Source organism: Chroicocephalus ridibundus, chromosome Z (assembly GCF_963924245.1).
Source record: "Chroicocephalus ridibundus chromosome Z, bChrRid1.1, whole genome shotgun sequence".
NCBI classification, from domain to species: Eukaryota; Metazoa; Chordata; class Aves; order Charadriiformes; family Laridae; genus Chroicocephalus; species Chroicocephalus ridibundus.
The window spans coordinates 70237010-70364400 of NC_086316.1; the positions used below are offsets into that span (position 1 = coordinate 70237010).

Consider the following 127391-nt stretch of genomic DNA (forward strand, 5'->3'; position numbering starts at 1 on the left):
ACACGGGAGAAGTCTGGAGACTAGGTATTCCAGGTTCTGGCTGGTAAAAGATCCAGCTTTCTTCTTTTTAAGAGCTGGCAATTTTAAAGACAATTATTTTGAGAAGAATGCATGCACAGAAACAATGTGTTGCTAAGACTACTACTTATTTTATTTAAAAAATGGTTGCTCTTTGTAAGTCATTGTACATTTTCTGAGATGGAAGGATATCACACCCATCCAAACACTGAGATTTAACTATTCAGCCCAAAGCCACAGAGCTGGTCCCTGAATAGAATGAAAGAGAATTGATTGTTAACAAAAGTGAAACTCACTCCCTCTTGAAAATTTTCTCATTTGTCATGTCATCAACAAAGGACATAAAACTTCAGATGCCTCCTTCTTATCCAGAGGGGTCCACTGCAATTCATCAGGGAGACCAACCCAGCACATCTGCAGGACAACCAATGCAAGTCTTTTTACCTCCTATGTTACACCATTTGTTACGCTGAGTTCTTCAAGCTGTATTTTGATCTTCACTGTCACCTCAGCTGCATCCCAACATTGTTTTTCTGAACCTTAATAAAAAACTTTTTAATAAATCTGAGGAATCGCAATATGTCCCTAACATGACGACTATGCTAATCCCAAGGTAATACACTAGGGTATGTTTCCAAACTAAACTGGAAGTTTGTCATTCATATCATCTCCCATTCAGACCGCATCCGTGCTAGTCAGATCTCTAATGAACTCAAGGGATTTACAGCTATGTTAAAGAGCAAATGAATGATAGAATGTTTTGGGCTGGAAGGGATCTTAAAGATCATCTAGTTCCAACCGCCCTGCCCTGGGCAGGGACACCTCCCACTAGACCAGGCTGCTCAAAGCCCCATCCAGCCTGGCCTTGAACACCTCCAGGGATGGGGCATCCACAGCTTCCCTGGGCAACCCGTTCCAGTGTCTCACCACCCTCACAGTAAAGAAAAATGAGCAGGTTTGTATTTGAAAATAAATGTTAAGAGTGGCAGAATAACATTTTAGAACCAACCGCAACGGTCAGTCTACAGCAGAGATGGGAAGCTGCCTCTTATCTAGCTTGCAACAGAGTTATAGACACAGGACAGTAACGCGGGACTACTGCATGGTTTCCTGTAAAATTAACTTCACAAAATATGCAAAAGTGACCTCCTTCAGAAGACAACAGAAATTAGATCCCTCAGCAAGAGTTTCCATTTAAATACCAATGCCATAATGATTTCACATAAACCAAAAAAGGAAGGAACAAGTAGGTAAAAAGGCAAGATACCTCTTGCTTCATAGCCCTGTGGAAAAAAACCCACAGGGTTCTGAGGTTTACAGACAAAATTCAGCAGCTCCATGGGTAATATTAACACTGTTCACAGATCAAATTGACCAGGTAGAAAGTGTGGTTTATGGTACCTCTGGTAGTTTAAAAAAAGAAGTTAATGTCACATCAGGAATGTAACATGAAAATTATAGCAATACTTAGGACATTGCACTATATTGATTACACTTCTCTGGTTTTAAAATTCAAATATAATTAGACCACCTCATATTATATGGTTCACTACAGTAACATTCAATGGATGCATCTGGGGACTGAATGCTGAAAAATAAGGATTGTGGATGTGCCTATAAATTAGAGAAGAGGCAAGTTCCTGTGTTGTGTCTGCACATTAACAAATCCACCATAAAACACTTAAAAACTTAAGTTCATTGTACCATGGCCTATGACAACAATGAGCTTCTGAGAATGTAAAATCAGAAAACCAAATGGTTTTTCCCTATCCACATCTGTAATATTTTAATAGGGAGAATGGGCAACTGCTAGTTATTACTGCTTGAGACAGCTCTAACATCTGCTTGAGCTTTTTATGTTCACTAGCTGTTAGTTTCCATTCTGCTAGCGATTTTTTAAATTGTGGGTTAGACTGACCATGTAATAGAATAACTTAATTTCATGCTGTGCTAGAGTTCAACCACAATCTTCTTTCAGAAGACGCTTCTTACTGAGTGCGAAGACCCCTCAGCCCTTTTGTCCTCCAGTTCCTTTGTTGCTTCCTTCCTTTAATAGGGGAGGTTTGGATAATAACCAGTTTTATGGGTTTTCTCAAGAAGGGACAGGAAAAGAAGGTCAAGAGCCACACAGGGCCTTTTCCTGGTCTCACACCTAATTGCAAAACATCACACTGTTAGTAAATAACATATTCAGCACATCTAGGCAGAACTGCGTCATGTATAACCTTATTTTCAAAGGTATACTTACACTTGAGGTAAAGGTCTGATCTTCGTAGTGTGACCACTTCGCTGACATAAAATTTCTTCCCTGTCTTCTCTGACCCACTTTGACCCTATTTTCAAAACATGTAGCAGACATATTTTATACCTCTTCTTCACATAATATTTCAAAGACAGCTGTAGTTGGTAAATAATATTTAATAGTTATTTTCGACATCCTTGTCTAACTGAAACTGCTTTGCAGAAGTACAACCTACAGAGTTCAAAAAAGTGTCAAGAAGTGTGAACTTAGAGAGCCATTTTTCTAACAGGTTAGTAACACTGAGTATTAATTTATAATTATCTCTGCTGTGCAGAAGACTGGACTGTGGAGTGCCAGGTTTTAGAGTGACGTACAGGGCCACATGCTGTCTTGGAGCCTATGGGGAAAAATAAAACTGATCAACTGTCATTAAAGGAACAACACAAACTAGCTACGCGTACATTCAATTGAAGAATATGATCTCCTTCATTCTCAGGGAAAATCTGCCTCCAGGCAAAAGTGAAATAGAGAAAACAGAATAGTTACGTTTCCTCTAACATTTTTTTTCCCATTCATTCTCTTCTCATTGGCTAACATTTCTCATTATCTTTGCAACTGGAGAAAAATTTCTTTCCTTATGTCATTATGATGACAACAATGATAGAATAAGGGCTATAAATTAGTCCCTTAATTTCTCAAGCAATACTGTAAATTGGAAGTACATGGAAGAACCATGTATCACTTTAGTCTAACACAGTTAATATATTCTCTGGGCAGCTAGGGAGTAGTTGCTCTAACTAATTGAAGTCATTACCATTTGTAATTTTTTAATTTTTTTATTTTTTTTTTTAAACAACAATCCCTCATTCATGATATCATTGGAACAATACTCATTGCAAGTCTGATGAAGTGAGTATTTGAACTGCACTGCTTAGGTACAGAACAGAGTACCCGAATGCCCTAGTATTTGAATTCCTTCCTGTAAAGTTTTCCTGAAGAATTTGAAAGCTTACACAAAAGCATTCATGTGCTAGTGGAGCAAAAAGCTTTTTTTGTTTTGGGGTGTTGTTTTTTCGGTTTTTTTTAGTTTAACTTATTACAAATAATTAAACCTTAGAATGGAAGAAAGTAAATTATACCATCTCATTCTCTCTTATGCTCTGGAAATCTAGAGGTCTACTTTAGCAATTATTTTGGCACAACAGAATCAAACATGGCAAACAAGGCACTCAGTGCTGAGGATATGAAATCCACTCCTATGCGTTTGAGGATGTTTACTGTGCTGGTCCTACAAACTGAATGCTCATCCACAGCTCTAACACACCTTCTAGCTTAGTTTCAAAAGGATCCAGGTCTGTGTGCTCCAAGGCTGCTCTGCAACGGAAACCAAAATTTAGCAAGTGGAAAAAAACCCAAAACTGTGATTCACTGCAAAAGCCAGCTTTTTATTCAAACTAAAATTAAAAAGTAGGTTCAGTCCCCAGTTTCCCTATTTGAATGGACCAGGATTAGATGCTTGCTACAAGGAACCAACATAGCAGGATACGTATGACTCATTAGATTATGATATGGTTTGTAAAATTCCAGACTAAAGCAAGAGTTTGAGAAACAGACTGACAGATTAATAGATCACGTAACTGCAAATTCATCATTTCCTAATCAGTGAAATTCCCCTACTTAAAAAGTTACAAAGCCAATTTACAAGCACAAAGCAGAACTTCGTAATTCTCAGGACAGAACGTAAACACTGTATTTCCTAGAAACAGCAGCTGTTACAGAGTTACAATTTAATTTTTGATCTGAATAATTAATAGCTGGCTCAAGAAGGGCAAAGGGAAGGACAGGGAAACAAGAGGCCAGGCAGCCTAATCATGACACTGGGCAGATTACACAGCCAGCTCCCCTGGGAACTTCATGAAAGAGGTGGTGATGAGGAACAGGCAGCACGATTTTACCACAGGCAAATCATGCCTGACCAACCTGCCCGCCTTGTACGGTGAGACGGCTGACCCTGTGGACACAGGAAGATGAATGGACGTTGCATACCTTGATTTTTAACGTGGCCTTTGACAAGGTTTCCCACAGCATCCAGGCACATTAGTGTCATAGTCTGCACTGCTACATGGAAAACCTATCTGGTGCACCAGACTCAAATGGTTGTGATCACAGTATGAAGTCCAGCTAGCGGTAAAGTACCAGTAGCATTCATGAGGGGCTCAGTGTCTTTATTACTGACCTGGGCAATGGGAAGGAAAGCACTCACAAAACGCTTACAGATTTTAGCAAACTGCAGGAACAAACTTTATAGCAGAGGGTACGGCTGCCAGAGGGACCTCAGCAGACTAAGAAACAGGTTGACAGGAATCTCATCAAGTTCCAAGGCAAATGCAAAGTCCATTACTCAGGATGGAAAAACCCCATAAAACAGTAAAGAGTTGGGGCTGACTAGCCAGAAACCAGCTCTGCAGAAAACAAGATGGTCCCATGAGACCAGCATGGAACACAGAACAGCAGCACAACCTTGCAGCAAAGGCCAACTGTACATTGGGCTGCATCAGTAAGCATAAAGCCAGCAGGTAAGAGAAGTGCTGACTTCCCGGCACTTTGTACTTGTGAGACTGCGCCTGGATTAGTGTGTCCAGTACAAGAAACTATTGACAACCTGAAGTGAGCCAAACTGGGAGCCATCATTCACGCATGACATACACAGAGAAAGAACTGGGTTTGTCAGCCTTAGAAGGACAAGGGCAGAATCCTCCTGTTGTTTTCCACCAGACAATGGTGAAAATAGACTCTAGTCTGTCTGTACAGTAACAAGATTAGGCTAGGTGATGCACATAAATTGCAAAGAAAATTCCAATTAGGTGTTTTAAAAAAATTGTTCACAATGGAAAGACTCGAACACTGGAATAGGGGAATAGAGAAGCTGTGCAATCTCCAGCCAGGAGATGTTCCAAGTGACAGCCTGGAAGAATCTGATCAAACTAGATCTCTTTGCACCAAGGGTCTGCACCAAATTATCTCTAGAAGATCCTTCCAAACTAAATTCCTCTGTAACTTTAGTAGTGCAACAACTTGTATTAAAAACAAAGATCCAAGGTGTCTCATGGCCATGGACACATACTGCAAAGTGAAAAAGGCCCACCAGCTGAACAGAGATTGTGTCCTCCATCCTCTCCTTTTGTTCTTGCTGCACTACTTTGCCATGATCTTATCAGAACAGATTTTCATAGCCTGCTTGAGGGAGGCTAGAGTAAATACCTCTTGGGTGATAATGAGGCAGGCTAGAGTAAATACCTCTTGGGTGATAATAAGTAGCTGGAGCTGGGTAGACAGAGTAAAACCTTCAAACTAGCAGTCAGATCCACAAAAGGACGAAGGCTATGGCTTTACCATTTGTCAGACTATAAATCTATACACTGTAGGTATATGCTTCCCAGGTAGGCTGCTCAATCAAGAGGGAAGAGAGGTTACCCCATAAATCAGTGCCAGGCTGCAGCCTCTGAAAGAGAACTCAAGTCTCAGCTTGACCAAAGCTTGAGAAAAACATGAAAGCTACATGTCAGACTTGCGCAATGATATAATTGAACAGATTATCAGATGGCTAACATGATTCATCATTCACTTTGAAGGCAGAAACTGAAATCATCACAACAATCAACTTGACAATCTTGTAGAACTAAGTTACTAAGAACTGAAGCAAATTTATACAGTATCAGGCTCAAAGGGATAGGATTCATGTCACACCTCAGACAATGGAAAATGAAGTACTCAGCCAAGTTAGTTCTTACATTTTTGTTTTGTTTTGTTTAAGTCAAAAAGGCAACACATATTGGGATCAACTGTTCTCAGAAGTTGTCCAGCCCTCCTAATTTACTAGAAAAGCTCATAGTGAAGTTGCTACAGACAGGTGACATCAGTCATACCTAGAATGAGTATTTTAAAGAACCATTCAAATTAAAAAAAGAAAAGAAATATGCATCTTTCACTGATTCCTTTTCATTATATTCTTCAATCTCAATACCCTTAGTGGTATTTTGATCTTCTAACTCCCAGACAGAATCTCAGACTACTTACCTACTCAGGAAACACAACAGAAGAGAAAAGAGACAGTGATCGATAAAGAAAAATAAGTGACTTTTTATTAGCACTTCAACAATTACCGGGTGTTCCATGGTAAAGCATAGTTTTAAAGATAACACTGGTACCTCTGATTCAACGTAACAGTATGGGGTTTTTTCCAAATACAAAGAGGGGGGAAAAAAAAAAGAAGCGTTCCCCCTTGTTCTGGGGTTTGTTTTGTTATTTTTTTGGTTTTTTTTTTTAAGAAAAGCTAAGTCTGACATTAGCTACTTATAAGCAGAGACATGTTGCATACCGCAGTTAGATACTTCAACTTTGACAAAGCAAAAGTTAATATTTTAGGATGTTAAATCCCTTCAAATCCCCTTTCTTGCTTAGTTATGAGGGAGGGAGAGAGAGGATTATTTCCTTGTCTTTTGCCTTCTCCCATTTCCCTCCTATTTTTGCAGGCCTAAAAGAAAAGCTGAATGCAATGAAATCAAGAGGCCATACATGATACATTCAAATATAGCTGCCGCAATGTTTTAAATTAAAATTTAATTACAAGTCTTTTCCTGCAGTGTACAACATATTAATGCTTACATGATAATTTTTATTTCAATTATATAAAAGAGATTTGTAAAAAGGGTAGCTTCTTTCATACATCATTACATTTCTTAATGCATTACCTGTTCAAAGTCTGCGTTTTAACTGATGTTCACATAAAAACAGAGGTAGCTAAGTAGAAATACTATATTTTATGAGGTCTCTATACATGGTGTAATAAAGAATGTTTGTTCTATTAATCAAGATGGATTAAGTTCAAGGCTTACTTCATAATAGTTTCTTATCCCCAATATGAATGCTTTAACACAAGTACAGCTATTTCTAATTAGCTTTTGTCACCACGGACAATTGCTACATCAGCATGGAAACATGGTAAAACTCACTTTATTAAGCAAATATTTGAGTTCCACTCAAGAACACTTAACATAATAAAAACAAAACAGCAATCTATGTCATAATTTAATTTAATTCTTTGCTGAACTTATTATGGGAATTTAACAGTGCTTTCAATTAGATTAGGAAGAAATCAAATAATCAAAACACTGGATTTTTTAAGTTTGGTATGTTTCTGTGCTGTCCAAACAATAGCTTATTTATTTAGAAAAATTCTAATAAACTCCAGCAATCTTAAAAATGTTCAGAAGTGCCTTTTCCAGCATCATAAAAATGTTAATTAAGAAAACATCACTAAATTTTAAAGTAGCAAATACAGTTAAAAGTTTAAGTGAACAAAAACTGAAACACTATGGTCCAAATTCTGCTAACAGATCAGGTATCCAGATGTTTTGCCAGTGCAGAACTCGACCACATTTTTCCTCAGACACTCAAAAAGGCAACAACTGGAAAAGATGGAGAATTTAGCAGCTGCTTAAAACGATTAAGCAGTACAAGTAGGTGTACATTTCCTTGTCAGGCTTGAAGATCATTTGGTAGGTCCCTGAAATCCTGTGTTTTGTTTTACGTAATATAAGTGGGCACTACAAAAAAGTGGAACTGTATTTTATAGGACTTTCCTAAAATGTTCTTGATTCACAGCATCCACAGAATCCACAAAAGAAACAGTTCAATTTTTCTATAGAGATTTAACAGAATATTACGTTTAGACTCTCAAATCATGTAAGCATCTATTTGCATCTGTTTGTAATTTTGATTTAAGATTTGATGAAATAAATAGTTATTTTCTCCGTACTGGCCAAAGAACAGTTTTGATAACACAGAATGCAACTTTGGCACAGTATTTTTTTAGTGAATTTCCATGACAGAAGTACAGACAGTTAGGAGGAAGAAGCCAATAACTACTTAAAGGTGACCACGAGTCATTAGTCCCTGCTTCTAACAGCTCAATCTTAACCTTAAAAAGCATGTTTTCATTTTTTAATGCATTGCCTCATGGGAGATTTAGTTTGAAGGGCTAATGTGCCCACCCTCTCATAAAAGCCTACATTCCCCGAGTGAACTACATCTCCTAGGAGTCAATGCAGTCTTCCCGAAATGTTGGCTGCATTAAGTAAGAGATTCTTCTAACTCTTGTTTTACATGACTGTAGTCACAATCATCAATGGAATATAAATCAGTATTTAGCTTTGATACGACTCCCTGACTTTGGCCTGTAGGGCATCACAAGTCTTCTTAGCATCTCCCAACAACATGGCAGTATTGGGTTTGTAGAAGATTGGATTGTCCACTGCTGCATAACCAACTCCCAAAGATCTCTTCATTACAATGACCTGCACATAAAGAATTCATGTTTGAAAGAGCAAAGACCAACCATCATTCCCCCTCAAACAAAGACAACAAAAAAAACAACCTCCACAAACTAAGGGAGAGGAAGAGAGATCCCTGGCCGAAATAGGGTCGAAATAGGGCCGAAACAGCTTACTGCTTCAAAACTGTATTTCAAATTTTAATATAGCTGACAAATTGATAGCCAGACCAGTTTCAGAAACATTTAATTGTTAACCACAATATTAGATGTCAGATGAAGAGACTGCAGCCGCCACACATGCATAAGCTTTTACTTTATTCCATGTAATAAGCCAAAGCAAGATGGGCACTGATGATTACAACATAGAAGGTTGGCCTGGTTTCAGCTCGGATAGAGTTAATTTTCTTTTTAGTGGCTGCTATATTTCAGATTTGGTATGAAAGGAATGTCAATAATGCATGCTGTTTTAGCTGTTGCTAGGTGATGTTTATAGTATTCAAGGACTTTTTCCAGCTTCCCACAGAAGCTGAGAAGGAGCACAGACAGAATGGGCAATAGCAGTATTCCGTGCCATAGACATCATGCTCAGCATATAAATGGGCGTTGGTGGGGTGGTGGGAATCTGTGATCACTGCTCAGGTCAGGCTGGGCAACCAATTCACTGGGCAGTGAGGATGACTTTTGTCTTGTATATTTCTTTGCCTTTATTATTATTATTGTGGTTAGTTTCCTTTTCTGTTATTGTTCTATTAATCTGTCTTCATCTCAACCCCCAAGTGTTTTTTTCCCCCCTTTGCCCTTCTTTTCTCCCTCTTCTCCTTAACCTTCTTGGGGGGAAAGGGGAGCGAGTGAGTTACTATGTGGTCCTAGTTGCTGGCTGGAGTTAAACCACGACAGTCCTTTTCGGCTCCACACATTTGACACCAAAAAGGACTGTCACGGTTTAACCCCAGACAGCAACTACGACCACGCAGCTGCTCACTCACTCTCCCCCAGTGGGATGGGGGAGAGAATCAGAAGAGTGAGAAAACTCATGCGTTGAGATAAAGACGGTTTAATAAGTAAAGCAAAAACCCTGCACGCAAGCAAAGCAAAACAAGGAATTCACTCGCTGCTTCCCATCAGCAGGCAGGTGTTCAGCCATCTCCAGGAAAGCAGGGCTCCATCACACCTAATGGTTACTTGGGAATACAAATGCTGTTAACTTGGAATGTCCCCCCTTCCTTCTTCTTCACCCAGCTTTATATACTGAGCATGATGTCATATGGCATGGAATAGCCCTTTGGTCAGCTGGGGTCAGCTGTCCCAGCCGTGCCTCCTCCCAACTTTTTTGCGCACTCGCAGCCTGCTGGCCGGCAAGGCAATGTGAGGAGCAGAAAAGGCCTTGACTGCTTAGCAACCAAAACCACCGGTTTGCCATCAACACCATTCTCAACCCAAACCCAGAACACAGCACTACACCAGCTGCTACTAAGAAAATCAACTCTGTCCCAGATGAAACCGTGACAAGGTTTCTGAGGCTATTTTATTTTTGAGCTATTTTAAGAACCCAGTTGCCTAACAGCACTGCAATTCAGATGAGTGTTCACATTACTACTTTTACGTACTATTAGTCTGTGTAATTTTATACATGGGATTTAAAAATAAAATAATCCTAAAATAAATTTCAGACAGTTTTAGCTATTAAATGTCAAATTACTTAAGCATGGCACCTTCACAGAGAAACTGTGAAGCTTTACCAACTTTAACCATGTACACATTTATTTCTCAAATTGCAACACATAGCTACACACAAAACACTGATAAATGTATATGCCTACAATTCCAAGTACTTGAATGGTTAACCCACAGAAGAATGGGCTATGACTGGATTCAGAACCAGAGATCAAAGATTTCACATCAAGGCAACTCACGCATATGTAGTTTACATCAGACAATGCTGCTTTCAAAGAGCAACACTAGTGAGGTAACTAAACCGTCAGTTCAATCTGGACAGACTAAGCTCTCTACTCTACCCAGCCAGTCATTGCTTGGTTGGTTTTTTTTATTTAAGCATATTATTCATTCTTGTATTTTCACCTCAATATTAAAGTTGTCAGTCAAACTACCTATAAACTTAAACAAGCAGATATGTGTATAGAAATGCTTCAGGTCTGCAGATGTGAGCAGAAAATCATTTATTCTAATCACATTTTTTAGTAGAAGCATTTTCATTGGTCTTTCCTACTGCAATGATCATTAGTCTCACTACAGCACTTGCTGATTATTATAAAATTATAAACAGTGCATCACACTTCCAAAATACTAACTGTTTTGTTTGACACCTTGCAGAAAAGCTTCTCATGGAAATCAGAATGGTAGGAGAACCTCGTTAGCTTATCCTATAAACCATGTTTTTAAAAGCATGTTACCTAAGGTAGGTGCTAATGCAACTCTGTTAATCTCACCTGTTTGGACTTCCAGACCTCAAGAACAGGCATTCCAGCAATGATAGAGTTCGGATCTTCCTGAGCTGCTGAATTAACTGTATCATTTGCACCAATTACAAGGACCAAGTCAGTATCTGCAGCAAGACAAAGAAAATAAAACTGGTGAAAAAATATCTAAAATTTTAATGTTTATGTTAAATCCGATCTTTAGAGGCAGAACCACCCCTTATCGTAAGCACTCTACAAACATTTATGGGGATTTCATTCACAAATATTTTACAAACTTACCAGGCAATGCTACCAACTACCTAAAGTAAACTGCAAGCATCCACAATCCCATTCCAAGGGACTCATTAGATGAGTCCACCACTCAAAAGTTAAATCTACGATATTTAAATGCAGTTTCATACACACATAGCATCATCACCTTCAAATCTCTTTGTGCCTGGCTTTTCCTTTGAATATTCTTTCAAAAAACCTTTTACCGTCAACTTTCTGATTTTTAAATAAAGATATAAGAAAGGAAGAAGTTGTTTGTACAATGCTATACCAGTTTGCAAGACATAACAGGGTCAAGTCATCCACAACACTTGACCTAAAAAAGTAACAGTAGTTTTCCTGTATGGAACAGTAACAGTGATAAAAAAGACAAAGCATTTGTCATTTATTTCACAGCTTCAAGCAATTAAAAAAACCCCAAACTGCTCACTTGGTTCTGGAGGAAACAAGTTTCACAAGCCTATTTAACCTCCCTTCAATATCTACTTTTTTCTGTACTCCTGCATTCAATATTTCCCCTTGATTTACCTATCTGTACTCTTCGCCTCTCAGTTTTCTGCTTCTGAGTCAGGCTATTTCTTGTATTCCTCTGTGCTCACCTGCCATCAGCTGGGAGAGCACTCAAATTGCAAGAGAAAGACCTCTTTTCCTCTACAATGGTACGACAATGAGGCACAAAGGTAAACCGAACGGCCTGAATCAGATTTTCTATTTTTAAAATCCTTGGGCAATGTAAAAACAGAAACAAATGAAAATTGACAAGATCAAATCCAATCTACTGGAAACTTATAGCTCACATACTAACCTGGGAAGTCTTCATTGATCTCATCCATTTCCAGTACAATATCATAGGGAACACCAGCTTCAGCTAGGAGTACGTTCAGCTGACCGGGCATACGGCCAGCCACGGGGTGAATACCAAACCTAACAGGAAAGAAAGTCCAACCCCATTAATAAGTACTGACCACTCTGTTTTATACAGTAAAATTGCCACCTGTGACCTACAAGGCAGAGAAGTTAAGTATAAGCACACATATGAATTAATAAAAAGAAATGGCTAAACCTTAACGATATTGTAATTACTTTTCCAGTGCTGCAGGGAACTGAGTGGGTGGGAAAGGGAACAGGGACTGTAGGTTTGACTCTTCACCTGGAGAGCAGCTGTTCCTTTTCTGCAAAGTTAAAAGTATGACTGACACTACAGGTATGCAAAAGAACATGCTCATTTCCCAGTAAAACTAAAATAGCTAGGAGTGGAGTACGTTTTTAAGACGACTCGTTCAGAAAGTTGTTGCATCTGCACAGTGGCTTTGGAGAGCCTGCTGGACACTTCTAGTGACAACACAGAAGGAACTTGTGCCCAGAAATGCCTGGGAACACATCACTGCAAGATGGACCAATTTTCCACCCAGCAAGAGTTTATATCAACAAGTTTTCTTAAATTACTTTTGAAAGTAATGGGACTATTTTAACATTTTGTCTGGGTACAATCATCAGCCTGAGCGATATTACACACAGCAAGCATTCACATCCACCTTCCAAGCAGTATCATATTTAAAAACTCGTGACAAATACCTTTGGTTTTTTATGAATAAGCCTTTTTGCTGCAAAACCACCACCCACATTAATATGCTTTGCAGGTCCCTTATATCATTGAAAAGTGAATGCACAGAGTAAGTGAACTGGCCACAACATAATACTTTTCATGAAAAGGCCAAAGACTGTGCAGCCTTCTGGAAGCAAAACCACTCTGAGACCTAGAAACGCCCTTGGCAAATGACCTTATTGACTCGGGTATCTCTAGAGTGTGCATCATTAATCATAGTCTAGCACTCCAATAGAAAAATTAGTAGGGACTCTACTTGAAGCAGAAGACACTGCTTTTTTGAATTAGGTTAACATACCACTTTCTTCTCATGACTGATTTCCAGAGGGGAAAAAAAAAAATAGAAAAGGTGGGGAGTGAGAAGGCAGAGAGCTAAGAACCTATGCCAGTTCAAGCAAAACAATTTAAGAAATGTTTTCAGAATAGCTCAAAACCAACTCAGAGAAAACACACTGCTTATAAGTTACTAAAAATTCAGACAGTCACACAGGGTGGTGATGGGGGGGTGTTAAGGCATGCATACAGTTCTCTAAGAGTAAAAACCTGACAAAATTCAGAATGGAGATGTTAAAACTGGTTTAGCTGCGATCCCCAAAGACATATTTTGGTTAGAAGCAGATTGTACTCTTCTGCTCATCTGCTGGCCCTGAATAAACTAGTCGGATCAGCATCTACTGTCCAGTGCATTTTATGTCTCTCCACCTCTGGAGCTATCGCCAAATGTAATGCTGACTCAAGCACACCAGAAATGCCTCAGATGAATGGTTATATAGCTGAAGTTAAGTGTTTAATAAGGAAACCTACATGCACTTTGGAAGGGACAGAAAATACCAAGAGAAAACTAAATTATTGGATTTCTGAACATAAATTTCTGAGCAGAAATCCAAGTGAGTCAGGACTGCAATAAAAGGACTTCAGAATTCTTCAGAAAGGATGGAACGACTGATAAATCAACTTGCCATGACAGAGGGATTGTCACAGATTTCTATTTTCAACTCCACTGCAACGCAAGTGGATAACACATCAGTGATGGTCCACAAGTCACAGTCCAATCAACACAGGCCACTTATGAATTTAACATTTGTACAAATACATCCTTAAAAGGGCAACTGAGCACTCCATCAGCAAGACAACATTAAGACAACACAAAGATGAGACAATTGGAACTCCAGAAACAAAATTAAGGACGTATGATTAATCCATGTAATACTAGATACAAGACATTTTTAAGCTCTTGGTCAAACAGCAGGATAAAAGCTAGCTTTAAATGGAATTCGTTTAAAGAAACAAGGAGAATAGATTTATTCAGCTAGTAAACATTTGGGATTCTGTTGCAAAGTATAATACCCAGAATTAAAAAAAAGGAGAGCAAATACACAGGACAAAATATTAACAGCTTACGTTTCACATCACTCAGTAATATAAGCCATGTGTAGTACTGCAGCTAGTCCTAAAGTATACCAAATTCAATCACTTGCAGTACAGTAGGAGAACTCTTATTCTGAAGTACACTTGAGAAAACCCATCACTCCTCTGGCAGTGAAAATAGATTTTCCAACAAAATTCTCTTTTGTTTCTAATAAAATTATTTGAGCGCCTTTCTGACCAAAGCTGTTTTGGCAATACACAAAACAAAATAGTCGTGAGGTTTCTATTAAATACTATATACATACACAATCTTATTCAAGCGCTGGAAAGCCAGAACTTAAGCTGCCAAGGGAATGAATTTCACCTTTGACTTCACTATTCCTGGCAAGAAGCAAAGAAAGAAGAAAAGAAAGGGACAAATTATCTTCGTTCAGGAAGAGTTATGGCATCAACCATCAGTAGTTAGAGACTTCTGACAGACTGCTTGAAACCACATACTGCGTATTCACAAAGTTTGAGAAAGTTGCTCATACAAAAGCTTTTTGGACAAATATTGAAGTGACTCCCAGAAGTCTGCTTCTAAGAGCCTGTTAACCAAATATGACAGTAGCCTGCCAGTACCTCTTGAAACTGGATGTGCAAGTGTGTCAAAAAAAAAAATCATTAAAAATACTTGCCTCTAAGGTTTTCACTATTTCACAAGATACGATCTACATATATCTGGAGTAAAATTAGCCTGTCCAATTGAAAGCAGAATTCAGGTAAGCATATAAAAGATAGCTAAAATCCTTGACGGCTCCCAGCACACCTAGTAAGAGCTATGTATCTTCTCCTGACTCAAAACAGCACCAGTTCTTCAAAGCTATGTGCATTACAGCAGAAACATTTTTGTCACATATGCTCTCCCAGCTGTTCAAAATATGAACCTCATTCATATTCAAAAATTCAAAACACGAATGATTTTAAGAGAGAGACAAGTTTTATGGTAGAAATGTTTTAAAGTGAAAAATTGATAAGTTTCTTTGATATGCTTTTAATATCAGTTATGAAGGAACTCCCTCGTGTTGGTTGGTTTGTTTTTAAATCAAGCAGAAATCTCACGCTCTTTTTGACTTTCTGTTTACATGACATTAAGTTTTCAGTCTGCATATACTTTACCCTTAAGAGAGGTTCACAATCATGCTGTGTCTGACTTGAAACATTATCCTGGTAGCTCACTGAAATGCAGAATCCACCAGGAATTTTTTTCTCTTTACTCTGACCACGTAACATGGGGCTTGCTTATCACCTCCAACTGTCAGATACACTGAAGAGAGCATACACCTCCTTGTTACTAAGACTTCACACCTTAACAGCATGAGTATCAGGCAAGGACATTCGGCCTTTTAATCAGCCTCTTTTGGATACTTTTTAGCTTTAAAAAGACAATACAGCATAATCAAAAATTAGTTAATATTTTAACCTTTTCTTGTAATACAAGGAGTGCAACATTTTGTTTTAAAATTAAGATAGCATTTTCAGCATAAAAAGCACTTAAATTCAGGGAGGGAAGGGGGGGAAGTTACTTAAAGTAATATGATGTTTATTATAGTAGCATGAAAAGACAACTACTGCATGAAAAATTACTGAAAAATCTCAGAATTGAAGTTACTTTTAATACAGTTCATAAAGTCAGCATCTGTCTTTATTACAACTGGATAGATAATATTCTTTTAATCAATACTGAAAGAGCTAGCACCTACCTAACCCAACACAGAAGTGTTTCAAGATCACTTCATCCACATAAAGATAGGATTCCTGTCATTATGCCAAAGCTGGACAGAGTGATGTAAGTAAGTAACATCTGGCTGGTGCTTAATTTAGCTTACTCAACACTTCAGATGCTGTATATACAGAGAACAATTTGCCCCAGGGTTTTGCCTCACCTCTTCTTCCCCCCAATCCATTCACTTTATTTGTGTTTTGACACTTCTCCACCTCTGTTTCCAGCACAGACAATCTGTTATTCAAGGTAAGAGGAAGAAAAAAACCACAACACCAAAACATCCCTAGATGAACTGAGAAGTGCACCACTCAGATATTCCACAGCTTTAATCCTGCCATATAACAACAGTTGCAGTGTAGCAGGACCTGCAAGTATCACAGTATAATGCTCCCATCACACGTTACAGATGACTAGGTAGATTACTAGCATCAAAGCACATAGCTAGCTTAGGCCTGGTGTCATGCTTGAGGCAACACCACCTCCCCAGAAACAGTACTTCAGCATGGACTAAGCTCAGCAGCTCTGCTGGGGTCAGGTCAGTTTAAATTTAACTGAATTAAATTAGTTAAATTAAGCATACTTATGTGAGGGTTGGTACTATTTCCAGGCACTATGGTTTATCACAGCAGGGGCAAGATCTAAATGCATGGCATGGGCCTTAGCTCAACCCAATAACCCTCACAACTGCAGGGAAGACAGAAGAGCCTGCCTCCACAAAGCATCATGAACTGACCTAGTAAGGTCACCCAGAGCTGAGATGACCTACAGGGAACTAACGGCATCCCTACAATACACACCCAGGAGCATACAGCTACAGCTGCATCCTTCCAGAAGTGGATCAGGTACAGCAAGGTTTGCTAGCTCACTGTAGCTACATTGATACGGCACTTGAGCTACCACATCTGCAGCATTAATGATTCAGAAGGCAGACAGTTAATTTGACTATAAGAAACAAATTGAGAACTGACACACATGTACACACTTAGTGTGTTCCTAGTAAGCATACTTCAGCTTCCTAGAAACTTGCATCAATGTACGTTGCTCTTATGCTGCCATTCAGCAGTGACAGTAATTTCCACCTCCATCTTATCCGCACCTGAGCTATGCGGCATGCTAAAACTGTTGGGACAGCACCTTAACAGCTCATCCTTTAAAATTTTTCTATATTTTCTCATAGAGCAACCGAGAATGATGATTGTAAATTGAAGTAATTAAATAATTCAAGTTAATCAGTTTTATTTATTAAGTCATAGATAAATGCGTAGGTGGTACCCATCCACATGTTGTGTTACTCACAAGCAATGAGAACAAGAGAGAGAAAAAAAAAAAAAGATAAACACAAAACCCTAAACACATTTGACTAGAGCCCAGACATAGAGGTAACAATAAATATCCAAAAGTGTAGACCCAACATTAAACTCATGCTATCACATTTTCAAAAATGTAAGAAACCCATAGTTTCCATGTGCCCAAAAATAATTAGATTCTCCAGCATCAAAAGACAGAAATCCAAGTCCTTAGAGATACCCACCTATAAAAATTATGTTAAAAAAAAACCACCAAACCAAAACACTAATGTATTATCAACTGATTTGAAACACTGTTAAAGAAGTAATCAGCATTTCTCTCAACTACGAGAGTTACCAGAAAACCACCATGTTTAATTATAAGTTAGGTTTAGAAAGTCTACACAAAGCACAATTTTAAGGGTCCTTTTACTTTGCAATACTTTTTCCTTATCAAAAATTTCTTACTATGCAGGAAAGCAAAACACGTGGACAGAAAAAGTCTTAGGGAAGTCATACTATGGCGAAAGCTAAGACAGTTAACTTGATATGGACATAGACAGCATCAATTACCTATGCATGTATGAGAATGTATACAGTTTAACTGTACTATAATTCTATAGAATAATTATATATCTATACACAGAATTACTGTAGAATATAACTAAATTGTATAGAAGAAATCAGAATTTCACAACTAGGGGCCTTCAAACAACACAGCCTGTGGTCGAAGAACTTCAGTAAGACGAGAACTTTCAACAATTTACTCGGTTGTAACTTTGCACAAATATGACACCAATTGTAGACCAAGCATTTCCTCTCCAAGGCCAATGGCTTCTGGGGACTACAGGATTTAGCCTATGAAAAGTTTTGTTGTTTTACCCCTTCATAGCAAGGGAAAGCTATAATGAAGGCTCAGCAATATCCAGCCCTCTATGTGATCCTAATAATGCATTAAAGATGTGATCTGCTGCAAGACCATCTCAACTAAGCGATGATGTTAGCTATGCAATTTAATAACTAAAACAGTCTGAAGTTTCCAAACTCTTCCGTATTTCCAAATTTAAACCCTAGTCAAAGGTTATGCATCTTGTTATATAATCTGCGCTCTTCACTAAGAATGTTATGGCTATAGGCAAAGTAAATGAAAACAGCAGCTCCTCTGGATCAATCGTGAACCACGGAGCAAAGAAAGGCCATATGACAGACGCAATTTTTCTTGGCACAGTATGGGCATTACAAATTTATGACAATCGTATGTCCATGCTGGCACCCCTCCACAGCGGATGTGTGAGAGTGTCACTACATCTGGATGGTGAGCATACTAGGGTCCCGAGGCACTCCAGGCCTACTGAAACCAGAGGGACAGCAGCTGCACTCAATGAACACCGTGGGAGCTCCGCAAAGTGATGAAAGGCCTGAATTACCACAAACTGTAAATACAGATTTATTTCATTAAAATACTAGGTAACCACTGCAGCGATCCCTTCCTGAAATTGACTCATTTCAAATATAAGCCAGTTATTTCAAGGATTCATTCACATTTCTCCCCTGCAAAGCCAACATAAAAGGCAAAACCAATAATTTTTTATTTCACCAAGGCTGATAAAAAATAAAGCTGGCTCCCCAGAAGCGCTGAAAGGAAAGCCAAAAGCACGCGACACTGTCATCGCATTAGCCAAGAAAGGCTCTTTTGTTGCACAACTAAGGGGTCTTCAAAATTTTTAATGCAATTTGGACACACACAGAGTTTCTGCTAAGTATAAGGTGTGAAGAGAACTACTCCAGGAAGCAGACAGACCAGCACATACCCTCATTTCTCATTTACGCATGAATAAATACATTTAATGAAGCAATTTTATATGCAAAATTGCAACATTCTGAGTAAATACTAGTAAGTAATTGCTGCTAAACCCTACACCAACCCTGGTGTTATCCATCACAATACATGCTGTAAAACACTGCAAAAACTTACATGCAACTTTTCAATAAGCTTGGAAAAATAGTGGAAGAAAAACAAACCCAAAAAACACTAATTGCTAGAATACTGATTCCAAAGTAAAGTTCCCATCTACTTGAAATAAACACAAGGAAATCAGGGAATGAGTCTGGCTAGCCAGCATCTGCCCAAATATCTTGTTTCAAATGAAAACCGAGCCTTGACTAAATTTAAAATATCAAGTTACCACAATTAGTTTCCGAAACAATCAGCAAGGCAGGCATGATGTTAGCTTGCCAGTACTTTCAATATTTTTAGGTCTATGAAAAACTGAAGAAGGAAGGACTTGAGGCCAATACTGGCACCTAAGAATTATCTCTGCTCTTTGGAGCAGCACTCCAGCAGAATAAATCCACGAGACTGGCTGCACGCACTCCAATAATCCTTCCACGCAAGTCTCAAAGAACTCTAATGTCTTGCTTGTAATTGCAGAAACTTACGGGAACCCAGGAAGAATAGGTCTAAGTTCCTTAACAGATTGGAGTATCTGTCACAAGAGGAGAAGCTGAGAGCTGGGATTCTTCAGCCTGCAGAAGAAAAGGCTCTATACCACTATGAATAAATACTGATGGATGGGAGTGAAGAAGACAAAGCCAGATTCTTCTCAGTGGCATCCAGTGAGCACACAAGAGGCAACGGTCCCAAACTGAAATACAGGAAAAACCTGCTCTACTCTAAGGGTGACTGAACATTGGAACAGACTGCTCAGAGAGGCTGTCAAGTCTCCATCTCTGGAGACCAGATATTCAAAACCCAACTGGACAAGATCCTAAGCAACCTGCTCCAGTTGACTCTGGTTTGAGCAAGGGGGATGGCTGAACTAGACAATCTCCAGAGATCTCTTTAACTTTAGCTAACCTGCAATTCTGCGAAGATTCAGGTTACATTAAAACAGTAACAGCAGTTTACTTCCTCAGACTTCTGCTACTGCCTACTTTCCAAACAAATAAGACTGTAGAAACCTTTGAAGTATGGTGTGAGAGAAGATACTACACCCCTACTACTTGGAAGAGGCAAAGATAAAAGAGGCAGTATATCCTGTGGAAGCTAAAGTCCTCCTGTTAACATAAGATCACATGGATTGACTTAGGAGGACTTCAAGGAATGTAACAGACAGAAGATCTACTTTTAACAGAGGCACAGTATGCAGCACATCAGTCCAAAAATAGGAGCTCCTGAGTCCCACGTTCTTGGTGCAGAGGCTGCTACCTGATCTACTCTTCCACTTTGTATCAGGCTAACCCCACAAACACTTCTTAACGCTGCAGATCATTTCCGGTCTAGGAGCCTCAGCTATCCCCATCACACCCCTTTAACTATTCCCCAATCAGAGCGGTCCATTTCCACTGGAAATTAGGACTTAAAAAAAATAAAATATTAAAGCTATTTTAGCCTAGTAAACAATCCCCCTTAACGGAGGTTTCTCTAGAAGGCAATTCAAAGCACTGAAGTTAGGCCCTTGTTCTCTCCCACTGACTATAAGCATAAAGAAAAACTATTCTCCCTGCACTGAAGTCAGCTGTTGTGGCTGCTCTTCACAGTAAGGTATTTCCACAAAGTGGTTGCTGTTCAACAGAGCTGTTCAACCTCCACCCTTAGAAAAGGCTGCTAACTGTTCTCTTGAACACAATATGAAAAGCCCCATTAAAATTTTATTTTACAAAAAACTTCACTGCTTGTTTTGTAGAAAGATGCTATGATATCCAAAAGCAGAGCATATGTATCTAAAGGAGCTAACTTACCTTTCAAAGAAGTAAGATTTGGTGGCTACAATAAGAACTACTAAGTTTTAAAGCCATTCTTTTTAATTGAACTTCAGTGTGACACCAAACAAAATAAAACCAAATCAACAAAAAATTATTCTGCAATGGCTGGGACAACTTCCAAAACCCAAATTTAAGAAGCATGTAAGGGAGTAAGGGATCTTTTACACTAAAGAATGAAATATCTAGACATTCAGCTATACGTTAGTAAGAGTAGAGCATTTCTCCAGGTAGTATTTCTGACAGAGACTGCTGAAAGAAAAATTAAACCAAAACAAAGACTTATAAGGGACTGTAATAGAAGGGCGGGGGGGGACACAAAAAAACCACACACACTACAAACCCAAACTGTAATAGTTTTCATCAAGGAAAATACCTACCTGACATTTTTCCCTTGTTCTCTCAACATCTTCACCAGATCAGCTATGGGGTACTGAGCTTTTGCTGCACACAAACCATAACCTGAAAGAATTTCCAAATTTTAAGCTATTTTTCTGTTTCAGTGCAGACAGAACAGTTACAGACAGTAAGTGTACCTTTCACACAAACAGAAGCTCTCAAAAATAAACAAACAAACAAAATGCACATGCATACATCAGATACTCATATATTCCCAGCCTGGCCGCTGTAATTCATCTCTTCTTTTTGGTCTCTTGACCAAAAGAGAGCATGGGACTAACTTCTCCTGACCACTAACAGCACAGTCATTTAACCAGTCAAACTACACATATAACTTATGTCAGCTTCACAAAAATACATGTTTCTTTCTCTGTCAGAAAAGGATGTTTCAGACAGGTGCATTAAAAAATTGATAGAGAGGCTACTATCAGGTTACTTCACCACTGTTACCCTCAACAAAATTTTGGATTTGCCTAATGCAAATCTAGTAGCTGAACGTAGCTTTTAGCAGCAAATAATCTTTTCAGTCTTTCTCTCTGAATTAATTAATCAGAGCAATAATTCCATGGAAGAAAACTGAGAGTATAAATTATTAATGGTGTCCTCAAGGTTTGATCACAGGGGCAAGAGGCAAACTCCCTGAAGATGTTTGCAAGCTTTATTGGAAACAAAGGTAACTTCCCCAATTAGACCCCTACCTAACTGATGTTTTCATTTAAGTTGAAACAAAATGAAAGATGACTATTTTTCAGTATTCTTCTCATTCTAACACTAAAATAAACTTAAAACAATAGCTATGCCATTCAGTTGAAGGAAAACGAGTCTTGAGCTGCTATGTACCTGATCTCACCTAACGGGGAACGCACTATTGAACCATATGAGCCTACAGCCAACATAATAGCTTCAGACAACTCAGGGGTTTTGTTTTCAGGGTTTTTTTCTACTTTAATTCCAGTATTTATTGTATACTAAGTTTCAGATGTTTTTCTGCTTTTTAAAACAATGCATAATTGAGCAAGTAGATGAGAAGTGTAAACAAAATCCTCTCTTTCAGTAAATTAAGACAGATATTTTGTAATTGGTACCGCTGGTACTGTGGTAGTGCTTGGAAACTCACACCACAATAGGCGCACACAAAATTATCTGTAAACATAGTTCACAAAAGATAGTCTTTGCCCTGAAGAATGTAAAATCTAAATAAATAGAACAAGGTTTGAAGAGATACACACAAGGAAAAATAAAGTGGCATACATGCCTACATAGAGGAATGATGACCAACCTGGGAACAAAAACAGATCCCACAGACTCAGCCGATATTTGACACACTCCAGTTTTTTTGTTTTGTTTGGGGGTTTTGTTTTTATTTGTTTGTGGTGGTTTTTTTTAATAATACATCCTGTGAACATCTTGCTGTATAAGCCAAGAGTGTCTTACCTGGAGTAATAATAATATTATTGGCTTCCTTTATCATTTCAATGGCGTTGTCCACATTGATTTCTGTGTGGGTTCCAGTAATTTCCATGGGCTTCCCACCAGCTGTTGATGTGGTGCCATAGCCCCCTAAAATCACATTTGCGAGGGAGCGGTTCATAGCCTGAAAGACAAGAGGTTTTTGATTAGTTAAAGATGAAATCCAAAAATAGAGGAGAGCAGATGTCCACAAAGAAAACTTCTGAAAATATTAAAGCCTTCCTGACAATAGTCTTTATCTGCTGGTTTTGCCTGCTTACAACTCAAAACTTCTTAAAATAGGATCCTTAAAAGAGACTTAGATCAACACAACAATATCCAAACATCAGCTTCTAACACATTACATTACACATGCAATGAGACAGCATCAACATTACCCCAAGAAAAGAACAAAACAACACGAACAGCAAATACTGGTCTCTTTCTGTTCTTCAAGGGGAGGGATATAAATGAATGCATATTTGATGAAAGAGTTTTTAAATATTTTAACATACATACACACACAAAATTTTTGCAAGATACTTTCTTAAATTCTTGAGCAATTAAACATGTAAGCACAGAACTGCTATATGACCACATGGAAAGCACGTAGCTCTTAGTGGTAGTACAGAAGCACAGACAGGAAAGAACACAACAAAGCTAGGCAGCCACACAAAACTAACCAAATGCTAACTCAAAACAAATTGTAATGAACTGAAGGGGGCTATTAACTTACTGGATGAGCACCAAAGGGGAACAAGAGATCTTAAACTAGGAGCTTTAAGAGAACACATCCTGAAAATTCAGCTCTGTAGATACATAGCCAGGAAAAGCCACTGGCTAAATGCTCACTGGCATGTCTCCTTGTGAGTGTGGTCCCAAAGCAATATCTGGCAATATCTGGAAGTAGGCAAAACTTGTAACTGCAGTAAACAAAACTTTAGAAGCAGGAAAGGAACAGGATAAATTGCTTCTTTAATTAAACATGTGTGTCATACATCTGCTATGCTAGCTCAGAAACCAAAAATAATGGAAAGGCACAGATACAAGGGAGAGGAAACACCCACACAAAAGTATCCTTCCAAGTGTCCGTTTTCCACTTATATTTCAAATCATGTAACTCCACAGGTTTTTTGCTGCAGCCTGAGAAGGTAGGCCATTCTGTGAAACTCATAATCTAACAAACAAGCACAGAGAAGGTGTTAGAAGAACTTTTGTTTATCCTGATAAAACATCCCTGTTTCAGATACTGTAAGGAAGGCGTACACAAATGCAGCGAAATCAGCATCTTTCTACAGTCTGCAGTAGACACTAGTTCATGCCACCAAAGAACACACTGCCTTTGCCATGTATCACAATATTAAACTTTCGAACAGGAAAACAGACTACTTAGTCTATTACAGCAGTTAAGTGTCAGGTAAGACAGCTGACACAGAATACCCTCTTCAAATGTTGTGCACGCTAAGCTTACAAGCAGTAAAGCACTGTCTATGCATAGCTAAACCAAAAGACAAAACTAAGACCAGGCCAAAGGAAAAAATAAAGTTCAGATATTACTACAAGTCTGAGAATCCACACAAAGCAAGCATGAGACTGAAGCACATTGCCTAGTTCTGCACCGAAGAGCCAAGAAAAGAGGAGGGAAGTCTGGCAAAGAAGGGCGTGGTACAGAAGGCTTCAAGATGAGCCAAGACCTCATCAACAAACAACTAAACCATGCAGCTAAGACCCACTCAGCACAGGGACCATGTGAAAATTCTTCTAAAGCCTCTTTCACCTTCTTTACCACCACAGACCACATAATGAATAATGAATAAAGTGAGGCTTCACCATTCATAGATAACCCAATTACTAGCAAAAAGCCCCCTCTGCTGTGCGTACACAGCTGATACTGGCCAGAAGCTTACAGCCCAGGGATAACCCAACCTTTGATCCCTGACAACTCCAAGTCCTTCCACTCTGCTGACAGAAACCGCACAGCTAGTACAGGTGATGGGCCGGCATACAGTTTATAAAATTAACACAATTTGTCCTTTCTCTTGCTCTGTTTCATCACCCCAAGTAATGGTTCCTCTTCTACCTGAAGGGTTTTCCCCATCCGTAAGCATACCGATTCTAATACTACAGTTGCAATCATCAAGTACTCACTCTGCAAAAAAAACGGCAGAAAGACACAGTAATACAATCTGAAGAACACACTTGGTGTTAGTATTTTAAAAGAAGCCACAATTCACAGGATGAGTAAACAGTACAGGCCTTTGCTTTTTTGTTTTCAGGTTAAATTCTTTGTCCTTAACTCACCCTACTAATAGGCACAAAACAGGGATGGGTTGAAATCCAAGCAGACAGGAGCGTAAAAACTAAGTAGTTATCTGAATACATGTTGGACAATTTTATGAACTCAAGCTTTAAGAGATTATCTGGATAGGCTTTGGGTGATTAAGCTACAGTTTTATCACAAAAAGTAATTGGAAATGTTGTAAAAAGGAGGTTTCAACCATTAAGATGTTTCTACAAACACCTCATCTGTACTAGATAAGCTTCAATAAATATACTGCTCTGGATGGAAGTCATATTTTGTGGGGGCGGGAGGGGGAGCTGTTGCTTCATTAGCACAGGTTGCAACAGCCTAAAGCAGAGTTTATTCAAACTCTTGAGCATGTTTGCTCCTGAAATGCAGCTTCAAGACAATGATACTGAATCCCCTGATTATAACAATGCTTCCAAAAGTAATGATTTCCATTAAAGGAAGCAAAGCACAAAAGAAAAAATGCTGCACTAGAAACAAGTTATTCTGCTTATTGTGCAGAAACTATACAAAATAATTTTAATTTTGCTGGCTAATCAACTTTAATTGTCTAAGCTTATGTAAAGCAGCACAAGATTTCTAGAATGCTACCTCAAAAAACTAAATTCCTGAAATTTGAGAAATACATAGAGGAAAGGCACTCTGTCACTGCCTAATTATTTTGCTGATTATTTCTCCAGGCTTCCTATTTACCTAGATACCTCCAACCAACAGATGCAAATATCACAGAATCATAGAACAGAGTTGTAAGGGACCTTAAAGATCATCTAGTTCCAACCCCCTTTCCATGGGCAGGGATACCTTCCACTAGACCACACTGCTCAAAGTCCCACCCAACTCAGAACTCTGTGAGTGCCTAGAGGATCTAGCAATGAAAAAGGAAATAAAAAAGGAAAGGAACAGTAAAAGAAAAACGAACGTATAGAGTGACTATGCCTACTGGTAAATACGTACCCAACAGATCATATTTTCATCAAGACTTACAAGAATCTGATCTTTAGAGAACATACTTTTCATCCCTGTGTTGTCCATACACATCTTCTTTCTACTGGTATGGACTAAATTGTTGCCTATATACAAATATATATACATATATATTTATATATAAAAAAAGATGCCCCATGAGCCACATTATCTGATTTCATTTTGATAAGGAGCTACAAAATGTTCAAGAAAGAACATGATTCTTTAAAATTCATACCTGGGATTGTTCATTTGAACTCACCTCCATGAAGCTGCACAAAAATACTTTTTTAAGCTTTTCTGAAATTATTCCTCAAGAGAGATGAAAATTAATGATACTGAACCTTCCTAACTTGGTACCAATACTATATATCAGCAGAGATGAAGGAACAGACAACAGCCAGGGCTGACTATAGGAAAACATCAGGACAGGAGAACAGCAACATTTATCAGACAAGAACACAAGAGCAGAAGTGAAACAGAATTACACAATAGAGAATCAGGCAGTTGGCAGGTGTTGTACTGTGAACAGTTTTAAGTCATTACCTCTCCGTCTTTGAGAAAAAAAAAAAAAGAAAAAAAAAAAGAGAGAGACAAAGGAAAACAACAGACTTCTGTACAAACGTTCCAGAGAAAAGGAGACCATTACTAATAATGCAATGACTTCCACGCAGCGTTGAAGCTCAAGTTTGTTTTGACACAGACGTTAGCATCAGCAATACACTAATGCAAGTCTGCTGCCACCCTTTGGTACTTCAAAGTAGCTGCTCTGAAGAAAGCACGCTTTCCGATACTCCAAAAATCAAACTTCCTATTACTAGAGAATCAAACCAAACCTTTTTTTTTTTGGAGGAACTCACTACTTAAAAGTATCTCCTGCTAACAATTTTAAATTTAGCTTAAACTTAACAATACTGCAGAGAGACACGACAAAACAAAACAAAACCAAAAAACAAAAAACTCCACAGTTGAGGTCAAGTAATCATACTGATTTGAGCCCACGTTCAAACCCTCAATGCCCAACTCAATGCAAAGGCTGTCCTCAGTTTTGAAGGACATACCTCTCCAAACCAAAGTGAATTTTCTAGTCACTAAACATCTAGCGGTTTGGTCTTCCGATTCTTATCTTCCTAGCAAACGTGATGAATAAGGTTTGTCATTACTTGGAAAACAAGCACAATTTCTGCTGACTTCTTACCACACACATGATGTAAGAGAGGATGGCCCCGGAGGAGCCAATGAGCGCACCAACAATGGTCAGCAAGTTGTTGTTCAGTAGGAAGCCCTCAGCACACAAAGCCCATCCAGAGTAACTGTTCAGGACAGTAATAACTACAGGCATGTCAGCACCTCCAATAGCCGCTGTTAAAGTGACACCCTGGAATAGGAAAGAAAATACTTCAGTACAAGCTACAACTAAGAACATCATACAGAAAAATGTCTGCCTGCTGCACTGAAAAATAATTATCTTTACTTAATAACCTATTCAACTATTTTCAATGTAGGAAACGTCAAGTTATGGCCTGAGAATTGGACTTATTAAATCTGCCTTCTGAGAGAGGACAGAAAGGTACGCCACTGTCCTAATCCTGTGCTTAGCCACATATTTTTACTTGCAAAAATATCCTACCAGCTCCATGGAACTGTTCATACCATTAAAGAATTCACACTGAGCAGTCTTTGCAAGACTCAGTTTACAGAATGGTAACATTCAGGGTAAATTTTGCAACAGCTGGTGTGAGTGAATAGGGGGGGAGTTACACATGGGGATAATGTTATTAAATTATGATCACAACCTGTAGATCCAGTGCTCTTTTAAGTATTTTAAGAATAAACTTTCAAAGAAGTCTTTTAAAATATCAGTTTGTCATATAAAAGGCTCCATGAAGTCATAGCTGCAAAAACTAGTTATGTATAACATGCCTGTTCTCTGAACAGTTCTGGTTTACAGCTAGGTTTAGGAAAGTCAGCTGTTACTTGCTACTGCAAGGGAGCATTCAAGTATTGTGACAATCATGGCTCAGGGTGCTAAAATACAATCATTTAGAGGAAACGTGCAAAGCTGAAGAACAAACTGCTTGTTTCATTTTTTTCACCTCCTACAATTCCCCAACTCACCATTATGGCTGAGAGAGCTGACACAGAACCTAAGCAAGTAATTCCCGTAGTGTAACTAGGATCAATCATGTACGGAACCATCCCACCAATGCTGGCAGCCAGCAAACCTGCATTCAACGCATGTCGACCAGGCAAGAGCAGGGGTGCGGAATTCAGGATACCTGCAATCAAATGCGTATTCAGAGATTGATACATACATACAGGAAAGCCTGCCTCTTGCCTCAGAGAAGACTGAATACCTCAGCAAAAGAAGAATTAAAAAAGAAAAAGGGAGGGGCAGAAAATAAAATAAGTTAGTGGAAGCTGAGACCTTGTGCTGACTCAGTAGTGCAAGACATTCACAGTTAGTCTAGATTCTCAAATACTCCTGTTTAAACTCGTTTTACTGCCTAATCTCACTGAAGTGCTTCAGAACAATAACAAAAATCTCTTCTCCTCCTGAAAAGTCTTTTTTTTTTTTAAAACGTACTTTTATTCTGTCCCCAATTCTTTGCATGTTGTGTATGAAGCTCTGTTACAGGAAGCTTTTAGCTGAACTTCTTAGTACAGGTATTATTCTGTCTCTCAAAAGCTGTGTGCTTAGAAAAATATGACTACGCAGATAACCCCAAAGATAAAACACACCTGCTTTCAAATGCTTTAATTTCACCAGTATCCTGAGTCACACAGACTCCCCACAGCTTCCCACATTGGCGGAGACTTGACGTGAAAAAGGGTTCAGTATTTGTGTGATTCAGTTTAAAAAGACAACTACATATTTATTTTCACCATGGGCTTTTTTTTTCCCCCGCAAACAACACAGCAAAGAGTAAAAATAACAAAAGTGTATCTGTTACTTTCAGTGTAAGTAGCTACTTGCTGAGTGTCTCATTTAAATTTAGGTAAATTCGAGGGAAAGAATGAACTGCCAGTCTCAGGACTAGGAGTCCTACCTCTACTTCAATAGTACATACAAGCTTATTATTATTGTGCTGATAAGAAAATGCAAGGCTGGGGGCAGGGGGGGAGATAAGCAAAAACAGTACAGTGGGCTGAAACAGACAGTGAAGTTCACTGGGGACATGCGTACAAATCACTAAAAGGGGTGGAGGGGGGAAGATGGAGAACAGCAAAAAAAATAACCAAGAAGAAATAAATCAGTAACCACTTAGCAGAAATACATACTACTGACAAATCCTTCAAAAGATTATTAGAGAAGACAGCTTTCCATCCATGTCATGCTTCCTCCTTCAATTGCTGGTCTCATAAACACTGAAGAAAGCAAACAGATGTTTCCCAAACAACTACTGCAAACCTAATAACAGGATTAGTAATAGGAAGCTCTTAAACGGAACTTCTTAGTACAGGTATAATCTCAATCTCTCAAAAACTGTGTGCTTACAAAACCAAAAATAAATGCAATAAAGAAACCTTCAGGTGCATGAGAATCAGGAATTAGTGAGTATTTAATTTAGAATGCATATCTACCGAAGCAGTAAGAGGTATGGAGCATGGAGTTTGCACAGTAGGTAAAGAGAGCGAACCGAATGGTTAAAAGTGAGGCAGTCTCAACCAATACTGCAACCTACCTACCTAAATGAAGCCTGCAATGCTAATAACAAAATCCCACAAATATTAGCAGTGCTCCCTGATTCCAGCAACACCTGGGTTCCAATTAAAATGTCTACTCAGGAATACAAAGTTGTGATCAAAAAAGTTCAATAAAAATCAACTAGAGAAGCAGTGTCAGGTAGTGTCTTAACAACAATAAAGCAACACTTACTTCCAGACAAGATGAACTGAGGGAAGCTTACATGACTTGGTAATTAATAGCAGTGGTATGTCCAAGCACTGAAGACAAACCTTTCATAACTAAAGTTGTACACAAATTAAATAGAATTAAAAAGTACATTCATAACAATTAAATACATAAACTTTTACCTGATGCAAAATACAAGGTTTCTTTCTAATTACACCAGTCTAAAGGCCAAGCTAAACCCTGGGGGTAAAAAGCCTTTAACAAATACTTAATTCTGAATGGAAGGTCTCACCTTGCAGTTTTCCATAAGCAACGAGAGAGCCACTGAAAGTCACTCCACCAATGTATGTGCCAAGGTACGCCACAATCTTGGTGAGGTTTGCAGCTGGATCAGTAGCGAAGTGAGGATATTCAATCATGTATTCTGCTACACAGGTGAGCACAGCAGCCAAACCAACCAGACTATGAAAAGCAGCCACTAGCTGAGGCAGATCTGTAATCTGGATGCGTTTAGCAATTGTCAAACCTATTGAGAGTTGAAGACAGAAGGGAAGTCTTACAAAACACAACCAACCTGCGCAGCTAGAAATTAATGTATCACAATTCACTGTGCAATGAACACATGCACACGCATGCCTGCTCCAAAGGAAAAATTTGTTCTACGCTAGAAATTGCTATAGCATTTAACTGAAAGCTGCATATGTGTATTTTGTGCAATGAGGCTATCACAGAAACTAGGGAGAAGATTAAAGCGTATCATGTTCTTAGAAACTTCACTATATATATGAGAAATTCAACATTTTCTGTGAAGAAAGCCCAGTGTGAAAAAAAGAATTTGGCAGCATTCAGTCAGGAACTGAACAGAAGTATGGAGTTGGGCAAGTTCATTCACTTCTCCATACCCAGTCTCCCTAACAGAGATGATGTACTCCTGCTTTTCCACCAGTCTCCCCATTCTTTACCACGTCTTGATGCATTAATAGAAGCTCTGGGACTTACGATTCTTTGTTTGCATATTTGCAAAATAGCATCCACAAGCCTTAACTGTAATTCAGTCAATTCACCTGTGAGCCATACAGTACCTTATATATATGCAGCTTGCATAAATGCATGTACACAGCATATATTGTTAGTTTATAGTATCATACACATACCTATGGTACCACCAAGTGCCATTGCACCTGACATCTGCGCCAACAATTCAGGTGAGGGTTTAAGGCCTCCAAGAGTTGCTGCTAAACCTCCTGCAACACCAATCATACCCAAAGCATTTCCAAGACGAGCTGTTCCTTGTGTGGACAGACCAGCCAGGGCACCAACACAGCATAAGCCTGAGCCCAGATACATCATCTTTAAAAAAAGAAAAATGTCAATACGCATACGTGAAGTAGAGACAAATTGCATACTCATTGTAAGAATTTTTCTGATTATTACACTAAAGGGCTAATTTCTCCAGAATGTGTGTAAGACACATTCTTTAAGACACATTAATTTCAGTTTTTAACCGAAGCTAGAACTCTTGACTGTGAGAAACTCCTGTAGAGGATGTCATTTTGGACAATTAAAATGCAGTTATCTATTAAAACTTTATCCCCGCACTATGACCTTGGTTTATCTGCACCGTGAATACTGAACTTGAGTCAAGTCAACTTTCCTGATCAGTTCAGAAGCAAATTTTTCTTTAGCACAAACGCAAAGCTAAACTGTCCTGTTTGTTATAGGAATAGTTTTGGAATTTTCTTATGGCACACCTAAATTCAAAAAGTATAAAAAAAAAACTTATATGAATAAATGAACTGAGCTGTACGTGTCTAGATAACTGAAAAAACTCAAATATATTACAAGTTCCTGGCATAAAGGTATGTTCGGATTCACTTTTTCCAAACATAGAAGGCAATACAGATTGATTTTTCTTACTATTAATCAAATGCAAACAAAAAAGTTTACCACGAAAGGTACTATAGGTACAATCCCTGTACATCCCTCTGTGCTAAAATCTCATCCTATCCAGATGTCATACTTACTTCAATTGTCACGCAAAGTTGACTTTTCAGAAACATTTAAACCAAAGACTGATTTCTGCAGTTACTCTAATATTTAAACTGTAATTTAGGAAAACTGTGCAATTAATAACAAACTACCCGCTGCTCTACAGGGAAAAAAAAAAACAAAAAAAAAAAAAATCAAAAAAACCAAACACAAAGCTTTTAAAAGCTTACAGATTCAGCACTTGGGGTATGATTGCAAGCTTAAAGTTAATCAACTTCAGACTGACCTTGTGGGAATAGGTATCTGATTACAAGACCATGGCTAATTTGCTATTTATTCCTCAACAGTGTAAGCAGTGAAGAAGCGTATCATGCTGTGAACAGTGGGGTAAGAGCCACAAAGTTATCTTCTTACCTGTTCAATATTATAGCCACCGTTGAGAGCAGCTGCATAGCCTCCTACAAAGACACCACCAGGAAGTAGGTACAAGTAGTTGTACTCAGGGGGATCTGTGGGACGCTTGAACATATCCAGCATTCTCTGTGTAACTAGAAACCCACCTGGCCAAAGAAAAGGAACAATTTTACAAAAATAAAAACTGAAGCTAAGCATATGCCAAGCTATAAGAGAAGTACTTCATTAAATCATATTACCACAAAAAGTTAGCAACTGACACCAATAAAGCCTTTGAAAAGCTAGTAATCTGGAAAACCACCAGGCAACAAAGGTGTAATCAGGGTGAGATCCTGTTGTCGTTTTTAACCTTTACAGGAAATTCATAAAACGAGCAGCTGGAAAGCCTGGAGGACTTGTTCTAACTCCATACTCTACAACAACTGCAAGATACAGCTTAGTGTATGACTGTGTCCCTTTCTCTGTCTAGTCTAGCAAAAAACAGTATTTATAAGTCATATTGCTCAATTTCTTATCTTTTTTATTTTCAAAGCTGGGACTTCTGAAGCTCAAGCAAGCAAAGACAAACGCAGTACCATTTTGGGATATACAGAAAAAAATATTTTATATAATCATCACCCAAAGGACACTGGAAAAGAAAAACGCATATTTAAATGCTTCCCTAAAAAAAGGTCACACCACAAGGTGTGCAAACCAGGTATAATAAATAATATGAAAATTGTGCGTTTGAGAGGGTGTTCTTTGTTGATGTATGCTCTCAGATCAAATTCCCAAAACAGCATTTCTGGAATCTGTACAATTAAAGAGCTGTCAGAAAAAAAAGAATTACACAATTGCTTTAAAGTTACCCTCAGAAGAAAGCGTAACATTCATACCTGCAATATTGACTGAAGAGATAAAGGCTGAAAGCACTGCTAGAGTTTGAGAAGTGTTTTCAGGGAGATAGTTTCCTCCCATCAATACCAGCCCACCAACTGCAGTTAGCCCTATGTGAAAGGGAAAAAAGTGTTACTGAACCTTAAAAGGCTCTATACCTATAGAACGTTTCCTTTCAGAAGTCAAACAGCTACCGGTCAACACAAATTTTGACCCACACTCTACACATTACTATTTAAACAAAGGCTACCATGGTGTTTTTCAGCAACATAAACATGTTTCAAAAGAAAAAAAAATAGTATATGAATATAGTTTTGAAGTACAGTGCCTCAAGCACTGAGTGAGCCTCCAAGTACTCGTTCAATAAAAGAACCTCTGCTTTTAATAGCCAAAGTAGATAGGTCTCATGACCTGGCACATATATACACACAGAGGTATATAAAATCTTACATATTTCTAGACTTAGGAACCTTATGGGTCACTTAGGAATGTTTTTCCTCTCTCTCAAAACACATAGTTTGAGGAGAGGAAAAACAAGACTGCGGAAAATATGAAAGACAAGTTATTTTCAGGGCAACATTTTGGAGAGATGGAAGGAAAGATGTGTTCTGTGAAAGGAGAGACTGCAGCACTCCAAGTAAAACAAACTTTAAAACAAACAGGTTTAGAGTGAAAAATTAAAAATACACAGCATTACATTTGCCCTTCTTTCTAGAAAACATACTGTCAGAAAGAGTATGTTTCAGATGTCCCTGCTATTTATGGAAGTACACTCAGACATGCAAAGTAGTACTGGGTTCTTTGGCATTTTAAAAGGTGCATCAGCAGACTTCTCTCTAAAGTTTGATCATCAGACTTCTCTCTAAAGTTTGAGCAAAAGGATACTTCAAATAGGAAATAAGCAGTTGTGTGACAGTTACTTACCTGAGATAGCATTAGTCACTGACATGAGTGGAGAGTGAAGAGCAGGAGTGACACCCCACACTGTATGGTAGCCCACTATTCCAGCTAGGCCAAATGTTGTCACCATTTGCGTGAAAGCCGTATTAGGAGCTACAATGCCCAGTCCTAACATGCTGGATAAGCCTAGAAGAAAAGCACAGCAAAACTTTTCTATAACTTTTCAATGGTTTCTTACATTTAAACTGTGTACTTGGAGTCCAGTATTGAGCTAAAAGCAAAATGGAGTTTTGTGCATGGACTTCTTTCAAGATGAGATGGATCATCTTTGTCAACTACAAGACTCTTTCAGTACTAGTGTTTCTTTTACAATAGAAAATAAAAACATAATATACACATCTTTGTTATGCATGCACACGAAGCAGCATAGGTAGGTTTCTATACCAACACTGAATTCTGTCACTCTTCTTTTCTGTAACAAAAATGTAAAAGAGTCACAATCAAGTTGAGATACTACTTGGAAGACAAAGCATGCATATCAAGAAGAAAGGTTAAAAATAAGAATACTCAATACACTAATTGCCTCATGCACAAGTTCTAATGCACACAGAATACCAAGTGGCAAGAAGAGCCAATATTTATTTGCCAAGGCAAACGTCCCATTCTCAGTACTTCAGCAGATTGTGGGCATTTAAGTCTCATACGATACATTAAAGTTTGAAGAAGACAATGGCATTGAATTGATTCTGCTGCACAGTACGGGCACAATACCTAGCAGGAGTGCTTCAGAATTTTAAGTATTTTACTGATACTTAAATAAAGCCAAAAACACATGCATCCACACAACATGAATCAGCACTGTTTGAAATGGTAATACTTTTGGTTAAATTTCTAAAATTTTATTTTCCATCTCAAAAGCAACTATTACACTACACTGATTTTGCACTAGGATACACCAGTCAATCAGCTGCTCTCCCGACTAGTTATTAAACTGAATGAGTGAGATGAGGAGTCACTTAAAAGTATTAGCCAAATAAGGAGCACTCTACACTGATTCTCCAACTCCAGAAGTTGCCTACCTGCTGTGTATATAGATGCACTAGTCATAGTTTTTCTAAAAGGTGTAATAGTAGCTGCTTTTTCCGCTTCCAGCTCTGCTACAGTCTTCTGCTTCGCAGGGGGTCCTTGAGGAATGTTATTTGGTGGAGGTGCTGGGAAAATCACCTTGCCATCCTGACAAGAAATATTTACAGTTATCACTAACATGGCAGATAATTTACAGTTAGAGGAGCCTACTCTTCTCAATCCTGCAACTCAGATAAGTCTTAACATCCTACAGCCATGCCACAGGAACATCCTCCTTTTCCGCATCAGCAGAAGTTCGCAAGGATGGATGATCAGTACAGCCTCAACAAATTAATCATACTGGTTTACGCATTTTTCAGACTGGATTTACTATCAGTGTCCAAGAGCATCCGGTGGAAACATAGCACAAGGCTTGAAAGCAGGAACCAAAATAAAGGGTAAAGTTTCTTAAATGGAAATCATTTATGCAAACTAAAATGGGGTCTTGGAAAGAGCAAAATCTGCTACAGATCTGAACTGTAATCAGAGCCTGCACAGACCTCAGCTAGGTACCAAGAGAGATGTTTCACATTTGTTGCTGTTCTTCAGGCCTCTGGTGGCATTAGTGACAGAGCTGTCAGACCTGAGCTGTACACACCATTTTAGTGGTCTGGGAGAGATGAAGTCAATACAAGCCTCCTCCAGAGAAGATATCATAAGCATTACAAAATGTCAGCAATATTGCGCAGCAAAAATCAACAGAAATTAACACTTGTTACCTGAACTGCAAATTATTATTTCTTAATAGTTGCAGGAGGAGAGCCCATACTGGCCAGGCCCTAAGTTAATTCTATTATTTCCTAATAGAGCTTAAAGTATCCTGCATATTTTAGTTACACCAGTTTTTTCTGAAGTTACTCTTATATAAAGGAAAAACATGTATTTATTAAAGAAAAAAAAAAAGGAAGAATGTTTTTCTGGTCCTGTAGTAATTTAAAACATGTTTGAAACATAACTATGCTTTTATCACATGAATACAACATGCAAATTTAATCTTTTTCCTATTTTTCAATAGTAGACATTAGGTATTTGTTTAACTATGACAAGACGACAAAAGCGAAGAGGTCTCCCTTCACAAAAAGGGACAGGACTATTCAGCTGAATATAAACACGGTTGCCCACACTGTCCATCGAGCTACATCTGAAGTCTATTGGCATGCAGTATATTTGAATGCATTTTAAAAAGACAACACTGATAAATGCAGAACTAGGTACTCACAAATTAAGAGAATATTTCTGACTTACCTTCATTACTACAGTTCCTCTAACAACATGATCCAGAGTCCCATAATCAAATTCATCTTTTGGATCAAAGTAGAAGTTCTCTTTGTCAGGACTAATAGCCTTTAGGAGTTTGATAATATTATTGGAATACAGAGTACTGGCCTGAGTAGCCATTCTACTAGGCAGATCTGTGTAGCCAATGTGTGTAACACCCTGAAAAAAATTAAAGTAAAATACCAAGGATTAATTCAGCCTCTGAAGAAGCAGCATTTCTTCCAATACATCCTTCTGGAAACATATATCCAAACTGTTTCACTTATTTCAGTTTTTAATCCCCAGCTAAAACTGCTACCTGCAGCTCCAATATTACTAATTTGGGGTGGATTACTCACAACAGTTACAGAATTCAACATGACTAAACCCAACACCTTAAATGCTACTTAGGAACAAGCCTACACAAAGAGGAAGATGTATTGGTGCAAGAGCTTGTCCTTTCCAAATCCTACCATTCTCTCAGAACTTAGCATCTTAAAGTAACCAGGTAACAGATTATCCTGCCCAATGCTTGGCATCTTCTCAGTCCTTCTGGAGGGCATGCACTGGAGGCAACTTTCTCTACGACAGAGGAGTGAAAGGAGCTTCCTCAGAGCTAGCTAGCTGTGCAAGTAATATACCCAGGCTCACATTTACATAAAGATGTAACATAATACATCCACACTGTTTAAAGAACAAATGTGAGTATACCTGGCAATCAGACTCTTGATCTCTTGGAAGGTATGGGTAGCTGAGGCTGGCACACACTCTTCACGTTCAAGGAGATTCGTGTTAAAAAACTGCTCCCGCAACTTACAGCCAAGACTTATGCATGCTTCTAGGAACTCTGGTTTCTTAATGCAACGCTTCAGCACAGTGCTAATAGTTCTGCACTGCTGCTCTTTTCTGCAGCTCAGTGCCAGTACACTATATCCAGGGGTAATACTCCCCTGACTAAAAGCGCTCCATATGAACTCTTCATGCAAGTATCTGCTTACTTCTGTTCTACACACTCTTAATTTCAGGTTTTAAGGGATGACATCAAAAGAAAACCACAAAACCAAATAGAATGCGTGACTCATGATACATACACACACAGCCCTGCTGATATGAATGACAGCCATGGCAGCAGTACGTCCTACCGGCTTTGCTAGAGCAGCATATTAACAGCGTTATGTCCTTACATTACCAAATAACAATCTTGGAAATCTGCTACTTCAAATCTCATCACGCAGATTTCTGTAACTGCTAGCGTATTTCTCAAAAGTACCAAAAATAAACCCCAAAAAGCAGAAAACGAGCTCTCAACCAAGACGACGAACACTGGAGCAAAACCAAAATAGTTAGGTCAGTCCAAAGCAAAATTGCCTAGTTTAATGAAGCAATTCATGCTACTCCTAGTTTGGGTTACAAGTGGTTTGGATACGTTAGGGCAAACAGAGTCATGTTGGCAAAGCTAAAGACATACAAAGACAACACCCTCCTGATGCTGAAATTACACTGAGCTAAGGCAGAGGCTTTGCATTGTGAACACTGACAGAATCTGACCCTTACCTTAAGAACCAAATTAGCACTATATAAAGGTATTTGTTTCTTTAAAATTCTTCAAATTGTTATACATAGAGATAACTAGTGACCAAATATAAATGTAAAGGATTGCTCAAGCCCAAATAGCAAAATTAGCTATTCATTTTCAGCATACAGTTTACAAAACATGATGTGAAATCATGCAAACTGAGAAAGATCTGCAGACTAAAATGCTCACCTTATGAACATACATTTCTCCAGGCTTTGTAGTCTCAATGTTTCCTCCTGCTTCTGCAGCTAAATCCACAACAACTGAACCTTCCTTCATTGATTCAATCATATCTTTCTTAATCAAGATGGGAGCTTTTTTGCCTAACAAGACAAGGCATATTATGTTAAACATGAAATAAACCTTTAATCTGTACAGCTCAGCAGATGAGTTCTCCCTTTCTCTCTCTCAACCTTATTTTTCTAAGTAAAATTTTCAAGCAATTGGTACCTAGGATGAAATGACACAGAAGGTTTGTTTATACAGGCAGAGAGAAGAGATGGTAGAACATCTTGCTCCCAAGCATATAAAAAAGGTGTACATGGGCAGTCTACCAAAGACGCTGGCAAATCCAATTTTGTCCTCAGTAAACAGATCACATCCAATCTTACAATTCAAGTCACAACCAAAAAAAAAAAAAAAAAGAAATGTCACATCATAAGTTATTAAAAAACAGATGTTGTGCAATAGAGCACTAAAACCTAACCTCTACCTCACTACGTTTGAATTACAAAATACCGTACTGTTTCCACTGGATTTCAGTGCAGTGATGCAATAAATATGCATACTTTATTACTCTCTACTCCTTATTTAATAAGAAAACATGATGATATTGAGTCAAAGACTGCTATTTGTGAGAACAAAAGTTGTAAAAAAAAGGCACCTACTTTAAAACCAGGCATTTATCAGGGACGGGAAAAGATACATGCTCACACAGACATAATTCATGAACACCTGTTTTCACTGCAGTCACAGCTCCAAAACATGCCAACTTCTACAAGAAGAATGAAAATTAGCATCTTGTACATAAAACATACCTGGAATAAGTGCTGTAGTGATGATAATATCAACATCTTGGCACTGTTTGGCAAAGAGTTTCATTTCAGCCTCAATAAATTCTTTGGACATTTCCTTAGCATAACCACCTTGCCCCTCTCCAGATTCCTTTATGTCTACTTCCAAAGGCTCAGCACCAAGAGACTTGAACTGTTCCAGAGCTGCAGCTCTAGGAAAACAAAATCAGGGAACAACCACTGTTTTAAAAACCCACCATGACTCTTATGTTTTTTTAGTAGTAGTCTTCTTCAGGTAAGAGATCTATAATTTATTCTAGGATTAAGGAGACCATAACTAAAGTCATCAACTTTCTGTATTCAGTGAAAAAAGTTAATTGCATCACTAATTTTACATCTCTAATGAAGATATTTGGATAAGGAACAAAGGCAGCCTACTGCTTCCTGTATAGTTAGCAGAGCTGCTCCAAGAAAACTCTCAAAGCTGGGAGCTTAACTGTTGACTAACTCTACTCACCCATTTCTCTTGTCATGACTAGGTAAATCTACAGCTCAAATTTACATGCCTAAAATAGGTGATAAATACACAACTCATGACCCTGACTTTAATCTGCGAGATGGAAAATACCAGCAAGTCTTATTTTCACAGGGAAAACTGGGGGGAAGAAGGGGAGCAGGGGGAACTAGAGGTGGTGGTTGGTTGGTTGGTTTTGGTTTTTTTACAGTTACCCTGTAAATCTGTGATTTATTTTACATCACATGGTATCACAGTAAATAAATGAGACTAAACTGCAGTGTTAGGTGCAACACATTCACAACATGCAGAGGATTTAACACAAACATCCTTGCACACCAAGATAAAAGTATACATGATGCTGAAAGAAGAGAATTAAACAAATCTGAAAAGTTTTAGACAGATTTTAATCATGCTTTTAAAGAAAATAAACACTTTCCAGTTTGTTTTAAGGGATATGCAGATTTTCTAACAAACCAGAGCAAAGGTTTTTTCATATTGCACATCATAAATCTGGAGATATATTCATTTTTATTCTCTCATATTACATATACCTAAGTAGCACTAGATGCCATCTCTGCATACAAACAAACAAGTATAAGTAATTTTAATGCAAATACAGTATTAAGCTCATATAAATTCAATGTAAGGCCATTTCGTAGAAAAAAAATTAATCAAGTTTGCAGTCCCTGTAGCTGTAAGAAGAAAAACATGCTCTGTAATTTTCCCAGTCTACTGTTCTAACAAATAGCTGTGGAGCACAATAATCCTTCCTGACATAAAGAAGAAACCCAAGGAAAGAAGAATTTAAAGCAGCTTCAGCTGCAGTTTCTGTTCTTTCATCTTGAGATTTGTAAGTAAAATAACTTGATCTCTTTCTCTTTTTCAGCACATTGAGAGAAGAGTCTCTCCAAAGATGTCCTAGGTGGCCCCTCTGGGATGAAGAAAGTAGAGGTGAATGAGAGCATGCAGCTATGAACCTGGGTCAAAGCAAGCTATAAATGAGGGCATAAGGATTATTTTCCCTGTGTCTCCAAGAAGAACAGAGACATGAAACTCTGGATAAAAGCCCTAACTTTCTCATTTTCATAAAGAAATGGTTTTTTGTTCATATAGTTCTGAGTGATTTAATAGAGAAGGACTCCTTGGATGGTTTGGTTGTTTTGAGGTATAAAAAAAATGGAGGAATAATGACAGAAGAAAAACAGTAGGAAAGGAATTGTGATTCAGTGCAGTACAAGTGCTTTCATTGTAATACAGCCGCAAAGTAATTAATCTTAAAATAATTTCAGATTGCTACTGTCATTTTCACATACCTACCTAGTATCAAATCCACGAACGACTGCACCCATTGATTTAGCTGCTCCTGCAGAAGCCAGACCAGCAACTCCTCCTCCGATGATCAAGACCTAGAATGACACCATCATCAATGCTTGGAGCATAAACTAAAACTAGAACTGCTTAGAGAAGCAGCAGCATTGCATTGCTTTCTACACCTCATTAACCAGCCATTTAAACAAGTTACCTTAGGACACAAAACCCAAACTGACTTTGGTAAAGCTGCCCCATAAATCTAACAGTTTAAAAGCTGTAACTCCTAACTTTACTTATCTGAGAGCCAACTCATCTGTAGCTAACAGTTTATGTAAATACAGGTTTTCTCCATAATTTAATTTATCCTCTTTTTTTTCCCCCCTTTCCTTAATTGTACTTTCATTTTTCTTCAACCCAATCCACTTGCAATTCAAATCAAGCAATCCTTTCCATCACAGCCCTCAATGCACCAGAATGACTTTTCTTAACTGTTTCCTTGTCTTTCCCCATTTGAAAAAAAAAAAAATAATAATCCATCCATATCTAGCTTGTCTCATGTTTAAAACTAAGCAAACTTAAATAAATCTCAAATTATCCTATTATTAAAAAAAAAAAAAAAAAACAAAACCAGCACTACAGGTAGTGAACAAAAATTGGTATGGGAGTAACTACAGGGATTCCTACTCTCTAGTATTAGCCCTAAGGCAGGAAAAAAGTCTTTTAACACAGTTTCAGCAGTGGTTAGCTGCGATGAGGAAGTCGCATATTCTTTTGCCACAATATCTGTTTAACTGCACATACCTTTGCTGGAGGAACTTTACCAGCAGCTGTGATCTGACCCGTGAAAAATCGACCAAAGTGATTTGCTGCCAGTACCACAGCCTTGTAACTGTCAATTAAGGACGAACACATATCAGTATTTTCCCAGGCTCAGTACAATTCCATTCATGATAGCAATCAAAAGGATGAATATGTGACAGTAGCACGTGTAGGATAAAGCAAGTTTAATATTTTACTATTGAGCACAAGTTTAATAGTCTTTGTTCATTTCTTGCTTTTTGTTTTAAAAAAATCATGGAATGCATTTTCAAACAGAATTTTTAAGACTCTAATATACTGAATGTCCACAACTATTCACTCTCAAGTACAATTTTAGCTGAACAATAAATGCGTAACCTGCCAAAAGTTAACTCTGTGGCCTTTGAAGCTACCTTCAAAGGCTGTAACCTGAAGCTTGTTAGGGAAGGAAACATGAACAAGCAATTGTAAAACCCAGAGTGATTTTGCAGTAAACTCACGTACACAGCAAGCTCACATTCAAAAAAGATACTCTGACCTTAACTCTGCTGAGCTATATGGCTTAGGGCAAATAGTTTAACCTTGCTACTTTTTTTGCCCCATCTGCTTTGTAGCCATCCAAGAATGGGTGGCTGGATCCCAAGTTAACATTAGTAGACCTACCTGAAAATGCAGATTAATGTGTAATTATGTCTTTTCTTAACAACAGTGCACATTTTCTTGCATTTTTACTAACAGTGCTGTGGTTCAACAGTCCCGTTCCACTCTCTTTCCCATCTCTAGCAGAGACATATGGAGGTCTGTATGCCATAAAATTAGTTCTAATTTGGAATACAGCTTGTAGATTTTATACCTTTAAATACATTATAAATATCTGTATTTTAATAAAATCAGAGAATGGAAATACAGAGAAGTAACCAAACGTGTATGCAGATGTATACTGCTGGTGTCCACAAAATCTGACAGCCTTCTCCAAGGCTTATTACACCTCACAGATATCATCTAAGTCAAAAAAAATATGGAAAGTGATAAAGAACCTAATAACAGAAGTCAGCTTGATGACAATGTTTTAATTCACTCCAATACCTACAATAACAGTCACAAAGCACAAAGATGTCTGTGCTTTGTTTACAACTGCCACGGCAATTACACTCAACTGAGTGCTCGTTGCATTAGTTCCCAACAACATCAGACCTCAATCACGGACAATCTGTGTTGAAGATGCCTTAAGGATATCTTTGAGACTGTTCTGATCTAATTCAAATCAAAAAGGCACTCAACAAAGCAGTCCAGAAATTCGAAGAACTGCCTTCAACTTTATTTATTTTTTTTAGAGCCTCATTCTGATCTGCTGCAAAGCCCACCATAAGAAACTTAAGTTGTTTGAAACTTCTAACAGTGTCATCCTGCTGGAAAAAGCTGTATGAAAACAGAGATGCAGAACTGCTTTGGATATACCTAGTATCAAAGCACATAGCTTTTAATCCAGCTATACTTACTCAAGCTGGGGAGGAAAAAAAAAAAAAAAAAGAGAAAAGAAAAAAAGAAGACCGATTCATACCCAGCAATGTTGGCCATGGAGCTAAGTGCATCATATCCCTGAGCAATGGTGACCCGTGGAACCTGATCCATTGCCAAGACTGTTGTTTTTTTCTCTGCAAGTTTTTTCAGGAGGTCTGGATTTTGTGCTGGGTAGATAAAACTAATCAGGGTAGCCGCCGTCTTAAAAAGATCTGCCTCATGCACACCTAGAGCTGAATTATATATAGGAGCCCTCACCTGAAAAAAGAATTTTCCAAATTAATCAGAGGACATAAATCAGAACATTCAAGTTCCTTTCTCCCAGCATGCAGTCTGTCCATTCCCACCCACAAAGTACACAGGAAGGAAAAAAAACAAAGCCTGTTTACACAACTGAACTGAGTAACTGCACTTCTTAACTGCAGTTCACATATTAGAATTAGCTCTAGGCGGACTGGTGACAGGGCAGTAATAGTCAGCACACACATTCAGGAATATCTCATAGCTTCTAACCAGCAGTTACTGGCTTTTATAACAGAGAGCTGCCCCAAAACCTGTCATTTTTAAGCAAAATTATTACTGAACAGGTGTGCCAATTAAGCTCTACAGGGTAAGAATCACTGGTTGCAATGCACTGTTACATACACAGAGTTTCAAGCATGAAGTCAAGCAGATATTCATCTTGATCTGTATTAACTTTTTTTGAGTTTCTTGCTTTTCTTCAAAAAGAAACCTACTTAAAAGGGTTGTTTACAAACTAGCTCACAGAAATTCCATGTTCAGTCCTGACAGGGTAACTTCAAATAGAACAGTTAAAGGAAGACTCAATGTCAAGTTTAAGGTCTTTTTCTTTTTTCCTTTGGGACTCTGCACAACTAATAACTCTCAAGCAACTCCACTTTTAGCAGTCTTCCCAGATCAGCTACAACTCATTTAGTTGCAAATACTTTTGAAAACACTGCTGCTGTGGAATTGTTGGATGTCTAATTGAGAAAAGTTAGAAACTTGCACCTTCAAAATTCCAAACAACTCTCTCTAAAGAGCAACCTGAGTTGCATGTTAGTAATTTGGGAGAGAAAGTTGTATTAGAGCAGGGATCTCATCTGATTAGAGTCCAGAAGTAGTCTCCTCACTCTAGAAAAGACAACTCATCCAAGGCAGTTAAAAATTTGGTAAAAAATCATCCTCAGTCTTTTAATGCTGACATTTACCAGTTTATTACTGTAGGTGCACACCTGAGCTATATAAAAACAAAACAAAACAGACTAAAATTGAATCAGAACTTAGAATGGAAAATATTAATTTAAAAGAGTTTACTTATTGAACTTCCAGCAGACTATAAGAAAACATTGACCTATATGTTTCTCCAAAAATAATGTAATAGGAAATATATTAATAAAGTAATTACTTTGACAATCAAATCAGAAGCCAGAACTTCCTTGGTCCCCTGGATCTTTGCTCCAACTTCTCTGTAATGGTCATCAGAAAATTTGGAAGCTTCTCCAGCACCAGATTCCACCACAACATTGAAGCCTTGTTTAACCAAGGCTTGAACTCCAGCCGGTGATAGAGCCACTCTCTTCTCATTCTCAAATATCTCCTTGGGGACACCTACAGTCAGCTGTTTATAAGGAATTCCTGTAAGAGTGGCAGATAAGACAGAATTAGTTGCACTAAAGATTAATGAATTGATACTAATGGCACTCTTCAGTGTTGTATAGACACATGCAGACATGTCATACTTAGCAATTCTCCCTCCTAAGGGAAGAGGAAGCATAATAATATTTTCTAGCAGTGCAGTTTGCATATACTTAAATTACACCATCTTGCTAGAGATCCCTGTTCTCTCAGGAATCAGCAGGTCAGCACAATGAGCCACACAAGCAGTAACAAGTGTTTAGTGCAGTTCATACCCATCTCAATTTATACAGTTCTGATTATGTAACTAGCATTCTTATTTATACAATACATGGTATTCTGGTGAAAAAAAATTCTACCTGGGGTAAAAAGAATTGAAATCCCTCTTTTTTTGAGGAAAAAAACAAATGAGCTTGAACAGCTGAACTGCATTTTAACTGAGCATGGTTTTAATGTCTATCAAACTCCAGTTGTCTCAGATCACTATTAATGAATGCAACTTACATACCACAAAGTACACTGAATGGCACAACTACATCAATAAGGTACTCTAAGAGTTGCTACAGAAATGAAAAATGTGAATTCAGGAGTAGTTGAATAATGGAATATTCATCTACTAGTTTGTTCAATTATACTTCTCTTCAATGTTATCTCCTTGTCTAAACTTGTTCAAAGCTTTACTAAATAACACCAGGAAACTGCTGAAGCTGCAATTTATCAGTTTTAGCTTAAGGTTTCAAATTACAAGTATCTAACTTTGTTCACGTACAATTTGTGGGCTTCTAGTCTAATATCTGAGAGTTAAACTTCTCCCATCCAATCAAGAGTTTAAATACACTGTTTGTAAATACACAGACTCAAGCAGAATAATCATACATGAAACTACCACATCATTTCAATTACACTACAGCATGCAGTCGAGCATGCAGGCCCAGTTCTGCATCAGCTTTCACTGATGTCTATCCAAAATTTAAGCCTGGATTGTGATGTTTGTACATGAGATACTTACACCACATATATATTAATGAAATGTAACTTGAGCAGCCTAAGCAGTCACTCATATTAAAGATCAAGCCACAAAAAAATCCAAACCAACTCCCCTCCCAAAAAAACCCCAACAAAACGTCCACAAAAAAAACCAAACAACAAAAAAACAAAACCAAACCAAACAACAACAACAAAAAAAAAACACGGGGGGGAGCAGGGGGGTGAAAGGCTTGTTTTAAATTACAAATCTGCTTTCATTTTGGCCACCAATAGTGTGTATTGAGCAACAAAAATTGTACAATGTGTTGCACATTTTAGGAAGGCCTCTTTTTCACTTTTTTCTTTTTTTTTTTTTTAAGACAGAAACAAGCAAAACAAAGCCAAAAACATAATACACTATAAGAGCTTTACGGAACTGAATTATTATTATTTTGATATTTTTAAATCTAAAACTATCTATGAAATAAAATTGGGAATATAAGATGCTTAAAGTTGAATATCTGAAAAAGTTTTAGAGCAACAAGTTTCAAGATACTATCAACTTACAACATTCTGAAAATACAATACAGAGTTGCTAAGAACTGATACTTATATATCTACCTGTACTTGTCAGTCTTCTACTCCATTGTAAAAAAAAAAAAAAAACCACATCCAACAAGAAGACAGAATGAAAGATCACCAGAGAAAGAAATGCATTACTTGTAATTCTTTTTAACATTTTTTGTTACTTTTAGCTTTCTCTTTTAAAATAAGCTAATAAAATGGTAACAAATAATTTGAAGACACAAGTGTTTTTATATTTTATATGTTGGAGAACATATAAAATTCTTTAGATTACAAGACAAAAATTAAAATTCAGAAAAAATGCTTTAAAGGAACATAAAGTCACAAAAGGAGCGAGAATGCCCATCTAAAACAACTGACCCACAAAGGTAACAATGCTTTGCAAAAATTTGCTTCATCAGCATACACCACATCCAGACATTACCGTGCAACTCAGGGCAGCCCTATCACAGCAGCATAGCAGCATTAACCCCTCGAAAGCTGTTGCTGTCACTCATACAAATTACCCTTGTCATTTGACGAGAACTTTCTCCTCAGCTCTTGTAGTTACTACACAATAAAGTCCTGCTTCTGAATTTCACTAAATTGACTCAGTAGAAATGAGCTCTCTTCTAAGGAGCAGAAATAAAACCTAGAAGACTGAAATTTGCTAAAATAACAGAGACCAATCACAATTTCAGAAAGGAAGTGGCTGTAGGATACAAGGCAAAAAAATTCTTAAGTACTGAGAAAATAAGAACTGAGTGCTGCCTTCCCTTTCTCCTTTTGGAAGTTTTTGCAGCACACAAATGCAGAGGAAGAAGGGAATAACTACAGCACGCAGGGAACAGAAGAGTGAGCGCAAATCTAAAGGCACACAAACACTTGACTAAAGCTTATATATTATATAGTCCTCGAGCAAGAAATTAACTTTTTTTTTTTTTTTTGCTCCTAAGGCTGAAATGACAATTGATGCTTCCAATTTCTTTTTGTTGATTGGCTTTTGTGTGGGGTACCACAGTAGAAGAGTAAACGGCTAGGAGGGATGGGACAGGAATATATAGTCACTACACACCAAACATATTTCCTCATTTCTTTCTTCCACATTGCTACATTTTGCATGCAATAAAAACACATAAAACTTTTTCAGATACAAAGTATTGGCACCCCATTTAGTAAGCAGAATGATCAGAGACCAATAGTGAGGACTATGCCCTTCTCCAATGCTTGAGGACATTCAACAAGTCTCGCTTCCCACCTCCTTTTCTCCTCTGTCCCACTACGATATTTCTAGCAACCAGTGAATACAGAGGCAAATGAAGACAGAACTGAAGATGTCGGTTTGCCAGCCTTTAGCTAGAGCAGGTACAGCACATTTTTCAAGCAGACTACCCTGATGTGAGCTATCCCATCATTCAGCACCAAAACAGAGCAGACGTTTACAGCTGCAAAGCAAAGATCTATGTTAAAACTTCAGGATAGGGTATGATAACTACTATATTTGAAGGAAGCTGTATTATGAACACAGACTTGGTTTGTTGAACTCAGCAACTTCATTGAAGTTAATAGCTTTGAAAGGTTGAAATCTAGAATTATAAACTTAGGATCGTGATTTAGGTTTTATTTTTGAGAAAGCACATCCGCTATCCTTGCCATGGGTTTAAAATGGCATGACAGTGTGAAGCTTCCAAGTTGCCTTTATAAGCCTCCAAGCTTCAGAAATCAAACAATTAAAAATAACAACAAGTGATTTTCTCCATTTAACTTCCATCTACAAACTGAATGTTTAAAGAAGATCCTAAATTAAAACTATCAAGAAAACTCAGAACATTGTATGTAGAGAAAGAGAGAAAAATACAGGTTTTTATCTCCTTAACCTGATATCAGGAAGTAGGCTGTAGCAAAATAGTATCAACAAACATTAGAGACTGACTTAGAGAAAAGAGAAGTTTTAACTATATGAGACATGTTCTGGGATGGGAAAACAGGGTATGTAACCTGCCTAATTTCTATGTAGCTCTAATATCAGCTTTAAACAAACCATCTCACCTGTTCTGAAGATGAGGACATATTCCGAAGAACAGCAATATGATGTTGGCAAAAAGAAACGAAAAAAAAAAAAAAAAAAAAGAATGGTACAGAAGATTAAACACCTGATCCTCCTTCTTACACATGCAAGGAGATACAAAAAACCCAAGGAAATTAAATGAGAATATGTATGGTTTATAAACAATGTACCGTTTATCTAGGGAATTAATTGACCATAAACTGCTATAGGTTTAAAAGGTCTAAAAGATTTAGAAAACAAACATAAAATCTTATGAAAGAAGCATCAAAGTAAAAAGGGCATTAAAAATCCCCAGATAGAGACAGGTAAAAGTCAGAGCTGTAGGACAAATCAATCTGGAAGTGTATTGGAAACGTTGGTCGGATACCCTATAAGTGCCTTTCCCAGCATTTGGGAACGTTTTTCACCTGTTTCTGAAGCACCTGCTGCTGGTGACTATCTGAGAGCGGTTACAGGAACCCTTGTTTGCTCCTATATGAAAATTTCTATGTTTCCAAGAAACAAATAAAGTAGCACCAAAATAAACAGCAATAAGAAAAGTATCCATCCTCCAAGTTTACTTTTCAATTGACAATGTCTTCACTCCTCAGGCAGCTGTTATTCTCATATATAAAATATCCTGGACTAAATGAAAGCTAATCAGAAAGAAGTAAAAACTACAGGCTTAAGAAGAACTACTGTGAGACTAGCCTTTTCAGAAAACTTAGTAAGTATTACAGTGACTTTACCAAGTGTCACTATAACCAAAGAAAATTTCTAAAAGTAAGAATAAAATGTAGTCACTTTATATGCTGTTAAATTTCAATTTAAGAGCACTTAAAAAGTATACTAAGCAACAGTACCACTACTAATTTGTCATTCAATGGCTGTTTTATCCTTGATTTGTCCTCTCCTGAATGAAAAATCTCTTGTTACCAAAATGAACTATAAGGACAGCTTAATTATCAACCAAAAGGCTTATCAAACTTATAATTCTCAGTGTTAAATAACTGCATTGCATGAATACTACTCACTCTTAAATACAAGCTTACACATGACAGGTCTGAAGGGACAGCACTGAATGCTTAAACACATGACACTAATCAGAATTCTCTGTCCTTGTGGAAAAATTTCTGAAAAGCAATTCATAAACAATAAAACGCACACACACAAACAGACGAGCATACTGATTTCAGTAAAACTTAAGAGATCTTTCAGTTTCATGATCAAATTTGTGGTCAAAGTCAAATAAAAAGATTGTTTCCATACTCAAACAACAACAAGGGCACTTACCTGGGACATTTGAGAAAGAACTTTGAACCTGGTTTTCTACGTCCCAGGTTAACACTCCCAACCAAGGCACAACTTGCCATACCAAGACAGACAGATGTCTCTTTCATTCAGGTACTTAATATGAAAAAAAAAATAAAATTGGAGCACCACAAATTCATAAGATGGCGAAACTATTACCTGATCGGTTCTGACAAACCTCAGATCCCTAGGCTGTCAGTCAGAGCAAAGAAATTCAGATTTCACTGTGCAACTGTGGTAAAAAGCCATGCGGTACAGACTCCCAGGAGCCCTCAGAGTGAAGAAACTCTTCCTCTCATCACATTTCTTCAGAAGCTCCAAAACATTGGATCACCAGTTTGAATGGACCCCAAAATGCTCCAGCCACTCTTAGCATTGCCAGAAATTCCATGCAACAAAGGCTTCCCAAAATTATACAGTGTAATCTTATGTCCTCTCTTTTCACAACCAGATGCTTCTGTTCACAAACACCACTACTTTTCTAATACTCAAAAATATCTAACGCAGTTACCTACTGCGTATGTTTGGAAGAACAGAACATCACGTGTACAAACAGTCTAACTCTCAACATTAATCTGTCGCAGACTGAGAAGACCCTAGATCTGCACTGAAGCAGGGTCTCCAAATTCCTTCAGGGAGACATGACCCACTGCAGGATAACGGATAAAAATATCATTAAACCAGTTTTATATATTCTCCAGTCTTCTAGCTGTCAGGCTATGCACAAGATAGGAGAGAGCAAAAAAATGTCAGTTCTGATTTTCATACACCAAGTTCACATCATAAACTGGAACCAAGGATGCCCCCATCCCCCCTCATTTTTTTTCCTGAAAATACCTGAACCTGCCCACTATCTGCACTAGAATTTAATTACTGCAAATATACCAACAAAACCTACACATGAAGATGCAGATCAAAAGTTTTTCAAGGTGGTACAATGTAAGAGTTTCCTGAACAAAGTTAAAAGATTTTTAAGATGGGATAATTACATCCACATACAGTCATGCTTGCAGATACTCTCTTTGTGAGGGCTGTATTTTCCCCTGCAAGCACAAAAAAAGTTGCACTACCAAAACTCATGGGAAACTCAGACATTTAACTACAAAAAGCATTTGTTTAAATACTTCCTTCAAGCAAGGTAAGTATCAGCAGGAGCTCTAATCCTCTACCCATAAAAATTATTTGGATCCAAAGTATTCATAATAAACACAAATATCTTCTGCATAAACCCTTTAAAACCAGTGTAAAATTGTACTGCAACTGACTCAAGTGTGCTGCTGACATGATTTAAGAGTGTTCTTTTAATTCATTTCTGTACTAATGCATATCTGAAAGGAAAATTCCAGCTATCTTCATGTTTTAAAATAAACCATTATTTACAATAGTTTAATCTGTTTACCTGGCTTTGCAGCTGCTTGAGAGTTGAGCATTTGGTGGGTTCTAAACATTCGCAAACACGGCATCTTTGCGGAATGCACCTTAGGTGGTAACACATTGCCAAAAACAGGAGTTGAGCACCCACTAACAGCAATGCGCAGAAGGCTCGCCATTTTGCCCAGACCTCACAGCAGACTCCTTGCCACGTATGGAATCCCTGCTGCACATGTAAAAACAAAGGAAGAAGTATTAATGATACTAGACAAAAGGTATGTAAACTCGGCAGCTTAAGGCCAGTTGACTGCCAAAAGTCATGAGGTGATAATTTCTACCCACGTTTTCTTTATAGCTGGAAAACAAAATCAACTTTTTTCCAAGCGAAGGCAGCTATCAAACCAAAGTGACAAACCTGACATTACAACTTGACCTAGAGATCGTATTTCTACGACTCAAGGCCACCTTGTTTTTACACCATTGCTCTAAACAAGCAACTCCAACACGGGAGTCTCCTGCGTGCCGAGGAACCAGACAAGCAACCCAATCCCCAGCCCCAGCTCCCGAGGGAGTCATCCCGAGTGGGACAGCGTCTCACGGGCGCTGGGAGCGGGAGGGCCGCGGACCGGGCAGGGCAGCCGGGCCGTCGTCGTTGGCAGGTGGCTGCCGGCGGAGGGAAAGGCTCTTCGCCCGAAATCCTGCCAAGCACTGACGCCCCGTCCCGTTACGCCCCCTGGCCGCTCACGGCGGCGGCCCACCGCTCCCCGCCGGCCCGGCCCACACGGCAGCGGTCCCGCTCCGCTCCCGCCGCTATTTATAGCCCACGGCCACTGACTGACCTTGGGCGGGCGGCTCGCCCTCCGTCCGCCCGGGCCCTCAACCGCCACAACGGCCGGCGGCCATCACGCCCGCCCGGGGTATGGGGGGGAAGTGTAACGAGGCCCGCAGCCGCCACCTCCCCGCTCCCCGCCGGGGAGCCCCTTCCCGCGCTACTCGCCTTCTCCACACGTCCGTCCTTCCTTTCTTCCTTCCTCCCGCCCGCCCTTCCCGCCGCTCTTTCCCGCCGCTCCCAGAGCGGGACACCGCACCCTTCTCCTCAGCAACGGCCGCCCCCCGCCCGCCCCGGGAGAAAGCGGAGGGGGCGCCACCGCCCCTCCCCTTCCTTCGCCTCGCCTCCCTTCCCCTCGCCTACCCCCGCCCGGCCCGGCCCAGCCCAGCAGACCGGGGACCCCCGCACCCACCAGCCGTGCCGCCGGCGCCGGCCCCGCCGCGGCACTGACCGACCTTGGGGCGAGGCGGGAGAGGCGGCCCGGCAGCCCCGGGGGAGGTCCCGGGGGAGGCGGTGCCGGGGGCGGCGGTGCCGGGGAAGGCGGTGTCGGGGGAGGCGGTGTCCCTGCCGGCCAACCCGGAAGGAGTGCGGGGAACGAGGAGGTAGGAGCAGCAGCGGCGGGCCGTTACGTGCCACCTGCGTGCCGCCAGCAGCTCGCACCCCTGCCCGCGCCTCAGGCGGCAGCGCGCGGCTGAGGGGCGGCCCCGCGGCTCCCCCCCGCCACCGGGGCGCCTTAATCGCCGGGCCTGCGCTCTGCCCCGGGGCGGCAGCTGTGGGCTTTGCCGAGGGAAACTGAGGTACCGGCGGCGGGGCTGAAGCCGCCGCAGCCGCTGAGGGAGTTGCCGGGTGTTGGGCGGCTGGCGGCAGCAGCCGGCGCCTTCGTCCCTCGGCCGTGGCGGGGCGGCGGTGAGCGGGGCGAGGAGGCGAAGGTCGAAGCGGGCGACTGGCGAAGGGACTTCCCGAAACGTGGTTGTTTTCCCGTAGGCAAGCGCCACGGCGTATAGGTGGTATCCCTTTGTTCCTGTCGTTGTTACTTGAAATGTGTAATAAAGCAGTGATCTGGTGTACGTGTTGGTCGTGGAGTGGTAGATATAGTACGGGAGGATTACAGAAAAAGAGGAACTGGCAACTGTATGAACAATGTATGAATCGATAAAGAGAACATGCTGTTAAGCAGGCGGTTTGCTGGTCTGCCTGTCTATATTGTCTTATTTCACGTGATCTGTAGTTTCTACTTATGCGTTAGGTTTTTTTATTTGTTTACTTCTGTAACTTCATGCAAAATACACCTTGCTGGTGGTGTCACAGAGCTTCCAGTCTCACAACTAATGAATCACGACTAGAAGTCAGGCACTGAAAACATCAGTCTCTGAGAGTAATTAATAGGATACCCTACTACTAGATTCATCAGACTACCGTGCTTTTAAATAAATTTGTCAGAAACATTCTGTTTAGACTTAGAGCTATGTGCTTTATATTTTGGTCTCAGTGACTAGTGCAACAACATGCCTCATAAGTATGATAATGATCAATGTAAATCCAATTATTAATAATACATTCAGTGTTAAAAGCTAGAACCAGCCCTCTTGGTTTTTCTAATTAGAAATACTTGGTCTGCATTAAAAAAAAAAAAAGTTCTTGTGTTCTGAATAGTTGACAAAGTTGCAGTCTGGTTTCTCAGCACCAGGCACTGCAGGTGTGTGCAGTATTGCTTTTGAATTAAGTTTTATACTATTAGGTAACATGCTTAGGTCAAAGCAGGTAACTCCTCTAGTGGTTATTTATAAGTGGTTATAACTGCATTTGGCGAAAGTTTTAATCCAGGCATTGGGTGCTTAGGATATATCTTGCTAGCTTAGCTAGCTCAGATTTTCTGCTGTTTGGTCGCAGAGGATTGAAGTAATTGACAGGACTTCAGCTACTCATGTTAGAATATTTTAAGCAGATTTTTAGACTTTGTCTAAAGGCGTTGTAGGTAGTATTTGGGGATTGTAATTTTGGATTTAGCAGCCTGAAAGATTCTTTTTTTGTTTGTTTTTTGTTAGTTTTAGGTGTCTGCACTGGGGTGGAGAAATTGGGTTCCCAACCAAACACAACTGCTCTTATGCAAACTTCAGTAGTGCACCTGTAACAAAAAAATAGATCTGGGATCACATTCCTCTCTAAACAGTAAGTAGTTGCCAAACATTCATTACGTTGAGATAATATAGAACATCTGCTAAATGAAAAGGATTCACATTTATCACCAAAGGTGAAAAGTTGTCTCTTCAATAATGGTAACCTGAGGTGTTTAACTCCTCATAGGCGTATACCTTAAAGAGTAAGTTTTGCTCTCTTGAAAGACTGGCATATTAAAAAGTGATGCCAGTATATAACAATGATTTTCTTAAAGCCTCCGGGTCCTGGGATCAGTGATTGAGAATCTCAACTGCCTTTTTGACATTAATGTAAGCTTTTCATTCTCTTCCTGGTAAGATAAAGTCTACAGATGTTATTAGAGGTCACACTATAGGCTTTAAAACTGGAGCTGAAATAACACAAGAACACTGAATATTTTTAATATAGTTATTTTAGTAGCTAATTTGTGATCTTTAAAGGATTGGTAGTACTGCTTAAATCTAGTTTTAGTAATTGTGTACACAAGGGAAGTCTTTTTGAAGACACATCAAAGTCTCCTACATTTGCTCTCATTTCAGTGGCAGAGTATAGATTTGTTAGTTTACCAGCCTTCACTTTCAGGAAGGGTTGCCTAGGAACACTTTTCCCATGAGCCTAATTAATTTTAACTGTGTCATATTTACTGTCTGGCCAACTTTGTCTCTCACCAAAAATCAGTCCAATTCATGGGGAAGAAACAAATATTTTATGCTTCCCAATTAGTAACTAAAAATGGTAAAATGCAATAATAAACCAAATAAGAATATAACTTCTAAAGGCAGCATTTTACAATACAATTGGATTTTTTTCTAAATACAAGACAGTGCTATTCCAATTTTTTTATAATGTTTCCTACATACTTGCATGTTTTTCATCCCCTTGTGAGTGATGGACAGAGCTTGACCCAGCACCACACAAGCCTTTAACTTTGGCTGTGGCAGGAGCAGGTGATGAGGCAAGGGCGGCCCGGGCTGCTCAGGCAGACAAAACACAGATGTGTCCCCAGCAGGACCGGCTGAGGTGTGTGCTGGGCACCCCAGACCTCGGCCGCCTTCCTCGTCCTGAAAGCGGGATGTCATTGAGGGCTTGCAAAGCAAGGCTCTGGACTGAAATTGAGCAAAAATAGGTGAATTCAGTTGTGAATGGACATGTGAATTGCATTGTTGGCAGTTAGTACGATCATACTAGGAAAATGCATTACATGGACAGTCTGACAGTCTCCGTCAGTTAGTTCCTGTTGGCATGGAAGGTTTTAAGGGTGAAATCAGAAGAGCATTTGTTATCACATCATGGATAAATTATAAATGAAAGTACATTATTCTACATTTATATTGAATAGCCCTAACAGTACAATACTGTTGTCACATTGGAGGCTTAACTTTTTTAGCTTAGGTTTATAATTTAGCCTGCAGGTCTTCCACAGGCACCCCTTTCTTGCCGGAACAGCAGTCTGTGCAGAGCGTGGTGCGATGCACCCGCAGCTGCGGGTCTCCTGCCAAGTGCAGCTGCAGCCTTGGTCCCGTTAATGGTCACCTCGCTCAGTTCGTTCTTGTAGGGAAACAATTGCCAAAGAGTATTGTCTTTTTTTTTAAATTCCGTTTGCAAGCTTTCGCGGTTTCTGGGGGAGGCCGTACCTCCTGCTCCCCCACAGCCGGCTGCTGACACACACACACCGTGTGTGCGCGCCGACTCATCGGTTCTGAATACGTGAGGTTGCCAACGCGGCTCCGAAGCCGCGCCAGAGCTCCCCCCTCCCCGCTCCGCGGTAGCCCAGCCGGCCGGGCCCGGCGTGGCCAAGGCCGCCCCTGGGCCGCGCTCCCCGGTCGCTATGGCGACGGGCGCGTCCAAGCCGCGAGGGGGCGCTGTGAGCCGCGCCCGGCCGCGACCATCGCGGCGCTGCGCGCGGGGGTGAAACTGAAAGTGAAGGGCTCGGGCCGCGGCGAGGCGGGACCGCTCTGCGCCCGGCCTGCGGCCTGCCCCGACGCCGGCCACCTCCCATGAGCGCTTGAGCCGCCCCGGCCTGAGCATGTCGGAGAGTTTCGACCGAGCTCCGGGTGCCGGCCGAGGCCAGGGCCGAGGAGGAGCCGCTCCCCTCAGCGGCATGGGCGCGCCGGAGTGGAGCGGCGGGGCCCGTCCCGGGAGCAGCGGTTCCCACAGTTCAGGCTCGTCCGAGGAGCAGCAGCACCAAACGGGCGGCCTCTTCCCGCAGCAGGAACCATTGCGGCCTCCGAAGACGGCGCCGCTGGGCACCGGAATCACAGGTATGGGCGCCCTCCCCGCCCCCTCCGGAGGCCCCCGGTGTCGGAGGTGTCGGGGAGCCGCCCCCTGAAGCCTGCCGCGCTCCGCCCGTTTGCCCGCACCGCTACTGCTCCTGCTTCGGTTGTCGCTCCGACCCACCCCCTCGCTCCCGCCTCACCCCTGCCGTCCCACCGAAGCTCGAGACATGGCGCTTCCCCACCACCTTCTTCCGGACGGGCCACCGGGACGCGTTCTTTTTCCCACCCCCGCAGCTAGGGGCAGACAGGTCACCGCGGCCTGAGGGCCAGCGCTGGGCGCACCCCGTGCACCTGCACGGAGGTGAGCCGCGTAGGGACACTTGCAGCTTTCCTCAGAAGAGCGGTCGTGTTTCTGGGTTATGGACCGGTGCCCAGGTAAAGGTGTGATGTTGTATTGCAGTTGCTTGCAACATCTCTCTGTCCGTTTCCCCCTTTTTGTGCCCTCCTGTCAGTGTGTGCGCTTTATCCATCTGTTAATCTGACCACAGATGGCTTTAGCCTTCCATTTATTGAAGAACTCCAGCCTAAAGGTTGGGCAGAAAATAACACAACATAAACACAAAGCATTGTTTGTTGGTTAGCTTTTTCAGGTAGGTATTAGGTTCTGTTTTCAATAAATTTAGGAGTTAATCTACATTTGAAAAATGTGGAAAATAGGCATTTTAAAAACTCTCTTTCATTGGATTTTGGGGCAAACAGTATACGAGAAGAATGATGGCTAAGTGCCTTTGAGGATTATGTTAAAAATTAGTGTTGTTAATAATTAGTGATGTCTTCTACTTATTCATGTTTAGAGTCTTGTGTTTGTATCTGAAATTATGAAAAGCTCACAAGACGAGCACGCATGCCATAGGCAGATTTACTAGTTTCCCAGGTTAGCTCGTTTAGAAAACAAGTTTTCATGGGAGAGAACTCTTTTTTTTTTTTTCCTCTATTTCTTTTCTCTCCCCTTTCTTTGATCACCTTCACGTGAACATTATTTTTACTTTTTGTCAGAAAGACATCTAGAGTTTGCTAAAGTGAAAACTTTATCTATATTTAAGAAAAACAATATATTGGAAGTAAATTTGAAAGTATATTTATAGTAAAATTATATTTGAAGTCCAAAAAATGATGTGTTCTGTGTGAATACATACTAGTTAACAAAACCTTTTCAGAACACCTGCAGCAGACGGGAATTCCATCTGGATCACAAGACAAAGTTTCAGTTCCTGATTCTGGACCAGAAATGGCTGAACCTCCTGCGGTAACGTCAAAGCTGTCTGTTAAAGCACCTGAGTTTTATCCATCAGGATACAACCAGAACTTCAATCAGAACTTCACGGTGAGTATTTATCTTCTCTTCTTAAGGTATGCCACTTCGCTTATATGCAATTTAATAATGGTTTTTTGAGATCTTGTTTATCAGATAACTTGAATGCTGCATTTGCTGAAGAGATACCAAAAATTCTGATGATAACCTCCACCGTCACAGTCAGAACATTATGTGATAATGTGTGAATATTATGGTGTACATGAAAGCCTTTAGCGTGGGATGTTTTGCTAAAGCTTGCTGAGATAATCAATGAGGAATTTGGTTACACCAAGTATTGATTACACCCAACATCAGAGTAAGATGACTTTTTGGCTACTGCCTCTGTTGTAGTTACAGCTACACTGCATTTTAAGTAAAGGCTTTTCTGCACTTTTATGCAGAGTTCAAAGGTTTTTGAAGCAAGTGTGTGAGAAAGCTTGAACTTTAGCTTTTCTGAGCACAGGCTTTACCTTTCGTAAATTTACAAATAATGAGTATGATTGGCCATGACTGCTTAACTTAGTATACCATCATGTGTCTTTTAATTCATTCAGTGGTATTCTATCACCAAAGGGCAAAAATGTAGGGTTAGGCTCATTCCTAGCAGTTACCTACCCGCATACTTAATAAGAAATATATTTGCAGACAGACTAGGGTGATCTCAGATCAGTATTGTAGATGCATCGTGTAATGAAAGTTGTTACTTCTTATTTTCTACTCCATTGTCTTCCACGTTACTGCTTTAGTAATTCTACTTCTAGGGAAGACCCATATGAATTCTTGGAATATCCTTTTGTTATGCAAGCAGCCAAGCTCTGGTACTATATATAAAACAGGTGGGAACTGTTACTTTTACAAATACAATCAAGTGATAAAAAACAATTATACTGAAACAAATACGTTTTTAGTAACTTACGAAAAATACTTGATTTCAATGCTGAATATGGTGGTTTAGTGTTTTGAATTTTTTTCCTCACCAGTAAAATTGATGTTATCTTAATGTTACCAGCTTTGCCAGCTTACTGAATAGAATTACCATCCTGGATAATACAAGCCCATAGCCAATATGCAACTGTTAACAGAATGCCAACATGAACATGCTTGAGTGAACGGAGAATCTAGGGGAAAAATAACTACTTTGTGCCAGTACATGTTACATGTTTTCTATAAATAAAGGATTTCTGTTTCAAGACCCCAAAAATGACATTTGGAATGGCATACATAATGCATACTTATAATTACAAAGTTTTGAGGCCAGCAATGTTGCTTTTCAGCTGTTTTGCAAAAACACACGAGCATGTGGGTGTTCCTGGGTTGCTATGTTGTAGGAATATGCTATGAATGTGACTCATCTATTAATAAAAATATCTCTTAAAATGATAGCAAAACTTAGAACTCTTATTTGGAAGTATATTGCAGGGCCCTTAATCTAATCAGAATATACAAGACACAGAATAGCAGTGTTTCAGACTTTTGTCCTCCACTATTACAAAGTTTGTTGTTTTGTTTTGTTTTTTTACTTTAATGACTGAATTAATTTCATAATCGGGTCTCACTTTCAATAGAAATAAGAAATTTAGCACACTTACACAGATTTTGACCATGAGTTTTAAAATTTTAATCAAAGCAAAGCTTTGAGAAACTTCTGGTTTTCTGCCTAAATACTTTATAGTTTTCATTTATAATGTTCCTTGGAATTTTTAAATCTGAAAACTTGCATTTCTCTTATAAAATACACAGTGGATTTGCTATTAAGCATTTGTTGTTTTAGAAATAAAGTGTTAATTTCTTGTTTGATCATATATTATTTTACTTACTCTATGTGTCCAGATAACTTTTCATTATTGTATTAGGTAATTTCCAGTTAGTTCTGACACTCAAAACTATCAGTTTTGATAGGTGAGATGGTCAGGAGGTGACTGGCAACAGCCAACACGGCTTCACCAAGGGCAAGTCATGCCAGACAAATTTGGTGGCCTTCTATGATGGGGTTACAACATTGGTAGATAAGGGGAGAGCAACAGACATCATTTATGTGGAATGATGCAAAGCGTTTGATACTGTCCCGCATGACATCCTTGTCTGTAACTTGGAGAGACATGGATTTTTTTGGATGGACCACTCGGTGGATAAGGAATTGTCTGGATGGTTATTTTGTATATGCAACAATGTTTGTACCTAGATTTGCAATAATTTTATTGTAAACTTGCTGAGTGCATATAATCCGAAGGGGAAAAAAACTTGTTCCTAAGAATTCTGAAGAGAAATCAAATCAGTAATAAATTATTAGTGACTAGGTTCCCAAGTGGAAACATTGTGAATATTTGTCAGGTATAGGAAAGTGTTAATGAGCACATGTACAAAAGCAGAGCCCAAGAGCAGATTTGGCTCATAGATCTTTTCTATAAACTTTCTGTGTTTTATTTTTACGTAAATCAGAGGAGTTCCAGTACCAGTTTAGCCTTTTCATTGTTATGCCTTTAAACTCATGAACTGACTCTTAGTAGAAGAAAGACATATCTATAATCTTCAAATTGGTGACTCTTGTTGTGAATAATCCAGGATCCCATCCTATAGCTACCAAACATAAAGGAGAAGGATTAGACAGTGTTGGCTTGACTGAGAAATCATTTGAGAATTTCTAGTTGACTTTCATGGCTTTGAATCATAAATTTGTAATGAATGTGCAAGCTTATAGCCTCCTGTTACCCAGCAGCTGTTTAAAAATAATCAAGAGATTTGCTTTGTTTTCCTTTAGTTGATACAGTATATTGTGCTGTCCTCTCTGTTAAATCTTAAAATCTACCAATGAGAAATGCAAATGATTTATGTCTAGAAGTTATTGGGCTAAATTTAATTAGCTTGTAGAGTATCACATGTTACCAATTCACCAAGATACAATTTTATTATAATTTTGAATTATTAAATTTTCTCTCCCATTTATTCTGTTCCCTGGCATAGTTACTAAAACCTAAACTGCTTTTGGAGTTGCATATTTACTACAGGTAGATGAATGTGGTACAGAGTTCAGCCTCTGTGTTTAGCCTCTTAATTACAAAATGGGAAGAGGAGTATGAATACAGGGACACCAGTATACCAAATGGTATTGGGGCCCCTTCCAAAACAAAGATATTCTCCTCCAAGATTGAACTCTTATCAGGTGAGCATAAGTGGAAAATACCTTCATCTCTGCTGAATGAGGATCTCACAACAACGAGATGGCTGTCAGAAAGAGCAGCTTTTTTCACTAGCTACAGCAATTGCATTCCCTGCAACCTGTCTGCAGAGTTTTCAAACAGGTTGTTAGGAGAGATGCTAGTTCAGCGTTATGTGATTAAGCTGCAATTGTTGCACAATAATGTCATAGTTCTGTGAAACAAAATAGTTTAAATTTATTCTACAAAACTTGTACTGGGCTATTTGAAATTACCTAGTAAAAGTTGATTTCATTTAGAGAAATAGAATGTTTAGCAAGTTACACACAGGCCTGTTAGTCTTTATTCTTTGGCTTTATAAGCTCCAAGCTGTTAATTGTAGAATACTTTAGGTTGAACTGGACCTCTGAAGTTCCTGTGCTCCAGTCCCCAACTCAAAGCCAAACCAACTTGGATCAGGTTGTTGAAGGCTTTGTCCATGTGCATAGTAACAATTTGCCACCATTCCTGTAAACCTGTATTTTTTTCCTATTTCTGATGGGCAACATTAAGTAAGTTTGTCTTCAGTAGTATTCTTTGGGCATATATTCTACTTGATTAAACATCATAGGAAATCTTTCCGGTTTTTCTTTTGTTATATTGATGTGTTCCCCCATTAGCTTAAGTTGTATACCTTTATCACATAAGTCTTTAAAGAAATTTAGAAAATCTGCTTTTTTCCTCACATGTTCTTCATAGGTCATTAAATTAATGTCAATACTTGATTTTCAGCAACCTGTATCTGTCTTTCTCCACAGTTCATATCTAGGTAAAAATCTTTCCCAGATCTGTATTGGTTAACAACAGAGGAGAGACAGGTATTTAGAGGACAGAAAGTCAACATCCCTTCATTAAGGGAGGTGATGGGGCAAAAGATAATGTAATTAAAACCTTATCAGTGTATTTATGTCCACTAAGGAAACAGTGTTCTATCATTTTTAGCTCAACTTTTCATTACAGTAGATATATTGTAAACCTTTTTCTTACTAAATAGTAGATCAAGTGAGAATTCTGTTATGCTGTATGTTACCCTTATGTCTTGAATCGCTAATTGTTCCCCTGAATGGAAAAGGGGAAACAAAACCACCATTTTTAAAAAGTGAAAAAAGGAAGACATGGAGAACTACAGACCAGTCAGTCTCACCTCACTTCAGGATCATGGATCTATGCTAAGGCACATGGAAAATAGGGAAGTGATCGGTGACAGCCAACATGGCTTCACTAAAGGCAAATCATGTCTGACAAATTTGGTGGCCTTCTACAATGGCATTACAATATTGGTGGATAAAGGAAGAGCAACTGACATCATAGGCCTGGACTTGTGCAAAGCATCTGACACTGTCCCATGTGACATCCTTGTCTCTAAATTGGAGAGACATGGATTTTTTGGATTGACCATTCGGTGGATAAGAAATTGGCTGGATGGTCACACTGAAAAGAGTTGCAGTCAACGGCTCCATGTCCAAGTGGCAAGCAGTCACAAGTGGTATTCCTCAGGGGTCAGTATTGGTCCCAGTGCCGTTTAACATCCTTGTCGTTGACATGGACAGGGGGATTGAATGCACTGTCAGCAAGTTTGCCGACAACACCAAGCTGTGTGGTGCGGTCAACACGCTAGAAGGAAGGGATGCCATCCAGAGGGACCTGGACAGGCTTGAGAGGTGGGCCCGTGTGAACTTCATGAAGTTCAACAAGGCCAAGTGCAAGGTCCTGCACCTGGGTCGAGGCAGTCTCAAAGATGGATATAGGGTGGAGGGAGAATGGATTGAGAGCAGCCCTGTCAAGGCCTTGGGTGTGTTGCTGGATGAAGAGCTGAATATGGGCCTACAGTGTGTGCTCACAACCCAGAAAGCCAACCACATCCTGGGATGCATCAAAAGAAGTGTGGCCAGCAGGTTAAGGGAGGTGATTCTGCCCCTCTACTCCACTCTTGTGAGACCCCACCTGGAGTACTGCGTCCAGCTCTGGAGCCTCCAACATAAGAAGGATGTGGACCTGTTGGAGCGAGTCCAGAGGAGAGCCAAAAACGATCAGGGGTCTGAAGCACCTCTGCTATGAGGACAGGCTGAGAGAGTTGGGGTTGTTCAGCCTGGAGAAGAGAAGGCTCCAGGGAGACCTTATAGCAGCCTTCCAGTACCTGAAGGGGGCCTACAGGAGAGATGGGGAGAGGGACTCTTGATCAGGGAGTCTAGTGATAGCATGAGGGGTGAGAGTTTTAAATTGAAAGAGGGGAGATTTAGATTAGATATTATGTAGAATTCTTTACGGTGAGGATGGTGAGACACTGGAAGAGGTTGCCCAGAGAAGTTGTGGATGCTCCCCTGGAAGTGTTGAAGGCTAGGCTGGATGGGGCTTTGAGCAACCTAGTCTAGTGGGAGGTGTCCCTGCCCATGTCAGGGTGGTTTGAACTAGGTGATCTTTAAGGTCCCTTCCAGCCCAAACCATTCCGTGAATTATAAGTCATTTCTTTAGCTGTCCCTCTTCACGCTCCTGGTTGCACTTCCCAAAATCTATGAGATGCATTTCACAGTTCTGTGCAGTGTGACAAAGTGAATTATTTGTACTGTGTTACTAGAAGTGACATCACAAAGTATGCTGCTTCCCTTTGCTATTCCCCTTCTGTACTAGCATTATAATCGTCTAGAACAGTATTGACTTCAGATACTACTAGCTATATTCATTTTCTGAATGGACAAAATTAGCAGCCTTCTGTTCCATCAGCAGGAACATAAACATCAATAAAGTGGTGTTGTGCAAGCTTATCCTTTCTTTAGGAGCAGGTGTGTTTACTGCCTGGTTTTTAAGATCAGTAGCTGCAAATTAATGCACTGCTGCTTGAATAATTTCATTTCATGCCTTGTAAGCTTTCATCCATTGCCAAGAGATGCAAATTTGCTGACTTTAAAAGATCAGTTTTCCTGACTATACTGTCTACATGGGAACACTACACTGTATTTATTGTATTTCTGTAGTGTCGTCCCTTCTGTGTATTTTGGAGCACTGTACACTCTATGTAAGCCCAAAATACTTTGTTCCAAATTTTCAATTATTTTACCTTCTGCAGTTGCTGTGTCTGCAGCACAGTTTGTGTGTGCATCATGAATGGGTGTTGAGCTTCAGTTTGGTAGTTTTATTCTTAGCAGATATCCTTACTTACTAGTTTGTTAGTTAATCTTGCACCCAATTTGGCAAGCTGTTTGATTTTCTTTTTAATCTGTGTTTTGATGTGTTTTGCTGGAAGACCCTAATCTCTATAAAAACATGTTACCTAGTTCTTAAGATAAGGCTGTTGCAGCTTTCTGGTACATTGAGGTTTATGCTCTATAAAAATGTTGAAGTGTATTCTGTACTAAAGATCACTATCAAGTATGTAGAGACTACTCAAGACTAAGGGCTATATGGTTACTTCTGGAGATAGCAGTAAGTATCATAACATTCTTTTAGGTTCCTTTTAAATAGTTTGTATATTCTTTCACTGCTATAGGATTCTTCCTATGAAGATAGATATGACGGCTATCTGACTTTGGCAGAATATGTACAAGACTTCCTAAATCACCTCACCGAGCAACCTGGTTGTTTTGAAACTGAAATAGAGCAGTTTGCCGAAACACTGAATGGCTGTGTCACTGCAGATGAAGCTTTACAAGAACTTGTTGAACTCATCTATCAGCAGGTAGCTTGTGTATTCTGTCTTATAACATGGATATTATGCCTCTGTTACCTGATGTCCAAGACTTGCACACCAGTGTTATTTGTTATGTAATTGTTATCTCCATAGTATTTGAATAGTTTGATTTTTTTCTTTTTAGACTGAAACATACAGGGAAAGATTTTGCTCAATAAATTGAAATGGTAGCTCAAGTGGATGGTTGATAAATTCACCCAATTTACTCTGTTTCCTTCGTTGTGTATTTGGATCTCCTGGGTCACATAATAAAGCTGAAATTACAGCGCTTATTTAAAGGGAGTTATATTTTAATTGCTGTATTTATATAGTATTGAAGAAACTCTTAAGCCATGTCAGAGTTATACATTTTTATTCCATCCTGCAAAAAAATTTCTTCATAATACTTAGATAATTTTAATTCCTTATCAAATTTATACCTACTGTTTAATTCCTAATCAAATTTATACCTACTGTACACATGACCCTTTGGGAAATGCTCCTTTATTTACAGGCTTTTTTCTTCATTTGGAATATACCTATTTCAGAACAGCATAACTGGAGGAGAGTAAAGTTTGTCTAATGGTAACTAGGTCCGGTCCCATTGATGGCCATGGAAATGAGGACAGAGACCTTGCGCTGAACTCTGTACTAATTGGGGGAGCCATTGGAAAGAACAGCTTAGTATGTGTTGCTTAGCAAATGAGCTGCTGTTACTGTCTTTTGGGCTTGCTGCAGAGAATGAAGTCACGCTTGTGCTTGCTATTTATTGCATTAGGTGTCTTTCACTTTCCTGGGTTGGTTGCTGTCAAATTCTACATTGAAGAATGCAAATTCTTACTTGTCTTTTAAGTGAGCTACTTGCACAATATTTTAATCTGGGGTATGTAGAAGCTGCCTGACTGTTTGGTCATTGTACAGAACTTTAGAGTCTCAAGTTTCTTATCATCATATGGAATTGATGCACATTTAACTCAGAACAGTTTAGTTACACGTTAAGATTAATTAAAACACAATTGTGCTGTATTTGGCAGCATCATTTTCCCATCCTTGATTTGAACACATGGAGGATAGTTAAAAAAAGATTAACGCATTCCATATAATTTTATTGGAAAGAAAAAAAGAGGAATTTATCCCATTTTAAACTTCATATATGCTAAATACATTGACTTGCATTTAACGTTACGTCTTTAATGTTGCCTCTTCTTCTCTCCCCCTACTTAGAAACAAGTTCAGTGTTAGGGTTAGCTGTGCCTTCCTCAACTAAGAAGCATTGAGTGTTATCAGTCTGAAATTACATGAAAAATAAAAGATAGTGCAAAAAAGCTGTACTAGTATCCAAAAGCATCCTCCAATTTTAGTTTTGTTGTTTGTCAGGATAGGATAGTGTTTGAGTGTAAGTCAACTATGCTTATTATTCTTCTGTCTTGAGCAAAGGCTCAAGTGTTTGTGTTTCCTGGCTTATCACAAAATAATTAAAGTTGCTGAAGTGTACTTATAAGCATCTTCTTCAGTGATGTTAATTTAACCCAACTGAGCTGATTTACAAATGCTAGGTTTCTGCACGCAAAAGATTAAAATGAAGGAAACCCAAGTCCTGTACAGTCTTCCTTTCATCTGTGTGTCAGGTATCTTAGCCTGTCTGTATGAATTAATTCTGTCCTTCCCCTGTTCTTCCTAATCCATTTATATCTCTGGACAGAGTGAAGTGCTGGTTGTTCTCCAGAAGTTGAACGCTCTGACTGTATAGCTTAACAATCTTGACTGTTGTATAGTTAACACAGTGGATTGTTCCTGTTACAGCAACTGAAACTTCTCAAGATATGTATTGATAGATTAGCCTTCATACTTAGGTTGTGACTTTTTTGAGTCAGAGAGAAACTGAGATTACCATCAACAATAATTCAGGGAAGATGATATTGCATTGTAATGATTGGTTATTAAGAACGTGTAAGGTGGGGGTTTTTTGGTCTGTGTGTGCTATGCCAGGTCATAAAACTTAAATTGTTTGAGTATGTGATGCAACTACAAACTACAAATACAGACCAACTAATTAGGATGGTAATGTTTAAAAAATACAGATGAGGTTTAAAGAATTTGTGTGTGTGTGTGTGTGGTGGTTTGTTGGGGTTTTTTTGTTAAGAAAGAGAAGTGAAATTTAAGTGATGTGTTTTGCCTTATAAAAAAGGGGGCACCTCTTCTAGTCCTAGCAACTGATTTAATTAAACCACCAAAAAGCTCATTAGCTATTTCACGTGTCTCTTACTGGAAACTAAATTCTATCTGACTACCGTAATTACTTAAACTTGTTCTGTCTTCCAGAGACACTTTAGTTTTTTCCAGCGACTTCATGCACATAGTACAGTTATATTGAGTGCCTATTTTTATCTGCCTGTTGAAGGTCACTAGGTATAACACATTGACATCCTAATGGCAAGATGCTTTTTTCAAATATGTTAGAAGCAGAAGTGTGCAAGGACATCTATAGTGCTGGTGGAGGATCAAGATGTAAAAGGAATGTTGAAAAATGATAAAGCTACTGGAGAAGTTTAGTGAATTCTTAGTATCCCTGTTTTCTTTTTGGCAGAGATGATGAAGTTATTCATACCAGAACCTCTTTTCACTGAAGCTGCATCTGAGAAACAATCTCAAATTCAAGCGTTGTTAGAAGAGAGTTCAAAACAAGTGAACAGTAATAAATTGGCAAAATAAGGGAATATTCTGCGTTAAGTTCTCAGAGGTTTAATGTAGACACTACCCAATTCCCAGTTACTCTTTTCCTTCTCTTGACATTCTGAAGTATCAAGTTTAAAGCAAAATATTTTTCAGTGTATAACTTACGTGTGAAATTCCATTGCTATCACCTCGTTTTAGATGACAAAAGTGTAAATGTTCAACAGTGACAGGACTTGTTTTAGAAAAAAGTACCCATCAAGAGCTATTAACTGTAATGATGTGGTTTTAACCTCTGAATCAGGTGTTTGCTATTCTGCAGATTGCTGGAGCATGTACAAGTATTTATCTTTACTTGCCATGTTCTTGTATTCCTTCCCTGGGCATTCACTATTGCCAAAAATAGATTCTGGGATAAGTAGCTCTTGGACTGAATGAAGGTGACTCTTTTTTTATTTTATTTTAATGTACTTACTGTTTCATAAGAGAGTGCATGTACTTGAAAAAGTGTCTTAAAGTCCACAGTTTGATTTTTTTTTTTTATAAACAATTTGCAAGTGACTTTCAGACACTCTTTGGTTGTAGGTCACAATGGATAAGTAGAGTTGAGGGTACACAGCATAATGGAGGCTGTTTTCTTAAAGCCACAAAATCACAGTGTAACGAACTTTTAAGTGCTGAAATGCATATAGCAAAGTGTTCATGAGATATAAAAATTAACATGACAAAGAGTAATTATTAATCTTCTGCTCTTCAGTTGTCTAATTAACTGTTGTTAAACAATTTTCAAAAAAGCTTTTAAAGATATATCCTGATCGCCTAATCATGAGTGTTGTGAATAATTTATTTTTCTACTTTTGTTTTGGAAGGCCACATCTGTCCCAAATTTTTCCTACATAGGAGCACGGTTGTGTAACTATCTATCTCACCACCTAACCATTAGTCCACAAACTGGGAACTTCCGACAGTTGTTACTTCAAAGGTCAGTATCAGCATGTCATTTTAAGCCTGTTACTTTCTCAGGTTACATGTCTTCCTATTTTGTATGTAACTCTTAATGTCATGCGCAAAGAGGTATATATTTAAAATAGAAGTTTAAAGTGAGCAAATGGATAGTGAATACATATATTTTTAAATATTTTAATATTTTAAAATATGAAAATAGGACTCCATTCAGAGTTCTGTAGGCTCTTTTGAACTGAGTATCTTATACTGATCCCAAATTACAGGGCAAATTTGAAAGCTAGTCAACTCTAAAAGTATCCTAAATGAACATACATGTACTGTCCTTGTCCTTGGAGTCTTGCCAGGACTTATTTTATTGTCGTTTTTTCTTTAATTACTTTTCTGTCTGGAGTTTCTGTATAAGGTTTATTGATTGATCAGCTAACTGACTTTATGAAGTAGTTGTGTAAAATGCAGAAGGATAAATTTCTTCAATTTTCAGTTATTACAGAGTTCTGTGGGCTTACAGGTTTAACAATGATTAGCGTTCACAGTGGACAAAAATGCGACGTTTTTTAAATGGATATATTTCCTTTTAAATCTCAGTGCATGGTATGTTAATGAGTAGTACACTTGAATACTTCATAATTTTTTAGAAAATAGCCTTTTTCTCTTTAAGGACTTCTGGATTTCTAAGCTTTGGGCTTGCTTCTTATTTTAAGTTTCACTTAGTCCACCTCTGTTTAGGAGCAAAAGCACGATAAACTTTCAACAGCAGTACATTCTGATGATCTTTTATCAGGAATGGTACCTTATGGAGAAGCTGAAAATATATATGTTTTTTTTTTTTTACCTTGTCCCAAAGCAGATGAGCCTTTTTGCCTTCAAAATTATCATTTTCACCTTCTGTTTTTTTAACTATGTTTCTTACTTGAACATGAAGGAAATTGCTGTTAATGTTGGATTACCTGGTTCCTGGTTTTTGAAGCCAACCCAATAGATAACATTCATTTTAGTACCCTGAGGCCATGAATTTAAAGTTGCTATTGCTAATATGGATGGAATGGGGTAGGGGCAGAGGAGGATAAACACCCTAACAATATGACCACAGAGAGCTCCTCTTCTGTTTCTCAGCTTAAGTTTCTACCTTAAATTTTTATTTCAGCAACTTAGATTTTTCAGTTTCAATGGTGTTTCTTAATCCATTACATAACGATTGAGAATACCTTCCTCTTATCTCAACTATTTTTTAATTCTGTTTTTGAATGTCTATGAGAACTTGTGTATTTTTGTTGAATACTAGAAAAACTATGTTGCTGCCTTGTGATCTTTATCCTCTGTATATGATTCTATAATTTAGATATAACTACAAAGACTCATAGAATGCTTTGGGCTGGAACAGACCTTAAAGAACTTCTAGTGCCAACTCCCCTGCCATGGGCAGGGACGCCTCCCACTAGACGAGGTTGCTCCAAGCCCCATCCAGCCTGGCCTTGAACACCTCCAGGGATGGGGCATCCACAGCTTCTCCGGGCAGCCTCTTCCAGTGTCTCACCATCCTCACCGTAAAGAATTTCTTTGTAATATCTAATCTAAATCTCCCCTCTTTCAATTTAAAACTCTCACCCCTCATCCTATCACTAGACTCCCTGATCAAGAGTCCCTCTCCCCATCTCTCCTGTAGGCCCCCTTCAGGTACTGGAAGGCTGCTGTAATGTCTCCCTGGAGCCTTCTCTTCTCCAGGCTGAACAACCCCAACTCTCTCAGCCTGTCCTCATAGCAGAGGTGCTCCAACCCTCTGATCATCTTCATGGCCCTCCTCTGGACTCACTCCTAACAGATCTATGTCTTTCTTATGTTGGGTGCCCCAGAGCTGGATGCAGTACTCCAGGTGGGGTCTCAAAAGAGTGGAGTAGAGGGGCAGAATCACCTCCCTCGACCTGCTGGCCACACTTCTTTTGATGCATCCCAGGATGCGGTTGGCTTTCTGGGCTGTGAGCACACGTTGCTGGCTTATTTCCAGCTTTTCATCCACCAGTACCTCCAAGTCTTTCTCCTCAGGGCTGCTCACAACCCCTTCATCCCTAGCCTGTATCCATGTTTGAGACTGCCTCAACCCAGGTGCAGGATCTTGCACTTCATGAGGTTAGTATGGGCCCACTTCTCAAGCCTGTCCAGGTCCCTCTGGATGGCATCCCTTCCCTCTGGAATATCAACTTCATCACGCAGCTTGGTGTCATGAATTATGCATCACTGTCACTTAAAATGGTGAAATAAAGAATTTATTGAATAAGTGTAAAGACATCTAAGACAATGTGGGCAGTACCGTGAAAGGGGCATAATGTCTTTCAGAGTATATCTACTTTATTCCCGTGGACATCTGGCTGTCTGTGTGAAACTTCCTATACCCATATTCTAATATATAAACTGTGTAACTGTCTCTTAATTTTTACACATTGTGATTTGCTCCGTTTCATTTTGCTGTCCCGCGTATTTCAGTGCTTGAAAACATAATCATGTGATCATATGTATTCATCTCAAAGGACAAAAATCCACTATGTCTTTGTGAAGTCCTCTCATTTCTGTCACAAATCATACTTCCCAACATTCAGCATTTAATAGTTTTAAGGCAGTTCATAAGTTCTTAGCATTCAGTTAAATAAGTAGCATGTTATATGTTGGAATATCTACAGATGATACAATTTTGTTTTTATTTTTACAGGTGTCGAACAGAGTATGAAAACAGAGATGAAGCCACCAAAGGAGATGAGACTACTCGAAAACAATTTCATGCCTTTGTACTGTTCTTAGCTGAGCTTTACCTTAACCTAGAGGTAAGAAGAATGTTGCATGTTAGGTGGTTCTTCATTAATTTTTTGTGGTGTTTAGGTAAACACTGAAATAGAATGTAATTTGAGGTATTTTTCTAAAGGGAGAGGGCAATAAAGTAAAAGAACTTTAGAACAGTTTCATTATAATGTATGTCCAAGAAACGGATAAAGAAAGAAGGACAAGATCATTAGAAAAGAAGTATGTAAAGATCAAAAAAAAAAAAGTGTAAGAATTCATAAAAAGAATCAACCATAAACCACCTTTGGAATGAAGCTTTTGGTATTTTGTTTTGACTGGCAAAACCCCCAGATGACTACACTTAACCAAATAGGAAATGTTACAACCTAGCAGAAGCAGATCAGCATCAATAACCCATGTAATTCAGTATTCAGCCACTAATAGGAGCTACTATCAAGCCCTTGAGGAAGATGTGGAAATCCTCAAAATGAGCAATCAAAAATGCAGACCCTTAAAGATTTTTCTTCTGAGGGTTGAGTCCTTTGGTTATGCATGAAGCATGAAATCTTGTATTTAGAGGTTTTTTTTCTATCTGTGATATGTACGAAAAAGTGCATGTACACATAAAAATTCTTTGACTCTTATACCTGTGAGTTCAGTAAGTTCACTAAGTGTTGTAGTGTACTTAAAAATCTATTGTTGACTGGACTATTTCAATGGTTTGACTTAAGCAGATACTATAAAAATGTTCCACTGGCATACGGAAAGAAAATAATACTCTGACTCTTCCATTTTTGTTCGTAAGTGGGCCTTGAAATCTGCTTTCTGCTTGCGAGAAGTAAAAAGGAAGATTTGCAAAGGGTTTGGATGAGGAGGAGTTACCCAGTTCTGTGCAGCGTACCATTTATTTTTAAAGCATTTTCTATAATTTTTTAACTACCTAAAGAATGCCTTCTAGAAGTAAGCCACTACAACTGTAGAGAATACGTAATGTAGTACGGGAAAGAGCATGGGGTTCTGGGAATTTTATATTTTGTGGACCACTTGCCAGGCATTTAGTAGCTTTTATTTGCGATTTATTAGCAAAATGCTTGTCATGCATTGTTATGTATATGTCAGAATTGTAAGCATATTACTCAAAGTCTGTGTTCTAAAATAGTTACAGTATTTGTCATGTTCTTCCAACTAAAGAGCTCAACTATGTTGATCACAAACCAAATCATACAGCATTTAAGACAGAAAACGCAACTAAATTAATTTCTAAAACTTAAGTCTTTTAATTATTTTTTTATATTTATTTTGCAGATTAAAGGAACAAAGGGACAGGTAACGCGAGCAGAAATTCTTCAAGAAGGCCTTCGGGAATTACTAAATGCGCTTTTCTCTAATCCTGTGGACAGTAATTTGATATGTGCAGTGAAACTGCTGAAGGTGAGACAGTAGTTGTAAAGAAAAAAAAAAAATCAAGTTTTTTAACCTTCCTACCTGTGGGAGCAGTGGGAGAAACTGCAAATGAGGAGTGTTTATAGGGTCTTATGCATTACATAATAAGCAGAGCAAGCTGTACTTTTCTTTTTTTCTCCTTCTGGCGTGGGAGAAAACTGTAATCAACTGGAATGAATTGTGGTATTTTGGGTATGTTTTCTGCTCTGAAGGACACTGTGCAGTTACGGTCTACCACTTTTTGCAGCAAAAGGTTCTTGATATCCGTTATTTCAAACTATATTGTCTGCATCATTACTAGTGTAGAAATACATATACTTCTCTTTCACGATGAAAACAAACCTCTTTGCTCTTAAGTTTTACTTTTTCTTTAAAAAATCGTTAGCTTCTGTGCAGGGAGAAATTTATCTTTTCTAGCCATAGTTATGCCCATAGTTGAGAAAACACAGTTTATTTTAGGAATGAAAATTAAAAGCTAAACCATATTTTTCTGGAGTTTTGTTTCCGTTCTTTTGTGGTTGGTTGGTTGGTTGGCTTAGTTTTCCTCATTCTTCCCCCTTCCTCCCACTCCATTATTTTTCAGACTCTTCTATCTTGACTTCCAATTCTAGAAGCTTCTTTTGATACGGTGAATAGGGAAGAGAGGCTTTACATCTTCCAATTTAAACCCTTAATTTGAAGTTTGGATGTTCAAGCAGGTTGCTTCATAGCAAGTGTGAGGTTGGGTTCAACAAGCACATTATCTCCTACGGTCACTCCTTATGTTGGTAGTGCTTCCCTGAGGCAAGGCCCGCTGAAGGACCTTTCAAAAAGGCAGTACACAAATCAGGAAGTTTTCCAGTGCTGGTGCGGGTTTTTATAATTGTTCTCCAAAGAAGATGGAGGTTGTCTCACTATTTTTATGGATATTCTTGGAATATTTATTTGGCTTCACAGCATCCATTCTAAAATAAAAGACAGTGATCTAAATTATTCTATGACACATTGCTAAATCTGAAAGGTGTTACAGAACAGAGTTTCTGTTGTTTTTTTTTTTTTAATGCAAGTGTTTTCTGTTGTCTTATAGTATCTGCTTTTGTTGGAATACGTCTATAGCTAGATTGGGTTACCTCAGGAAACCTTGCTTTCGCTACTGAAGCAATAAGTGTCTCCTGTTGTCTTTTTCATTCAATATAGTGATAGCGAGAGGTATTTCATTGTTTGCTTTGCAATATGTTTATTTTTAATTAAACCTTCTTGGTGCTACTATCTAATTATCTATGATCAAGGTAGGACCACAGTAGAAAACTGAGAATACCAAACAAGTGCTAAGATGCTTGCTTTTTATCTTTGCATTTTATTCCTTTGTATCATGAGGTGCCATTCCAAGCATTTTGGATCATGTAATATTTATGCTGAGTAGATCGGGAATTGCTATCAGCTGTGATCATAGTGGCAAACTAATTTTTTCTGATTTAATTCCTACTATGCAATTATTGAGCAATGAAGGTACCAATTCTTAACATAAAAGACTTTCATGCACAGCAGTTCCAGACTGTCCGCTGCTGAAGTTCTCTCAGCAGCAGCTTCAGCCTCACAGATTTTATGTATTAAAATTCAGGCTGGCTGGGTCAGATAATTCCTGGCTTCTCTTATATATACCCAAATGAAATTCTTTGGCATGTCTGATACTAGCTAAGTCGACTGAAGTGTTTCTAAAGTTTATTAAAGTATTTGTTATTCTCAGGTAAGCTGGTGGCATCATCTGCAAAAATAAGGTCTCCTTTTTTAAATAAAGTAAGATCTGACAAATGTCACTGAATAGTTGTTTCAAAATCATATTTCAGGACTGAAAGTAGAGAAGTAGCTGTGACCTTCTAGGTAACATAAATATTGGACATAGAGCTACCACACTATCTATAGTCTACAGTGAACGATTTACGAGGTCTATGAATCTATGTAGCAAACAGATGTAGGCAATTGGGAGCTTCAGCCCTCAGGTAGTCACACTATGCATCTAAACATTATGAACTGTTACAGAATGTCTTCTGTTAACAGCTTATTAAAGTTTTGTAATTTTCTTTAAAAAAATTAAACCAACTAGTCCCTTGTCTTCAGTTGACAGGCTCAGTTTTAGAAGATGCCTGGAAAGAAAAAGGAAGGAATGATATGGAGGAAGTGATACAGAGAATTGAAAATGTTGTGTTGGATGCAAACTGTAGCAGGTGAGAAGATAAATTTATGTGCAATGTTTTGGTTTTTATATAAACATCTTAAAAATCCTCAAGAGTAATGAACATGTACAAAACATTATCTTAAAAACTTTTTTTTTTATGAACAGTAAGGTGATATTTGGGTGACTTCCCATGTTAAAAAAAAAAAAAATATATATTTTTCAATTAAGAGGGCTTGGGGGTCCTTTGGGTTTTGGTTGTTGGGGTTTTTTTTTAATTTTTGTGTTTTATCTTTTAACAGAGATGCATGTTCCACTCCAATGATTTACTTTTTTAACCTTTTAGATCTTGAAATCTTTCGTAAGTGCTTTAGATTCTAAGTCCAAGAATCTATATAAAGAGACAATAGTGGCAATATCTCATAGTTTATACTTTTAAATCTGAATTTAACAGTATTAAATATACACAAACAAGATTAAATATGTAACAGTATTAAATATGCACAAACAAGATTAAATATGTAACAGTATTAAATATATAAAAATCACTATAAATGTAACGGCAAAATGGAGTATCCTTTGTGGTGTGGTTTTTGGTGGGTTTTTTTTCTGGACAGCATATTTTTTTTGGCTGGGTCTTACTGCAGTCTGGAAAAAAACAAGTGGTTGGCTAATGTATTCTGCTTTCTAATTTGCAATCAGCAGCGTGCATGAGGTTATCTGATTCTGCTGTACTTCATCCTCAGCTTCTTGCAAACTTACTAAAAAGCTCTAGAGGGTTCAGATGCTGTGATCTGATCTTTTGCCATATGGAGGGAGGCCAGCAGGTAGCTCATAGCATCTGCGGTTTGTAACTGAGCTGCCCACAGGGAAGATGAAGAAAATTTTGCTTCAGGAACCAGAGAAAATTGATAGTGCAGGCCAAGACTTCAAAGACACAGGAGCACAAACTTATTTTAATAGAGAAAACAACTGAAGAATTTATTTATTTATTTATTCCTTAATGAAACTTTTCTCCATGGCCTTGCTTAGAAGAAAGCAGTTTCTCTTATTTTAGGGATTAAATGGGTGGTGGTACCTAATGTATTGGAGACATTACTTCTCACTGTTGACTGCAAAATTTTAGTGGGATTAAGAAGGCTAAAGTTAGGAGCACAAATTATCTGGAGATAAATTTGGAGATCATCCCTCTGTTTTTCCCAGTACTATCCTTTTCTCAGAAAAGGATTTGTTTCTCAACTTGTACTGCAGGTTTGTCATCTTGATAAAAACTATAGTAATTTCTGTTTCGTATAGGCTTCATACTTTACCACAGAGGAATTGGAAAGGGTGAATGTCTCATAATTGACACATAAAGCATCTAGACTTGCAGGGGAAAAATTATCCCAAAATTATCTGCAAACTGGACCAAATTTTGTCCTTTTTAGAGCTTTGCAGTGGCGGGGGGGGAAGGAATTTATCTAGTATTTGCAAGATAAGAGCCCCATTTCTTGCTTAGCAAAAAACATTCTAACCTTTGTAGTGCTTCTCTTTATTTCAGAGATGTGAAACACATGCTTCTTAAACTAGTAGAACTGCGATCAAGTAACTGGGGTAGAGTTCATGGAAGTTCTCCACATACTGAAGCTACCCCTGAAAATGACCCAAACTATTTTATGGTAAGAACAAACAGACACTTCAGTTCATTAATTTAGTGAATTAATTTGGTTAATAGACAATCACATTGCTGAAAACTACAAACAGCTGTCTCTCTGAACACGTATAACTTTCTGTATAACTTTATTCTTAGAATGAGCCAACGTTTTACACTTCTGATGGTGTTCCTTTCACTGCAGCAGATCCAGGTACATCACAAGCTTACTATACCTGTCTTCTCAGTCCTCTCCAGAAAGTTGTAATTCAGTTTATGTCCTGTTGAAGTACATAAAATGTTCTGCAAACGTCTGAAACTTGTACAACTTAAAAGACAAAAATATGTCTGAATTCCTAGCTTTGTGTAACACTTGCTTTATTCTGCATTAAAAGAAGGTAAATGTTTGAAATAGAGAATATGTGTTTGAGTTCATATAGTTCAGAATTTGTGCCATGGTCTTCAGCACTTGGTCTCTCCAAGAGGCCAGAAATCTTCAAGTCATCTTTTGTTTGTCCGTTGTTGGTAGCAAAAGGGTTTGTGTCTTCCTTGGTTTCTTTGTTTTCTGTAATGTGAGCACAATGTGACATGACATCATTTGAGGTAGAGACATCTGTGACTGCCTTTACAGTTCTCTGGGAAGACAGGTATCATTCTTAGAGGTTGACTGATGTCCGGAGAAAACACTGTAGCAGGAGTTTTTTCTATAGTATGTTTCATGCCATTTATGATTTCATTAAATAGGCTATTTTGAAACTATATAGATGTATGTTAATTTAGAGAATTAGTGTTACATATTGCTCAGTCTCATTTTCACTTTGCCAGATTACCAAGAAAAATACCAAGAGCTGCTTGAAAGAGAGGATTTGTTTCCAGATTATGAAGAAAATGGAACAGATCTACCTGGATCTGGAGATCCGTATGTTTGCTTTTCAGTGATAGTTTTTTTTAACAGTGGTTGTTTTCACTGCAGACTTAGGAATCCAATCTTGACAAAAATGAAACTAAATAATATAATTATTATTTAGCTCCGCAATGGGTGTAAGTTGGTTTGTAATCACAAAAGTTAGAAACAAATTTTATACTTACCCACCTGAGTAAGGTAATTAAATTTCAGGTATTTATGCACATATACAAACATACTCTCTTCTGCATTTAAAAAAAATGAATTTGCAAGCAAAACGGAACACTGATCTTCAGGTGCTGGTAGTGAGACAACCTGAATTCATTCAACTGATGCGCATACGCATCCCAGCTAGACGTGATGACACAACCTTCAGAGTCTTTCAAAGGAAGGAGGTTGTTAAGTTTCCCTCCTCAGGATACGTAGTATTGCCTCAACTAAATGGCTATTCAGAAGTCCTAAAGAACAAGAAAAGCAACCTAATGGCAAAGGGGGAAGCAGTAGATGGGAATGTATCTGACTTTCTTACACTGGTTTATAAGAATTTAACATGAACGCAGTAAAAGAAATATGATCTAAAATAAATGCTCTGAGCTTTGTACTCACATGGTTGAAGCAGAATGTTCAGATCATGATTTGATACCTAAGAACATTTTCAGTGTTGTGCTTATGTATGATAAAGAGTGCTGGCCTGGATCAATATTGTTGTTAGTAAACTAGAAAGCCTTTAAATTGCACCCAGCTGATGGGAGTGGCAAGAATTTTGGAAGATAAATTAGAGATATAATCAGAAATCAACAAGCTCATACTGAGGGGGAAAAAAATACCCATGTGAACCTCTATGCTTAGATGAACAAATTAAACGCAAGATGGAAACAGACAGCAGTTAAACATAGCAAATCCGAAGAGTGACATGTGGAAGACTGAGTCAACCTTCATGCAAGGTGACTGTGGAACCTTCTTTGTTGAAGGCTTAAGAAAAGCTTAGACAAACGTATGCTGATCCTCTGCCAGCTATTTCTCATGACTGACATCAGGGAGAAGGGTCCTGTGTTGAGTCCCTTCTCAAGTCTACACTTCTACAAGGAAGAAGGAACAAATGAAATAAACATGTAGACCGCTTCTTCAATGCGCAATGCTAAAGAAAAAGTACTTTCCATACATGGTTCTGTGGCACTTGGTGTGCTTTTATGTGAAACATACCATTTATGGCCTCTGTACAGGTGAGAGGTTCTGACTCCCTTATTTGGAACTAAGGCACAGAAGACAATAAACTAAGCCCCTGAAATTAATGCACACGTTTTGAGTCAGTAGCTGCTGACTGGTTTTTTTTAAGGCTGTTTAGAATTATATACACTATCATGTTCAAGCTACAACTCTGTTGTCCTAGTTTGCAGCGATGAACACTCCAGATGAACCTGGAGAAAACAAGGAACACTCAAGTTACTTCTCAATAACTGTGGGGAGAAAGAAAGCTGAAGTCATGCCTGCCACATCCCAGCTTTACTTTGAAGCTTTATGGTAGTCTCCACTCTGTGCAATACTTAATATCCTTAATGGGATCCAGTCTTTTCTGTAACTTAAATAAGACAGATCTTTTCCGAAAGACTGGTTACCATATGATGAAGGTAATATAATGCAGATGCAATAGGGAGGTGAATTAAGATTGCTTTCTTTCATATATCGACAAATAGGAATGCAGGTTTTATATATAAATATATTCTTTGACTAGTGTGCAACCAAGACCGTTGGTGCAGTATTTGAAGCAGGATGTTGACCAACTAAAAATTAGGCTAATATGATGCTAATTATGGGATTTTTTTTTCAAATAGATCAGTAGAGATGCATTATTAAATTTTGGGAAGCTTGGAATGCATTATTGCATTTTCTGTCATCTCAGGAACTATTTATGTCTTTTAAACTGTGGACAGCATAAGATGATCTAAAGCGGTGACAAACACTGTAGCTATTTGTACATACCTATGCTGCTTTGAGGTTTCTGTTTATTTGTTTCCCATTAGTTTTTTTCCCCTTCATCCCATTTAAGAAAATGTCATAGTTAACTGCTATTTATAAAGTTCTGTTTTATTCTTGACATCTACATAAATGTTGCTGGAAATCTGTACATAAACTTAACATCTTTGGTGATTTTTTTCTTTTTTAAGGTATTTTGATGACATTGATGACGAGATGGATCCAGAAATTGAAGAAGCATATGAAAAATTCTGTCTAGAATCAGAACATAAGAGAGAACAGTGAGATGTTACACATTAATGTTAGTTTATTAAGCCAGTTCAGATAAGGTTAGAATACAGGGGGATACAAAACATTTGTACCAAAATAAGGAACTTGAGTTTCTCCAAGTACTAAAGTTATACAATTTCCATTTTGTTTAACACAATCTGCCAAAAATTGTAAACTTATGCCCTGTAACTTAAAATGTTGTGTATATATCATAGTTTATTTTATGTACAGGTAAATGAACAGTGTTTTGGCTGCAATAAAAATGACTTTGAAATTATCATAATGGGAATTAAAATTTAATGGGGAACTGTCCCATAAAATTTCCCTTGAGGGAGAAAGGGGAAGAATAACTTGATCTAAATTTAATTGCTTGCTTGCTTGATTTAGTATATATTGGGATTTACTCATCCTTTTAGTTATATGCAAGATATCTGGTATTTAATTTTTTTTTTTTTTAAGGGCGGTAGGATCCAAATACAGATATTTTTTTTCTGTAGACCACAGTCAAAAAAAGTGGTTTGTGAAGGTGGTGGCGTTGGCGTTTTTTTGGGTTGGTTTTTTTTTTTTGGGGGGGGGGGTGTTTTGTTTATTTCCTTTTTCTTCCGATTCCAAAACCCATATAGGTGAGGGAGGTCTAGATGCTTCTTTTTTTTTCTGGAATAAACATGTTATTTGTCAACATGTGAAAAAGCAAGCAGTTTTTTGGTAGTCGTGTGCTTTCAAGATCTTTGGATCAGATATGCTTATTTTCAACTTTTAAAGCAACAACTATCCTTTAATTTGTTGTGTTCTTCGAGACTAGATGAATATATTTGTTTTAACCCTTGCTTCTCGAGACTATGTGCAGTGCTCAACGTTTTGTTTTTTTTTAACACATCTAACATGTCTAACCTTCTAGCAACTCTTGTGACTTCCTCCATTCTTCTAATTTTATATAGTTTGATTTAATTTTGTGGTTGGAGTAAATTCATGTATTTCATAAACGTTAACATTTTGAAGCCAACTGGTCGTTTTTGACACCATATAATCACATTAGTTTTCCTGGGATACTCCATTGTTGTTGCCAAACTCAGTTGTACTGTTTCCTGTTATCCGTTACTGGTTGACTGAGTAGAACCCCTTTCCAAAAACAAATGGAAATACTTCCCAGACGTTAGCTACTGTAAAGAACATGTTGTAAATATGCATGTAAATAATTCTGTTAATATTTCACTGTTATTTGTTTGGTTAAATAACTTGTGCATCTGCTAATAGAGTGAGCACTGACTGTTTTCTGGATGTTTATTTAACATACTTATTTAGGTTGGAGTTTTGGAAAATAAAATTTAAATAGCTTTGTTTTCTTTGGTATAACTTTACTACCTTGTGGTTTTGCTTTTAAAAAAAAATTTTTTTTGGTCCTTCTTCTATCTACCCTTCACTAAACACTCCTTTTTTTTCCTTTAAAGTACACAGTTGCAGAAAGTATTACATCTTAATAGTCATTGAAAAAATAAAATTTATCAAAGGGTGATACAGTAATAACAACGATATTACCATTTCAAAGTCTCTAGACTAAAATCCAGAAACTAGAAAAGTGAAAAATTATATTATTTTCACACACACATATTTTTCATACAAAACTTCTAATCCAAATACAGGTCTGACATCCTGCTGACTTTACAGGCAGATGTCTTGTGGAAAACATATTTACTCAAAACTTAAAGTCCCAAGGAGCAAGCATTCATGTGTGCATTACAGTAAAGTAATAGTGCCTTCAAGGGACGCTGCTTTACATGTTTCATTTCTGCATCTTTTGTAGTGTGTCTCTTTTTCTGTAAATTAGCTGTCAGACTTGAGATGTATATGCTGTCAGCTCGTGGAGACAGTGTGTCTTACATGTAGGTAAGAAATATGCCAAGTCATCCTGCACAAAAATGTTGGGAACTAGGAATTGTATATATGAAGCAATTCGGATCAACGTTAGCAAAATAAGCTTCATCCTCCACCAGAAACATTGAAAAAATCATAAAATGAAACTTTTGTTCGGAGTAGTGAAGTTTGTGGTCTCTGTGCGTGTGAAGCTTTTTAAGAGCTTTAAGCCTGTACTGCAGTGAGGAAAAAATGGTTTTAACTCTGTCCTCCTGAGTATGGAAGACAGGATAATCTCTGCCTTAAACACTTAGCAATCTTTCCTACTTGTCTTAAATCTCAGAGGAGTCCAACACAAATTAGCGATGCTGGAATGAGATGTGAGAGAGCAAAAGAAAGCAGCAGGTTTCGCACTGTCATAACTGCCATTTCCTGCTTGTTTGCCTGCTTTTAACTGCTCATAGTTCTGTGGATGATGAAGAGGATTCTTGAGAGGTTTAAGGATTATTTCACCCAGGTTTTAGCATTTATAAATTTCAAGTGCGCCGTGTAAAAGTCTTTCTCGTCTACAGGTTTCTGGATGGTACCCTGCAGATAAACAACCCTTTAAAAAAAATGTATTTTCTTTGTGGCATAATGGTAGGCCAGTGAAGGCACAGAAGCATGGAAAGCAAACCGTGGGGGAGGAAGTGAAGGGAACTTCTTTAGCGCTGGTTCTGAAAAGAAACATTCCTTCACATCACATTTGAATTCAAGCACATGACCAAGCTTCACGCATCAGAAAAAGTATGCACAATATTTGCCACTCTTGACAAATCAGTTGTGATTAACAAAAATGTTTAGTATTTGAAAATCTTGCTTTGCTTTTGCTTTGCTTAAAGTAACTTGAAACTGGGCTGCAAGAGGTGCTGCTTTCCATGTGCATTGCTGTTGAATGAGAGTTACATATTCTGCAATGAGGTCAACGTTTTCTCAGTAATATTTCCTTTTTTGCTACTGGCCTATTTTCTTTTTTTTTTTTTTTTTTTTTTTAGGAAAATCAGACGGTCGATGGGTTTTTGAATGTTAGTTTTAAGTGTAATTGTAACACTACAGAAAGAAACAAGACTGGCTCAACTACATCAGGTATCACAAATTATGCATAGCTGGGATTTTTTATTTTTTTTAAGATAGAACAATACATTATGGCACTGAGTGACACTCAGTCTGGTTTGTAATTATCATTACTTCTCTCTGGGACAGTAATTCCTTACCGCGTTCTGCCTTTCCTTCCTACCATACAGAACTCATCCAATTAGTAATAGCTCAAGTTTGCAACTTTGCTCCGACTGAATTATAGCTCTAATCATCTAGTTTATGCCTGTGGATCCTGGCAGTTGATACAGGAAAAGAAAATGACATTCTGGCTAAAAGTCAGGGAAGGTACTGTGCTGTTTGTGAACTGCCCACTTGCCACCTCTGCTTCAGCCTATGTGACCTGCTCCCACAGTTCCTATGCTGAGGGCTCCACCGTGGCAGTGAAGTTGCCAGGAAAATACAATGCATTGTCCATAAATAATAAAAAGTAATAAAGGATTCATAATCCAGATATATACTTTGAAACTTGCTTCAGGCAAGTACTATGCAGAACATCACTCGTTAAAAAGGGTACTGCAAACAGAACCAGATTTGTTGTGATGCGTGGCTGTGTCTGCAGCTACCAGCCTGGATGTTGATCTACTCTCCACTTTGCCGAGGAAACAGCTGTAGAGAACGGGAAGTTGTGCCGAGTGCACTTCTCCTGTGATGGCATACTGATCCGAGGTACCTCCGCGGGTAAGGAATGATCCTTACAGCTGGATGAGACCATTCAATCTGGTGTGGCCTGTACAGCAAAGGATCTTGAACTGCACCTGCTTAGTGCTTTAAGCAGGAGTTAATAATAAATTGTCATTTAACTGTAAACTGTCGATCCAGAGAGTGCATATATATATCTTCTGAAAAAAAGTAGGCATAATTTTTTAATTGGCCTTTGGGAAATTAATCTTTTAATCTATTCAGCTATGGCTTCTGCAGCCCTGTTCTAAAAACATGAATGTCTGTTAGATTTCCCTGCCCTATGAATGCATGAAGATACAGCCGCAGAGAATTATTTATCCGTAATTTGTTTTTGGGATATGTTGTAGGTCGGCAATCTGCCTTCCCAGTCCTGTTTTCTAAGCCTCCTTGTTTTCCAGAGGTGCTCCAGCAGGGAGGCAAAGAACGTGTGGCCTGTCTTTGTGTCAGGGTGGCTGCTGAACGACGTGTTCTTAAAAGAAGCACAGTTACAGGTAAATACTTTTTTTTTTTCTATAGCCTAGTCCTTTGTGCTGATAATTTTCATTTCTGGGGCAGCAGCAAAAAAGACATCCCTATTTCCAAAAAAAAAAAAAAAAGGTGAACAACACGGTTTCCATCTAGCTCCTTTTCCAAATGCGTCTCTAAATCAGGTCACGATTTCGGCCTGTTCGCTGCCGGCAGGAAGGAACGGTCATTCACCAAGCAAATGCACGGGCGGGCGGGAGGAAGGGAGCCCGCCCCCGCCCGGGGCTTCCCGCCTCGCCCAGCCGCTGGGGCGATGGCGGCGGAGCGGCTGATGGTGCTGTTCGGGGACGGCGCGGTGGAGGTGCGCTACGCGGGAGGGTCCCGCTTGCTGCTCTCTCCGTGCGGCTGCGAGTACCTGCACCGAGCGGCGCTGCCCGCCGCTGCCCACCCCCTCCAGCCGGCGGAGACCAGCCGACAGCGGGTCGCCTTCGCCGTCAGCGCCTACCGGGTAGGCGGCGGGTCGGCGACGTCGGGCCCCGGGAGGAAGCCGGTGTTGCCGTGGGGGCTGCGGGGAGCAGCCTTGGTGCAGAGTGCCTGGCCGCCACCGGGGAGCGAACGAAGGGACCCCTCGCCACCCCCCCGAGCCGCGTACCGGCCGGCTGCGGGGGGACCCGGCAGCGCACGGGAATCCTCCGTCCGCGCCACAGCAGCGGCGGTACTTGCTCCTCTCCGTAAAACGGGAGTTCTTAGCTTCTGCTACAGAAAATAAGAGGATGAAATCCGCTTAAAATTTTATCACTGTATAGAAAAACTCATGACGTAACAGGGTTGTGTTGCTTTGTTTTGTTTTTCTTTGTACTTCAATAGGAACAACTTCTACGAGCTCTAGATTTCCGGAACAAGTTTTGTTCTCGCCCCTACTTACCTTCACGTGTTATACCTCCAGAAAGAAAAAAGGTGAGAGTTACACGTCGTGCTTTTGTAAAATAAACTTCACTAGGAGTCTGACAGAGTGGACTCATAAGTTCGCCTGCATGTGTGTAAGTACAGGCCTTGAACATCTACAGTCTACATTTTACTCATGCATTTATCAATTTGGTTAGGGTACGGCCATTTTAAATTACAGTTTCAGCTGTTACTTAGTCCTCTATTTATGCATATCCTTTGTAGCTGAACAGAGTTAATTTTCTCTTAGTGAGACTAAAATGTAGGATTTTGTACGTGAGATAGAATGAGCTGGTTTACGTATTGTCACTTCTGCACTCAAAACCTTTCAGGGAAGACTCGGTGAAATAGGACAGTGTCTTCCGAGTTGCTGTGGGGTTCAGAATCCCATTGTTTCCCCACTGAAGTGCCTGTGTGAGTCTGTTACAGGGGCCCGTGAGAGGACTGGGGCAGAGTGTCGCTCTGTGGGAATGGCTACTCCAGGTCAGACTGAAGGTCCATGCAGAGACCCCCATTTACCCTCCTAGGAGCTTCACTCCTCACCAGCATTGCCCCTGGTGTTCCCACTGAATGCGTCCAAGAGTGTGCACACTGTGGTGGGAGTCTTAAAACCACTGATAAAATCTGGCAAGTTGTAAGTTGCAAAACTTTTAGACTGATACTTCGTGCTAATGTTTAGTTGCTGAAAACACTGTCAGCCAGTGTCACTACATACTTAACAGTAGTCAGTCCTTAACAGTGATACTGGACATTCACTGCAAGGTACAGCAGCACAGAGCTAGTAGGTGACCCTCCACTCCGTCCGCACCTCTAGACAGCCTGACAAGGGGGATCTTGTCAGTGGTGTGGCCTGTTCAGAACGGCAAATAGTATTTAAAATGCAGGTTAACCATGAATGTATTCAGTGGTGTGGCAGCATCTTCTGTTTGTTCTTATTCCTTTCCTAGAATTTTCAAACGTTTGATACGCTGCTGCTGAACATAAAGTATGTTTTCATGGGACTGTCAGTCGTCACGCCAAGATCTTATTCCTGGGTGGTGGTAGTCAGCTCTGAGCCTATCCTTTTACATGTAAAGTTAGGACTGCTTTTCCTCATTTATATCACATTACATTTATCTCTGCTGAATTTTTATCTGTGGCCTTATTGTCTGGTCAGTTTGTTACCAAAGACAGGCCTCTGCTTTGTTTATAACCATATGCTAACTAAAATGTTGTTTGTTTCCTACTAAACTTCTTACTGTGTAAGAAAATAGTCACTGAACCGTTGTTAGTGATAATGAGGAGTTATCAGAGTTAGCAGAAGCAGCTAATCACCAAGGATGGGATAACAAGAAGTAGTTAATCACTTCAAGGTTCTTTTATGCGTCAAGTATGTACTCCTATACTGATTAGGACAGAGCAGTGGCTACTTCAAGGAACATCCTTATCATCCTCAAGAAGCTGGCAAACTTACACTAAACTTTTACTGTCCTGAGATCACTCACTACCTTAAAAGGATAGTGTGAGGAAGGGTCTCCTTACCCAAATGACCACCGAGACACTCAAGCGTGCGCAGAAGTGTTTTACCAACGCAGCAAAACTTGATACGCCTGTGCAAGAAGACCATTCGGTCATCCTGATGAATATGTGAGCCTAGGTGGAGTTATGTATTAGGTAGGTGGGATTATGAGAATATTTTGTGTATAAATATCCCCAGTAAAGTGTGCTAGATTTGTGGGTTTTCTCCCAAGCACCCGATGTCGAATAAAGCAATCTCCTCTCCAAAGTACTTTTGGTTTGGAGAACTTTTATTTCAGGTAACAACTTGGTTATTTTTTTTAGGGTCCTTTTGCAATTCTTTATGGTAAATTTTCATCTTCAGTGCCCCAAATACCTTCAGCAGACTTTCCCACCTTACTAACACACTAGTGCTGCCATGTTTCCTTTTTATTGGACTCCAGGCTTTTCCAGTGCTGGGCCAAAGTATGATCAGGACTGAAACATAGGTGATTAAAGATCAGTCAAATGAGACAAAGCTGATTAAACTGATGAAACAAACAATGAGTAGTGTGAATACTCCTTTGCTAAGTTTTTTTTTTTCTTCACACCTTATTTGAGAGGGTTTGCATTTCTGTGTTTATTTGGAATCTGGTGCTTTACCTGGAGTCTTCAATTGAAAACAGACTAAGGATGTTTTCTGTGTGAGGATTGGGTATAAGGACAATACAAAGGAAAATACCTCATTTTAGGGCAAAACTTCTGCAGGTGGCTAGAAAGGCATTCTCAATCTTGACAGAACATTTCTAGTTTCAGAAGGTGATTAGCGCGTTTTATAAACTATATATTCTCTTTGGGCAAAGCTTTAATCTGGGGTTTGAGGTAGAGGCAGTGCTTGTTTCGAGTAATTTTTTTAGAATCATATGCTTCATTTTTGTAGTGGTTGAAGGGCATATGCTGTGAAAATGTTTTTTGTTTGTTTTGAACAAAAGTGCTAATTAAAGCAGTAATCTGTACTTGAATATCATGGCAATAAGATAAGACTTTCCAAATGTTGTATTGTAAAAGTCTAAAATATTTATTATATTTTAAATTCTTCTTCAGAAATATATTTTATCTACACTTTAGCAATAGCTGTGTAATTTAATCTGTGGTGCTGTGGGATTAAGTAAGATTACTCACTCACCTAGCTGCAAAACATTCCGTTTTGGTGAGAGCACTTAAATGCATGTTACACACCATTTTACAGGCTTACTTAAATTTTATAAATAAAGAGGAGATTTCAGAGCACATGGATTTTTAATGTACACAATTCTAACATGGGCTTTCCATGAAGTCTACTGATAACTGACTGATATGATCAAGATAATCTGGGCTTTCTTTTCAGTGTTTCTTAAGAAGCAGTTGGAAACAGATATCTACTGTCTGTGGGCAGTTGTGCCTGGTCAGCTGGCCATGTACCTTACTACTTTATGAATGCATATTAAATTAAAACATTATTGCTAGACAGAACTCTGTTAGAACAGGAGGAAGCAGATATGAAGGTTAGATATTTTGCTTCCTGTTAAGTTCATGTATGCAAATAAATACAGAGTAAAGTTTCTTGCCATACATCACCTTGCAGAGGGACTGAATTCATATAAATATAAATCCTCCTTCGTAATTTCTGGGAAGCAGGTCATTTTTATCTTGCTGCTCTCCTTTTTCTTTTATTAGGTTCTTTTCAGTGATATCTTAGAAATTAGATGGCCTGACCCTGCTACAGCTGATCTGACAAGATGTATAGACAATGGCAGTGTGAAGATCTCGTCAGTAGATGGTTATGCTCACCTTTACCTGTCAGAATTGCAGCAAGAATTTACGGTGGAGTTCTTATGCAAAGTCAGCCAGTCATCTGCGGCATCCGTAGGCTCCTCTCAAAAGAACAGCAACTATCACGCTGGAGATCAGCATGGAAAATCAAGTAAAAATTCTATTGCAGAAATGTCATCAAAACAAACAAGAATAGAGAGTGAGAAGAATGAACATGGTTATTCTGAAGGTAAATATAGAGAACCAACCAAACCAAGGGACCAGAAAGACAGAGATGGAGTCCCTGTGTTTTATACAAACTGTTCTTCTGAATACGCGTGGGTTACACAGCGTTGGTCTGTTGCCTCCTACCCAGAAGAATGGAAGTACCCCTTGTCGTTGGCACTGATGTGCTATAACTTACATACTGGTAAGACTGAATTGAAGACATGTGAGAAGAACAACCGTACATCTATAGAAGCTGATGTTTTAATAGACCCAGGAACACATGAAACAGTTTCTCGTTTACCTACAGCTTTGCCACTCAGCTGCAGAGCCCCACATTTACACAGGTAGTTTAAGCTGTTCACTTCATAGTTGTCAACATATGTTTTACAATTTTGCAATTTGGAATTTCAACCCTTACCAAAATAGCTGAATTCTAGCTATTAAAAATAAAAAAATTACCATTTTATTCTTTCTTTTTAGTAACTTTTTGAAATATGAAATTTGTGAAACCAACATTCTGCATCCTACTGTAATGAATATATAGTAATTAGTCCAGAGAAAAATAAGCTTTATTTTCCAAACTGCTGTATAAATATGTAAATGAAAAAGAGAATACGGAAAAAAGAACACAGGTTTTGGTTGGTTTTGGTTTTCATTTTTGAGAAGATAATACTTCTGAGGTGGGCCAGTGGCTTATGTTCTCTGTCAGCACCACTAAAAATATTCAAAAAAGCCTTTGCGGGTTTGAGAAAATTAATTTGGTAACTAATGTGGATAATTAAGGTATCAGAGGTCTCTGAAAATATGTGGCCTCTTTAAATAGGCGTGCATGCATCTGTTCTTGGTACAGCACACAACAAAAACCAACTTGACCTTCAGACTTACTGAAGCTTTTATTGTATTTTATACAGGTGGACTTTCTGTGACTTATTTCAGAATCAAGATACCGGAAACTATTCATGCCCTCAGCTAATTAAAATTGTATGGTGCCAGGGTGTTTTTTATAGGTATGTACGAGATCATGTGTTTCATCTTTGGAAAACTTCTTTTGTATGGGAGTTAAGCTTTAAGATGAAATGTCTTACTTCGTCCCTTGTACGCAGTCTTCATATAAGTGTCTGTTCATTTCTGCTGTTCGTTCATCAGACTTCACATTTTTCTAGTACAGTATATTTCCAGGTCTGAAAGTGGGTATGTCTGAAACAAACAATCTGAAATCGTGTTTAAGGCTTCTGAAGAAGTGATCTGATTATCTGATTTCTTAAAGGTTTACTGGACAGCTGGAACTCCCACAGACTTCACTGACAGTTATGGTGCTTGGTTTCTTTGCAAATTACATTGCTCCTTGTGATGATGAAGATTTCACGCTTTAGAAATGTTTGTCTTGGTGACGTACATAATTTGCATGTTGCAGGCAGCTAAACTGTAGGTTTTGCTGGCAATTCACCTTGTCCATATGCTTTGAAAAGGTGGGGGGGGAAGGGCAGAGGAATTTTTTTTTTTTTAAATTGGCCTTTCAAATCTGTTATACAAACTTTGGAAATGCTACAGTTGCTATCAGCATCTAAAAGTCTTTGATAAAAGATTAGCTGGTCTTTGAAGCTTTAATCTCTCTGCCCAGTGTTTTTCATTTTTCTCAGTATAATTCCTAAATTCCTAAATTTTTATCTCACCTGAACAAAATGTTTAGCAGCTCTTCAGTACTATACCTCATTTCTTTGGAAGTATGGTGATTAGCCATACTTAGTCTTCTAAGTCCCATTACCAGGCACCTAACCACAGAATTGCAGAATTGGGTCATTAAATGGATTTTAGGCTCCAAGGTATCATATGATCACAAGTAAAAGACCATTGATCTTAGTGAAAAACAGAGCTGCAGCGGAAATGAAGACCTTTGGGTTGTTCAGGAATTGTTTGGTCTGACAGTTCTCTATGTTATTTAGGGCAGGTCCACTAAGAAAACTGGATTTTTCTCTTCAGAATCACTATATTTTTTCAGTCAGTGGAATGAGCAGCTCTTGTGAGATGCTAACCTCAAAACAAATAAGCTTTCCTTAACTTGTTTATCTCCCACCCCCCATGCACACATGCAAATGAGGAGACTGGTAATACTAACCTTCTGTGTTAAAAGAAATAATTGGCACGCTGCTCTTTGTGAAACAGTAAGAAGTTTTTCATGTGAAAGTTGGGTTGAAAATTTGTTTCTGCTTAGTGCTTTCTTCAAGTGTACTAACCTGTTTTGCTTGTCTAGTGATGCAACATTTTAAATACTTGTTAAAAATCTTGTTATTTCTCTTAGATTTATCCATGGTAGAACAAACATCACAGAAATTTATCCTGGTGATGACTCATTTTTCAAGTCCGAGGGAGCATTTTTGGGAAACTATTTTGTACATTATGCAATCCAAAAAGGAACAAAAAAGGTACAAAACTAATTTAAAATATGTTCCAAATTCCTTCAAGTTAGCAGGTTTTTTATTTTTAAGGCATTTGGCTATGCAGTCTATAGTGAAATCCCTACCTTGGTAATTAGTATAATGACTGAATCAAGCAATCAGTCGTACAAAAGATGAGATTATTCATTCTGTTTCAGAATGTATTTTTGTAAATTATAGACACAGTAAGAAAAATCTTACTCGTAACATTTATTTCAGAAGCTGTAGTATGTACTGCAGTGAGATTCTACAATAACCATTTCTCACTAATTTAGAAGATAAGTTTAATTCTTAATATATCGATTAGAATTTAATCTTTATGTACTTGGAAGTGTTTTCTCTTTTACTCTATGAGAGACAGAACCTAGAAGATGCAGGTTCTGTTGTGGCTTTGCCGCAGACCGGCTGTTCAGTGCTGGAGAAATGTTTTTGCGTCTCTGTGTCTGTCTATTGTTAAATTTCCCCAGAGTAGAGATCCTCTCAAGTGTTTATGCAGTGCCTTGTATTTTTAAAGCAGAATTAGGGGTCAACTTTGTACCCTTTAAACCTAGTCTTTAACTTGTAGTCAAAAGCAGTTGCTCAGTAATGAACTACAGTCTATACACTCTGATAAGAGAACTTTTTGGTCCATACTGAGTGCGTGGAAACTGTGACTGTTTCTTTCCACAGAAGTAGACTTAAAGGATACAACTGCATTTTTTCACTTTTTAAGGACATATTTATCTGTTTTCCGGGAAAAATTCAAATATGATTATAGTTGCTTTCTGGGAGGTCAGAAACTTCATATCTTGGCAAGCTCTTAATACTGTTTTCGTGCTACAGTACCTGTAACTAACTCATCTCCTTTCTGCTCTCTACTGCAGAGAGAAGAAAAGATGTATTCGGTAAAGAGCCTACCTCCTGATGTACCGGGAAATCCGTACTCTGTATCCTCCATTATTACTCAGGCAACGAAGTAACTTTACTCTACTTTATCTTTGTTACATAAACTGACTTTGAAAAGGCAGTAGATAAAATTACAGAAAATACTTACTATGACATTAAGTATAAAAATTAATGGAATTTATATTAGCACTGAGGATGTCTATAAACTTACAGAACAAAGGTCACAACTGTTTAGAAGACCCAGCAAGTACGAAATGCTTAATTGTTTGTTTGTTTGTTTTCTCCTCAGAATACTTCAGTACTGCTACAAGACTAAACTATCATTAATTCATAACTATTACCTCTGCTGCTGGAAAATGGTATGTAGCTGAATATTTATAAATCTTTCAGTGTTATAAGGATGATTTTACAGGGAATAGGACCTAATCTAGAAGGACTAATGGTGAGTGTATCCTCAAAGATCAGAAGGTATGTACTTGGAAACCATACGTGTATGCTGTGTAAAGGTATATTTGTGAACCAGAAAGCAGCTGCAGGCTAAAGCGAGCTGGTCGTGGTCTGGAAAAACAAGTTAATTGAAAATCTGGGAGAGGTGCAAACATCTGTAATGATGTAAGTGACCTTTCCTCAAGGTTTTTATGCATTTGTTTGGTTCTAGGTACCTGAGACAGATGGACGAGAAACGTTGCCGGTTTTGCTGTATGAAAAGGTTATTCCCAGCATAGGAAGACTTGTTGTGTACTCGGATTATAAAGTCCATGCTGCTTTTTGGGATGGGGTGACCTTGAATATGGTCTGGGATTACAGCTCTTCCTGTAGTAAGATCCAGGTAACTCACGAGTTAAAGGAATGACTATTCTTATAACTCTTCATGAAAAGTGTTACTAGGAAGCTAATGAGGAAACTAAACAGAAGGTTTGATGCCTATAAAGTATAAATTGAAGTCGAGACATTCATAACTCACTGCAGTGGCTTGAGCTTGTATAGTACTGTAAGTGAAAACAGGAGCTATCTGCAAACACCACCATTAATGTATTGCCAGTATTTTAACCAGAAATGGGATGGAAAAATATTTCAGTGCGTAACTGATGCCTAAAGAGGCAAATGAAGCTTTATCCATTTAAGAAGTCACTCACATTGATCAAAGAAGGGAGTCATGGTGGTTTTTTATTTCAGATTATCTATAATTGAGCAAATGGATAGTGAAAAATTACTTGGGAAAAGTAACCTTGTGCACGTGGTGTTCCATATACATTTTAAAATCTACGTAATAAAGAAGTAAAAAGATGTTGTTGATTTTTGCAAAATGGCACTACAGCGAAAATTACATGAGTGTGGGATTCAGGATTGACTGCTGAGACTTGGCTTCTGTGCCTTTGCTTATTACGCTAAGATGACAAAACACAAAAAAGACTTTAAAGTGTCTGAAGTTATCTCTATTGTAAACAATGTAAGGATGATAGTCACTGTGCAGAAGATACAGTGTAACTTTCTGATGTGAGCTAGCTCAAATCTGTGTACTCACTCATGATAAAAGGAGGAAGAACTGTAAATCCTACAGGTTTGGAAACATTTCTACACACTTCTAGAAATAATTTATTCTTGAATTGCACAAAGCGAGCGTTGGGGCCCTGCCAGGTGTTTTGGTTGGGTTTGTTCCTCCCCCGCATTTATCGTAGCAGACCGTATCAAATTCTGTCCTTAGCAAAACACAAACCTTTAAGTGTTCAAAATGGAATGTTCATAGATGCTTAATTCTTAAATTGGCATATTGTACTTGCCTTTTTTTGCTTCAGACTGCAGCAGAAAATTAACTCTTGTAATTATTTTTTCTTGTAAGGTAAATGAAGATGTAGGCTGGTGTAAGTTAACTACCCCTGATGGGGTACAGCAGCTGATACAAATAAGTCACCCTGGAATCTATGAAAGGTATAAGTAATTTAAACAATTTAAAGTTAAATATAAAAGAATTCTGTACAAATCCTTTTATATGAAGAAATGGCATTTACTGACCATATAGTGGGGGGGAGGGTCGCAAACCAATCACATAATGATAAAAGCCCCAGGTTATATCTGTCAAAGATTTGGGATGTGTATGACTCAGGACCACTGCAGTGCTGTTATTCCAGTATAATTGTTACAGTATGTCTTTTTAAAAAGAAATAACTAGAGCTGCAACTTGGCACCTACATCAGTGGATAAGAAAAAAAAATAATTTTGTCCTATATAGAGCTGGTACATAGAACTGGGTAGCACTTTATCCAGTTTTTGCTTTATTACAGCTATTGACCTCTGCCTGCAGATTGCTGTCTCTAATCTGCTTGCTCTAATTACAGCCTCATTATGGGAATCATCATCAGCTTACTGTGCTGCATTTTAGCAAGCAGATATTCACAAACAAGAATTAGCATTTGTGCACTATTCATTACAAATCATAGATCTTTGTTATAATTTTCTATTAACTGAATAGATTTAAATATGAAGGAGATTCTAGACAAAAAGTGAGAATCAAAAAATGGCAAGGAAACCTAGAGAAAAAGCTAGGTTTTGAATCATGGCTTTTTCTTTCAGATCCAGGTGTATTGCTTAATGTCTTCAGTTTCTTGCTTGAATTAGTAGTGTATTTCTCATACAAATAATTACTTTTTTGTGAATTTTCCTGTTAAAATAGGTACATCAGAACAGCAATAGAATGGTGCAAAGGTTTTAATGAAAGGAAGGAGATTCCTGAACATAAGGCACACCCTGTAACTGAAGAAAATTGGTATTAATCTTTATCCTAAATAAATGACTACAAATAATGTTGAAAATAAAACTCCAAAAGACTATAAACTGTGAATTCTGTAGACTGTATTTCCTAAGGGTTAAAAAATGAAAATGTTAAGTCCCTTTATTTTGTGTGTTTTCGTATTCTTCTTTCAGTGTTTTAAAGTGGTAAGTTGAGTTCTAGGTGAAGTTTGTTTCATTGCGCTTCTGCCTGCCTTACCTAAAAATCAGAATTATGGTGACTTTGCCAAAGGAGGATTAATGTTACAGAGGTAGTATCTTGCAAGGTGAAAAAGGGAAACTAAACTACAAATGGTGTCTTTTAACAGAACACCAAGCAGTTCAAAACAGTACTTTGAACTGCTAAATAACACTTGTATCTCTTGCTAATATATTTATCCTTTTCAATTTATGCAGCTGACCAAAGGTCTACTGACGTCATATACAAACGTATAAGAGCATTAAAAATGTGTTAATTAAAATCGATTACACTTGCACTGGTTATGCAAATTACAGCAGATTCAGTAGCTGATGAAATTAAAATTATATCTGTATTTATATATAGCAAAGAGACTATTCTTAGAGCAGAGCCCTGGTTTTTGGAAACACAAGTGATTGACATGCAGGCATTGACTAGTGGTATGAAAGACAAAAATAAAACATTTTTTTCACTTGGATTTTGCTCATCTAATTTTCAGTATTGCTGGAAGCTATTAAAAATTAAAATCTGAGGTAGAAAATACATTTGAGAAGTTTTATGATACTACATCAGTTAATAATCTTTATTTTCTTGGACAGGTCTGCTGATGCTGAGCTTGAAAAAATACAGAGATTTACCTGTATCCTTTTGAAAGCTGTAAAGATTTTTCACTTTTATATTCTGCTGTTCATCTGCATATTCTGATCTGCATTTTAAATCATCAGAGTCTCTCTGTCCTGTTCTCACCTTCTTTTAGTGTCTTACCTGCTTCTTAAAATTACCTTTTTAAGCCATTATTTGTTTTCTTATTTATCATTTTATCTTGTCCAACTCCTGCATCACAGCACCAGAAACAAAAGTAGCGTCAGAGTGCAAAACTGAAATAAAAACTCACCAAAAAAGAAAGCCCTTTAGTGGGTATTGCATTAGTTTTGTTAACACTCATCCACTGATCTGTTTCTGAAAGAGGGATGATGCAGTTGCCTTTGGGCTTGTTGTTGTAGTACAATACCTTTCTGTTTGTATTAGTTAGCTCAGAATTATTCCATTGTGTTCAGACAGCTCAAAAAATTGTGCTGCGCTGCATGTGCTTAAAGCCACTCTATAATTGTCTTTAAGACAGTGTTCGATTTTATTAGTATGAAATGTGCATGCTGTTAACTGTGCAGTGTGACATCAGATAGCTCCCTTTTTAAAGTAACATTTGGATAAACTGAAGTCTTGGAGCCATTTTCTATAAATGTAGACATTTTAAGTAATATACTTTTTTATTTTTTAGCTTTATGTAATTACCATGCTATGAAATGTGAGACTTTGCAATGCAGAATGGTGAGTACGGATGTGGAGAAGTCTTTTTCTCCTTAGGAGGAAGAGTTTGATTTATTATTATTTTTTTCTTAACAAAATAACACTAGTTTTATTGGATAATAGCAATGTTCGGGAAAGGACACCTGCTGCAAAAACCGATCCATCTGGCATTGCTGTCAGAAAAACAGAAAACGGGAGACATCCAGAAGAAATGGGTGAAGGGTGCGTCTTGGAAGCTTTGGAAAAAACTTCTAGGGTAATTCAGGATATTGAGTCTCTGCTTGCAGCTGCTGGGAAGTGAAGCTTCGCGGATACAGCGTGCGAAGACCTGTGTCCGCTGCCCTGTCCCCGGCGTGTCCGAGGCGGCTGTGAGGTGCCAGGGGAAGGCTGACGGCAGAGGGACGCGCTGCCGTTCCGACACCGCGGCGGCCGCCCAAAGCCTTGTTAACGCTGCGGTTGCGCGTTGTGGGATGGGCAAAAAGAACGGGTGAAATAATACTAATGTCAGGGCTGAGCTGACAGTGCCGCTTGTAACTCCAGGAGTGTCTTGTTGGAACGGTTTAATTTTATAGGGGCTTGCCCAGCTTCAGCTGCTCAAGTGACTAGGGTGGGGATAGGCAGTTTTAACTGTGAAAACGTGCTTTTATTCAGAAGCTTACGCTAAGTAAAAGTTTCTCAAACGCTTTCTACTCTACTGTGTTGTGGTAAATAAATAGTTATTTAAAGCCTCTTCAGCCCTTCCTGGTGTGTGGTCTGTCGCCCGGTGTCACGCCCCATCGTTACTGATAAAATACTTGCCTCTTACCGTTGGTTTCTCTTCCAGCGCTTTACCCGATGCCGCCGTGAATAGGCAAAGCCCGTTTTTATCTATTTCTTAAAAGAAAAAAAAACAAAACTCCTCCACAACGCAGCCCCGCTCCCCTCACGGGGGGGGCGGGGAGGAGCGACGCGCCTCCCCTCAGCCGCGTCGCTCCCAGACTGCACCGCGGCCACGCATGCCCGCCAGCCCCGCGCCGAAGAGGGATGGGGGCGGGCTGCTTTGCTTCACCTCATGGGGCGGAGGAGGCGAGCGGTGGCGGCCGCTTTTCAGGTGGGAGCGGAGGGCGGCTGGGAGGCTTGGGAGAAGCGGGAGAGACGACAGCGGCGGCGGGCGGCTTCCCGCCTCCGCGGGGTGAGGGGGGCTGCCGAACGGCAGCCCCCCTCACCCCGCGGAGGCGGGAAGCCGCCCGCCGCCGCCCGGGCCGGGTTTCTCCTCACGAAGGTGACCACGTTTTTATATCTTAATGAGGGAAGGGACGGGTGGTTGCTTGAGGCGAAGCGGACCCTTTCCCCCGAGGCATAAAAATTGTTGGCCATCTCTGTGATCTTTTTTAACGTTTTCGCCGCCGCGTGCCTGCCCTGCCTTCGTCCCTCCGGAGTTGCACATGCCGCTTGTGTTTTAATCTTAAATTGGATTAGCCGTTTATGATCCGGATGCTGTTGTAGTTAATGAGGGTAATACATAAACTGCTCATGGGGTTTTTTTCCTTCTTTTTTTTTTGTCTAAGGTGACAAATGATTTTTTTTTTTTTCCTACGCTGGATAGTACTCTGTTCTGTGTCTACTTACTAAATATTTTTAGGATATTTCTTTCAGCTCTTCCTTTTAGATACCCTCAGTTCCAAAGAACTCATTAACGAGAAGGTCGGCATTTTGGTGTCTTGGTCATTAAACGCTTTAATTTACGGTCTCTGATGTAAACAGTCTTAATTAAATTGTGATTTTATGGGGGGTTTGTTTGTTTGTCTGATTTCCTTGTGGCTTTCATTCAGTTTGTTCCTTGATATCTTGGTGAAATCCTACTGATTTAGTGCGTGCTTTTGTCCTCTTTCCTCTTCAGCCTCCTTATACTCTCCAGCCGCAATAATGGATTATAATTATCTGACCAAAAAGTATTTGCATTGTCAGGTCTTCACAGACTGTGTTAGGCTTGAATCTGCTTTTCCATGAGGTAATACATAGAAGATTTGAGCTTTTGTCTTAAATGGTAATCGTACTTCATAGAGTTTCTCATACAAATTAACGTCCAATATAAAATGTTTCTTTAGGAGATTATAAAATTATAAGGGACTATGGTGATCTTTTGACTTCTTGCATAAAGTATATAATTCTACTAATTTAGTTCATTAAATTCCTATATGTATTCACGTACCCGATAACTTCTTGCAAAATTGGGACACAAATTTTGGAGAGCAATATTTCTAAATTATAATTTTGGCCATTGAATTTTTGTTTTGCTCTTACAGCATGAGTTGAAAGGCCTTTTAGTGTCAACTGTTTCCCCAAATGCATATTTACAGCTTTGATCTAAATATCTTCTTGTGTCAGTACTTTATAATGGTAACTGTGCATTTGTTAAAATTATTTTTATAATTTCCTTGTATTAAATTAAGTACATCACCAAAAATTGCATTTTGTGGGTATAGGAGGAGATTATGCAGAACGCTTCATCTCGTATAAAAATGTCATGAGATATAACAACTCTTAAGTGGTGTTACTCTGTCAGCTGTTGTGTGCATGTGTTTTATGTAAACCCAACCTAAATCTTTCCTTCAGTATGTTAACCGGGCTGACCACTTGCACACATGCATGCGTTTTATGGAAACCCAACCTAAATCTTTGCTTCAGTATGTTAACTGGGCTGGCCACCCGTAGGTTTCTAAGCATTTTTGTGTTATACATCTATTTCCCACTGTTCTGTTTTAACAAGAATGTAAGCTCCACAACTATGCTTTCTGAGATTTGTAGGATAGAAAAACCTATGACACTTCATTGTGGTACTTTGTAAACCATCTGAAAGCCATTATTTTTCAGACAAAAAACACAGTTTCTAGTTTTGTATTAAAAATGTTATTTTCAGAGGTTATTTTGGTTGAACAGTCTTGTTTTTTCTAGTATGATTTCACTCTTGATCTGCAGAATATTTATACCTGTGCCGCTGTACCTGGGAATGTGACTTGGTTTTTACACAGGCAGCAGTCATTCTAGTCTATAAAAGACAGCAGAGGCAGACTGTTTAAAATGAATGGTTATGCCATGAACGTGGCTCGTGACTAAGGGTAGTCTGAAGCCCTGTTTTTCCTTTGTGTTCTTCATTCTGGCTCAAAGACACTCATTCACAGATTGTTCTTGTTTTCCAGTTGGCATTGTTACCTTTATTTCATGATACATAATTCTGAAATCATACTAATTTTGGATTTTACTTTTCCTGTATACTTTATGCCCGTGTTAATAATATCCATAGCAAAGTAGTGTAAGCCTACCACAGAACTGATGCAGACCTCTGTTGCTATTTGAATGTATAGGTCTCTGTTTATCTCTTCCAAGGTTGCTAATTGATGGGATGAAATTAAGAAAAGATCCCTGAATATGGCTCATAATTTTTGCGTTATGTGGGAATCTTTCAGGCACAGAGGTACAAGGAATAATCTGTTAAAATAGATCTCTCTACATTTTGAAATGCAGTTCACTAGAAGGCTGGAAGTGCCCTTTTCTGACTTTATGACATTGAGTTTTATTATTGTATTATCTTGTTCCATCTTTATTTGTGTCCTTCCCTTGTTTTATGGTCTTTTTTTCCTGCTTTATTTAACAGAGCTTCTAAGCCCTAGCTGAAATTGATTCTGTGGAGAGTTTGAAGAGCTTTGTGTAGTATTGGTGCTTATTGCTGCATGATTTGATTTCTTCAGGATGGAACAAACGGTGTTGGGTCTTTCCTGCACTGGACTGGGCAGACTGGATTCAGAAAGCACAGAGCCTCAACGCTGAAGCATAGGCCACATTTGCTACTGGAATAAGGCAACTGCAATGGAAAAAATATGTTCTCCCAGTGCCAGGGTAAGTTTGATTCTGAATACTAGTGTGCTTTTTAAAGGTATGTTGCTACATCAGCCCTTGACAGATTGGATTCTTACACAGCTTTTATGGTAATTTAAAATAAAATCTAGTCTGACATGATGGTTATATAGAGGAAAGATTAGTGAGGAGATCACTGTTTGTTCCTTAAAATGGAATTTATTCAGAAAGGTACTTTATCTTGTAAAGTCACCCACCAGAAAGTGGCAGTTCCAGTGTTTCAGGAAATACTTTGTGTCCACATGTTCATTCAGAAGAGGCACAGTCGTGGTTAACAGACTATAAACATGACCCACTTTTTTTCATCCGCGTGGAGACTCCATGTATTATTCATGCTTTCTTCTCCTTTTTTTTAACATTTTTCAAATAAGTGATTCAGTGGGCTTTTTTTTTTCTATAAAGATCAGTGCCAGTAGTCGTATCTTGTGGATAGTTCTACAATAAACAGGCATGTAAATAATCTGGAAGAAACATTTTATATTTTCTGGGGCTTATAATCAATAGTGTGTTTAAAATCATAAACTGTTATGTGTCAACATTGTATTAATTTTTCAAGTCTAGTACACTCATAAAAAGCCCATTTAGAGTAAAAATTTACCTGATAGACTTGTATGAAGAAGGGTTATCAGGATTTAATGAATTGCATAGAAATAGCAACCTCTTAGGAAGAATCCATTTTTAGATAGGATGTAGATTTTGGAACTGTGGTCTGTCTCCATGGCTGCCCAAAAAGACAGAAGAGCGTAACAGTTGGGACAGTTAGAATTGATACTGTCCTTCAAAGACTGCTTCTCAGTGTGTTTAACGTAACAAAGCTAGGGAATACATAATTTATATGAGGAGTTTTATTTCCAAAGTGTTCTTTTTAATGTTATCACAGAAATCTGAGTACCCTGTAGTTTCTTCTTGGGAGTGGGGTTGTGGTGTCTTTAAGATCCTGAACTATTTTTGGAATTTCCTTTGAGATGTCAAGCAGTTAAGGACGTTAATTATTCCCAAGAAACCACCTTGTATGAGAGGGCTTCACAACAATTACAGAACCTAAGTAGTTTTTAAGGAGTTTAAGGTGATTATTAATGCTAATAACAATGCCTTTACTTTCAAATACAACAGACATGTTTGAAAATATTTTGTAAAATTTAAGATTTCAGAAAGTGAAGTTAGAGCTTTCCATGTTACAAAGGTGCCTGTTTTAATCAGAACAGGGTTACGTGTTTTAATTCAGAGCTGTAGTGTTCAAGTCAACAAACTAACTTAATTGAAATAAAAAATTCCCTGGGAATATTAAGTGCAAGCATTGAGTTTGTGGTTTTTGTGCTTAGTTGTGGCTGTGATAACAAATGCTTTGTGCTAATGGATTTTTGTCTTTAATAATTTTCTTTCTGTTCTCTGACATTTACAGAATAACTGACGATACAAAGGACAATGCACAGTGTACATCCTGGTGACATTTTGTGTGCTGTGACATGGTTTTTGCCATGGCATCTGAGACTGACAAGGCCCATGCTCTTCTCCAAACTTTCAGCGCAGCTTCAGTTATTTCTAGTCTGGGTTTGGGAATATTCTGCTTTGTAGCAGACAGACTTCTGCAGTTTTCCTTCATTCAGCAAAATGACTGGCTCCGAGCCTTCTCTGATAATGCAGTGCATGGTGTACTAGGAATGTGGTCCTGGGCAATAGTGATTGGACTCAGGAAGAAAAGTGACTTCACTGAGGTCACTCTGGCTGGCTTCCTCGCCTCCGTCATTGACGTGGACCACTTCTTTCTTGCTGGGTCCCTGTCATTAAAGGTAAGTCAATAGATCAGTGATAGTTTATTTTCTTTCTTAATCACTGTTTACTTTATTGTTCTTCTACTGTATCCTAAACAAAAAAAGTTCCAATGATACTTTTATTAGATAAATTTTTAACAGATATATGGGAATTGTATATTGCAACTGTTAGGATTTTAAAAGCCCTAAAAATATTTTACATCTACTGTTAAGTTCTGCTGCTTACAAGGCTCTGAAAAAAGAGTTCTGAAAGCCCTTGTACATGCTATCCAATGTGTATTACAAAGTTGCTTTGTTAAACAGTTAAGTGCTGCCATGCGTGCTATGTGTATAAAGTGGATTATTTCACTTCTGTTTACAATATGGGGTAGAAATATCTGGAAAACAGATAATCCCGCTGCTGTTTGATTTCATTCACTCCTACTGAGCAGTACATTTGGTTTTAGCCAGCCCTAAATATTTCTCCCACAAACAAGCTATGTATGAGCTGTCAACTTTAAAAAGGCTGTAACAACCAAGGTCAGCTAACTTTGTTATTTGCCCTGTTAGAGGGTCGGAAGCAGAAAAGCATAGAGGGGTCCCACCTGCAGGGAGGAGTGGACAGGACAGGTGACCCAAAACTGACCAACAGGGTATTCCATCCCATCTGCATCACACTCAGTACAAAAGCTGAGGGATCAAAGGTCAAGTCTCTTTCTTTAGTGGCCAGTGTCTGAGGAGGATCCTGTCTGTTCGTCTGCCTTTGATCCCGATCTGAGTATTCCTGACTCCAGATCCAGAATTCAACTCCTGTCTGTCGCTGACTTCAATCTGGGACTTTCCCTGTGCCTGCTGGTGATGTGATTGTCATCCTGGGAGCTGGATACAGTTTTGTATATATTGTATACTTTTTTTAATTATTCTATTTTATTTATTATTTCCTTATTTATTATTATTTTCATTAAAGTAGTTTACTTCTTTTTCTAAACTCGTAAATTTCCTTATCTCTTCCTCTCGTCTCTTTGGAGAGGGTGGGGAGGGCCATCTGTCATTCTGATTGGACAATCCGGCCAAACCATGACAGATTTATTGGCACCCAACGTGGGGCACGACTGTGGCACTACCAGAGTTCTGATAGATGGTCTGAATAGTTTGCACTTTGCGTAAGCTCTGGCTGTGCCAGCCCTGGCCACTGTTCTCTTAGCACTGACCTCTAGATCTCATACCTCAAGCAGACACTTTTTGCTCTCAGCTACCTCTTGGTCCCCATAGCTACAGCCCTGCCCCTCTGCATGTTATCGAGGGTTCGCTTTGCTCAGCAGCACAAGTCCCTCATGGTTTGATTATGCTGGTGTTGCTAGCATATGTATACATACATGCTACTTACTCTCCCCTCACCAGAAATGTACACCCTCACCTGTGTATGGACCTGGACAGGAGAAGGGGAAGATACTGATCTTTATCCATTCAACCAGAGCGTAACTTAAGTTGTTTGACCATTTCACCTTCTTTCTCCTGCTCCAGTTTGCTCATAATGACAGGAAATAGCTCCTAGGAAGCAGAGGAAGGAAGGAGGTGGAGGGAAAATTGCTGTTCTTTGTAATCCTTTCATTAAAGAAGAACAATGCAAAATCATGTACCAATTTTTTTAAAATGTGTAGGAGACAGCTAAATGCATATAGTTGAGATGTAAAAATCAGGCTTCCAATGGGAAAATAGTTTTTGTATACATACAATGTCACAATTTGTTGTAGAGAAAAGATGTTTTCCTATTTGAGCATTTGGTCAGTTTCCCCCTTGTATTTGACTTTGACAAAGAGGGGATCTTTACAGAATCACAGGGTGTTTGTAGTTGGAAGGGCCTTCTGGAGGTCATCTTCTCAAAGCCTGCTGAAGCAGGCTCACCTGGAACCAGTTGCATGTGTCTTGACAATTTTTTCATATCTCCATGGATGTAGACTCCACAACCTTTCTGGGCAACCTGCTCCCATGCACAGTCATCGTCACAGTGGAAATGTGTTTCCCTACGTTCAGAAGGAACCTCCTGTGTTTCAGTCTGTGCCAGTTGCCTCTTGCCCTGTCAGTGGGCACCACTGGAAAGAGCCTGGCTCTGTTCTCTTTACACCCTCACTTCAAATATTGGTACACCTTGATGAGAACTCCCTTGAGCCATCTCTTCTCCAGGCTGCACAGTCCGTCCTTTCTTCATATGCAAGATGTTCCAGTCCCTTCATGATCTTAGTGGCCCTTCTCTGGACCCGATCTCGAGTAGTTGCATGTGTCTTTCATAGTGGGGAGACCAGAATTGGACTCAGCACTCTAGAAGTGGCCTTACTAGTGCTGAGGAGAAAGAGAAGGATCACCTCCCTCGACCTGCTGGCAGCGCTCCGAATGCAGCCCAGGATAGCACTGGCCACCTTTGCCACAAGGTCATGTTGATGGCTCATTTTCAACTTATTCTTCAACAAGTTGAATTTCCTCAAAACTGTGCTACAGCCCGTCAGCCTCCAGCATGTGCTGGTGCCTGGTGTTGCTCCTCCTTAGGTAGTCCCTACTTTTCCCCTTTTCTGTACTTTTTGCATATGTAAATACTGTAAAATTATAAAACTATATAAAGAAAAGGAAGATTAGTTTGGTTGTTTAGTGAGTCTTACAATATTAACATTTTGCTATAGCATTTAAATTTGTAATTATTCTCGTGTATTTTCTTATTTTAAAATCAGTAAATGCAAGTAACAAATGGCTAGTTATTATAAAGTATCGCTAAAATTTTACTGCTGCTTTTTCTTGCATTTGAGATTACCAGTATTTTTTCTTAATTATGACCACTAGATGACACTCTTCAACAATGTCTGTTTAGAAAGTTGAGTATTGCATTGCTTCATAGAATTGAGAGGTCACCTGTCTTTTCACTGCCTTCAGTGAGGCAAGGTTGAATATGCTTACACTTTCCGTGATGGAGAACATCTGTGTGGCCTATCCGTAGTATCCCAAACAAAGCGAATGATTGCAATTTCATGAGTTAATTTTCTCCTGTATTGTTTACTTCCCAAGCAGCTAGCAATTGTTTTTCTAATACTCAGCCTAAAGTATTGATGTTAACACTTAGATCTTGTTTTCTTATTCATGAAGGCCTCTCTGCAGAATACAGCTGATTGCTGTGCTCTCCACAAAAATGTTTTTCAAATCAGAAATATAAGATGTTTCAGGTAGAAGTATAGTCCTTTAGTAGCCAAACTACTAGGAGAAGGCAAGATCCCCAAAGGCTTCTTCATAGTCATTTGCCTACAGACTCCTCCCCTTCCATACATTAACTAGGCTAATAAAAGATGTTTACCTATAAACAACATCCTGTGTAGGTCTCTTGACCCTCACAGCAGTAACAGCATTACTCTTACAACTTGCAAAACCATTATTTAGTCAAGAAGAGACAAAAAGTCTCTTCTTGACTAAATAAATTGCAACAAAATCTGAAGGGCCTGGATTTGTTTTCTGAACCTCTCTGTATTTTTCATGTCTCCTCTGGATTGCTAAATTATCTTTAAAGGGTCCTGTCCCAAACTGTCTATAGTATTACAGGTGAGACTTCATATGAGCCACATAGCTTAGATTAATTCCTTTTAATGCCACATGCATACAACACTTAGTCTTTTAAGAAGAAAAAAAATCTGTTACAGGTTTTATGTCTCCTTGCAATGCCATCAGAGTCTTTTTAGTTTGTGATATAATGTAATCCCCATAAACTTCTCAGCTGTGTTGTTGCCTGGCTAGCTGATTTTAATATGTGATTTTTCTTTACTCAGCTTAATATGATGCACCTTTCAGTTTCATGTTGTAATGTCAGGCTATTGCCTATGTAATTTATTACTTTGTGGGATTCTTTTTTACTACATATTTATTCTAGTTCATCCTGTTTAGATTGCAGGATTGAGAGTAACTGATTTAAGACACTACAGTGTTTACTGCTTATGCAACACATTACGAACTAACTAATAAATTAAGTCTAATTAACTAACCACACCACTGTTACTAATTTATAACAATAGTATTTTTCATATTACTCTATAAAACTCTCCATCATCGCTCTTAAATCTGGTGACGAATTACTTTTTTGAAGTAACCCTTCTATGCAGCACAAGGCAGTATTGCCTTTTACCTCCAGTTGCCACCTTCACACTACTGCAGTCATCTACTCCTGTTCCTGCTGACACAGCTCACTGCTTGGATTATTTGGCTATTGGGCTGTTTTTCACAGCGTCATCGCTATTTTTCTGGAGTATTCAGGGTAAATAGTCACCTCTGGTATTTATATGTTTACTCTGATAAATGCTTGTGTACCAAGTAGCATGTGATCTGCCCTTTTGCTCACTTTATTTTTGCAACGAGTATAAAGTCTACAAAGACTATGCTACTTCGAATTTGTAGCTCTTTGTATTCTGTGTAGTTTTTACTGTGTATTATATGCACACAAGTGTAGAAAAATGTAAGAATCCGCATTTGAAGAATCTGTCTCATTGACTACCTCTAAAGGTGAAAGTTACTGCAGCCTGCCATCATACCCAGCATTGCTGATAAACAACAGCATGATGGGCTGCTCCCAGTGTCCCCCAGGGTTGTAGCCCAAAAACTCATGCTGCAGAACAGAAGTGCAGAAATTACTAGCTTGCTATTTACGACCCACCACTTCTAAAAGTGTAGAGGATGCAGTCAGTGGCAAACAAGATAGTACCTGCAGACATGTGTAGCACAGCTGGTTAATGTGTCACTGCTGACCAACCTGGGCTGCACAGGAGCATTTCTGGAATTAGAGAATAAGCTTTGCAAACACACAATTAATTTAACATTGAATTTATAGATTGGCCTCAAAGCCTAAGGACTTCAGGCTTGAGAAGCATCATGAAATACGAGTGAGGGAGCCCATGTAGTTACATAAATTCTGTGGTGTATCTTTGGGCATTAAAGCAAAAAGTTTGTTTGCGGTCTCCTGCATGCAGTTGTTCTTTCCTGTCTCCAGCTGCTCATTGTAGTATGTGAGAGGGGTTGGTGGAGCAGGAACTTCAAGAAGATCTTGCACCTGATTGAACACTTAGCCAAGAGAATTTGTGTTGTGAATAAATTCTGTTTGCAACAGCAGCCTGATCTCTCTCAGGTAGACTTTCCCCTAAATCTACACAAACTACGATCATATTTTTCCTGGGGGCTTAAGGCAGAAAAGGCTTGTACTATTTATATTTTTTTTTAAGATCTGGTGATTTCTAAAGGCAAAGAAATTTGCCTGTTAGGAGAAAGAGTTTATGTTGCCAAATAGAAATACATGTCTGTCTCTTGCGCTTGGCAACTCAAGGATCTATATGTTCCTCTAGTTACAGAATGTAGAAGAGAAAACAGACTATTCTTCTCTCAGAACTTGGGCAACAGCGTTTCAGAAGCCTAATGAATGTATTGCAATTAGAAAATAGGGTTTTTTCTTGCTAAAATTGAGTGCTCAGGGTTGCTGTATGAACAACCCTGCCATCTGAAATCCTGTATGAAAAAAATTTAAGCATCACCTCCCCAAAACTGGATAAAGATTGGAACTAATACTGATAAATTGCATACATAATTAACATTCAGATTCTCCTTACTCATTGTGGTGCTGTTGGCATCTAACCTCCATCGGGCAGAAGGAAAAGACTTGTTTACACTTTGCCAGTGATTTTTTCAAAGTGCAGAAATAGTGACTAGTCAATAGGATATGTGCCAAAATGTGCCACCATCCAGGGTAGTTTTTCAAAATTAGGCCAGTATGCACTTCTTAGGCTCTTGCTGACAGTAACAGAAATCTGACTATCATTGTAGGGTAGGCGATAAACAATTTTACCTTCCAAGATTTTTCTGCTTCAATCTGTGAACAATCTGCTTGTGTGAAACAGAAATTAAGTTGTAGAAAATATACCCTTTGCACCCATTTAACTTGATTTACTATTATTACAGTTAAAAGTTGTTAAGACACTTTGTGAGGTTTTTAATCCCATCACCTGATTGAGAGAGTCACAAACAAACATGTGATGAGAAACTAACAGAGCAAAGCTTTCTGCAAGCCTTATAATGCTGGCTTTGGTTTAAAGCATAGGTTGTTATATTCCAATGTAGTCCATAAGTTTACATCTCTGTATTGCTTGGCTACAACAAAATTTGCTTACAGAGAAGACAGGGTTCCAAGCAGCTGTCTAAATTATCCATGAAGACTTGGTGAAGTTATTCCAGAGTCCCACTGTAGCTGTTGAATCCTGCAACAATTAACACAACTGAAGCAATAATGGGTTACTGGCTGGTGTCTTGTAGCAATGGTTTGTTTGCTTTCTGCAGTAGATGCAGTGAGGGATGTGTTCAACATAACAATCAGATACGCTGTCGTGTGCTAAGGGTAGGTCTCTGATGCCTGTTGCAGTCTTTCCAAGTGTTCACCAGTATCTAACTGGAGCCAATTAACATTACATCAGCACCTCTGTAGATCTTTTAGTAATGTGCTATCATTTATCATTTCTCCTGTGCTTCCAGAAACAAGAACGTACTTCTTTGTTGCTTAGAAATCCAAAACATTACTTTTTTTTCTTTTTTTTGCTATCTTTGGATTTGTGGAGTTAGTTCTATCTGTTCCTAGTAAGCACATCTGGAATATTATCTCCAGTATGTATATTAAATGGATAATTATAATTTCTTAAAATGGCTAAATTTAATCTCAGCTTCTAGACATTCACTTTAATTAAAGGCAAATATCAGGCTTTCAGCTGAGGTAGTGTTAAACAAGTTGTTGATATAAAAGCCCCAGCCACGAATGATTCAGATTTTGGCTTCTGAACTTGTCTTTTGTCTGTCCATAAAGAATACTGTGTCAAGGCAATCGAAATACATGTAACTTAGATCGTATTTGTATACGATATTTGTGCACTGGAACAGGCTGCCCAGGGAGGTTGTGGAGTCCCCTTCTCTGGAGATTTTCAAGACCCGCCTGGATGCAGCCCTGAGGGATGTGCTTTAGGCAATCCTGCTCTAGCAGGGGAGTTGGACTAGATGATCTCTAGAGGTCCCTTCCAACTCTGAAGATTCTGTGATTCCGTGATTCCGTATTTCTGTTGTATTGGAAATTACTGTTCTGTTTAGATACTGTCCAACTGAAACAACTTCATGAGTGCTCACTGTAGTATAATCCAGGATGTTTTTTAAAAGTAAATTCCATTAAAACATGTGAAATATTTCAAGTAAAACATATTAAATATTTCAAAACTTTTGCATGGTTGCTTTACTTTTAATTGTCTTGAAATTAAATACATGTAATCAGTGCGCCAGACTATACAAGTTCCTGTATGCCACATGACTATATGACAAATAACATGCCTCATCCCTCTCCCTCCCTGTTTTGCTGTCAGTAGTGCTTAGTAGGATGTGTGATTCATTTCATACAATAGAGAGACAGGGCAGCACACAGCTCTCATACATCTAAATAGTCATTGTTGATTTTGATCAACTACAGTGGGAAGGAACAGTATGTTTTTTCTTTGCACTTCCACTTAGCCGCTTGATAATAGACCCGTAAACATCCATGAAACATTTCTTATCACGATTGTAGCCATTGCCAATTATATTTTTCTTTTCTGCAGGCTGCTCTGACTCTTCCACAGAGACCACTTCTTCATTGTTCTACTGTGATTCCTGTTGTCGCTCTGACATTAAAGTTTATTATGCACCTTTTCAGGCTTAAGGATTCATGGTGCTTTCTTCCCTGGATGTTGTTTATATCCTGGACTTCTCATCACGTCCGTGATGGGATTCGTCATGGCCTCTGGATCTGCCCATTTGGAAAAACTCCTCCTTTGCCATATTGGCTGTATGTGGCAATTACAGCATCTTTACCTCATCTATGTTCATTTATTATGTATTTAACAGGCACTAGAGAATTAATGTCTATAAAACATGGAATCCACATTGATGTATAAGAATGATGGCTTTTAAAGGATGTTTGTATTAGCACTTGAAATATGCTGTCTGTTTATCACTGAAGTGGTTTCCTTATGTTTCCTACGACTTCCGAGTTAGGCATTTTAAGCCTGTGGAGCCAGTTACAGCTCCTTTGTCAATTCCTTGTGGTCATAGAAGCCTGTATAATGAATGGTAATAATTTTATACCTATACATTCCCCTTGTAAAATTTGTGGTCTTCCATTATAATTCATGTATAGCTAGCTGGTTTATAAAGTACTTAGTCTCTCTCTGTAGTAATTACGTTACGTCTTACTGTCACGGTGCCATTCATCTGATAACCATTCACTTTGGATTTGAATTCTGCCTTTAGATAATACGTTTCCTCTAGGTAGGATTTGTATAGGATTAAAAATGTAAAGTACTATATAAATCCTAAGTATTAGTGGGAATGTAGTAGTGTATGGCACTTCTAAAAAACATCAGTTAGCCTTTTAAATTTATTTATTTGTTTTCCTGATGGACTCCTGTATTCAACTGTTTTAAAAGAAACATGCAACCGCATCTCTTTGAACATTGGTATCATATGGTGTTTCTACTAAATTCTATTCCTCTGTAGTTGCTTGGTACTCAATTTGCAGATAATTACTAGCTATGATTTGTGGTTAGAAAGGAGAAGACAGTTTGGTTACAGTATTATGTATCTTGGACAAATTGCTGAATTTTTAAAATATACTAATTTTGAATATTATTTAATTTGGAACTAAGGAATTTTAGTAAATATTTAAGGATTGTGTAACGGCAAACTTATTTATTACAGTAAAACATAAGCTTTAGGGAAGATGCAGGAATTGCTAAAAATGTGAGTTTGCTTAAAGACCTTACTGCTATATTCATAAACACTATTTTTCATTAAGAAGTGCAAGATCATCTTTATAATTATAAATAAAATGCGTTCTTATTATACAGAAATAGAAATTTTCTCATAAATAAGTTCCTTAAGGAAAAATGTTACTATGTTACAGGTTCAGCTAGTAATTTGCACTGTCGACTATTCAAAGCAACAGTTTCCATTTACAGAAATTTCTCAGAAGTCCCAAAGTGAAAATTAAGCTCTTCTGTAGTTTAGTGTACAAACTGAGAAATACCTGTTAATAATTGTGGTTCTTTCATTTTCTATTCATTGAACTCCATTGCCCATTAAGGAGATGGGGACTCAATTATTCCAGTTTGTGATTAATAGTTATCAAAAGGGATTATTTTTATGGAAGAGCATATATAAGGTAGCATGTGCAGAACTTTAAATTTATCAGAGATTGCAAAGCTTAGGTGATGTGTTGATACTACATTTACATTAGTAAATTTATATTAGTATGAAGTACAAAAAATTACAGAAAATATTAACTGGGATGGCTGCCTTAATGGGTACCAGAGACCTTCTGTGGATGCAAAGTACTAAAGTCTCTCTGCCGCACATTAAGCTAATATAGAAAGCATTTCACCCTTTTAAAATGTGCCCTCCCACAAAAGGAATGAATGCTTATGGACACTTGTCTGACAATACAATGGGCCTGTTTAGCCTTTATTATAAAATAAACAAAAAGTTTTTTTCTTTTAAAGAAGATCTGAAAAGCAGAATAGTCCTTACAGGATTGTCCTCATACTGTCGATTTCTGTCTTCTACAGTATGTAAAAGTTTCCCAGAAACAGAAGGGTCTTGCTGTAGAGCTCACAGAGCAGGAACTGTCTTTTATCCAAAGGCATGATGGTTTAGTAGAGGAGGAGTGTTGCTCGTTCATTTACTTCTAACATGTATTTTAAACAGTCAACTATGACGTGCCAATAATGAATATATTTTGTCCAAGAAGTGAACACTTAAATCCATGTAGAAAATTTTCTGTGTTCTTGATTCATGGTATAATATTTGTATAATTTTGTGCTTTATCCAGATTTGTTGCAAAGGGAAATGTATATAGGAACAAAGTGTAGAATTACACTTTCTCATTTTTAGACTGTAGCTGTAGCATTTTTGGTAGGTATATGTCCACCAACAGTCCTTAAGATTGGTACTGTACTGTTCTAACCATGCTTAAGGATCAGTTAATGGGTACATCTTCAGCAGTTTAAAAACATGTATTTTCATTCTCTGTATTTCCAGCGATATTTGTGGGTTTTTTTTAAAATAATTTTCTGCTGTATTGCAAAATACTGGTTTTCTGGTCATATTCATATAACAGTTCTACCACAGCAATAGGTAAACACCACTTAGAAATGCATTAAGGAAAGTAGCACGCACTTGTGACACATGACTTCTTTCCCCCTCCCTCCAAACAGACATGGCAGAGTCTCACGCCTCTTCCTGACGTTTAGGGAACTTTAGTTCAGGCCATTGACAACTTTTCAAGGTAAACTGACACATTGCATGTAATGCTGTAATTTGTAGGTAGCCAGATTAGAGAACAAAGGAGATGTTAAATATTTGTTTTAGCCTGTGTCACCTAGGAGATACACCTGCCTATTACAAATGAATTGCCTAACAATTCCTTACCAGTATTTCATGTATATTTCAAATATATTGGTATTTCCAACTATGCATTGATACCTGCCACGTGTAGCAAAACCACGGCAAAAATAAACCAAGATACTAAAAACGTAATGAATTTGTGCTTTACTGCGTGCATTGCAATAACGAGTAAATGTGAAGTACAAAAAGCATGTGAATTACACAAAAAATTGTTAACAAACTCAAGCTAATAATTTCGTGCACAATGTATGATACATATCACTAAATTATTAGTTGTTCCAATTGTTCATTTACTTTGCTAATCTAAACTTTTTCGGTGTATTTTCAAGTTGTACTTAAAAAGTTGAAGAAAGCATGGGTTTTTTCTGATGTAATTTTTTCTTAGAACTGTGCTGCTTTTTTTCCTGCTTTAATACATTGCTGCCGTAAAAAGCTGGTACTACTAATTGCCAAGTTGAAAGAAAAATGTTAGAATGTTTCTTCTCCCTCGTCCTCTAGAAATAAGATAGGATTTCTCCTAATTCCCTAGTGGCCTTAACATAAAAGAGTGAACACATTTCCTATCAGTTTATACTCTAGTTTAAAATGTAATCTGTATTTTCACGTGACTGCTGGTACCATTTTTTTCTGCAGTCAAGTATATTGTATCATGTGCCTTTAATAAGTGAATTATTTATAATTGATGCCATGATACAAGGAGAATGCTGGTGAGTTTGAATTAAACTGAAATAATTTTAACAGCCAGGCCACGGGTATTACCTTATTATCGGAAGAACATTTCCTTTGCTAATGGAAATAAAGTTCCAGAAAGAGAGAGAGAGGGAAGAAGTTAAAATTCAGTCTAAAGGAAATGTTAGTGCATAGTAAATTTCAAACACATATTTTTCTTCCATCAGCTACTGTCAGTATGAAGCTAAATGGTGAAATGCATCAGAAGAGTACATTTCTGTTTAAGTAATTGAGGCAGTCTAAATTCTGAAAGCTATGCAAATTTATTCAGGGCAGGGGAAATTTTCTGTTGCGTTACACAGTACAGGCTTTGATCACCTGATAATTTTGAGTCCATGAGCTACGTTTTGTTTCCCTGCTACAGGCAGACCTTGCATTGAAACAAGGTAAGAGCTGTCAGGTTAAAGTACCATTTGCATTCATTACAAAAAAACCAGTAGTAACACTTTTCCTCAAAATAATAAGTTGGTGCCTTCAGTTCTTTCTTACAGTTCCCCAAATTTTATGTCCTCTACACGGAATTATGAATTTGAATGCTGTATTGTAGAACTGTCTTCTGTTACTTAAAACTCAGAGCTCAGTTGTCAGGGGTTCCATGGGACGTTCCCATGGAGGATAAAGGAGTTAGTGAGTGCTGGGAGTTTTTCAAGAATGTTCTCCTGGAAGCACAAGAACAGTTCATCCTCATTAAAGATGAGGGAAGTAGGTGGAGCAAGAGACCCCCTTTGGCTTAACTGCGAGCTTCTGAGTCTGATCAAAACCAAGAGAGATGTGTACCAGAGGTGGAAAAGCAGATGAACACCCATTGAGAAGTACAAGGGCACTGCTGGGTGTGCAGAGATGCAGTTAGAAAAGCTAAAGCTCAGCTCAAATTGAAATTGGCCAGAGATGTCAAAAACTACAAGAAAGCATTCTTCAGGTACGTAAACAACAAGCAGAAACAGAAGGAAAATACTGACCCACTGTTAAGCAGGAGAGGTGAATTAGTCACCAACAACGCTGAAAAGGCAGAGGTTCTCGGCACCTTCTTCACCTCTGTCTTAACCAGCACTGTTGGGCCCCAGGCCTTGGGAGCAACAATCCAGGTTGATGCAAACACAGATCCACCGTCACTGAAGGAAGAGTTGGTATGTCAACTATTACAGGAGATGGACCCCTACAAATCGATAGGCCCTGACAATATTCACCCAAGGGTGTTAAGAAAGCTGGCTGATGTCATTGCAAGGCTGCTCTCCATAGTCTTTGAGTAGTCATGGAGGTTGGGGGATGTCCCAGAAGACTGGAAGAAGGCTAGTATCACCCCCATCTACAAGAAGGGCTTGAAGGAGGATCCAGGAGACTACAGGCTCATCTGCCTTACATCAGTCCTTGGGAAAAATATGGAACAACTCCTCCTGGAGCTATCACAAGTCAAATGAAGCATGTGATTGGGGAAAAGCCGGCACGGATTTACCAAGGGCAAATCATGCTTGACAAATCTGACCACCTTCTACAACAAAGTAACAACCTGCTTGGTTGATGTGGGGCAAGCAGTGGACATGGTTCACCTGAATTTCTCCAAGCCTTTCGATACGCTTCCCCACAGCCTCCTCCTAGAGAAACTGATGCGTTAGGGTCTAGACAAGTGGTCTGTGCAGCGGGTGGGGAACTGGCTGACAGGCCGCACCCAGAGGGGGGTGGTAAACAGCTCCTTTCCAAGCTGGCGACCTGTCACAAGTGGGCTCCCCCGGGGATCGATACTGAGCCCAACACTGTTTAATATCTTCATAAGTGATCTGGATGATGGGATCAAGTGTACCCTGGTGCAGTCTGTTGATGATACCAAAACGAGTGGGGAAGTGGACACTTTGGAAGGGAGACTCACCCTGCAGGAAGGCCTGGATAGGCTGGATGGGTGGGCTAAGAAGAACCTCATGAGGTTCATCAAGGACAAGCATGTAAGGTCTTGCACCTGGGAATCCAGGAGTGCAGCACAGGCTGCGATCTACCTGGCTGGGGAGCAGCTCTGTGGAAAGGGACCTGGGGATGCTGGTGGACGAGAAGCTCAGTACAAGTGAACAATGTGCTACAGCGGCAAAGAAAGCCAACAGGATGCTGAGTTGCATCAACACAAGGGCATCACCAGTAGAGATAAAGTCATTATCCCACTCTACTCAGTGCCATACCTGGAACACTGTGTTCATTTTGGTCCCCACTATGCAAAAAAGATGTGGACAGGCTAGAGAGGGTCCAGAGAAGGGCCACAAAGATGATGACAGGACAGGGAAGCCTGCTGTATGAGGAAAGGCTGAGAAAGCTGGGTTCATTCAGCCTTGAGAAAAGAAGGCTTAGGGGAGACCTTATCACCATGTTCCAGTCTTTAAAGGGTGGCTACAAAGAAGATGGAGACTCCCTTTTTACAAGGAGTCACATGGAGAAGATGAGAGGTAATGGGTACAAGTCACTCCTGGGGATATTCTGATTGGGCACAAGAGGAAAACTTTTCACAATGAGAACAATCGGCCATTGGAATAATCTCCCCAGGGGAAGCGGTGGAATCCCCAGCATTGAACACCTTTAAGACTCAGCTGGACAGGCTGCTGGGCAATCTCGTCTAGACCGTGCTTTTGCCAAGAAAGGTTGGACCAGATGATCCTTGAGGTTCCTTCCAACCTGGTATGCTGTGATTCTATGATAACATAAACCCACTATTAAAGATAATAGTACTTGTGTGTGTGTGTGTGTGTGTATATATATATATGTAAAATATATATATATAAAAATATATATATATGTATGAACATAGAAGGAAAGATCTGTGTGTGAGATATATATATAAAAATTACTTCTGTGTTTATATAGTCATTTCCCATTTGCTTAACCTAATTTTGTATTGAATTTTCCTGGGGTAAGGAGGAGTGTTTGTGTCAATGAATAGGAAACCCAGGTATGCTACTACTTAGCAAAAATGTTTTTAATGCAAGGTTAAGGAAACCTTCAGAATATTGGAAACTAGAAAAGAAATTATACTGTATTCATTTTGATGGAAATGTGAAGTAGATTTCTTGGCAGTTTGTACAAACAGATTTGTTTAACCAAAGCTAATTGACTGAAAACATTTGTATTAGTAAATAGGGGTGAACAATCTGTGTGAAAATGGATTTGTACACGGAAACTTGCAGGGCTAATTTACCAAGTCAGACTGTGTGCTGTTGGCACCACATAAAAAATTGCTTTGTCCGAGGAATGTTACTGATGTCCCTGGAGCCTTCCTCATTTTGCCGAGGGAATTAAATCTTAGTTTGATCGTAGTCATTTTTCACCCTTAAAAATTGCGTAACATTGAGTAAGAGTTTCTGGACTGGTGTGAGGTAGTTTCCTTGATTTGCTGTCCACTCCTTCACAATTTTTACAGATAAGCCAAAGAAGCTGGTAGCTGTGAATTCTGGTACAGGAACTATGCTGATGAAATGAAACCAAAGATAGCAGCAAACAGTGGCATAAGGAATTTACAAGGTTATAATGCTGCTAGTTTCACTTTTACATTTCAACTTAAATTGTTGATAGTCATATATTACTGCCAACAATTTAGAAGCAAATTTTGTGATGAGTGCTCTAAAAATCTGAAGTGTTTCTGGGCCAAATGAATTCTGTAAGATTCAAGTAATAAGGCTATATCAATATATTTTCAACAATATAATCTATGTCTTTTTGTGCTTTTAACTGTATATAATGTATGTCTTGCTGTGGAAGCACAGTTGGGGCTTGGAGAGTTTTAATACACAATTCTCTAGCTAGCAAAACCTTTTAGCACATTAATTTTTGTTTCATTAGGCCCTGGAGAGATAGATCTTCCCTTCTAGACATGTTTTGTTCATGTGAAAGTTTGAGTGATTTGCTAGCATCTTTTGGGTGAATGTTCTGTATGCCTTGTACGTCAAACATAAGTAAGGAAAGCAAATGCACTTAGAACTTCATACCATAAATATGTATGCACATAATTTATTTATAATTTTTTTTTCCCAGAATAAAAACAATTGAACATGCTGTTGCATCTTGCATCATGCATCTTGCATTTACATGTCTACATAAATGTTGGCCAAGTGGTCTTTCTAGTAATTTTATATGTCTACAGAGACACCAGCAGTGTTGCAGGCACTCTCCTGGTGCTTGACTTACCTCAAGTTGGGTGAAGAGTCTGCTTCTGCTTCACTGTGCCTGACCCAGATATACCTCAGCTGGGTTCAGCAGACTGAACGGCAGGCATCTCTCTCATAGCAAACCATCACAGGATCCCTTTGTGTTCAGGGTGTAGCTAGTCAGTCTGTTCCGTGGTGCGTAAAACGTGGTTTATCTCTTCCTAAAAATCATGTCCGCTTCTGGTGTACTGAACTGCATTCCAGTCACCACAGGTTGTACTAACTAGATGGTCGCTGACTGAAATCGGGATTGTAGATTGGGCTTGTCTTCCTGTCATTCGCCATGATTTCCTATTGCTGGAGAAGGAAACTCTCTCTTCAAGGAGTGTTTTATCCAGGAGATTCTGTGACATGTAGCAGAACGTGAAAAAGTGAAACAACTGAAGGCAGTTCCCATGGGGCACTTAACATCACTTGTAGACCGACATATTTCAGCAGAGGGATGATCATTTTTTTTAAATGTATTGTAACTTTTAAAATGCAGAACAAGCATTTATTGTAAAATTAGACAATTTTCTTTCTCAAAATCACAATCCGTCCAAAACCAGGAGTTTCCCTTGAAAAGATTTAACAGTTGCAGTTAGTATATTTATCACGGCTGAAATTCTCAGTGCTAAGTCTCTGCTTTGGCTTACGTTTCTTTGAAAAAAATAATTTGCTCTATCCCAAGTGTATGGGGACTTGGACAAGGAACATGAAATTTGTTAAAAGATTGCACCTCTTCCTCCCTTGAAAGCTGACTTAGGAGAGGCTCTACTTGTGTATCCTACAGTAGAGCTTGTGCTAGGTACTGTCAGTCTCTCTTAATGGCAATATGTAAAAGCTGATCACCTGTTATTGTCATGGTAAATATTTATGGAAGTCAGGAACCTCTCACATTACTCCCCAGCACTACCAAGGACAAGCAAGATTGTACCTGCTGCTGCCATCTGCACACTCAGCACAAAGAAGGAGTGCTGCAGCGCTAGTTAAGGGAAGCCATGGCTTGGGTGTGTGGTGTGGGGGGCTCTATGCTTCAGCAGTTTCCAGGGGTGTTAGAACCTGCTTCTGTTATAAGAAAATCCTGAGTTTCAAAAAAAGAGGTTTTTTCCCAATGAATTTCTGCCACTGAAAGTCTTGTTGAATGATCAAATTTCTTGAAAACTTGTTTCAGATAAGATAAGAAAACCAGCCTGGCTGTGACTTGATTTACAAGAAAGTATATTCTTGCTGTCTATTTCAAAGGGATGAATGTTGGCATGTTTCTCTGATTGTCTGTTGCCTGGATTAGCTCTGCAAAAAAGGCAGTGCTTTCTTAGTCATCAAGAGTGTGAGTGTTTTCCCTCTTTTTAGTGAACAGATACAAAGGTTTGGAAACCTTGAGTACAACTTTTTTGCCTTTGGCACATGTTCACAAACATTCACCTAAGGGCCACGAAGGTGATCAGAGGGCTGGAGCACCTCTGCTATGAGGACAGGCTGAGAGAGTTGGGGTTGTTCAGCCTGGAGAAGAGAAGGCTCCAGGGAGACCTTATAGCACCTTCCAGTACCTGAAGGGGGCCTACAGGAAGGATGGAGAGGGATTCTGTCAGGGAATGTATGATAGGACACGGGGTAACGACCTCAAATTGAAAGAGGGTAGATTTAGATTAGATACTAGGAAGAAATGTTTCACTATGTGGGTGGTGAGGCACTGGAACAGGTTGCCCAGGGAAGCTGTGGATGCCCCATCCCTGGAGGTGTTCAAGGCCAGGCTGGACGGGGCTTTGAGCAGCCTGGTCTAGTGGGAGGTGTCCCTGCCCAGGGCAGGGGGGTTGGAACTACTGATCTTTAAGGTCCCTTCCAACTCTAACTATTCTATGATTCTATCGTGATTATGAAAGGTATTCAATAAAAGATGAAAAATTCTTCAGACCAGCATGCACTGAGCATTTCATCAGAATCTGCCCACACCGCCTACACAACAGGCAGTAGATGCATCTCCCCAGAAGGCAGTAACCGATACCATAAAACAGGCTATTGAAAAATAAAGCATTGAAGACAAGAGTTGCTTTGCTTTAGCTTTTTTCTTCATCCAGTTTATTCTGCCTCCCTAGCTTGAAGAAGGACTGACCTTTTAGTGAGTTTGTTCACATTGCCACATAGTGTACACATACTCTAAGCTTACACGGAAGATTAAAGGTTTCAGGTGCACAGGTGAAGGTGAGTTGCATGGTTATAGCCAAATGCTCTTTTCCAGAGTTGCTGATGGTATACGATACCAACCAGAGGGGAGCATATCTCAAAAGGAGTAGTATTGATTGAAGATAGAGAACACATTATTTCCCTGGTCCTGGTGATACTCCTTATGCCAGGATATGACTCCAGTCTCCCTGGCAGGAGTTACTTTATTGATGGAGATAAAAGCTTGTTTTTCAGTTGAGATTCACCTGATTTGGCACAGTGACATAATTACATCTACAGAGGTAACAAACATTAACTTTTGTCTGTGTAATGAGAACAACTTCTACTAAAATTTTCTAAGTTTAGACTATATCCAGGCTTAAAAAAAAATACGTAGCCAAATACTTTGTGTTGAAGATGTTGTTTGAAAACACTCTCCTGTCATGTTTACAAAGGGTATTTGCTATTTCTGCTTACTTTCTATCAAAGTAACCCATACTTGCTGACCTTTAGGAATGATGGCACAGTCTACTTCATGGAGAAAGAACGAACTTGCAGAGGTACATAGAGGAGAAAACGGTTTGCCAACCTTCTGGAAGAAGTAACTGCTAGACTTTCAAAATCAAAACAGTTGAACAGAAGTGTTCTGTGACATACAAAAAATACATTTTAATGCTATCAAGTGTTTTATCCCTTCATAATTTATCAAAGTAAAACTTCTTAACTGACACTTGTTTTCTTCCCACCAGTATTCATATCTCCATGACTCTCCTGGTGGCACATTTCACATGTATCTCCAATGCTTTATAAGCATTACCCAATCTCATTAGGTCCCTAATTATTTTACAGGAAAAAAAAATAAAAAATATTGTCTCATATGAACAAGTGGCAAAGCTGGGCCAGATAAGTGTGTTCAAAGGTAAATTCTTCAAAGCTGGGGAAGTAGAGCTGACTGGGGAATGTTAGGATGAAATGTAGTTTTTCAAGGAAAAGACTGCTCTAGAGAGGAGCTCATTTCAAACTCAGTAATTACGAGCTCAGAATTTCACGGTTAAATGATGTATGTCAGTCACTTCCTGCCAGCTGACCTAAAGTGATGAAATAGTTTGGGTTTTAAAACTACAAAAAGAGAGCAGGCTATGGCAAACAGCTTTCCAATGCCAGGCTTTGGAATAGTCATGAGGAACTAAGATAGCAAATTCACTTGCCAAAGTAAATCACCTCCCTGCCCCAAATTAGTCAATAAATACAAATGTGCGGGACTCTTTCCATTCAAGTATTTATTTGATGGACTGGACACCACTGGATAATTTAAAAAACAAGCAGTGAGAGATTACGGGGAGAGAGTGTGCATAATGTCCTGTGTGGGGCACACAACCACCCCTGGGGAGGACAGTCAGCACTTGTGGCAAAGATTTGTCTCTTGTTCCTGTTTGGTTTTTATTGCAACCCACGGACTGGATCCCTGAAGGATCCAGGGAAGACAGGGTGGCCCGTCTTCAACGGGCAGCATACAGTTGGTGGTACCTGAACGTAGATGAGGTGAAACATAAGGGAATGTTTACTTACCCAACTTCAAGCAGTTAATACAACCCAGAAGAGATTTGAGTGCAAATTTATTCCTGTATATTTTCCTGCATCATTTTTACTCTGCTACATCAGTGCAGCCTTGATCTGTTAGCCGACAGGTGAGCTTGGTTCACTGTGCGAGTTCCGTAGTGTGACCTTTATCACAAATGAGGAATATGTGGTGATCACATTACTTGTGGAATTCAAAGGAAAAGCTGGCCAAATCCAGCAACCAAAGCCCTTCCTGGTATTAGTGACTGAGAACTGCAGCAGCAGACATATTATTAACAACATTCTGATTAATAATGTATTTGTTCTGGGTAATGCAGGAAGGTTTCAGTCACTCATTAGCTGTTGTGTAACAGTAAGACAGTCCCTGCCCAAGTAGTCTTACAATATAAACCATCTGTGTTACATCATGTAGATAACATTTAACTATAAAAATATAAAAATCAAGGAAGTGATTCTGATCTTGTTTGGCTTCAAGTAACCGACTTTAGAAGTGCAAATCAGAATGAATAAATGCAAATTAGTACTTATTTTTTCAAAATGTTGGTATTTCCCATACCCCTTGGACTTGTGGAACTCGTGTATCTGGTATTCCAGAAGAGAGCTGCTAAAAATAGCTCCACACATTTTATTTTTTAAAATTCTCTTTAAAAAAAAAAAAATCTTAAGTAGATTTTGCACAGACAGTGACATGATGGAGGAGGACGGGGCGGATCTTCATCCAATTCATGCATCTTTTCACTTCCCAGAAATTTACTCTGCATGCCTCCCGTTGTTGGTAAAGTATGGCCTTTTTCAAAAGCAGGGCATGTCGGATTTTCTACAAATGAGGCAGTAGAAATTAACCCAGCTGCAGTCCTGCCTACCATGTTTCATCGTAACACCTGACGGAGTTGTATAATGAAGTTCTTTTGTGCCCTTCTGGGAAAAAGGAGCTAAAAAAATAAAAAAGGCGTGGGAAAGAGCTGTTTTGGATGAACGCTCCTTACGCGGTGAGTTTCCCCACTTCTGCCGAGCTACCTGGCAGCTCGTGGAACAGGATGGTCATTGGTAGGAAATTTATGCAAGGACCCAGGGTGAAAACACACCACTCCTGTTTCACAGCCAGTGGGCCACGAGGCCCATTCAGAAAGGAAGGATTCTTCATTACAGCCACCCTCTTTATTTATTAGCCCAGGCCATAAGAAGCATTAAAAAGAAGTCTTGAAGCTCTTTTTCCTCTTCCCCATCTTCCATACCTACGCTGGGCATAAAGAAAGTGTGAATTCAACTCTGTGAATGAAAAACCCTGTATGTGGCACTAAAGAGTACGCCATAGCCCCAGGGCTGAAAGGGCACGACCTGTTACCTGGCAGACGTGAGATCACGTGAAGTTGTATAAAAATCTCTGTGCCAGCTAAATAACAAAAATGTAACATGTGGGCATGATGTTTTATAAGACAAAATTTAATTTCCTGGTATAAACAAGGGCTGCAAGAGATCATAGTTCAGGGTTAATAATGACTTCACAAACCACTGTAACGGTCAATGGATTTGGGTCAGGAACGAGGGAGAATCACATTTGTTCCCTGTAAAACTGGCACAAGGCTGTTGATCCTCATGCATTGATGTAATGTGCTGCATGTGCTCCACACAGCCTTGTGTTAGTGTGACCTCGTGCAGCGGTTATGTTTGCGCTTCTCCCTGCGTAAGTCTCTTGTGACCATAAACACGATTTCAGCCAAAGTGTAAGACCAGAACATTTGTGTATTTATTTGTGTTAGAAGAAACATATGTTGATAGAAAACAGAATCAAACTTTTTTTAAACTTGATTTAAGGAGCTTCCATGGAGCACTGGTCACTTTTTGTTATCCCCTGATCTTGTTTTTTAAAAGTAAGGGATATAGAAGAGATGCTCAGAATACATGTTCTCCTGAAAGCCAACTTCAGGCGTTTCAGAACTCAGGAGAAGCAGGTTAGAAACAAAGCATCGTGCTGAACCAGGCCGCTGATCCGTGTAGTCTCTGTACACTTGCCTCTGTAGGGAATGAGCTTTCCCTGGTCGTGTGTTTGTGAGTAGACCTTCTGTCCATCCCCCATTTTGCTTTTTGCCTTTTAGAATCAAAATAACAGACCCACTTCCTCATTCAAAATGTCAGTAAAGCCTTAGGACAAAAAAAACCATCCAAAACTTAGGGGAACCTGGTCATCAGCACTCAGCTTTGTCGTGAGAAGTCTTTTGGGAGGCAGTTGGGAAGAGTCTGCGTGGACAACTAATGTAACCATCACATTTTTCACTTGGTTTGTGAGAATGACTAAGCTATGTGGTCAAGAAAATATTTTTACTTTATAAATAATAAGGAAGGGTACAGAATTACTGGTCTTTGTTCTATTAAGAAACACAAATCCCAATGTACTTATTTCCTGCTTGTGTATCTCAGCATCAGGTTTTCTCCTGAGCCAGCCAACCACGGGAAACTTCTGCCATTCTTTCTCTTCAGCACCTGCAGATCCTCTCAGCACACCTCTTACGGTCCTCCTCTAAATTATGATTGACTTTTTTTAAAATAGAGATTGAGAAGGGAAGGGTCTTCAGTTTCTTCTTTTGCTCACTTTCTCAATGAATTAGGTCCTTTTTCTAAACTTGCATAACAGTATGTCAGCTTTTAATTGTCATATTGGAGATACAGAAAGGGTTATAATTTGGCTACCTCAAATGATGGGAACACGCCATTGGAAGGCAACCTTTCCATTTCACCGGCAATGAGGTACGCCTTGGCAGTCTTGAAGAAAGGTCTTGAGGTGAATCCTGGGGGCGACTTCCCAGAACAGTTCAACATCTGCAACACGAGGCTGACAAAGCTTTCTGTCAAATGGTACTCCTTACTTCTTCAGTCTCTGGATTTATGGATAAGCCTCTCCTTTTCTAGCCTGCAGTATTTTCATGCCCATTTTCCCTCCAGTCTCTGTTTCGTGCCTTCAAAGGGGAATGGAGTCACAGAACTTCATCAGCCTCCATTTTCCTCCCTCTTAGTTCTTATTTCAGACAGATTTTCACTTCTCTTTTGAATGCCAGTCAGCTTCTCATCTCTGTTAGCACCTGCACCGCAGCATCCTCTCCTCCTCTTGCGGTTTGGCCTCCAAAGCGCTGCCCTGTGAGGAACGATCCCTTTTGCTGTGCACTAGTGGTAAGGGCTTTCTCTGCCGTTTCCTCTGGTGATGACAGCTACCACCACAGTGAGAGCTAAAATCTAGTAAGGGCACCTTCAGGCAAAATGCCTGGCTCTTAGGTTGTGTGTGTGTGTGTGGAGTCAGCTGCGTCATCTGGAATTCAAAGTTTCTGTAATGAAAATTTTATTGAAATGGCATTTCTCTGCAATTTTGGCACTACAGCCAGAGCTGGCGCCTTTGTCTTCTTGGTGTGTAAAGCCCAAAACCTCTTCTTCAGGACAAAAACCTATATTCTTCCAAAGAACTCAACTTTCATCCTATTCTGTGATAATTTAATGGTGAGGGAGTGGGAAGTCCATGCCCAAAGTGCCAGGGGAGAGCACAGGCTGGGACAAGCCTTTCAGCTCCTCCGGCGAGGGCTGCAGCTCCACGGAGCAGAGAGCGCGAGAGTCCTGGGGTGGCCGAGCACAGCCGGAGCACGAGAGCATCCTCTGCTTCCGGGGACATTCGTCCAGCGGGAGGGAAACGGGGGCTCCAGTCCCTCCTCAAGTTTCTTCTCTGTTTGATGCATCAATAAGACGTAGTGACGAATGTAAAATAATACCCCGCTGAGGCCCTAGCTGGCTGTCGGGGAGCCTTCCTGAGAAGTACCCTCCCCTCTCGGGTAGAGGACTGAGTCTGGCTGGCTCGCTGCTTGGCAAGTGCATTAACCATTTAAAATGTTCATGGCTCAAATTCTTCTTCTGGACCCTTTGCGCCCCCTCCCACCCCCCCACCCCCCCACCCTGAGGAAACTACCCACAGATAAATTTCTGGTATGGGCAAGGCTGAATGAGAGTTATGCAGAGAATATTAAAGTCTGGGGGTTTGCAGCAGGCACAGGGCCAGCTGATGCAGCGTAGAACAGGGGACATCTGAAGAGGCTGGGGTTTTGATACCCATGCAAACAACTGGAGACAAGTCCAGAGTATAATTGTAAATTATGTCCTCTGTCTATTCATGATTTAAGCCAGTCTAGAAAAAAAAATAAATTTATTATTGTGAGTTGATTATTATGGTTATTTACAGAGTAATGGGAAGTACTGAAGTAACAGAAGAGCCTGTTGCATCTGTCAGTATGTTGAAACTTCTGTCAAATTAAGTCTTGCTGGAGACAGCAATGATCCAAAGCTGTTTTAATGTGAATTATCCTGCTTTAACAAACTATGTCAGTGGTTTTAGTCTTCTTCAGTAATCAGCACTTCTGTTGCAAAAGAAGATTGTCTGAGGCAAGGAGTGAGTTAAAGAAGGACAGTTTGCTCTTGCCTCTGCTTGAGTAAATGGAGAAAGGTATATATAAATGAAGGTATTCTATTACAATCCATATTAATGTAGAAGAAGTTACAATCATTAAACTCTGCTCAAAAATTAAAGGTTCAGATTTAAAGTGCTGTCAGTTTTAGCCTTTCCAGCAGTCTGACATTCACAAATAAAAGGTATAACTTCAAAAAGGATTAAAACAAGGATTTGCTTTGTTTCTCAGGATAGAAGAATGACTACCTTCTTACTTGCAACACTTTCTGCCTGCAGGTTAGCACTTTCGTTTGAGCTTTGGATGCACTCCAAATCAATATGTCAATAAAACTCTTCACTTTCCTTTAGCTGAACTTGTAACTAATGCCACAGTCAACTATGTCAGTGCAGTTCTGGGAAAAGAGTTTCTGGCTAACCTGTTCCTCCGTTGTAAGCTGGATGGCTGCCTGCAGGTTTGTGTAGAGCCATAGCACAATATTTGCTTTTGTTCCCTAGCTTTATTTTTATTTTTAATTTCTTAGTCTCATAAAACAGAGTTGTTTCCTCAGTTTACATTTTGACCTGTTCCAATAGGTTTAGCATTTTAAATTGTTGACACATTATATAGCCTCCATAAAGCAGAAATCATGTTCCGGGTCTGACATAATCATAGTTTCCTTGCTGCACTTTCCCGTTGAAGTAAATAGACATTTACTTTATTTGGATCTATAAAGGACACCAGGAACTCTGAGGGAACACAAGATGTAAAACTTGAGCTCAAACTGAGTAATGTGACTGAAGAAGTAAGTTTTATTCAGTATGCTGTAGTTTGTTGCCAGCAGCAGAGAAAGGAATACCTGCAAATATCTCTATTTACTCTGCGTTTTTGAGTGTGTGTCTGAGCAACCACCCGGGAACACTTTGGACTTGTCACTGCAGGAGCCACACGTGCAGTGCTTTGGTTCTTCCCCCATCCCCGTCACTGCTGCAGCTCCCTGTGCTCCATACTCCTACTGTGGTGAGACTTCTATAATCTGTATCAGGCCTTTAAAACTGTATCCAGAGATGCCATGCGAAGCTGGACAAACTAGAACAAACTAGTTAATTATCTGCCAGGACACAAAACACCCCGTTTTACAGTGTCAAGCAGACACTGGAATGCAAAATCTAATACCGACTGAAGCTGTTTCTTTAACGTGTTACTTGGGTAACACCTCTCTCACTGTATTTCTTTTCATCTAGCTCGTTCCTCTTCGTGATACTTTGAAGGACATTAATGCTGCTAATAGGCTTATCCTTATCTAAATTCATGTTAATAAAGGTGTTGTGAGCTGTCTCAGCTTTGGTCATGGTGCTTTAGCTTTTATAACACTGTTTTGTCACTGTAATTAAATGGTGACAGTAAATAAGCTGGTTGGTTTCAACACAGATTACTTCCCTGAAATCACACTTTAAACAGCACACATGATTATTTACTACTTTTTTTCCTCTTAACAGTAGACTTTTGTTTGAAAGTGTACTACTGTGCATTTGCCCTGTTCTCTTACCCTGGTAGATAACAGTGTCAAGCAGAAACCAAGAGATATGAAGTAAAGCTGTGATAGCCAGAACGTTCGATTGCACTATATTAATTTATTACTATTAGGTGGAATTGCAAAACTGGTGTTGGGACAGTGTAAATGTAGATTAAAGTCCCTGAGGTTAGCAATTTCTCCTATCTTGTGTTCTGGAAATTTAGGAATGGTAAGAACAGCTATAATAAGTGAGAGCAAAGGTAAGCTTGGTTGAACAGTCTAGGCACTTCCCAAACTGATTTTTCTAGTTCGCCCCTGGAAAAGGTCAAAGCAGACAGCTGGCACTGCAGTGGCAGTGGTGGGGTCTGGCAAAACATGGCAACTGCTCGATAGCCATATAGCCATAGCGTTCAATTCAGACAGAGACCGCACAGTAATCTTGTGGGTACCAGTGAGGTATGTCAAGTGTAGCAGGCAATTTGAGGAGTTATTTTCCCCAAAGACAGTTTTCCCCATCACCTGCATGAATCAGAAAAGTACTTTTCCAGTGAGACTCACAGAGGCATTACAGAAATTCTCAGTCTCCAAATACACAACTTTTATTTCTTTTTCCGATGAAAGCTACATGTTTGTTTGGAGTGAGTGTTCCTCCGGTATCACGGGAAGTTATTGAAATGGTCTGCAGAAAACAGAATCGCGTTAAAAACGGACGGAGATGCAGCAGCTGCAGTTTCCCTCCAGCTGTCTGTCACCCAAAAGATTGCAGAGTGTCTTTCCTGAACGACACGGGTGCTGCATTGCCAGCGGGCAAAAAGGGAGTGAGGGAGTAGGATGTGCTGAGTAACGCGGCCCTTGCTCGGGGTCTTTGCGGGCTGAAAACACACAGGGCAAATGCAAAGCTGGTGCCAAGCTGGGGTCTTGTGAGGTCTCCACAAGTCTGAGGTTGTGCTGGTTTACACCACAGCAGGTTTGGCCCACGATGTTGCATGTTTAGCTTGCATGGAGATGATACCTAATAGATTTCTTTCTTCTGCGGTATTCCTGCAAATGTTTGTTTCCGAAGCACTTCCAGCCCCGGCA

At 39.0% G+C, this 127391-nt stretch overlaps 4 protein-coding genes and 1 long non-coding RNA gene across 18 annotated transcripts; 3 read left to right on the plus strand and 2 right to left on the minus strand.

The window, feature by feature from the left end:
- Positions 1–6376: 6376 nt before the first annotated feature.
- On the minus strand, positions 6377–52600 carry NNT (nicotinamide nucleotide transhydrogenase). 2 transcript variants are annotated; one of them, XM_063320513.1, is made up of 22 exons: positions 52500–52600; positions 51287–51484; positions 44770–44999; positions 43402–43619; positions 41844–41931; positions 41049–41137; positions 39239–39426; positions 38391–38524; positions 36614–36805; positions 35323–35476; positions 34268–34429; positions 33343–33453; positions 32468–32613; positions 31219–31414; positions 30357–30590; positions 28327–28487; positions 27407–27586; positions 22923–23082; positions 21470–21551; positions 12108–12226; positions 11042–11157; positions 6377–8616 (listed from the first exon to the last, which is right to left on the minus strand). In XM_063320513.1, the coding sequence occupies exons 2-22, from the start codon at positions 51435–51437 to the stop codon at positions 8467–8469; spliced, it is 3261 nt and encodes a 1086-aa protein (XP_063176583.1). In that variant the 5' UTR covers positions 51438–51484; positions 52500–52600; the 3' UTR covers positions 6377–8466. The 2 variants fall into 2 exon arrangements, with proteins under 2 accessions (XP_063176583.1, XP_063176584.1); XM_063320514.1 differs by lacking the exon at positions 52500–52600 and adding an exon at positions 52256–52288.
- Positions 52560–79728, plus strand: PAIP1 (poly(A) binding protein interacting protein 1). Of its 4 annotated transcripts, none has more exons than XM_063320525.1 (12): positions 52560–52689; positions 54133–54256; positions 57678–57844; positions 64493–64681; positions 68215–68327; positions 71013–71124; positions 72386–72511; positions 74621–74727; positions 76216–76333; positions 76465–76519; positions 77131–77224; positions 79375–79728. In XM_063320525.1, the coding sequence occupies exons 3-12, from the start codon at positions 57749–57751 to the stop codon at positions 79466–79468; spliced, it is 1104 nt and encodes a 367-aa protein (XP_063176595.1). In that variant the 5' UTR covers positions 52560–52689; positions 54133–54256; positions 57678–57748; the 3' UTR covers positions 79469–79728. The 4 variants fall into 4 exon arrangements, with proteins under 4 accessions (XP_063176595.1, XP_063176594.1, XP_063176591.1 ...); XM_063320524.1 differs by lacking the exon at positions 52560–52689 and adding an exon at positions 52693–53091; XM_063320521.1 differs by lacking the exons at positions 52560–52689; positions 54133–54256 and adding an exon at positions 54791–56505.
- A 133-nt stretch (positions 79729–79861) lies between these two features.
- Positions 79862–96337, plus strand: CZH5orf34 (chromosome Z C5orf34 homolog). Of its 8 annotated transcripts, none has more exons than XM_063320516.1 (14): positions 79862–82090; positions 82339–82429; positions 83470–83613; positions 84455–84544; positions 87725–88371; positions 88939–89034; positions 90327–90450; positions 91326–91417; positions 91637–91706; positions 92006–92176; positions 93188–93276; positions 94019–94111; positions 94912–94952; positions 95728–96337. In XM_063320516.1, exons 2-14 carry the CDS (start codon positions 82367–82369, stop codon positions 95919–95921), a joined length of 1914 nt encoding a protein of 637 aa, XP_063176586.1. In that variant the 5' UTR covers positions 79862–82090; positions 82339–82366; the 3' UTR covers positions 95922–96337. The 8 variants fall into 8 exon arrangements, 6 of the variants coding, with proteins under 6 accessions (XP_063176586.1, XP_063176587.1, XP_063176585.1 ...); XM_063320517.1 differs by having other exon boundaries at positions 83521–83613; XM_063320519.1 differs by lacking the exons at positions 79862–82090; positions 82339–82429; positions 83470–83613 and adding exons at positions 83803–84095; positions 95592–95641 and having other exon boundaries at positions 94912–94969; positions 95744–95865.
- Positions 86299–96506, minus strand: LOC134508657 (uncharacterized). Its single transcript, XR_010069118.1, has 3 exons — positions 96426–96506; positions 87839–87980; positions 86299–86506 (listed from the first exon to the last, which is right to left on the minus strand). It is a non-coding gene; the product is annotated as an uncharacterized LOC134508657 (long non-coding RNA).
- A 91-nt stretch (positions 96507–96597) lies between these two features.
- Positions 96598–111879, plus strand: TMEM267 (transmembrane protein 267). Of its 3 annotated transcripts, none has more exons than XM_063320615.1 (4): positions 96598–96710; positions 99349–99496; positions 100917–101304; positions 108906–111879. In XM_063320615.1, the coding sequence occupies exons 3-4, from the start codon at positions 100981–100983 to the stop codon at positions 109239–109241; spliced, it is 660 nt and encodes a 219-aa protein (XP_063176685.1). In that variant the 5' UTR covers positions 96598–96710; positions 99349–99496; positions 100917–100980; the 3' UTR covers positions 109242–111879. The 3 variants fall into 3 exon arrangements, with proteins under 3 accessions (XP_063176685.1, XP_063176684.1, XP_063176686.1); XM_063320614.1 differs by having other exon boundaries at positions 96616–96710; positions 99255–99496; XM_063320616.1 differs by lacking the exon at positions 96598–96710 and adding an exon at positions 96884–97303.
- The last annotated feature ends 15512 nt before the right edge of the window (positions 111880–127391 follow it).

What these genes read in the sequence shown, in the direction of transcription:
- NNT (XM_063320513.1), bottom strand. Translation starts at nt 51,437, where the DNA reads ATGGCGAGCCTTCTGCGCATTGCTGTTAGTGGGTGCTCAACTCCTGTT. An exon ending in GAGGAACTGTAGTAATGAAG is followed by an intron (nt 35,477 to 36,613) that starts GTAAGTCAGAAA and finishes ATTTCTTGTCAG; the next exon opens with GATGGCAAGGTGATTTTCCC. An exon ending in TGCATCTATATACACAGCAG is followed by an intron (nt 34,430 to 35,322) that starts GTAGGCAACTTC and finishes CTTTTCTTCTAG; the next exon opens with GCTTATCCAGCATGTTAGGA.
- CZH5orf34 (XM_063320515.1), top strand. Translation starts at nt 83,829, where the DNA reads ATGCACGGGCGGGCGGGAGGAAGGGAGCCCGCCCCCGCCCGGGGCTTC. An exon ending in TGCCAGGGTGTTTTTTATAG is followed by an intron (nt 89,035 to 90,326) that starts GTATGTACGAGA and finishes TATTTCTCTTAG; the next exon opens with ATTTATCCATGGTAGAACAA. An exon ending in TCCAAAAAGGAACAAAAAAG is followed by an intron (nt 90,451 to 91,325) that starts GTACAAAACTAA and finishes TCTCTACTGCAG; the next exon opens with AGAGAAGAAAAGATGTATTC.
- PAIP1 (XM_063320521.1), top strand. Translation starts at nt 56,271, where the DNA reads ATGTCGGAGAGTTTCGACCGAGCTCCGGGTGCCGGCCGAGGCCAGGGC. An exon ending in CGACAGTTGTTACTTCAAAG is followed by an intron (nt 68,328 to 71,012) that starts GTCAGTATCAGC and finishes TTATTTTTACAG; the next exon opens with GTGTCGAACAGAGTATGAAA. An exon ending in CTACCTGGATCTGGAGATCC is followed by an intron (nt 77,225 to 79,374) that starts GTATGTTTGCTT and finishes TTCTTTTTTAAG; the next exon opens with GTATTTTGATGACATTGATG.
- TMEM267 (XM_063320615.1), top strand. Translation starts at nt 100,981, where the DNA reads ATGGTTTTTGCCATGGCATCTGAGACTGACAAGGCCCATGCTCTTCTC. An exon ending in CTGGGTCCCTGTCATTAAAG is followed by an intron (nt 101,305 to 108,905) that starts GTAAGTCAATAG and finishes TCTTTTCTGCAG; the next exon opens with GCTGCTCTGACTCTTCCACA.